Raw genomic sequence first — 144,179 nt, forward strand, 5'->3', positions numbered from 1 at the left:
AAAAACCAACGTGAATAAATAGTATTGTAAAGAAAGCATTAAATGACAAATAAAAAGCATTTAAATCACTAAAACAGGAGAGTAGCGAGGAAGCATTGAAAAACTATAAGGAAAAAATAGAATATATAAAAGACAAATAAAAGCAGCCAAACTAGAGACAGAAGTAGTATATAAAGACTCCTGTACTCCACTTGAGTTTCAATGCAAAGCTTTTATTTTAGTGCGGTTCCAGTCAAAACGTTTTCGGCTGAGAAGCCTTCTTCAGTGCAACTGGAGAGACATACAAAGTGTCATAGATAAATATATGGTAATCACAAAGGTATAGGATCAATTAGTGCATATAATATCGCAAATAGGTGCGTCACAGACAAATAACAGGTAGTATATCGAATATATTATACACAAAAAGGGGGACGTGTCGATATGGCACGTGAAGAGAGCGTTTGCTGTCATCTGGGGATCCAGCAGGATCATCATCGGAGTGGTCTGCGATCCAGCAGGATCATCATCGGAGTGGTCTGTGGTCAGTAGGTGGTTTGAGGTGGTGCGCTTTTTCCATGGTGAGACTGTGGTGCTTCACTGGTTACAGAGTTGGTCAATGGGTAGCAGTAGGTGGGGTTAAGGAACAAAAATTTGCGGAGCAGGACAGAGATTGTGCTAATGCCGTAATCTAAGGACTGCATTGTAGAAACCAAAATTGAACGTGGTGTACAAAAACAAGCTTACATATATTTGCTCTAGGTTAAAGAATGCTTCATCAAAAGTGGTTCGACAGTCTAATTACATGCAGAGTCTGCTGGGCAAGGATTTCACAACACATTGTTAAGTCAGACTGGGTATAGAATATACAACATATTAGGACAGGCTATTGTCTCGATAAGAATATCATATAGAAAAGTAGTTCAGTTACTGCTTTTTCATTGTCAGTATCTTACCCGGATTACTGCCGCATCGAATCCGAAAAAAAGCTTGGATGAGAATAATTTCCTCTGTGGTTGGCAGGGATGCTGCTTTTTGTGTGGGCTCTGTGTCCCTATCTGGCGTGCGGTCCGGGAGGCTGAGGCCTGTATTCCGGAATGCCATGCTGCCGCTTGTGTCTCCGTTCCCCTTATGTGGGATCCGGCTGCGCAGCGTGGTTAGAGGGGCGGGTCCTAGCTGACGCACTTCCGGGTAAAGTGAAGATGGCGTCCGGAGCTTCTCAAGTGTAGTTGCGCATGCGCGCGCTGCGTCCGTGCGGCCGCTGGGGTAATCAGCTGTTGTCTGTCACTATGTGCAGACGCGCATGTGCCGGGATGCGATCCTGCTAACAGCTAGCTATTAGGATAGTGGGGGAAGCTCTGGGACTGTGGTTTGGGAGGGTAAAGCTTGTGAATTGTCATAGTTACCTGTGGAGGTCCATTGGGGGAGTATCTATCATATTTACCTCTTAGTTGGTGAAACCATGGATTCGTTTGTCTATAGTTCTCATATTTACCTATGGATGTCCATCTGAGCAGTGTCTGTCATAATTACCTCTAGATGATGACCATTGTAGTAGGCTAAAAAGATATGATCTATTCAGTTCCCAATTAGGAATTATGATGAGGATCAATATCTGCTCTAGAATAGGAATAGAGGTATTGTTAGAGCTGTTTATTTTAGGAAAAATCAATGTCTGTAGCTTATATGTTATCTGTGGTTCATGGGGTAGTTCATGTGATGGATCTGCACCCAAAGAATAAGCTGTGTATATGCTGTGTATTATATAGATGGAGGTTCATTTATGATTGCGATATTATATGCACTAATTGATCCTATACCTTTGTGATTACCATATATTTATCTATGACACTTTGTATGTCTCTCCAGTTGCACTGAAGAAGGCTTCTCAGCCGAAAACGTTTTGACTGGAACCGCACTAAAATAAAAGCTTTGCATTGAAACTCAAGTGGAGTACAGGAGTCTTTATATACTACATTTATCCGGTTTGGGAACCATCTCCTAACACCCACGCTATCCAATTGGAGAACCATCCAACCTTTTATCAAACTAGAGACAGAGAGATTCATTGCCAAATAGAGTAAAAATAACCCTAAAATGTTCTTTAATTATATAAATGGTAAAAAGTATAAATCTGAAGGTCTTGGACCTTTACAGAGTGATGACAGGGGAGTTGCAAACAGCAATGAGGAGAAAGCAAAGCTATTTTTTTCTCCACTGTATTCACTGAGGAAAATAATGCCAGATCCGGCACAAAGAACCATATTAAGTCAATGGTGCTAAATCGTTTTTTTTTTGGCACCCATTGACTTACAATGGTTTTAGTGCCGGATTCGGCATGTTCATTTTTGACATAATACAATCAAATCTGTGCTGAACGGATGTGTTTTGCTGTGGCTTTGAGATCTTATATTTGACCTGTAAGGCTGCAGTTATTTGGTCAGGAATTTTCATCAGTTCTTGCGAACCAATTTCAGGAGCCAAGCCTATCATGAACAGACCTACACCTGTTCTGTGGGTTTGACCTGCACCTTCGTTTGGCTGACAATAAATGATGAAAATAACTGACCAAATAACTTAAGTGTGAACTAAGCCAAATAGTGACGCACATTCATTCTACAGCTAACAGAAGGTATTCAAAAGCATGTGTTTGCACTGCCACATCATGGATGAAAAGAACCTTTTTTATCTACAACTTTATTGGCACTGCCTTCCTTTTTTTGTTTATTTTTTTCCCACTTAAAGCGTCATTTAGGAAAAACTCCTGCAAGTGCGCTCGTTTTTTTTTGCTTTACTGAAAGCTGCTGTATGCTTTTCTTTTGGTTTAACAGAAGGGATTAGCTAGAAATGTTGGTGGCCTGCACAATATATGCAACCTGCCTGTCATTTGGACGCACAGTAACTGTTTCGCTACCAGAAAGGATTAGCTATGCATGTTGGTGCAATGCACACTGATGTAAACCGAGATACACTTTCCCTGCCGTTTAACTGGATAGATCTCATTTGACACGCTTCATGATTAATTAATTTGGAACTGAATTTCTTGGTGAAATTCGTTGAAGCATCTGAATTGAATTTTTGAAAACTTCGCTCATCTCTACTGACCGCGCTCTCTACTTTCTTTGCTGTTCCTGATTACAAAACACAGTGCCATTTATTGGTATTACAGCTCAGCCCCATTCACTTGACCGGTGAATGTGATTAGTGTTGAGCGAATCAACGTGTCCAAAGTGGACTTTGATCTGAATTTTTGGGAAAATTAATGCAGAATTTCCTCGTGCTTTGTGATAACAAAACGATTTTCCCTGAAATGGGGTAGAAAAAAAATCATACTCACCTCTTTCGTTGAGTGTGAAGAGTCGGCCGCTGCCATCTTGATTTAATATCCTGTGTAAAATCTTGTGTGCGGTGATGTATATGACCTCACCACGCCGGCCGATGTATGACTTCATCATGTGCCGCATGAGATTTTCCGCTGGATCTTCAATCAAGATGACGGCCTCTTTGCAATCAAATTGATGAGGCGAATATGTGAGTAGTTATTTTTTTAGTATAGACTTTAAAGGGTCCCACGAAAAATATTCTATAGTTTTCAAACCAGCACATGGATCTGAATAATTTTGTAATTTGCATGTAATTAAAAGATTTGCATAGCCATTGCGTTATTCAATAAAATGTATCTGTATAGCGCAACCTGCTGTTTTTTATTTTTTCACTTCTTTGTCCTGCCGCAGCAGAAAAGATACTCCCCTTGAGTTGCCAGCGTGATATAAATCTAGCAGAGCAATGAATGGGAAGATCTCTGGACCCATGTGAGGTACAGGGCTGGTTCTTGCTTTGTTAGAAAGAGATTGTCATGTCCTATATGATGTCTGATTTTCATTTTTTACATTAGTCATGGGATAATCCCTTTAAATTTAATGTCAGATGACGCAATCAGCGATGAATGCAGCATCTAAGGAGTACAATGACAGGGAGCAGCTCTATCTCCTTTCCCTGTCAATGAAACAACTACTTACAAAGAAATGCGCTTTGTGACGAAGTAATTCATCACAAAGCTAATTTTTTGCTAAAATTCAGCAAGCAGCTGAATCGAATTTTCAAGAACTTCGCTCAACACTAAACGTGATGTCACTAGCGTAAGAAGAGGCCTCTTCAAACAGCTGATTGAAGAGCAGGGGTCCCGGGAGTCAGAACCCACTGATCAGATATTGATGACCTGTCCTGAGAATAGGCCATCAATATGAAAATCCTGGACAACCATTTTAAATTTGAATAATCTTCTAAAATCTACAGATACACGTAGACACAAGTCTTTGATTTCAGACCACCGTTGAATAATAGCACTGTATACTGTATTTCACAAAGACCATTCAGGTCAATGATAGTTTTCTTAAAATGTTGTCAGATTTGCATGTTAGAAATCAGTGGGGATCTCAGATAACATGTGTTCATTTCACATGTATGCTCTTTTAAAAAATAAAAATAAATTGGAATCAAATGAAACTTTGTATGAATGTAATTGTAAATGTGATTATATATATAAGTGATTACAATATTAGAGTGAAAGGATATGTTTATTGGGGGAAGCTGTACAACTAAATGGAGGCTCTAATACGCTCTTGGGCTGCCTCTAGCCTAGATACAAGATGAGATTCGGCCAGGCATGGAGGCATACATGTTCTGTATGGTATCCTGCAGCAGATTTGTCCAACAGATGTTGTGTCTGTCCTATAAATGCTTAAATGGTGATAAATTTGGAGACCAGGCAGTGTAAGGAAGTTTTACAACCTGGTGGAGGCATTTCTGGGAAACACTTGCTGTATGTTGGCGAGTATTATCTTGAAAAATGGCAGTTCAAAGCTTTGCCATGAGAGGCAGCACATGTGGTTGAACATGTCATTCATATACAGTCAGATCCATAAATATTGGGACATCGACACAATTCTAACATTTTTGGCTCTATACACCACCACAATGGATTTGAAATGAAACGAACAAGATGTGCTTTAACTGCAGACTGTCAGCATTAATTTGAGGGTATTTATATCCAAATCAGGTGAACGGTGTAGGAATTACAACAGTTTGCATATGTGCCTCCCACTTGTTAAGGGACCAAAAGTAATGAGACAATTGGCTTCTCAGTTGTTCCATGGCCAGGTGTGTGTTATTCCCTCATTATCCCAATTACAATGAGCAGATAAATAATCCAGAGTTCATTTCAAGCGTGCTTGCATTTGGAATCTGTTGCTGTCAACTCTCAAGATGAGATCCAAAGAGCTGTCACTATCAGTGAAACAAGCCATCATTAGGCTGAAAAAACAAAACAAACTCATCAGAGAGATAGCAAAAACATTAGGCGTGGCCAAAGCAACTGTTTGGGTACATTTTTAAAAAGAAGGAACGCACTGGTGAGCTCAGCAACACCAAAAGACCCGGAAGACCATGGAAAACAACTGTGGTGGATGACCAAAGAATTCTTTCCCTGGTGAAGAAAATACCCTTCACAACAGTTGGCCAGATCAAGAACACTCTCCAGGAGGTAGGTATATGTGTGTAAAAGTCAACAATCAAGAGAATACTTCACCAGAGTGAATACAGAGGGTTCACCACAAGATGTAAACCATTGGTGAGACTCAAAAACAGGAAGGCCAGATTAGAGTTTGCCAAACTGCATCTAAAAAAGTCTTCACAGTTCTGGAACAACAGAAATGCCACAGGATTGATCACCGCAGAAATTTTATACGGACCAATAAATCTTGGACCCAGTTTCCAAGATGGCACTCTCAATTTGATATTTTTAGTGGACAACCACACCAGATCACCCACACACAGGTCTGGACCAGTCATACGTCTCTTGTCAGCCATTCGTTTATACCTCTCACCCATCCTCTCCAAATTCCCTTGAATCCTCCGCCAGATAGAGGATAAGGCAGAAGAGAATCTCTCCTCCTCTGGCATCCCAGAGGAACCAGACCCAGAGAAGGTACCAAACTGGGGATGGAAACCGTATGCGCCAAAAAATGGCGACTTACCCGTGGACTCCTGTCTATGGTTATTCAACGCAAACTCTGCTAAAGACAAGAATGAGGACCAGTCCTCCTGATTCTCGGCCACAAAGCACCTCAAGTAGGTCTCCAGGTTTTGATTAGTACGCTCCGTCTTACCATTCGACTGCAGATGAAAAGCCGAAGAGAATGAAAGTTGAATGCCAAGCCGAGAGCAGAACGCCCTCTAAAACCTGGAGACAAACTGCGTGCCCCTATCAGAGACACATCCGAAGAAATACCATGCAATTTCACAATATTATCCACAAAAATCTGCGCAAGAGTCTTAGCGTTAGGCAGACTAGTTAGTGGTATAAAATGAGACATCTTACTGAAACGGTCAACCACCACCAAAATCACTGTTCTCCCGGAGGAACTCGGCAGATCCGTAATAAAGTCCATAGACAAATGCGTCCAAGGACGAGATGGAAAAGACAATGGAAGAAGTGAACCAGGCGGTCGAGTATGAGCAACCTTTGACCGAGCGCAGGTTTCACAAGCTGTCACGTAATTCTCAATGCTCTTACGTAGCCCTGGCCACCAGAAGCTCCGGGATACTAGATCACAGGTGGACTTACCACCAGGATGTCCAGCGAGAACAGTATTGTGATGTTCCTTGAACACCTTGTATCGTAGGCCCTCAGGGACAAACAACCTCCCTGGGGGACAAGAACCAGGAGCCCCCTCCTGGGCTCCCAACACCTCCATCTCCAATTCAGGGTACAGAGCGGAGACCACCACCCCATCCGCCAAAATCGGCGCCGGATCTTCTGAATCACCTCCCCTAGGAAAGCTGCGAGACAAGGCAGCTGCCTTGACGTTCTTGACCCCTGGGCGAAAGGTAACCACGAAATTGAACCTGGTAAAAAACAGTGACCATCTGGTCTGCCTAGGGTTCAGACGCTTGGCAGATTGCAGGTAAGCCAAATTCTTATGGTCAGTATACACCGCAACGGTGTGAGACGCCCCCTCCAACCAGTGGCGCCATTCCTCAAAGGCCAACTTGATAGCCAACAACTCTCTATCTCCAACATCATAATTCCTCTCGGCGACCGAGAGCTTCTTGGAGAAGAAGGGACACGGGACCCACTTGCCAGGAGATGAACCCTGTGACAGCACCGCCCCAACCCCCACCTCTGATGCATCAACCTCCACTACGATTGGTTGAGACACATCTGACTGCACCAGAATGGGAGCGGACGCAAAACGCTCCTTAACAGCCGAAAAGGCCTGCAATGCCTCATCCGACCAGACAGAGACATCGGCGCCCTTCTTGGTCATATCAGTAAGAGGTTTTACTAGGGTAGAATAATTTGAAATAAATTTCCTATAATAATTCGTAAACCCCAAGAACCGCATCAAAGCTTTCCAATTCTCTGGTCGGTCCCACTCCAGAACCGCCCTGACCTTTTCGGGTCCATGCGAAAACCGGAATCAGAAAGCATGTATCCCAAGAACGGAAGCTCTTGCACCGCAAACAAACATTTCTCCAACTTGGCATATAACTTATTCTCCCGAAGGATCGTCAAAACCTGTCTCACATGATCCTGATGGGTCTTCAGATCAGGAGAATAAATTAAAATGTCATCCAGGTAAACTACTACGAACCTCCCCACCAAGTGATGAAAAATGTCATTGACGAATCGCTGAAATACTGCTGGCGCGTTCGTCAACCCAAAAGGCATCACCAGGTTCTCAAAATGACCCTCGTGCGTATTGAAGGCCGTTTTCCACTCATCCCCCTCCTTGATCCTGATCAGATTGTAGGCTCCTCTCAAATCCAACTTGGAGAACACCTTGGCTCCAACAATCTGATCAAAAAGATCAGAGATCAAGGGCAGGGGATATGGATCCCGGACTGTAATACAGTTCAATTCCCGGAAATCCAAACACGGTCTCAGTGATCCATCTTTTTTCTTCACAAAGAACAAACCTACTGCCAGGAGACTTAGATGGTCTAATATGACCCTTTGCCAAACTCTCGGCGACATACTTTCGCATGACCTCTCTTTCAGGTTGAGAGAGGTAGTAAAGCCGAGACTTTGGCAACTTAGCGCCAGGAATGAGATTAACTGGACAATCATAGTCTCGATGAGGGGGCAATTCCTGAGCCCCACCCTCCGAAAAGACATCCGCAAAATCCGAGAGATACTGAGGTAAAGCCGTAATGGACACACCAGAAATAGATGTGCCTAGACAATTATCCGAACAAAACTCGCTCCAACCAATGATTTGTTTGGCTTGCCAGTCTATAATTGGGTTATGTCTAGTCAACCATGGCAACCCCAAAACTATAGGAGCTGGCAAATCCTTCATGACAAAACAAGAAATAATTTCAGCATGTGAATCACCCACCCTTAAGTGAATACCATGAACAATGTGAGTAAGGCTTCTTTGAGAAAGAGGGGAAGAATCAATTGCAAAAACACAAATCTCGTTCTCTAACGTGCAAGTACTTAGTCCCAGGCCTTGAAGAAAAAGAAAGTCAATTAGGTTTACCCCAGCACCACAATCAAGGAATACATCAACAAACACATTTTTTGACTCTAGCGCCACCATAGCTGAAAGGAGAAAACGGGAACTGCAGGGAGCTTGCATACCTGTCTGCTCCACCACACCATTCATACAACCAAGTGTGAGGGAAGTTTTTTTTTTTTTTTTCTCTTCCACCTGTGATTTAACATGAGGACAAGAAAAAATAAAATGACCCCTCTTTCCACAAAAGTAACATAGATTGTGCACTTTTCTAAAGTCTCTACTATCAGAGTGGCAAGATATCTGACCTAACTGCATGGGTTCCTCCCCTACCCCAGAGTTATAAGTAATATCACCCTTGGTAGTAGGAGAAACAAAACCACACGCAGGAGGGATCCCCTGCACGGAGGGACCCTTACACCTCTCTCTGATACGTCTATCCAACCGTATAGCCAAAGACATTGCATTCTCTAAAGTATCCGGATACTCATGAAAAGCCAGGGCATCCTTCAACCTTTCAGATAACCCCTGACAAAACTGACTACATAACGCGGGGTCGTTCCACCCCGACTCAGTAGCCCACCTCCTAAACTCTGTGCAGTAACCCTCTGCAGTATGTTTACCCTGTAGTAAGTTACGCAATTTTGATTCTGCCATCGAGACCCGATCTGGGTCATCGTAAATCAATCCCAGGGCTTGGAAAAATTCCTCCACTGACCGGAGAACCAGAGAACCGGGCGGCAGAGAAAAAGCCCAGGATTGCGCGTCCCCTTTAAGCAGAAACATAATGATACCAACCCTCTGATCTTCATTACCTGACGAAAATGGACGCAGTCAAAAGTACAATTTGCATGACTCTTTAAAGTGGAAAAAATCATCCGTACCCCCTGTAAATCTCTCGGGAAGAGCGACTTTAGGCTCCCCACCAATTTGACCTGTACCTGATGCCAGAAACCTCTGACACTGTGTGACCGAACTACGCAGATCAGCAACCTCTAGGGATAAACCCTGCATGCGGTCACTCAGTGCATCAATTGACGCCATCACAAAAGCCCTGAGTAATGGCAGTCACAGTATGGCGGATTATAATGTCACGGCGGGCGTGCACTCAGTCTAACAGATAACGCACCAACCAGGCTCTGGGCGAGAGACAGGGGAAGGGTCACCTCCTAGCTAATCCCTGACCTCTTTCTCTGCACTGCTCAGCCCACCTACAAACTTTTAAGGTAGGTATGAGGTGTCCCCGTGCCTGGGCTGACAAAACCCTGAATTCCCTGAGATGGTGAAGTGGGAAATAGGAGCAGCCTGCTCGCACAGAACCTGGATGGGATAGATGACACAAAACAACCAACTAGAAACAACATTTATCTTCCTGAGCTGGAACAGACAGCCAACCTTCCTTCCTAGCTTCCTAGACCACAATGATGAGTAATATCCGCTCAGGGCACTGGGCTGAGGAGCTATTTAAACTAATGACTCCACCCAGTGCACCTGATGAGGGGCGGATCCAGCACGACTCCAAAACAAACACTAAACTCGTGCTGCAATCCTGGCCGACCTCCGCACATCGTCAGAGTGGGGCATGACAAAAACTATGGGAGCTGCTTGTGTTTGTTGGTGGATCAAACAATCCACTCTATTGGTGGTTTGTCGGGGCCTGTGCATCATTTGTACATGCCCTCATGTAACCACTGCTCCTATCACCTTCTAACAGCTAGGCCAGAATGGCCTAGATGGCGGGCAATTCATCAAAATGACCATCCTGTTTCTCTCAGTCCTATGAGATGACTCCCCCTCAAAGCCTGTCAACTGTGAAAAATATCATTGATGTGTATTGTAGAGGCATTCCTACTAGCAGTCAACAATCTCTCAACAAGAGTAACATTACCTAAAATTAATCTCTGAGAGCCTTCTTATAGGGCACTGGAGGAAGCATGTTTATGCCCTCTTGTGGCAAGGCCAGGTGCCCTCTTCTGGCAAGTCCATTACACCTGTAATCAAAACTGAATGCCAAGTTTTGCAGCAATCCGACATTGCTACATATCTGTGTGTGTTTTTTTCAATGGGGAAATATATCTTAGACCGACGCAAAACTGGAGTAAAAGAAGATACATTTGCTGGGCCAGCTGGTCCCACCACCTCCCTAACCTACTGTGGCCCCTTCTTGGGAAAGCAACGAGGGCAGTGTAGAAATGACACGTGCCTAGATTTAGGAACAATGGTGTTTATAAAGCTACAAACACAAGGGCGAAGATTTATCAAACTGGTGTAAAGTAGAACAGACTTAGCTGCCCATAGCAACCAATCAGATTCCACCTTTCATTTTCTAAAGGAGCTGTGAAAAACAAACACAAAATGAATCTGATTGGTTGCTATGGGCAACTAAGCCACTCCCACTTTACACCAATTTGATAAATGACCCCCAAGGTTTGCAATTTTTTTTATACCTGATAATTGATGTGGGGAAATGATAAATTCCCTCCAGTCAGTGTATTTATGACCCGGCCAAATATCATTGTACTTGGTCTTCCCCTTGGCACCTCTGTAAAGAAAAGTTGATTAACAGGAGCTTCAATATTGTGGAATACAAGAGGATAAATCTCTAAACATCAGGCAATTTAAGGACTGTTATGAAATAGAATTGACATAAAATTTCTGAGCCTCCTAATAATATTGACTATGTAACCTATGCTTTTAACAGTAAGTTCTGGATGTTCACAAACTGAGCTAACATTCATGTTTTTATCATTTTGTAATATATAGATTTCATTTGAAAGAAAATATATCCATAGGCTACCATGGAAATAACAAATACCACAATTTAAAGGCTTTACACGCTACAACATCAAGAAGACAGGTCAGGACAGTATCTCTTTTACTCCTACATGCTAGAATTTATTCCATATAATTATATTGGATGTATGTACTTTATTCTGTAAGATATGATGGCACACGCTCAAGATGCTAGCAAAGACATGCTAAGAGCATTGTTTCACATTGATTGCTTTATATGATGTAGAAGAGATTAGTTTCAGGAATTTTCTTCCTGAGGCCAATAAAATTAGACGGAGATGCTTATAAACTAGAATACTATAAACATTTTCCAAATCATTGCATTTACAATGTTAATACTCAATTACATTTTGTAGTATATGAGGCGATGAGGCGAAGGAAAAGTAGAGTAGTTGGCCAGAGCAACTAATCAGGTTACACCTCTCATTTTTCAGAAGTCCTTTAGGAAATGAAAGCATTGAACTGATTATTTGCTATAGGCTACTACTCCACTTTTCCTTTGCCCCAGTTTCGGTACATCCCCCCCATTGTCCGTTAAGTTCTGTGGAGTAGGGTGTATGATTGCTAATATTGTCATCTCTGATAAGAAAGATTTTGTTATGTAATATATGCTTAATACAATATCTAAAAGCACACCAAGGTAGATACAGAAATATACTTTGATTGGAGCCTGTAGAAATGGTCATATATTGTAAGGATACTTTCACACTAGCGTTGTTAGAATCCGGCAGGCAGTTCCGGCAACGGAACTGTCTGCCGGATCCGGCAAACAGTATACAAACGGATAGCTTTTTTTACGTATCTGTTAGACGGATCCGGTGCTAACGGATCCGGTGATATACCGGATCCATTTCATCCAGTATCATCCAGAATAATGGATCCGGTATTCAAAGATCAAAAGCGAAACTAGCGAAACCGGATCCGGCGATGCGTCAATTTCCAAAACACTTGGTACCGGATCCGGCATTAAAACATTTCTATGGAAATTAATGCCGGATCCGGCAAGTGCGGTATTGTTCCGGGATTTTGCGTTTTTTTTCCGTTATTGAGACCCTTTATCTGATTTCAATACCGGAAAAGAATAACGCTAGTGTGAAAGTACCCTAATGTGTTTTGCTCCCGAAATGTCTATTTTAGTAACTACTTGCATTTCTCATGTAATAACAATTGTAGAGCATGTATTCTTGTGTATCTATGTTGTGTCATTTCTTCATTATTCCTACTAGATGTTTATGAATAAATTGATAGCTGTTTGCAATAAAGGTCCAGATTGTTGTTACCAGTTGAGAGCGTGTCCCTGCATACTCTGTAAAGGTTGTTTGGACGGCACTCCTTAACAGTGATCCGGTGCTCAGCAGTAGCGACAATCAGTGTATAGAAATCTAAAACCGCGGCACTCGAGTTAGGTAATTAGTTATTTATTTATCCATCCAGAAAATAAGACTTAAGGCCAACGTTTCGGTCTCATCCCGAGACCTTGTTCATGGCCTGGAAGAAAGAAACGTCTGGTGTGGAGGATGGCTTGTAGCATACTCTGTGACTGGCAGTACTGAATAAATAATGTCAGACTGCAGGAACACACCCCCAGTTGGTAACACCCAACTGGACTTTTATTGTAAACTGCTAGTAATTCATTCCTAACTTGTAGAAGGAATAATAAAGGGATGGTACAACATAAAATCATAAGTATAAATGCTCAAGAATGGTTATTACACAGGTGATGTAAGTAGTTATTAAAACAGACGTGTCACGAGAGGTTACAGGTCCTCTTTCGGAAACCCTGTGGGGACTACTGTAATGGCTGTGTCAAAAGACACAGATTTAGATTATGGCATTTTATTTTTGTAGCCATTTGCATTTACCTACAGTACACCCACAGAGGGTCCAGGTGCTGAAGCGCTTACGCTAGCAAGCAGCTCACAGAGGCTTTGTGGGCCTACTGCAGAGGAATGCAAGTGGGTAGAATGACAAAAATTACGCATTCTGAATCTGTTTCTTTTAAGTTATCAGCCATTAGGGCTACTTGTTATGGTGACAGATTTAATTTAAAAAGGAAGTCTTCTAAACTTTGGAGTTTACTCAGTAGTGATAAATCAGTTTGGACATTTGCCTACCAACATGCACAATCGGCAGTAGATATGTTGAATATTAACACATGACTCCAACACTTCCATGTCTGGTACTGTTAGGTGGATCATTGCCACTTTTCTTCAGCATGCAGCTCTATGTATTGTATTGTTCTTAGAAATGTTTCTCCTTTCTTCACTAAATTAAATGCAAACAGGTATCTCCCAGAGAAAGCAAACCATCTTACTAGTGCCACCTATTGGAAGGGGTTTCCTATGAGTCAGTTTTAAACTTTTTAACAAGCAGGTGGATATATGGCTTGGCTATTTTACCTTGTCAAGTTCAAGGCTTAAAAGTTAAAAAGTTGAACATTGATTGATAGAGAGCCCCTTCCAATAGGTGGCACTAGCGAGACGGTTCTCTTACCACTTTGCATATTATTTTCCCATGGAGCATTGCCACTAGGTCTCCTTACACAGTTGGTCTCCATAAGCAGAGCAGTACATCCCCTAAGCTTTGACTAAAGGATGTTATACCTTAAGTAGATTCACATGGAAGTGGTTCTACAGGACTACAAAATTGTTACCATTAATTGCAAGCGTATAGTTTGCATTTCAGTCCCAGAGCTGAGATCTCTGGTGCTGCACTATATGTATCCTGTCTCAAATCAAATCAATGCTGTATTGGGGAATGTGGCACATACTACCCTGCAATTACATGTTGGCTATATCACTTATTAGTAATACAGTATTAGTACTGTACATGTGCCTTACTGCATACACAGACCTGAAAATAAACATACACATTCATACACTTCCCACTGAATGTTGGCTCAGGGACTGAATTGCGGTTATAGGTACGTTAGAAGGTTTGGCACATTGGATGCTCCAGTAGCTCTGGTGGACTGGATAACATCACTTTAATACCTTTACAAACTGGTTTACATGACTTTGTTCATGCTCCACATAGCACAACCCTGGGTTTTATTTCTACTCAATTGATTGATACTGACAGCAAAATGACTGTATACTTTATTCTGTCTACAAAGTTATTATGTGCCAAAGCAAACAACCTGCGACTAGGCAGAAACAAGTATCAGTATTTCTCAACAACTGTGTTCATTAAAAAGTATACATGATATGTAAACCGTTCATTTGACCTCCAGAATTATAATCCCAAGCTTAATGCTTATAAATGTTCATTTACGTGTGAAATATTAACACAGTTAGTTACTTTTGTAGGTACCATGGTTGCTGATAGGCCCGCACTAAGTGCTAGATACAAAGCGCACAGGATATAACATTAGGTATCCATCTTCCCAGGCGTATAATTGCTGATCTTTAGGGTTGTAGGATAGCATAGCAAGAATTGAGGTTGATGACCTAAGGTCAAAGCTAGCATCAACCTGTTTCTGCTTCAAGAGGTCAAATGCAAAGGTCACCCTCAAATCTTTGGTGTCTGTAACATAAAGGATTCCACACGCAATAAATGCATTGCCCGCTTTGGGCTTTGGATAAGTTGTGTTGATGTGCTGGGTGACAGAGAAGGTCTTATCGTCCAAGTGAGCAACCATGATAGTTTTATCCATGTCAGAGGAATAGATTATCCAGAGATCTTTCTCATCTGCTGCCAGTTTAAAGTAAGATTTGGAATTTGAGAAGAGGTAGTTGCGATTGTGATAAGCTGCGTTGTCAATGCTGAGGGTCTCATAGTTTTCATTATCAAGGTCGTATCTGAAAGATCAAAAACAGTCTATCATTATTTCTCAATCATTGCTCAGACTATGATTCTACCTATGTTTGTCTGAGTTTACTCCAACATTCCTCAAATATACCAATAGGTTTAAAGGGTTTTCCGGGATTCATATTTTGAGGACCTGTTCTCAGGATACGTAGGTCATCGATATCTGATCAGTGGGGGTCCAACGCCTGATAACCTCACCAATCAGCTGCTTGAAGGAGCCACAGTGCTCTGTTGAGCACTGCAGCTTCTTCCTAGGCCAATGACATCATGTTCATTGGTTAAATGTCCTATGTTCAAGTGAATGGCCTGAGCTGCAATACCAACCTACAAGGTATAGCCCTGTGCTTGGTTAGCTGTGAAGAAGCCAAAGCTTCTTCAAACAGCTGATTGCTGGGTGTGATAGGTGTTGGAACCCTACAGTCAGATATTGATAATCTATTATGAGGATAGGTTATCAATATAGGAGTCCTGGAAAACCCCTTTAATTGACTTTACAAAACTGTTCCTAGTGCAGGCTCGTAGCTGTGAGGTAGGTATGGAAGGTGCAATAACACCTGGAACCTGGTGTCTGAGGGACGAAAATTACCCCTCTACACCAAAGAATTCTACCAGTATTATCAAGAGCACGCGGCACTGTAAGTGTGGAGCCCTCCTGCAGAGTTTGCATTGGTGTCCAGGAGCTTCACATTATGTCTCTTTCCTGCATGTGGCTGAGATAGGGTTATTGGCTTGCAAGCCCCATTAGGTACAACAAGGAACTAATTTGAGTTATGATAATGTCTGTACAACATTTCAGAATATATTGCTGCTATATAAGCAACAGGAAACTTACCAGTAAATACCAAATTCATGTATAAATAGCTGGAGAGCTACAGGTTGGAGACCACTGGTCTGATGTATGCCATGTCTGCCCTTGTGTTAGCTGCCTGACAATACTTTAAAGTCATAGCATGTGTACATCACTATGACATTTCTGACCACAAACCAAATCTGTCATTCTTTACATTCCCTATGTTCTCCAAAATACCATCAGCTGCAAATGCCAATTTTCTGTCAGATGAATATTAATCTTGAATATTGTTACTTTTTGAAATGATTGAAAGAATGGAATGCCAAACATTACTGTAATTGAGAAGAATGAACCCTACCTTACAATATAATTTGATCCTCCCTTGTGATAATAGAGTGAATTGTCGTACACGAGATGCCCACATCCATGGTAGAACCACCGCAGTTTTGTGCTCTTGTAATTATCATTCAGCAAAGCCGTTGTATTTTCATATTCCTTTACTATTAATCCTACAGGAATAAGAGTAATATACAATAAGTTAACACACGTAGGACAAAATGCATCATCAACATTATTCTTCCCCTATTATCCCATACTGAACATGCATGCTTTTTGTTTTTTACATTGTTTGGTATTTCCTGACAACGGGAAGTCTGAGAAAGCTACAACACTGTTAGTCTCTGTCCACACTGTACTCGCTTACGATCAGAGTTATTGTACACTGTAGGTTGGGAATAATTTCATATACCTCCAATAGAAGGCTGTGGTTGTGTGCCACTGCTTTAAGGGGTTCTCAGGGAATGATTTAAAATGGCCACCGGCAACCTGTCCCAGAATGTGAGCGATACTGGTTGCCTCCACTTGCAGAGCTGCCTATGGGGATGGAGGGGCAAGGCGTCACTATGCACTACACTTTGGCACTTGCGTATACTTCAAATTGGTGAGCGTTCCTATCAAACCTCTGAGCCATGATGGCATATAATAGGCAGGATCATATAATTACCATCTATTCTAGAGCAAGAACATACTAAAATATTACTTTATTATAAATATATTCCCAAATACCTTTCATTAGTTATAATGGCTTGCTTTGTCTAGAGAGCGATTATTAGGAGAGAAAAAGATCCGCTGTGCTATTAGTACACACAAAACCTGTCCTAATCACAGAGCAGGACAAGTTACTTCACAACACTGAGCTAAAGAGCTGCTTCATCTTCCTCTCTGCTTGGCTTGTCAGGGATTATGATCATGAATACAGTTTAATAAGATAAGATCTTCAGCTGAATCTCTGTAGGAATGGAGTTCATGAGCAGACATGAAGTACAGAGAGGAGGTGGGGATGTGTCTGATGAGCAGCAACACTTGTATGCAGTCTCCATTACCACAGCCCCACATTACCACAGTCTGTCCTGCCTGTCCTCTATGTACTTCATGTCTCCTTATAATCCCTGACAAGTAGGAGAGGAGGATGAGGCAGCTCTTTAGCTCAGTGTTCTGAAGTAACTTGTCCTGCTGTGTGAATAGGACAGATTCTGTGTGTATTAATAGGATGGTGGCCATTTTATTTCTACTAATGATTGCTCTGTAGACAAAACTACCCATTATAACTAATGAAAGGTATTTGGGAATATATTTATAATAAAGTAATATTAAAGTATTTTCATTTTCTTAATTGCCAGAGAACCCCTTTAATGGGTTAAGCATACATTGCAAAAAATTTATTAAATTTTACCTTTTCTTCATGAAATAGTGTGGTACTAACCATATTCTATAGGGGAAAAGGTATGCCACCATATTTAGGCCTGTAGAATGCCAATAATATATGCATACTGGGTGAGTGGGTGGGGTTTTTTGGATTTATTCAGTTTATGCACCTTAAGCATTCCTGTGAGTGGTGAGCGTAGTTCACAAATGCTATGTGAACACAGCATTAAAGGGATTATCTGGCAGGATGTAATTTTACATAAGGGGCAGCACAGTGAAAAAAATATCAATCCACCACTGCCATTCTGATGCTTACCGGGTCCCTACTGTTCTCTCCTTCCTTGTCCTGGACTCCTGGTTCGACATACAGGAAATGGCAGGAGAAGCCCCCTCAGGCAATCACTGACTGAGGCGGGTCAAAACTGCGACCAGTTATTGGTGGATTTCCAGTGTGTTGAGTTGTTGAGTAACGATTCTGCCCCTCATTGAAAAATCCTACCAGATAACCCATTCATATATAATAGAGATATATAATTACATTGCTGAATATTACCTTGCAGTTTTCATTTCATGTCTCCCCCTACATCTGGTTTGACAAATACTAGCATGTTACTATTAACGAGTCAAACAATTAGCATGGATGGATTTAGTTTTTTGTACCTGAAAAATGTGACACAACCCAAATTCTTTTATCACTGGTTTGGTTTGAGAAATCCATCATCCAAGCTCCAAATGTCTCTTTTACTTTTGCAACATGAACTGGATTCTCAATGGCCTTTATTGTGCAGTCTGGTGAAGAAGCACATTGTTAGATATGAGCCATTAATGCCATTGAATAATGTAAGAAAATTATTTACCATCTTTCTTTGGAGGAATACCATTGGTCTTGTCACCAGATTTGCCAGCCATGGTGTCATCATTAGGGACGGCACAGGTCTCGCCTTGCAATTAAAACATGAAAGTAGGTTAGCACATATTACAAAGTGTATAGCCAGATGACTTAGTAGACAGTAGGATTATCTGAAAGTAGTAACTTTCTGGCTGATGTGCGACTCTGTGCAGCAGAGGATATTTTACTCTACACTGTTGTATAGTCTGATGCACAGAATAGGTTTTTCCAGCATGTGGATATCATTTTACATACAGTAGAAGGCAATTTCCTAACACAGGTATGATGTTACTATATGGATCTATTAATAACCAAGACAAGAGAAGCACATAAAAAGACACATGCACACCGCTAACCTATGAAAAACATGCCAAAAAATCTTTATTAAATAACAAAAAGAAAAACAGGGACAACACATAATAGGTTAAAAATGTTTAAAATATCCAATTTCATACCCAATTTTTTTTAGTAATTTTAGATCATTTCAATTTTCTATATAAAACAGGCAAAGGAAGATAAAAGAGGGGTAAGCAACTAAGTAAAAGTCTATAAAGATTTTTTTGCTAATTACTTAGTTTTTTTTTTTATCCATAGTTGATGACTGTCCTCAGTGATGGACTTTTGGTGGTTCCCGGAATGTGCTTTTAGGTGTCTGACTTGAAGAATAAAGACCTGTACTAGATTAAAGGAGGTCTTGCTCTGCCCAAAATTTGAGTGAAGCTTAACATGTTACTTGTATTTATGCTGACATCTACCTTCTTCCAGGTTCAAGAACTAGGGAGCTCTATATGTAACTGGGCATTGACAAGTGCAATATCTGGAACTGTAAGTACAGCATATGCTAAATGAAGGAAGTCCCGTTGTTTTCTGGGTTTCGAGTGGAGTGGTGATCACTTTTTGGGGAACTTCCCTTTTTGGAATTTTTGAATATGAACTTTATGATACTCTGTCATAGGGTATGTATTATATTTTGTAGCATAAAGTTACATTAGTATGTAATTTTCACATCATGCATACTGTTTGTCATATAGTCACTGTATGGGATTGTATTCTTGAGGGTATGAACTTGCAGATAGCTTTTGTCCCATTACTCAACTATTCTTACATTATCTATGAAGTCTCATGCTAAACAATATATTGTCTTGCATCTCTGTATAGCTTCATTGTTATTTATTTCCCTGCAACATTTTAGCCCAGCACAAAGGGGTTGACAAAGGCCCAATTATTTTAGAGTATCCCTTGGGTATGAAATTGGATATTTTTATATATTTTTTTTTACCTATAATGTCTTTTTTCTTGTTTAATAAAGATTTTGGTATATTTTTCATATATTAGTGGTGTGCAGTTGTCTTTTTATGTGCCTCTCTTTTCTTGTTGGTTGTTAGTAGTCTTTGTACAGAACGTAAAAACACCAAGTTGGAGCTCACCTCACCATACACCACGAGGAGCACGGACACAGAACCGGAACCAAGGCTGAGAAATAGCGAAAAAAGTAGATTGTCCAGCTTCACCTCGCAGTGCGTGTTTTATTAGGAAACGTGCTTAAAAACCAAACATCAGGCTCATTTCATCAACATGTTTCGGATCAACATATATTACAGATCCTTCCTCATGACACAGAGAATAAGACTGACAAATCTTATATACAGAGTAAAAGCAGTGATTCAGCTGTGGATTATTAATTGGCAATTAGACTGCTTTCACCCCACCCACAGCATATACCACTGAGACACAGGAACAGAACTGCATGAGAAGAAGAGAGGGAAAATATATATATATATTTTTTTTTTTCTTTTAATTTTCTCCCCTCTCTTCCTTCCACGCAAGAACCGCCCCTAAAGGACAAGAGAAGAAGATACATCTAAGGCTACTTTCACACTAGCGTCGGGGTTCCGCTTGTGAGCTCCGTTTGAAGGGTCTCACAAGCGGCCCCGAACGCATCCGTCCAGCTACCAATGCATTCTGAGTGGATGCGGATCCGCTCAGAATGCATCAGTCTGGCAGCGTTCAGCCTCCGCTCCGCTCAGCAGGCGGACACCTGAACGCAGCTTGCAGCGTTCGGGTGTCCGCCTGGCCGTGCGGAGGCAAACTGATCCGTCCAGACTTACAATGTAAGTCAATGGGGACGGATCCGTTTGAATTTGACACTATATGGCTCAATTTTCAAACGGATCCGTCCCCCATTGACTTTCAATGTAAAGTCTGGACGGATCCGTCTGAAGCTACTTTCACACTTAGAATTTTTTCTACAATATAATGCAGACGGATCCGTTCTGAACGGATCCCAAGTCTGCATTATATGAGCGGATCCGTCTGGGCAGACCCCAGACGGATCCGCTCTGAACGCAAGTGTGAAAGTAGCCTAATAATGCAATATTAAATCTTGTCTTTGATTAAGGCCCAAAGGCATACAGGACTGAAATCTAAAAATCCAATAAGCTTCTCTATTAAGAAGAGCTTTCCTATGGTCTCCGCCCCGTTTAGGAAAATTAACTCGTTCAATGCCCTGAACTTTCATGCCAGCAATATTGCCCTGATGGCAAGAGGCAAAATGCTGGCTGACTGCTGACACATTTTTTACAAAAGCATGAGATATATCTGAGATATGTCTGCATATCCGAACTTTGAGGGCATTGGACGTACATCCCACATATTGCAATTGACATATAGAACAAGACACACAATACACCACATGTGTGGTATTACAATTAATGTATTGTTGTATCTCAAATGACTGCTGGGCTGCAACAGAGGCCACATACCGTCCTATTTGTACGACACTGCAACACGTACAAATGCGGTGCCCGCATTTGAACATCCCTTTGGACCTAAGCCAACATTGTTGTGATACTGTACCATGTGAAAACCGACTCGGACTGAGTTTTTGAGAAACTGTTGGCGCCTTGCGGGCAACACATTTTATTCCCTTGTCCACAATCGGTTTCCAGGCGGCATCTGTGCGCAAAACTGTCAGATTCTTTCTGACAATCTTGCAGACATCCAGATACTCAAGACTATAGTTAGTTATAAAGAATGGCATTGCAGTCTGGCCTCCTTGTTTTAAACCTTTGTATTTTTTATATTTAGGAAAAACCAGGTCTCGCCTGGGTAATGCAAGAGCTGTTTTTTTTAGCTGTGACTATTAAAGACTGGCCGTAACCTCTGATCTGCAGCCGAGCAGTCAACTTTTCTGCCTCTCTGAGGAAGGTGGAATCATCTGAGCAGTTCCTCCTTAATCTGATAAATTCACCCCTAGGGATGTTTTTAACCACGTGTTTCGGATGACAGGACAGGGCTAATAAAATGGTATTGCCAGCTGTCTCTTTTTTATAAGTACAAGTGGTTATCTCAGATTTTTCCACATCACCATGGAGAGTAAGATCCAAAAATGAAATAGTGTGCACATGAAAATCAACCGTAAAGCTCAGATTCATTTGATTATCATTGAGATATCTCTCAAACAGTGGTATGGCCGTCACACCCGACGACCAGATGAACAACAGGTCATCTATGTAACGGCCATACCACTGCAGGGAGGAAGACCACGGGTTATCACAGGAAAACTGAAAACAAGACTCCCACCAAGACAAGTATATGTTCGCCAGTGAGGGCGAAAATTTTGCGCTCATCAAAGTACATTGTAAGTATAGCTTCTGGTCGAACAGAGCAAGAACTGAATCACATCACAAATATAAGCAATGAATTCCAGGCTATAATCTGAGTATACATTTAAAAACCATTTGGTTGCAGCAATAGCCTGATCATGCGGGATGACTGTATAAAGTGATGTGACATCGGCTGTTATCCAAACAAAATCCGGGTTCCATTTGAAGTCATAAAAGGATTGTAACACTGACCCAGTGTCCAGCAAGAAACCAGGCAAGGTTTGCACTAATGGTTGTAAAAGACTATGTACCCATTCTGAAATTTTTTCAGAGTATGAGCCTATGCCTGCAACAATTGGTCGCATCAAAGGAGGAAACACTGGCTTATGTATTTTCGGGAGTGAGTGAAATATCGGAGTGATAGGAAAAGGAACATAAATATAGTCTGCTTGTCTCTGTATAATGAACCCTCCACTCACTCCAACACTTAACAACTCCAGAAGTTCCTCCTGAAAGCGGGTGGTGGGCGGTCACTGGATAGCTCCGTGTATGTGTCCGGAACCCCCAGCATAAGGAGATTCTGGGACCTATACACGGAGCGATCCAAGACCACCACCTTTGTCTGCCTGTCTAATAGAAATATCCCCGGAAGAAGCCAGAACTACTGGCAAAACGGCGTTGGGTCAGGAGTTGGCCGAGAGATCTTTGCACCATTCAGGGTATGTTTAATTGTGTTCCTTTGTGTTCCTTCCATTTTAAACCTCAGTCTCCACAATCGCCTCTGTTGCATTGTGTTTGGGGAGTTGCTGCTATGAGACTCTGAGGTATGCTCTTTCAGCTAGTATTCTTTTTCCCTGTATTTTTTTGCACTGATCTCCCTGCCTCTCCTTGGGTCCTGCTCTTCATCTGTGTGTCCCGCCTTGTGCTGCCTGTTTTATAATACATGTATGTACTGTTTATATATATTTACAATAAAGCTTTTTGGATTTTCATACATACGAAAGTTAGTTTCATTTTTTTTTTGTTGGTGATTAATAGAAATATCTGGCATAGACTCCAATTTATATAGAGCTAGTCTTTCCTCAACAGTTAAATTATTTCTGTGCCTGCCTGTATTGTTGCTGACATTATCCTTTAACCGGAACAAATCGCGCTCCACCAACTCTTGGAAATTATCCAATGCAGGTGAGCGCGACTGAATCGGATAAAAGTCAGGATTATGTGTCAAAAAATCATCAGAACAATTAACAAGAGTATCAGTATCATTGCACCTTGAGCGACACTCTTGAAGTTGGGATGTGACACTGAGTTCCTGAAAACTGAACATGGTGTGGAGTAAACTATTGTTGCCCTGTGAGGGACCCTCGGGTAATAAACCCCCCCCTGGATGAGAGCTGATTATTCACAGTTACAGTGTCATCACATTCCAAATTCAAAAAATGTTTTTTGACTGTCAAATCTCTGGCAAATTTATTTACGTCAAGAATGGTTTTTTAAATGTCAAAATGAACTGTGGGAGAAAATGACAGACCCCTGGAAAGTAAGTCCAATTGCTGCTGAGACAAAAATTTTAGCAGAGATATTCACAACTTGCAAAGTTTCTACATCTTTTTGTGTCGCGACGGATACCGCATACTTTTTCGGGTGTTTGCGGCCAGCTCGCCGTTTATTGTAGGTCTTGCTGTCGATTCATTCTGGGTGATCGATGTGAACCGAGCTGTGGCTGAATTATCACTTGTGGCACCCTCAGGTGCGGAATCAGACGAGTCTGGTTCCTTTGAACTGAAGCCCACTTTCGGCGCTTTGAATTTTCTATTGCGCTGTGATTTCCTCATGATTGAACGCGGTGTGTTTGATTTATTTTCTGTTGTTTTATACACCACATTGATTTTATAATCCTGCAGGTCACGGTTGAACTTCTCCAGTTTTCATGCAGTTCTGTTCCTGTGTCTCAGTGGTATATGCTGTGGGTGGGGTGAAAGCAGTCTAATTGCCAATTAATAATCCACAGCTGAATCACTGCTTTTACTCTGTATATAAGATTTGTCAGTCTTATTCTCTGTGTCATGAGGAAGGATCTGTAATATATGTTGATCCGAAACATGTTGATGAAATGAGCCTGATGTTTGGTTTTTAAGCACGTTTCCTAATAAAACACGCACTGCGAAGTGAAGCTGGACAATCTACTTTTTTCGTTAGTAGTCTTTGTGGTACACCAATCTGCTGCTGCACCAATATTTGTAATTTTCTGTGCCCACCTTGTTTTCCATTTAACTATATGGATCTATAGTCAAATAAGAACACACCTGGAGTTAAGGAATAATTAATTTTTACAAGTGTTAATTCTAAATTACTCTCACTATGGATTTATATGACAAAAATAGATTTAGGGCAATAGTGGACAGTGACTCGTATTGCTTTAGCAGTGGACTGTAGTATTGATGATACACCACAACGTGACCCACCTGCAAGGTAAAGTAATACACGTGTTGGTTTGGATTGTCTTCCCTATTTCATTGCATTCAAGTTTTAGTTGCTGAGGAATCCTGGATTCTGTCCTCCTGCACAGCTTCCATTTTTCATCTCTAGGAAAGCTGATTCCTGCTGTTTTTCTCCACTGTGTATTTAATAGGGTACTCTGGGCCTTTGTCAATGACGTTCCAGCGACAGGTGGCAGGAGATTGGTGAGACTGGCAACACGTGGTTTGATCTGACAGGTTTTCCTTCTGGATCAATAGGCGTCTATGTTGTTTCTGGTAATGGCCACACCCCTTGCCTCCAGGTGTTGCAAATGTGGTCATTTAACCTTCCTTATTTATTGTTGCTTCTCCCACAATGCTGTGCAGTTTATAGCTTCAGTTTCAGTTGTGGATTGCTGGTGTGTGGATCTCGGCGGAGTTCCTGGTGACTCCATAGCCACTTTGAAGATAAGTCTTTCCTTTCCCTTTTTGTATTTTGTTTGGGTTCTGTGTGTTGCATTTCCCTATTGTTTTTATTAGGCCTAAAGGAGACTCCTGTTCATCCTTCCTTTTGGAGGAACAGGTAGTCTCGTCCCTGCCATTAGTACCAGGGTCCTATAGGGCTAGATAGAACTCTAGGTATTCCTGCATTTGAACACACCTACCTCTAGGGGCTGTTCATACTGGTAGTCAATCAAGATTTTGGTTAGGGTTTTACTAGGAGGTGTCCATCTTCCTTCCCTAGTTCTCAGGCCTGATTTCCTGTTCCTCCATTCCTCTTATGCTTGTTGTGGTGTTTCTCTCCCACACTGAAGCGTAACAGCCTTGTAATGCCTCTCTGTTTTACTGTATAATTATTCATTACTGGGTTATGCTAGGACTAATATGTGACTCCATACACCACTTTTCAATTATTTATTACTAGGTTATGTTGAGATTTGTAGTGCCTCAGGGTTCCACTGTATATTTATCCATTACTAGGTCAGGGGCATACACAGATCTCATAGGTCCCCATATCAAAACTTTGTATTGGCAGCCCTACCTAGTTTCCCAGTACACATGCATCTGACACTCCTAGGCAAACCAGAATGCAAAGCGTGAACCCCCTCCCAGATTTCTAACAAATTTAGAATTTCTTTTAAGCCAAATACATTTTTCAAAACAAAAAAGTCACCCTCCACCTCACTCAACAGGTGCTTTATAAATATGGAGCTCATTTTGCCATAAGTATATTGGTAAAGCTCCTGCTTCCCTTCATACAGTGTATTATAAAACTGTCTGCCTGCAGCCACCACTAGGGGGAGCTCAGTGCATGGGAATTTGTACAGTGACCATTATGAAAGTTGTAAATATCTCTATGCACTGAGCTTCCTTTAGTGGTGTCAAAAAGTCAGGAACAGAAGAAATAGTTCAACGTTGGGCCCTATAGAGATAGTTTGCTCTGCCTCAAAGGTAGGTACTCCACTGTACTAGGTTATGCTGCCACTATTAGTGCCTTAGCGCTTCACTCTATATGTATTCATTACTAGGTTATGCTGGGCCTTGCAATACCTCAGTGCTCTGCTGCATATTTATTTATTACTAGGTTAAGAATTAGTGTAGTGCTCCATTGCATAATTTATTTTTAGCTTCTGTTGGGACTTGTAGTGCTCATCTGTGTATTTATGCTGGAATGACATAGTATATTATTGCTGAATATCTCACTATTTATTCGTGACACCATATATTTAAAGTAATGGATGGTTATGCCAGATTATACATCATTCTGTATTTGTGTTCTGTTATGGCCTATTAATGGCAAAAAGGGGGCCTATTTGTGCATTTTAGAATTAGATTTATATTACAATAAATTTGCTCCTGGTGCTAGGCAAGGCAATATGTGTAATATACTGTATATTGTGGTGATGTGAACAGTGAAGGGTATGGTAAGAGGGGTATATCTCACCCAGATTCCTCAACTGGGTGAGGTAAGTAAGATCCAGAATGGCGTTGGCTTCAGCAAGCATAGTTGCTAGAGCTATTTTTCTTTATTTGTTGTATGGGCTGTATTTTATTTGGATTGGGAAGGTAGGTTTGGTAGTTGGACCTTTCTAATCCACCCAATTCTAGGGTAGATTTTCCCCTAGCATGAGGGATCCCCAGGTGTAATCCACCTGGGATCGTTAGTGGGAAGTAAAAGCCCATCCCAGACTGTCAGTGTGGGGAGAGAGTGATTTGGAACAGAGACCTGCAGAGAGTGGTCTCAGCCAGGAGCACTAAGGGGCCACAAGGCTATGTGAAGCCTGATCTCTTCCTGGTGTGGACTGTTGGTTGATGAGCGGACCGACTAAGGGCTTGGTGTCACGGTCACTCCCAGGCTAGGTGTTAGAAGGTCAGAGAGGCTGTCTGCACGTGATGTCATCTGACAGCCTCTTTTAATTTCACTTTGTTGTTGATGGTAATGACCACACATCTAGTCAGGTGCAGCATAGTGGTCATTACTATTTAAGTCTGGCTACTCCCTTCACTCCTTGTGGTGAATAGCTTTATTTGCAAGCGGAAGAGCTGGTGTGTGTTGTCTCCTCTGGTGTTCCTGCTCTTTCTTCTACTTCAGGACTTAAGTGTCTCATTCCTTTGTATTTGTTTTGTGTTGTTGAGTCAAGACCCCTGTTCCTTCTGCTTAAGGAACGGGTCATCTTTGGGCCCTATCACTACCTCAGGGCATTACAGGGTAAGTCAGGCTTTAGGTTCCAGTGAATAAACGGTCCTACCACTGAGGTCCCTTCATTCGGTTAGCAGTCAGGGCTAGGGTTAGGATTCATTAGGTGGTGACCTTTCCCTCTTCCCAGATACCCCCCCATCTTGTGTTTGGTGTGGTGTTCCCTCATATATTTGGATCCTGGGACCCTGACCTTAAACTGTGTTCTTTAGGTGAGTCAGGGATATGATGTTTGTATTAGCAAGTGCCTAGATAGGCAGGTGTTTATTTTGCTGTAATGTTTGTGCTGAAAATAAAATGAATATTTGGACTTTAAATCCGCCTACTGCAAAGAAGTCTGTTATTGCGACCCCCTGAGAAAGCGATCCCTTACAATTGGTGGAGGATGCAGGCAATGTCCATGCTAAAAGGACACAACGTTGTGGCTAGCCGCAACGAAAAGGCAAAGTGTTGCCATGGGCAACGACCTGACCGAAAGAGCCGATGCTGCTGAATGCTGCATGGCTACGGTGTGGGAGTTAAACGGCCGGAAGCCTGTTTCTCCAGTGAATCTGTTGTTGTTGCAGATCTGGAAAAAAAAAATCTGTGTTGCAAGGCAATCTTGCAGTGATTTAAAGTGATTATTATATTTTTTTTGGGGGGGGGTCACGAGTTGCTACAGGACTGTTTGTTACCATGGGTCTCATGGAGGAATATGTCAGGCGGTTGTGGCGGATAAAACAACAGGAAGAGATGGCCACGGTGCTTGGTTACACACAAAGTGAATTAATGCGGTTTGATGCAGAGCGGGAGGCTTTGGAGGCGCAACTGCAGTTGGCCCTGAAGAAGGGGTCTTCAACACTGAGGTGACACTTTGTGAAGGTCCAGGGTGTCGGTAATGTGGCTGTAGAATCCGAGGAACAGTTTTCAGAGTGTGTGACTTGCAGTCCGGAAAAAGACAGGATTCAAGGCCAAGGCGTTTCCTAAGGCAACCACTGCATAGAGGAGTCTGCAGGTGATCATGGCGCCAGGAACCAAAGGCCGGAGGTTTCTAAGATCCAGGAGAAGGAAGATGTTCCTGGAGCACCCTCATCTCCCGGGAGTGCTGAACCTGTGACATCAATGGGTAAGAGTGTTTTGGTTATTGCTTGTGTAGCAGACAAAGTAAGCAAAGCTCTAGAGGCTGGGCGTGGACTAAAGACTGAGTCCCACGGGCAGTTTGGTCCTGGCGAGGTCCTTCCACGAGGAGACCGGGGATACTCCAGTGCTGGAGGTACCGTGAGTTGGGACACATTGCTGCCCATTGCCCCTCAGAAGCCTTGAACTGTGGTGTGAGCCAGCAGCAGTTGCTATCTGCTGAGCTGGTAGGTGTTAAGACACCGGGACTAGGGACTGCTAAGGAAATGTGTGACATTGTACAATATACTGCTGGGGGGGGGGCAGAGCCTGCGCCTGAGCTGCATGTGCAACACGCCAGACCTGCAGGGTATAGCGATAGTGAGGTCACAGTTATGGGCAATCGAGGGTTACTCACTTGTTTGGAGGAGAACCCTGGGCAGGCATGCGGCAGTGAAAGAGAGGTAGACACAAGTTCCTCTGGGGCACACTCTGTATGGAGAGACCTGGCCTGATGTTGGGTGAGGTGCCCTGGATGTTGCAGGTGTTTTGAGTGCCTGAGGCAAGGTCCCTTTAAGGATCGTGACGCCAGTGCCTGTAACGGTGGCACACCGATTTATAGAAGTAGTAATAGAGGTACACAGCTGGTATGGTAAACCAAACGTTGCTTTACTTGGAAACAGTCCAACTTTGTACATACAGATGATAATGATGATGCAGTCCCTTGTAACAATACTCCACAAGCAGGTTTACTTCACAATATGGTAGGTATTAATCTTGCAAGATACTTGGAGGGTATAAAGTTAATGCTTAGCAGATCTATGCTGCACTATCCCCTTCAGCTATTCTAGCTGGCTGGATCCCAAGGCCCGGATGCCTAAATGGTGGCTTTAATCCTTGGTAATAAATCCTTCCTCCGGTATTGGCTCTTGCTTTATGTTAAAGTCCCTCTGCTCATCAAGTTACTTATCTGAACTTGTTGTATTGTCCTTACTGTGAGGGATGCTGCAGGTTGCTCCCAGGAGGCACATCTCTTCTACTGGGGTAATCTTCTGAGCTAACTGAGGCTCACTTTATCTACAGGCAGGCTAGAGTCCTTCACTAGCCCCCTGGTAGTAGCTAGCAGCCAGGACTATCAAGCTGCATGTCAGGAGGAGGCCCTCAGCATATCTCTGGCTGGTGCTTTCTCACTTCTGTCTCCACAGACTCCTGACTATGGCCTAACTCCTCCCTGTCTGGGCCTGAACGTTTATACTAGGGGCTCCCTATCTCCCTCTAGTGTCTAGGATGCCTAACTACACCCTAATAAGCCTGGTATGCATGACACAGGGGAAACATTGCATGTAAAAGCACATAGAAAATACATTAAAGTACATAGTTAAATATAATTTTACTGTCCCTTGTGAGCAGAAGTAACACGTGAACCAATTGACCCTTGTGTAGTGCCCACGCCTACCTAGTGGGACACTACACATGGACGTGCTTAGCTGAGCTTCGTTCTTAACTTGCTACCGGACCTGCAAATGCTAGCCTGGAGACTCCAAACATGGTGAAGATCGGAGGTCAAAGACCCACTGACCCTGCCACGATCCCCAAGGGTCACAATCCTGGAGCTAGAATGGCCAAATACCAAAAAACAAGCCGGGCTGTTTGCAGCCAAAGAATATAAGATGGCGCCAGCTGAAGAGCGCGCGCCTGGTGATACAGAGGAAGGTTTGTCCGAGGAAGGTTTATCCGAGGGAGATAGCGATGGGGGAGAATCTGTGAGCTCACGCTCATTACCTGTGTCCAGAAGATTTATTAAACAAGCATTAGCAGAAGCCTTTTCTCCTCTCAAGCAGGATTTATCTGTGCTGACACAAGAAATACAGAGTAGAATCTTTGGAGTCTACATAGACTGCCTCACTCGAGCATAGCATTGCAGTATCGCGCTCACTAGCCGCCTGGCAGCAGCACATTAACTTAGGATTTGAAGATCAGGAGAATCGGAACTGGAGGAATAACCTCAGCTTCAGGGGAATACCTTAATCCGTGACAAACGAGGATATCACTGCTGCCATCATGCAAATTGCCGAATCTCTCCTGAGGAGTACAGTTTCAGGTTCCATTATCATAGAGAGAGCCCCATAGAGCCCTCAGGCAGAAACCAAAATAATCTGAACCTCCCAGAGACATTATATGTAGATTTTTTAACTTTATAGATAAGGAGAAATTCCTCACTGAGAGTGGAGCTTCACAAACTATATTAATTGGGGACTCCTCTGTATCAATATACCAGGATTTATTCCCTATCACCCTACAGAAAAGAAGGGCCATTAAGCCGTTTACAGATCTGCTTCGTGACAAGCGTGTCCCCTATAGATTGACCTTCCCTTTTGGCCTAGCCTTCTGGTATTCTGGAAAGAACTACAGAATCTCCTCATACAAAGATCTACAGGATGCATTCTCCACATTGGATATTTCTCCACTGGACACTGCGAACTGGGATACAGTCTCTGACATCACTTCACTACCAGATCTTCCTAAACTGATGCCCTGGGAGAGACCATCCACACCGAAGCATCAACGTATGAGAAGACACAGTGGTATCCTGACGCCCAAGAAGATTACCTTAATCACCTTATGATTCACCACTGTTCTATTCTTTAAAACTGTATGACTATTTCCACAGTTTTTGTGCTTTCTACTATTTCTCTGCAGCTCTTTCTTACCTTTTCCACTTTCAGCCTCCCTTTTTTTTCCCTCCTCTCTCCTGAGTCTCTCTTAATTTTCTTGTTTTTGGTCCCGATAATATCAAAACATTCTGATATGGGTCAAACCCCACTTCCCCCCCAGGAAAAGACTTTAGGCTTCATACTGTTTTTACTGGGGTGTCTTACCCTAGAACTTAAACGTTTATGTGTTAGTTTTGGTTCTGTTCTCTTATTGTTCCCTTATAACTGTGTCGCATCCTACTAATCCAGATGTTGGCTACTGCTAAGAGACCTGCTCTCCTTGGGGCTGCCATAAGAACCCGTACCCCTCTACTGTAACTAGTCTTCTATATTTTTATTTTGAGTTCGCTAATACATACTCTCACAAATACCCATGACTAGTTTAAGATTGGCCTCCTATAATGTAAAGGGAGTTAGATCTCCATCCAAAAGAACTTATATTTTCTCTCGACTTTTGAAAGAAAATCCCAACATGGTTTAATTGTGGGGTAAATGTCGCAGCCTCTAGGAGAGTAAGTATTAGCTTTCACTAATTCCACTCATATTCAGGACCCAGATGGATGATATATTATCTTGAAAGGTTTCATTTGTCACAAGATATATACATTTGTTAACATTTATGCACCTAATTCTGACCAGATTCCATGGCTATTATCTGTCTTGAATCTGGTAGAATCCAATTATGAAGGTACTATAGTCTTGGCGGGAGATTTTAATGTGGCACTACAGCCCCTTTTTGATACCTCCTCGAAAAAATTTCCCTTCTCTGCGAGATTATTGAAAAAACGTAATACTAAGTTATATGAATTGGGCCTCATTGATATTTGGAGATGTCTGTACCCTTCTGTTAATGACTATTCTTTCTATTCTGCATCAGGGCACTCCTACTCTAGGATTGATTATATATTTCTGTCCAAGGAGCATTTACACCTTTGTGCTGACTCGAGGATCGAAAGTATTACTATATCGGATAATTCCCCTGTCTTTTGCTCAATAAAGCCACTTCCTGACCCAGGTAGGTCTTCCATCTGGAGGCTAAATTAGTCCATACTGGGTAACGTGGATCACAGGGAACACTTTACCTCCCTTTTGGAGGAATATTTCTCCACTAATAGTACCCCTGAAATAACTCCTCAAGTTCTATGGGATGCCCACAAAGTATTCATCCAAGGCCACTTTATAAGTAAGGGTGCCTTATTGAAGAAACAGGCCGATAAACTCCTCTCCTCCCTATTAGAACAAATACATGGTCTAGAGTCCCTTCATAAGGCTTCACTTGCTGCCCAATATTTATCTGACCTCACCTCCCTTAGATCCGAGCTTAAAAATCTTCTCAATAAGAAATCTGCCTAATTTTATTTGTCAGCTCATCACAATTTTTTTGCTCATGGCAATAAAACATCTAAATTCATGATTGGGGTTGAGCGAACCCGAAATGTAAAGTTCGGGTTCGTACCGAGCTTTAGGATTTTTGGACCCCGGACCCGAACCCGAACATTTCAGTAAAAGTTCGGGTTCGGTGTTTGGCGCTTTCTTGGCACTTTTTGAAAGGCTGCAGAGCAACCAATCAACAAGTGGTTAACTGTCTGACCTGAGAAGCCATCACAGCCATGCCTACTAATTGCATGGCTGTGATTGGCCAGTGTAGCATGTGACCCAGCCTCTATATAAGCTGGAGTCACGTAGCGCTGCACGTCACTCTACTGTGCTTAGTGTAGGGAGAGGATGCTGCTGGTGACTTCAGGGAGAGAATAGGACTGAATCTTTGCTCAAAATCTGAATCTAACTCAGCGATCTACATACATTGTGTTTTGTGGGTGCAGGGCACAACTTTTTTATCCTGCCCTGAGCCCAGTGACCGAAAAAAAATTACTTTAATAAGTCAGTTAGGTGGGCGGCGGTGGCGGCGGCCATTTTATGCAAGCTCAGTGCACTAGCACTGCATCTGAGCTTTTGGGACATTGAAAATCAAAAATTTTTGGGCAATTTACAACATCTGGTGCATTTGCAGGCTTAGTCAGTGTGCAATTTAAGCTAGAAATACAGCCATAATTTTCTGGGGTTTTAAAAACACACTTTTTGTGCCAAAAAACACTATTTTCTAGATTTGCAAGTGTTAAATTCAAGTTTAATATATACAGCTTTCATATTCTGTTACCAAAAAAACACTTTTTTGGCAATATACAACATCTGGATTAGTCAGTGTGCAATTTAAGCTAGAAATACAGCCATAATTTTCTGGGGTTTTAAAAACCACTATTTTCAGGCCTTGCAGCATCAGCACGTGTGAAATTACAGGGGTATATACTGCTGTCAAATTCAGTTATTAAACAAACACCCGTTTGGGCAAAAAAAAATTAGTTGGCAGCCTTTGCTGCAGATATCATTGTGAGATACCGCCTTTACATACTGTATTTCTATTCAGTTATTTGAAATAAAGCCATTTTGGGCACAATTCTTTTATGGCGTCCTAGTGTGGATCAGGGCGTGTGAGATACACCCTTTAAATACAGGGGTTCTATTCAGGTATTGGAAATACAGCCATTTTGGGCCAACAAATTTAATTGCGGCCTAGTGTGGATCAGGGCGTGTGAGATACACCCTGTATATACAGGGGTTATATTCAGATATTGGAAATACCGCCATTTGGTGCACAAATCTTTAATTGAGGCCTACTGTGGGTCAGGCCGTGTGAGATACACCCTTTATGTTCAGGGCTTATATTATTTCATTAATAAAACACCCTTTTTGGGGCAAAATACACAATATTTCAGGCCTTGCAGCATCTTGACATTTGAAATTCCAGGGTTATATACTGCTGCCATATTCAGTTATTAAACAAACACCAGTTTGGGCAAAAAAAAGTTTATTTGGCAGCCTTTGCTGCATATGTCATTGTGAGATACACCCTTTATAAATTTGGGTTATATTCAGATATTTAAAATACCGCCATTTCGTGCACAAATCTTTGATTGAGGCCTACTGTGGGTCAGGCCGTGTGAGATACACCCTTTAAATACAGGGGTTTGATTCAGGTATTTGAAATACAGCCATTTTGGGCAAAGAAATCTTTAATTGAGGCCTACTGTGGGTCAGGCCATGTGAGATACACCCTTTAAATACAGGGGTTTGATTCAGATATTTGAAATACAGCCATTTTGGGCAAAGAAATCTTTAATTGAGGCCTACTGTGGGTCAGACTGTGTGAGATACACCCTTTACATACTGTCGTTATATTCTACTATTAATTAAACACATTTATGGCAAGATCCTAAATTCCAGAAATATGAGGAGAGAGCGTCAAATAAGGGACGTGGCCCAGGTCGTGGTGCTGCTGGTGGAGCTCCTGTTGCAGGGAGAGGAAAGGGTCGATCTGTACCAGCTACACTCACAAGTGAAAACCCTTCCTCAGGTGCGAGTAGGCGACAGAACCTGCAGCGGTATTTGGTCAGGCCTAATGCGGCTCAACGAATGGTGAGGCTAGAACAGTACAGGCGATAGTAGATTGGGTTGCTGACAGTGGATCCAGTTCCTTCACATTGTCTCCCACCCAGTCTCCTGCTGAAAGACCACAGTTGGCACCTGCAGCCGATGTCCATCAGTCTTTCACCTCACCCCCTTGCAAATCAGCCAAGCAGTCTGAGCCCCAAGTCATGCAGCAGTCTCTTCTGCTTTTTGATGACTCTGTTAGCAGGGTTACCCAGGGCCATCCACCTAGCCCTGCCCCAGAAGTGTAAGAGATTGAGTGCACCGATGCCCAACCACTTATCTTTCAAGATGAGTACATGGGAGGACCATCGCAGCACGTCTCGGATGATGCCGAAACACAGGTGCCAACGGCTGTGGCTTTCGAAAGTGTGCAGACCGACAAGAAAGGCAGGGGTGAAGACTGGGTGGAAGATGATGTGGAGGACGATGAGGTCCTCGACCCCACATGGAATCAAGGTCATGCGAGTGACCTATGTAGTTTGGAGGAATAGGCGGTGGTCACCAGTACAGCAGAAGAGGGAGCAGGGTGCAAAAGCGGAGTGGCCGTCCTCTAGACAGTATGCCTGCTACTGCCCACCGCAGCAAGGGACCGAGCACACCAAAGCCAGCTCCAAGGAGTTCCCTGGCGTGGCAGGTCTTCAGACAATGTGCTGGCGACAAGACACGAGTGGTTTGCACGCTGTGCAATCACAGCCTGAAGCGAGGCATAAACGTTCTCAACCTGAGCGCAACCTGCATGACCAGGCATTTAAGTGCAAAGCACGAGGTGCAGTGCAGTACACACCTCAAAAACCAGCTCTGGCTCCTCCTGCTTCCTCTTGTGCTGCAGTCTCGGCCTCTTCATCCACCTCTGGAGTGACAGTGCCACCTGCCACCCCGCAAACAGAGGATCTGCCAGCAACACCAACACCTGGGTCACCAAGCATCCCCACAATGTCTCACGGAAGCGTTCAGCTGTCCATCTCCAAAACGCTGGAGAGGAAGAGGAAGTACCCCCCTACCCACCCGCGATCCCTAGCCCTGAATGCCAGCATTTCTAAATTACTGGCCTTTGAAATGCTGTCATTCCGTCTGGTGGAGACGGATAGTTTTAAAGGCCTTATGGCGGTGGCTGCCCCACAGTACGTCGTGCCCAGCCGCCACTACTTTTCCAGGAGAGCCATCCCTTCCCTGCAAAACCAAGTAGGGGACAAAATCAGGTGTTCACTGCGCAACGCCATCTGTGGCAAGGTGCACCTGACTACGGATACGTGGACCAGTAAGCACGGTCAGGGACGTTATATCTCCATAACAGCACACTGGGTAAATGCAGTGGCGGCTGGGCCTGAGGCGAATAGCAGTTTGGCGCATGTCCTTCTACCACCGAGGATTGCAGGGCGCTTTAGTTTGCCTCCTGTTGCTTCCCCCTCCTACTCTGCTTCCTCATCCTCTACCAGCTCCTCATCCGGTCAGTGTAACACCTTCACCACCAACTTCAGCACAGCCAGGGGTAAACGACAGCAGGCAGTTTTGAAACTTATCTGTTTGGGGGACAAACCCCACACCGCGCAGGAGCTTTGGACGGGCCTTGAACAACAGACCGATGAGTGGTTTGTGCCAGTGAGCCTCAAGCCCGGCCTGGTGGTGTGCGATAATGGGCGAAATCTCGTAGCAGCTCTGGGACTAGCCGGTTTGACGCACATCCCTTGCCTGGCGCATGTGCTGAATTTGGTGGTGCAGAGATTCCTTAAAAATTACCCCGATATGTCAGAGCTGCTGCATAAAGTGCGGACCGTCTGTTCGCACTTTTGGTGTTCTCACCCTGCTGCTGCTCGCCTGTCAGAGCTGCAGCGTAACTTCGGCCTTCCCGCTCACCACCTCATATGTGACATGTCCACAAGGTGGAACTCCATCTTGCACATGCTGGCCAGACTGTGCGAGCAGCAGCAGGTGATAGTGGAGTTTCAGCTGCAGCACGCACGGGTGAGTCGCTCGGCAGAACAGCACCACTTCACCACTAATGACTGGGCCTCCATGCGAGACCTGTGTTCCTTGTTGCGCTGTTTCGAGTACTCCACCAACATGGCCAGTGCCGATAACACCATTCTCAGCGTTACTATCCCACTTCTATGCCTCCTTGAAAAAACGCTCCTGGCGATGATGGAAGAGGATGTGGCACTGGAGGAGGAGGAGGAAGAGGGATCATTTCGTAGGGTTTCCGGCCAGTCATTCACAAGTGGCTCCGAGGGTGGGTTCCTGCACCCACAAACGCCAGGTACACAATTGTCCAGCCAGGGAACAGTTCTTGAGGATGATAGGTGGAGGAGGAGGAGATGGAGCAGGAGGAACCATGTTCACAGCAGGGTGGCACCCAAACCAGCTCATGCCCATCACTGGTGCGTGGCTGGGGGGATACAGAGGACACAGACGATACACCTCCCACAGAGGACAGCTTTTCGTTGCCTCTGGGCAGCCTGGCACACATGAGCGATTACATGCTGCAGTGTCTCCGCAACGACCACCGAGTTGCCCACATTCTAACTTGTGCTGATTACTGGGTGGCCACGGTACGTTACAAGGACAACGTACCATCCTTAATTCCCTCACTGGAGCTACTGGTGGCATTCCCATCTGACAGCGGGGGCACAGTGGAAGCGCAAGGAGAAGACAGAGGATGAGGAAGAGGTCGCCAACGCAGCTGAGGCCCCGCCAGCACCTCAGAAGGCAGGGTTAGCATGGCCGAAATGTGGAAAAGCTTTGGCAGCACGCCACAACAACCAGCACCACCAGCTGATATGGAACGTCTTAACAGGAGGCAGCATTTCACCAACATGGTGGAGCAGTATGCGTACACACGGCTACACGTACTGAATGACGGGTCTGCCCCTTTCAACTTCTGGGTCTCCAAATTGGACACATGGCCTGAGCTTGCCCTTTACGCCTTGGAGGTGCTGGCCTGCCCTGCAGCCAGTATATTATCTGAACGTGTGTTTAGCACGGCAGGGGGCATCATCACAGACAAGTGCAGCCGCCTGTCCACAGCCAATGTGGACAAGCTCACTTTCATTAAAATGAACCAGGCATGGATCCCACAGGACTTGTCCGTACCTTGTGCAGAATAGACATGTATACCGGCACTAACCAGCCATTGTTATACTGCAGCGCAATTGTTGATTCTTGTATTTTGGATATTTCACACTCTTTTAGAGTGTACCCTAATTTAAAAAAATGAAATTGAAACCAAAAACCTGTGTTGGCTACCTCGTCCTCCTCCACCGCCGCTTCCACCTACACCGCTACGTCCACCGCCTCCTCAAACTCCTACTCCATATGGAACTCCACCTCATAATTCAAATTTATTTTTTTTATTTGTACGTATTTTATTTTATATCATTTCACTACTTTGTCATTTACATTTTCGGGTGACATTCACCAATTTTTCTGTGTATAGTACCACTGCTATACCTAGTAGACCGTTAAAAAAAAAAAATTGTCAGTTACATTTTCGTTTGAAATTCACCAATTTTTCTGTGTATAGTACCACTGCTTTACCTAGTAGACCGTTAAAAAAAATAAAAAAAATTGTCAGTTACATTTTCTGGTGAAATTCACCAATTTTTGGATGTATAGTACCACTGCTATACCTAGTAGACCGTTAAAAAAAAATTGTCAGTTACATTTTCTGGTGAAATTCACCAATTTTTGGGTGTGATGAACCACTGCTATACCTAGTAGACAGGTAAAAAATATAATAATAATTGTCAGTTACATTTTCTGGTAAAATTCAAAAATTTTTGGGTGTGAAGTACCACTGCTATATCTAGTAGACCGGTAAAAAAATTTTTTTTTACATTTGTCAGTTACATTTTAGCTTGCAAATAGGATAATGTGTGTTAATTCAACAGAACACCCATAAAGTCTCACACATATATTATAACTCAATCTTTATTAGTTAAAAAGAGGATAATACATAATAGTACAAAAATGTGATTACATATAGTGGTAGTGATGCAGGAGGATAATGTGACAAATACAAGAAAGAGCCACCATCAATCCTCACAATGTGAGTACATATGGTAAAGTTAGGCTGAGTCACAAAGTTGCACCCTTGACTGATGCGATGTAATGATAACAATACATGTATATACCCACACAGGGGATAAGCAACTGTGTGTCAGACCACATGTCACAAATAGATCATATTCATTGCAATAATGTTGCAGGGAGGTCAGCACAAGGTGTGCAAGAGCACAAAATGTGTAACCGATTACTGACCCACATGCAACAAACAATTGAAAGAGACAGTGGAACAGCCCATACTAACCAGGAGAGGAAACGCAGGATGGTGGCTCCTAGCAGACGCGCGTTTCGCCGCGCTTCTTCAGGGGGCGTGTAATTGCTCCTCACCCATTAGTCAAATATAAATACCCCCCCTCCCTACCTACCTCCCTCCCCCCTATAGAACCAATAAGCAGCCCGGAATCTAGATGCCACACACCTGTGTGTCGGCACTCCAATCTGCTCCAAGCCCAGTGATCAGTGAACAAGTTCAGGTGTCCAAACCAATCATATCGTAGCAAGGAGGAGTGTCTACCCACAGGTCGCACTATCCCGCCCACAATCCCGCGAAAGTTCAACACAGTCGCGCGGCTGGAATCCACAGGCCGTTCCCGTAGCTATGGCGCATGCGCACACCACTCAGCGGCTCATCAGACGCCACTCAGACGGGAAGAGAAACACATGAAGGTTTGCTGTGTCTGTCAGCGTAGTGTCCAGAGCATGGAGGCGCTACCAGGAGACAGGCCAGTACATCAGGAGACGTGGAGGAGGCCGTAGGAGGGCAACAACCCAGCAGCAGGACCGCTACCTCCGCCTTTGTGCAAGGAGGAACAGGAGGAGCACTGCCAGAGCCCTGCAAAATGACCTCCAGCAGGCCACAAATGTGCATGTGTCTGCTCAAACAGTCAGAAACAGACTCCATGAGGGTGACATGAGGGCCCGACGTCCACAGGTGGGGGTTGTGCTTACAGCCCAACACCGTGCAGGACGTTTGGCATTTGCCAGAGAACACCAAGATTGGCAAATTCGCCATTGGCGCCCTGTGCTCTTCACAGATGAAAGCAGGTTCACACTGAGCACATGTGACAGACGTGACAGAGTCTTGAGACGCCGTGGAGAGCGTTCTGCTGCCTGCAACATCCTCCAGCATGACCGGTTTGGCATTGGGTCAGTAATGGTGTGGGGTGGCATTTCTTTGGAGGGCCGCACAGCCCTCCATGTGCTCGCCAGAGGTAGCCTGACTGCCATTAGGTACCGAGATGAGATCCTCAGACCCCTTGTGAGACCATATGCTGGTCCTGGGTTCCTCCTAATGCAAGACAATGCTAGACCTCATGTGGCTGGAGTGTGTCAGCAGTTCCTGCAAGACGAAGGCATTGATGCTATGGACTGGCCCGCCCGTTCCCCAGACCTGAATCCAATTGAGCACATCTGGGACATCATGTCTCGCTCTATCCACCAACGTCACGTTGCACCACAGACTATCCAGGAGTTGGCAGATGCTTTAGTCCAGGTCTGGGAGGAGATCCCTCAGGAGACCGTCCACCACCTCATCAGGAGCATGGACTGGCGTTGTAGGGAGGTCATACAGGCACGTGGAGGCCACACACACTACTGAGCCTCATTTTGACTTGTTTTAAGGACATTACATCAAAGTTGGATCAGCCTGTAGTGTGTTTTTCCACTTTAATTTTGAGTGTGACTCCAAATCCAGACCTCCATGGGTTGAAAAATTTGATTTCCATTTTTTTATTTTTGTGTGATTTTGTTGTCAGCACATTCAACTATGTAAAGAACAAAGTATTTCAGAAGAATATTTAATTAACTCAGATCTAGGATGTGTTATTTTTGTGTTCCCTTTATTTTTTTGAGCAGTGTACATTGTTTATAAAGCAACAGATATATAACCCTCTAATCCATCCATCAACAAATATGATATAGACATGAAGATACCAACATGATGTTAAAAACAATTCATAGGGGGTCCGTAAGGTAATAACCAACAACAAATAATCGTGAACACAACCAGAATATAGAGTGGGCACCGTTGACCCTACCTAGAGGGTCAAAGGTGCTCACGAGTTAGTGATGTAAGTTCAAGTGAACAATTGAACATGATAATTATATTTAAAAAGGACGAAAACCCATATAAGTGACGGCTTATTATAATTAACATAATAAAAACAAAAAATAATTGATCAGTGCATGATAATAGTGAAAAATAAAACCATAAAGTGACAGTGCAGATGAAGTGAGGGTGGTGCAGACCTGTGACATGCAGTGCATAAAATCATGAAAATATATGAGAGCCAAACCACGGCCAATACAGGCCCATGCATGGCCCATCTGAAACCATGATTATACATGTTGTATGGAAGCAGACCAAAGAAAATATGTATATGAACAAAAGTGTCCAAGACAACGAACTACTCGGGCTTGTCCACTCCCTTGTAGACTGGGGATCCTCATATAGGAAGAGGAGAAGGAATGATGGAGGGGGAAAGTGGGAGGGGGGGAGAGGGGGATCCAGCTCCCGTCACGGACAACGTATACAGATCCCAGAATACAAGACGTCCAATAGACATTAAGGAAAATCCAATGGTCCGGCAATTCATAACCACGTTGGTTTAGCACGACTGGAGGGTTATATTTCCCAATGTTTTGGGGTGTACCCTAATTTAAAAAAATATAAATACATTTTAAACCAAAAAGCAGTGTAGGCTACCTCCTCCCCCTCCACCTACACCACCACATCCACCGCCTCCTCAACCTCCTACTCCATATGGACCTCGTCCTCCAAGATCAAGATTATTATTTTTTATTTTTATGTATTTTATGTTATTTAAAGTCATTTCCCTATCCCCACTTGTTTGCAGAGCACTTGCCATGCTCTTAACCACATTTTCATGACATTTGCAGCCCTCTAGCCCTTTCCATGACATTTTTACAGCCATTTTAGTGCTCGAAAGTTCGGGTCCCCATTGACTTCAATGGGGTTCGGGTTCGGGGTCAAGTTCGGGTCAAGTTTGGGTCCCGAACTCGAACTTTTTTCTGAAGTTTGGCCGAACCCATCGAACCTGAACATCCAGGTGTCCGCTCAACTCAACGCATCAAGCGTAGGAAATTAACAAGATATGTGTCTTCCATCAAGTCCCCGCAAGGACATGATCTTTTTTGCTCTGATGCAATTGCCGAACAATTTAGGCTTTTCTATAAGTCCCTATATAATCTGCCACACCCTAGTGGAGAGATACATACTTCAACTTGTGATACCTCAGCTATTGACTTTCTGGACACTCTAGACCTCCCTACACTTTCTCCTGCTCAACGTGAAGCCTTAGAGAAACCATTTACACTAGCGGAGCTCACTCTAGCTCTTAAAACCTCCTCAAAGGGCAAGTGCCCTGGCCCAGGTGGCCTCCCGACTGCTTATTATTCCACTTTCCAAAACTCCCTCCTCCCCCACTTACTTTCCGTTTGTAATTTAGCCCTGCAAAATCACTCTTTATCATCTGATATGACTAATGCCCTGATCACCATTATCCCCAAGGAGGGCAAGGATCCCACTTTGTGCGCTAATTATCGCCCTATATCCTTGCTAAATATAGATTTAAAGCTCTTGGCAAAAATGATAGCCACCAGACTTCAGTCTTACCTTCCTGACCTGATTCACTCTGATCAGGTGGGGTTTGTAAAAGGCAGCGAGGGGAAAGATAATACCACCAAAGTCCTTGATGCCCTTTTCACTCCCTCACATAAAAGATTGCCCTTAGTACTCCTTGGTACTGATGCTGAAAAAGCATTCAACCGAATATCCTGGTCCTATATTAAACATACCTTATCTAAATTTAATTTCCCAACCCCATATATTAACGCTATCTTTGCTATGTATAAATATTCCTCTGCTTCAGTCCTGGTAAACAATCTCACCTCCGCCCGATTTTCTATTAAGAATGGGACACGCCAGGGATACCCCCTTTCTCCCCTTATCTTTGTCCTGGTGATGGAAACACTCATGCAGGCCTTGAGACAGGAGAAAGATATCTTGGGATTAAAAGTGGGATCTCAGGAATTTAAATTAGCGGCTTTTGCCGACGACCTCTTGATCCTCACCACGAATCCTATTAAATCCATGCCCTTTATTACATCCCTCCTACAGAAATTAGTCTCTCTCTCTAACTTTAAAGTTAAACCGCGTAAGTCCCAGATTCTACACATGGGCCTCTCCCATACTTTAATTTCAACCCTCCAATTAGATTCCCCATTTAATTGGTCCTCTCAACAGTTAACTTATTTTGGTATTAAAATATCCCCACCCTTGTCTGATCTTTTTCACGTTAATTACACCCCTCTCCTAAGATCTATTGTTGCCCAGCTGGACTCTTTGGATTTCCCATACCTATCATGGTTTGGTAGAAAAAATATAGTGATGTCATTAGTGATCCCAAAGCTCAATTACTTACTTAAGGTACTGCCGATTGCAATCCCTAAATCATACTTCCGATCCTTGAATCGCCATATCCGCCATTTCATTAGGCAAGGAAAGAAACCTAGAATTTCCTTCTCTACCTTGACTAAGCCCAAACAGTTTGGGGGAATAGGTCTTCCTGACCCTGAATTTTATTTGAAAGCTATTCACCTCTGTAGAGTGGTGGACTGGCTCTGATCCTACCCCAAATAAGCAATGGCCTCCCTTTGGAAAATATATACTTTCCTTCCTCCCTTAGGGCCCTGTTGTTAGCGGGCCGAATGCTTCCGGACCCTTTCTTAATCCCTAATCCTATTGTACGCACCACCATAAAGGTATGGGGGTGGTTCTCTGCCACTCATAAGCCCTTTGCTATACCGTCCCCTCTTCTCCAAATTATAGATGTGATTTCTCTCACCCCTAAAGCCCTCAGGGAATCTTGTCCTCTTGCGGCCAGATCTTCCCCTACTTTGATAATTGATCTGTTGGACGCAGAGTTGGTGCTGGGGGCGAAATTGGGCATCCCACCTTCACATAGTTTACTCCTCAACTCCCTTAGAAAGGAAGTCGCTCATTGGGCTAAATATTTTAATACCCAGTTTACCCTGAATTGGTTTGAAAGTCTATTGACTTATTTTAGATACCCCTCTAAACTAATCTCCACTCTGTATAAGAAACTGGTTCTCCCTTCCCTGGATGTCAAACCAGCTGTAAATAGCCAATAAGAAAAAGATCTAGAGAGGCAATTCTCACTATCTGAGATTAATAGACTCTTCAGAACCCCCCACAAACATTCGCAATCTGTCCGTGTGCAAGAAAATGGATACAAAGTCTTGTTCTGGTGGTACATCCCAGACCTATGCTGGAGATGCAGATCGGATAGAGGCATGTTTATTCATATATGGTGGAAGTGCCCTCTTATAGCTGCTTGGTGGAAAGAGATCTTTCATCTGAGTAACAAAATTAGCCTTTCAAATTTCCCTTGCTCTCCTGAAATAGCTCTCTTATCCTTTGGCATCCAGGGAGTTGACACTCATAAAGCATCCCTCTTCTCCATCTTAATCTCGGCCGTCCACCTATTAATACCTACATTCTGGCGCTCTTCTGATGTATCCAGCGTTGACCATTCGATCAACAAGGTAGACCAGTTTTACTGTTTGGAAGAGATCTCACATTGGGAATCCATTCTAGAAATGTTTTCCTCTCAATCTGGACTCTTTGGAAGTCTTATAGGCAGTTTACATAAAGTATTGTAGTTAACATTATGGTATGTACCCGTGCACCTCTCTTGACAAGCTTTTAAGATTGTTGTCTTGATATCTTCTTGGTATGACAACTATGTTTCCAGACAATTACTTGTTTCTTCTTTGTAATAGGATAATCATTTGATGTTACATTTTCCTTGATGTATTTCATTCCCTGATCTTTTGACATGTATGTCTTCTCAAAATTAATAAAAATAGTTACGGTAAATAAAAAAATAAAAAAAATAAAAGAAAATGTGTGACATTGTGGTGGATGGCAGTCCCGTCCAAGCGTTGTTGGACACACGGAGCCAGTTGAGCCTGGTACATGCCAGCTTGGTAGCTGTGCTGGACAAAATGTTAAGTGTGCTGGACATTTATGGGGATAGCAAGGACTATCCTGTGGCCCTCACTGAGTGTAAGACTGCAGTGGGAACTGGGACTTATGAACTTGGAGTTGCAAATACGCTCATGCATGGTGTAGTGTTGGGCCGTGATTTCTCCTTCTTCTGGGAGATGTGGGGATATGGAGACACTTCTGCAGCAAGTGACGAAACTTCTGCAGAACTAGGGCCTATCCCTTTAAATGAAGGTGTGAAGGAGATGACCATTGGAAACAATGGTGCAGATAAGTGCAAAATGAATTGTCAGTTAGAAGAGGTAACTTTGGAATTGCTAAACTCAGGGATCCTATGCTAACCCGTGTAAGAGGTAGCCGGATAGTGAAACCTGGGGTTGACAGAAGTGTTGTAAAATCTGAAGTACATGTGGTTACTGAGAAAAGGCCTAATAAAAATGTGAAGTTATGTGAAATATGTAATTGTGATGATGATGACGACACCCCTTTTCCTTTGCAGGCTGTGATCGGGGAAGAAGCTTCCCCTGCTGGTAAAAATGTATGTAATTTGACAATGCTGATTGATAATGTTGGTAGCACACCGCTGAGGAAACCCACTAATAAATGTGCAGGAAAGTGTGGCATGGTTAGAGGGGGTATGAAAGGGATTTTCATAATCTTACTTTTGATACATCACAGATTAGACATATATTATACAAGCCTCATCTCTTGTGGAAATGCAGTACCTCGAATTAGCACATATCACACCCTGCCAGTGCTGGACACAATAGCAGCATCCCTGAACAAAGGAGCTATTTAACATCTCACCTCACATACAATGACAATGAACTGAGATAACCTATTCAACTTATTAGCATGTAGAGGAAAACCTGTTCAATCTAAAATAGCTCTTTTGCAAGTATTGTATATAGCAGATACCAGCATTGTTTAACAAAGTTTCAACTGTATTTTGACAACACACGTTCCCAAGGCCTCTTAAGAAATACCAGGATTGTTCCAATTGGATCTTGAGAGACAATATGCGCCCACCCCCAAAAGGCCCTATAAGTATGTGCTGAAAAATAAAGATGTCAGATATTTAACAACCTATGTTGACGCACGGTTGAGATTTATCTCCTGATCAGAAGCAAACCGGATATTCATTGCACAGGGAAATATTCATGGGTTGGAGGTCTGATGCCTCATCATATACCAGCATAAACCTGCCTGAGAAAAACTGCTAACAGTTTGGTGTCAGAAGGTGGGATCCACCAAAATACAGTATCGGGTAAGTGATTCTATATTTAAGATATATATTATTACTGCCCTATACTGTAAGAGTGGATTATTTGAACCCGGTAAGCGCTTCTGATAAGCGTCATCCAGGAATCTGATATTCCTAAAGAAATAGAGGGATCTGAAGTCCCAGCGGAATCTGATATTCCTAAAGAAATAGAGGGATCTGAAGTCCCAGATGAATCTGATATTCCTGAAAAAATGGGGTCTGTAGTCCCCTAATCTGAAAAACAGTATTGTGTGCAATGAATATCCTTTGCTAAAACCTGTATATTGCTGTATAGTTGCTTAAGCATATTTAGTCATTATATATAGATAAGGTTGAATTTTACTGTATAGACTGTGTATAGATTATGTATAGATTGTATGTGAGTTCATGCTGATATTGAAGGTATAAAATTGGCCATCAATAGTTTAAAATCTGCCATAAATTCAGGAGTAGTATGAGCCTGAATTAGAAGTAATACCATCCAGAATAGTTTAAAATCTGCCATAAATTCAGGAGTAGTTATGAACCTGAATTAGAAGAAATAGGAAAAAAAAAACACATAAACTGATAAACATAAGGTTTATCAGTAAGTATTTTTGCACTGAACACAAACATCCTTTGATAAACCTCCAAATTCAGCTGATCTCACTGTATATTTTAGCTAAGTAAAAATGGGCAATTCTTATGGTAAGAAGGATCCCAAAAAGAAACTGAATTTTAAATTTAGAACTGAAAATCATGTTCCTAAGTCTGCTGCGAATCACTCTATGGTAAAACTGTCTCCTAAAAATGAATTGGGGGAAAGTCCAAAAATGTTTGTCCAGAGGTGTTTAGGTCCATTTTATACTGATCCTTGGGTTGATAATATGTGTAAATGGACAGAAGTAATGAAATGTACTGACCCGTTCCCAAAAGAAGGGTCTTTTTCAGACTTTCATATGGCCATGATCAAGGGCCTATGTCTGAATGACATAGACACTTTTCCATGGTACAAAGGAGACCCTCACTGGAATAAAATGTATATGAAAACTTGCGGCCAAGCATGGCTATCTGTGCAAAAGTTTTGGACTGACTTGTGCAGTTCAAACACAAGACAACAAAGTAAAACCCCCATTGTGACTCCAACTCCTGTCCCACCCCCATATCTGCCATTGTACCCTGTAGAAACAAAATTAACAACAGAATCAGATGATGAGATGTGCGCACACTTGACTCTACCACAGGTTCCTGGCTTTACAGAACCTGAGGAACAAGTTTTGTCTGAGCATACTAATCAGCCTATTGTACAGTCTGCACAGCCCAGTAGAACAATATATGCAAGGGCATTAAAGATTCAAGGGCTGACCAAAGACTCTTAACGGTCTATGGTCAAAGGGATGAGTAGTAAATTGGATGGGAAGACCCTTCCCAACCCCATGGACAATGAGTCCATTAATTCTGATGCCTAGAGACTTGCAGCAGATACAAGAGGAATATGTGGCAAAACTGATTAAGAAATTAAACATTGACTATGATGATATTTCGCTCTTGTTTCCCTCGCCAACAGGTGCACCAACCCAACCCTCGTCTTACAGGAAAAGATGGCACTGGATTATCTTTTAGCTTCTTAGGGGGGTTTCTGTGAGTTTATAGAAGAGGACTGCAGATACCAGGGATAAAGTCCAGGCCCATATGGATAAGGTCACTGTAATTCAGGACAGAGATAGGGCTATTACTGAGGGATAGAATCCTTTCGCAGCTTTGGGTGGTTTTGGAGATTTTCTGTTTTCCATAGGTAACTGGTTGAAGGAAATAGGAGTATATATATCCTCATGTTGTTGTTTTTCTCTTTATCATATATATCCTGGTGAGATGCTCCTGCTGTTTGATCGATCGGATCGCCCAGTCACGTGCAGATAATCACATCCTAATCGCAGCTCCCAGATACACCATGGATCAACCTATGTCTTTGATGGAAAGGATGTCCAACTAAACGTTCATTGCCACGCCACGCCACACCTTACCACATCAGGACCTCGCTCAGAGTCAACTCCCCGAAGAATCTAACCGAAGGATGGAGCATCATCATGGAGGCAATGACACCCAAGGAGTATCACAATCGACGAGGGCAAGCTGAGGAAACCGAAAATTCAGCAAGAGACTCAAAGAACACAGGGGACATATTACAGAGAGGAGGGAACTGTCGTGGAAAGTTTTATTAAGCATAGGATGACTATAGTAGACTTTCTTTTTGGCTTAGGAATGGTATGTAGGTTTATTTTCTATATGCCTCCCCGTGTAAGGTCTGACCTGATTACGGTTATGAGAGCGTGATCGGGTCAGGTCGTTGCAAGGGAAATTCTATAAATCAGCACTCTGGTCCCTACTTCCCATGTGAAAGCCACCACCGTTGGTTTGAGAGGGATCCAATGACTGCTGGCTCTGAGAGCAATGTTCTTAGTGAAAGCTACCAGCGGGTCCTCATCAGCAACGGTGCGGTATGGCACACTGATGCCGGTCTCACTGAACCATGGGCGCCCCAACATAGAACATTGGTTGGTGGGACTGGTGTCCATGTGAATGCTATATCACCTTTATTGGTCGACCCTGTTTTAAAAGACCTTCCTCAGGGACTGATCCCCCCTTTCGGAACCATGTCTAACAGAGATTCACTGTGGGTCAGTAGCATATTTGTACCAGATTAAATAGATGTTGTCCGATTAGGGCCACATTTGTTTAAAAGAAGGCTGATTCATTTGGGAGCATTTGCGCATGTTCTGGGTATGGTAGTGGATGGTGAGTGTTTGAGCGCCACCCACCGCCACTCTCGGGAAATGTGCAAATGTGTACCTTCCAGGTCTAAAAAGTATTTCTATTGGTCAAGGCATGAGGTGGAATGTACCTGTATATCTGTAACATTACTGGGCAGCCATGTGCCATGGAGGGCGGGGTTAGCCAAGTAATAGGTCTAACCCGAATATCCTATCTATGTGTAGAGCTTGCATGCCTTATCTTCTTTCTTACTTTTCTTTCTTCTCTCTCTTTACTATGCAGGAGATTTTTTCCTCCTGTGCGCCAAATTACACAGAAGGTTTTTTTTTATCTCCTTCATAGTCTTTAGTGTCTTCATGTGTCTCACACACACACACACACACACACACATGTTATATATATACATATATATATATATATATATATATATATATACATACACACACACACACACACGGCCTTAGATGGAGGAAAACGTACAGTGATCCAGTTTTTATATATATATATATATATATAAAGTTGGGATCAATGGTTGGATTGAAAGGGATTTTCATAATCTTACTTTTGAAACCTGTTCAATGTAAAATAGCTCTTTTGCAAGTATTGTATATAGCAGATACCAGCATTGTTTAACAAAGTTTTAACTGTATTTTGACAACACACGTTCCCAAGGCCTCTTAAAGGGCTTCTGTCACCCCACTAAAGTGATTTTTTTTTTTGGGCTAGTTAAATTAGTTATATTGCGATATATGAAAATATAATTGTGTTACTTACTTTGATCCAGCAGTTTCTGCAAAAAACGAAGTTTTATAATATGTAAATTCGGTCTCTACCAGCAAGTAGGGCGGCTACTTGCTGGTAGCTGCTGCAGAAATCCGCCCCCTCGTCGTGTTGATTGACAGGGCCAGCCGGGATCTCCTCCTCCGGCCAGCCCTGTCGGCATTTCAAAAATCGCGCGCCTGTGTTCATTCGGCGCAGGCGCTCTGAGATGAGGAGGCTCGTCTCCTCAGCACTCCCTCAGTGCGCCTGCGCCGATGACGTCTTCTATTTCGGTTATGTCATCGGCGCAGGCGCACTGAGGGAGTTCTGAGGAGACGAGCCTCCTCATCTCAGAGTGCCTGCGCCGAATCAACACAGGCGCGCGATTTTTAAAATGCCGACAGGGCTGGCCGGAGGAGGAGATCCCGGCTGGCCCTGTCAATCAACACGACGAGGGGGCGGATTTCTGCAGCAGCTACCAGCAAGTAGCCGCCCTACTTGCTGGTAGAGACCGAATTTACATACTATAAAACTTCGTTTTTTGCAGAAACTGCTGGATCAAAGTAAGCAACACAATTATATTTTCATATATCGCAATATAACTAATTTAACTAGCCCAAAAAAAAAAAATCACTTTAGTGGGGTGACAGAAGCCCTTTAAGAAATACCAGGATTGTTCCAATTGGATCTTGAGAGAGAATATGCGCCCACCCCCAAAAGGCCCTATAAGTATGTGCTGAAAAATAAAGATGTCAGATATTTAACAACCTATGTTGACGCACGGTTGAGATTTATCTCCTGATCAGAAGCAAACCGGATATTCATTGCACAGGGAAATATTCATGGGTTGGAGGTCTGATGCCTCATCATATACCAGGATAAACCTGCCTGAGAAAAAGCGCTAACAGGGTACCACACATACCAGGTGCGGATAAGCAGTCTCTACAGTATTCTATGGGTAGTGAGATCATGTGTAGTGTTGATAAAGATGCTGTAACGTACAACGCAAACCAGGCAAATGAAAGAGAGCCTGAGCGGGTTCAGGACATGAACCTGAGTAAGTGGGGAGAAGTCAGTATATAGGCAGTGGAAGACTTCCTGGCCGGTCTGACCATCCCGAAGGAGCAAGCAGAAGAACGTGACCATGCTGAAGCAGAGGCTCGTGAAAGAGAGGTCAAAGCGCTCTCCTTGGCACGCTCTCTGGAAGAGGCCCTTAAAATGAAGACTGAGTTAGAAAGGCTTAACATGCAGCTGCGCACTGAAATGGAAGCAGAGCTTGAAGATGAAAGAAAGCAACGTTCGTTGGCTGTAGCAACTAGAGAAGACGCCATTAAACAAGCGCAATTGAAGGATTACCAGAGAGAGTTGGAAGATACTAGAGCATCCAGGGATGATATTTTAAATCAGTCTAAAGAAAATAAAAAGAAACTTAAAATTCTGGAGGCGGAGATGATCCATATGCAGGAGGAGCTTGCTACAGCAGAGCGGGCCAAAAGGGAAGCCCAACAGGGTTATACTGAATTGGCCAACGACAGAGAAAGGCTACCCTCCAGATTGACCAGATGAATGTTGATCTGAATGCCGAACATAATAATGCTCAGAAGAATGGGAATGCCCGTCAGTAATTGGAGCGATAAAACAAGGAGTTAAAAACAAAATTGCAAGAATTGGAAGACTCTATTGAAACCAAATTCAAAGCATCAGTCACGGCCTTGGAAGCAAAGATCGCACAACTGGAGAAACAGCTTGATACTGAGACAAAAGAAAGAGAGGCTGCAAGTAAACAAGTCTGTCGCTCAGAGAAAAGTAAGCTGCATATGAAACTGTTTAAGCGCCAGGTAGAAGAGGCCAAGAAATCCAAGTCAGCACCTGTTGAGAATGGGTCTGAAGATGGTGGCACTGCGGTGCCGACAGAGGCAGAGAAGATGTAAGAAGTTTAGGCTGAAAGCGCTGATAGGGATGAAGAAGCCAAGAGAATCATGAGAGTGAGTAGCCAGGACCTGGTCATGAAAGACATCCGCTCCGTCGCCAACGCATTCCAGGAGGTCCATAGCCTTCTGGGGATGAAATACAGTGAGATGGACGACCAATATCCAGATGCTGTCTACTTCTCCAAGATAGCTCTCCTGGAGATTGCACAAATAGAGAACAATGTCCTTGGTGACCCTCTGGAGGGAATGCCAAAAGAGGAAGATGAAGAGTCTGATAAGGACCCCAATATTCCCCGTATGTCGAACCTCGATGAGAAAGAAAAGGAGGAATAAATGGTGGAGGTATATGATGCCATGTCCAAGAAGAATTAGAAGGCTATTAAAGAAGCTGTAGAGCCCAAAGAAGAGGCTGAAGGAGAGTCAGCCGAAGTGGAAAAAGCCACTGAAGAGGCAGAGGACTATGAAACTGCCACCAAATCTGAGAAAACCTCTGCTGAAAAGAGGAAAAAAGTGAACCGGATGGGTTTAAAAAGAGCGAGCAGTGACAAGCATGCTCTGCTGAAGGAGCTCTCTAAAGCAAAGGAGAAAGTGTCTGGACACGACCATGACTGGGAAGAACTTGACTTGACTTAGTCAAGAGCTGCAGCAGTCAAAGAAAGGGCATGAGCATGTGCGAGAGCCAGAGAATCCAAAGGGAGAGCCTGTCAATCGTATAAAAACATACTCTGAAAAGAGTACCAGAAGCCAAGATCGAAACTTTAAGAGTAAATAAAAAAGAGAGATGCTATCTATTGATAAAATAAAGAAACAAAGGGAGCATGAACGCCAGAGTCAGAGTGCGAGACTATATCATCATCGTTCGTAAAAGAGTAGAACAAGAGTTCTATCTGCTAGATAGAAAGTCAGTATTGGTGACAAACCAAGCTCTGCTGGCCTGGATGTGGCAGAATAAGGGGAAAAAGGTGACACTAGCCACTAGAGTTGAGCGGACACCTGGATATTCGGGTTCGGCAGGTTTGGCCGAACTTGAAAAAAAAGTTCGGGTTCGGGACCCGAACTTGACCCCGAACCCCATTGAAGTCAATGGGGACCCGAACTTTTGGGCACTAAAATGGCTCTAAAATAGTCCTGGAAAGGGCTAGAGAGCTGCAAAAGACATCAAAATGTGCTTAACCACTTCCCATCTGGGCCCTTTGCCCCCTTCCTGACCAGGCCAAATTTTGCAAAACGGACATATCTCACTTTATGTGGTAATAACTTTGGAACGCCTTTATTTATCCAAGTCATTCAGAGATTGTTTTCTCGTGACACATTGTACTTCATGATAGTCATAAATTTGAGTCAAAATATTTCACCTTTATTTATGAAAAAATCCCAAATTTACCCAAAAATTTAAAAAAAATCGCAATTTTCTAAATTTCAATTTCTCTGCTTTTAAAACAGAAAGTGATACCTCATAAAATATTTATTATTTAACATTCCCCATATGTCTACTTTATGTTGGCATCATTTTGGAAATGTCATTTTATTTTTTTAGGACGTTAGAAGGCTTAGAAGTTTAGAAGCAATTCTTCAAATTTTTAAGAAAATTGCCAAAACCCACTTTATAAGGACCAGTTCAGGTCTGAAGTCACTTTGTGGGGCCTACATAGTGGATACCCCCATAAATGACCCCATTGTAGAAACTACACCCCTCAAGGTATTCAAAACCGATTTTACAAACTTTGTTAACCCTTTAGGCGTTCCACAAGAATTAAAGGAAAATGGAGATCAAATTTTTAAATTTCACTTTTTTGGCAGATTTTCCATTTTAATCAATTTTTTTCTCTAACACATCGATGGTTAACAGCCAAACAAAACTCAATATTTATTACCCAGATTCTGCGGTTTACAGAAACACCCCACATGTGGTCGTAAACTGCTGTATGGGCACACGGCAGGGCGCAGAAGGAAAGGAACTCCACATGGTTTTTAGATGCCATGTCCCATTTGAAGCCCCCTGATGCACCCTTACAGTAGAAACTCCCAAGAAGTGACCCCATTTTGGAAACTAGGGGATAAGGTGCCAGTTTTATTAGTACTATTTTTGGGTACATATGATTTTTTGATCATTCAATATAACACTTTATGGGGCAAGGTGACCAAAAAATTGGTTGTTTTAGCACAGTTTCTATTTATTTATTTTTACAGCGTTCACCTTAGGGGTTCAGTCAAGGGACATTTTTATAGAGCAGATTGTTACGGACGTGGCGATACCTAATATGTATACTTTTTCTCATTTATTAAAGTTTTACACAATAATAGCAAAAGGGGGTTCTTGTCACCCAGCAATAGAACAGAGGATTTTGAGAAATTTAGGCCCCTGTCACCCAGGCACAGCAGGGGTTTGTATACGCCAAAAATGGTAAAATGTCACCCGACAATTGAAGATAAGAATTTTTTCAATTTAGGGCACTAAAATTGGCACTTTTTTGCATTAAAATGGCTCTAAAATAGTCCTTGAAAAGGCTAGAGGGATGTAAAAGGCAGTAAAATGTGCTTAAGAGCATGGTAACTGCTCTGCAAACAAATGTGGATAGGCAAATAACTTAAAATGAAATAAAATAACAAAAAATTACAAATTATTAACCTGCAACTCCGAGAAGGAGGTGGTGAATGTGGTGTTGTAGGTGGAGGCAGCAATGGAGGAGGTAGCCAACAATGTTTTTTTATATTTTTTATTGGGGTAGGTAGCCCCCAAAATATTGGGACAAATAAAAAAAATGAAAACAAAGAATCATTGCACTTGACTTGAGTACAAGAATGTATGTTTGATGGTGGTATAAATGTCTATTCTGCACATATGTCGGCCATGCTAACCCTGCCTTCTGAGGTGCTGGCGCTCACACAGCTGCGTTGGCGACCTCTTCCTCCTCCCCTGCCTTCTCCTTGTGCTTCCACTTGTCCCCCGGCGTCAGTCGGGAATGCTCTCAGGAGAGCGTCTACCAGCGTGCGCCTGTAGTCGCGTATCTTCTGATCACGCTCCAGTGAGGGAATTAAGGACGGCACATTGTCTTTGTAACAGGGATCCAGCAGGGTGGCCACCCAGTAGTCAGCACAAAATGTGGGCAACTCTGCAGTCGTTGCGCAGGCACTGCAGCATGTACAGTAGGTGTTTGTGATATTGTGCTTTTAGCACGACAGCGTCGCGCTGATACTCGGCGACATGGTGCCGAGATCTCGCACTCACTGGAATAGTGACAGCACATCCCAGCAAGCGCGTCATAGAAGCGACGGGAGATCCGACTTGGATTCCCGCCAATTCTACACGTGTGCGGCGTTTGTTATGAATCCTGAGGGGGAAGTCCCCGCCGGATTTTAAATAAAAATCCGGCATGGGTCCCCCCCTCAGGAGCATACCGGGCCCTTAGGTCTGTTATGGGTTGTAAGGAGAGCCCCCCCTACGCCGAAAAAAAGGCGTAGGGGGTCCCCCTACAATCCATACCAGACCCGTATCCAAAGCACGCTACCCGGCCAGCCAGGAAGGGAGTGGGGACGAGCGAGCCCCCCCCCCCCCCTCCTGAGCCGTACCAGGCTGCATGCCCTCAACATGGGGGGGTTGGGTGCTCTGGGGCAGGGGGCGCACTGCGGCCCCCCCACCTCAGAGCACCCTGTCCCCATGTTGATGAGGACAGGGCCCCTTCCCGACAACCCTGGCCGTTGGTTGTCGGGGTATGCGGGCGGGAGGCTTATCGGAATCTGGGAGCCCCCTTTAATAAGGGGGCCCCCAGATACCGGCCCCCCACCCTAAGTGAATGAGTATGGGGTACATCGTACCCCTACCCATTCACCTGCAAGAAAAGTGGTAAAAACACAAATAAACCACACAGTGTATTAAAATATTTTATTTTTCTGCTCCGGAGGCCGCCCCCTGTCTTCTTTATTAGCTCTTTTACCAGGGGGGGCTCTTCTTCTTCCGCTATCCTGACGGGTCTTCTCCGCTATCCGGGGGGTCTTCTCAACTCTCCGGGGTTCTCCTTCTGTCTTCTCCGCTCTCCGTTGTTGACTCGGCGCACCCCGGTTCTTCGTCTCGCGAGATCTCGGATTTTAAATAAAAATTTAGCGAGACGAAGAACCGGGGTGCGCCGAGTCAACAACGGAGAGCGGCGAAGACAGAAGGAGAACCCCGGAGAGTTGAGAAGACCCCCCGGATAGCGGAGAAGACCCGTCGGGATAGCGGAAGAAGAAGAGCCCCCCCTGGTAAAAGAGCTAATAAAGAAGACAGGGGGCGGCCTCCGGAGCAGAAAAATAAAATATTTTAATACACTGTGTGGTTTATTTGTGTTTTTACCACTTTTCTTGCAGGTGAATGGGTAGGGGTACGATGTACCCCATACTCATTCACTTAGGGTGGGGGGCCGGTATCTGGGGGCCCCCTTATTAAAGGGGGCTCCCAGATTCCGATAAGCCTCCCGCCCGCATACCCCGACAACCAACGGCCAGGGTTGTCGGGAAGGGGCCCTGTCCTCATCAACATGGGGACAGGGTGCTCTGAGGTGGGGGGGCCGCAGTGCGCCCCCTGCCCCAGAGCACCCAACCCCCCCATGTTGAGGGCATGCAGCCTGGTACGGCTCAGGAGGGGGGGGGGGCGCTCGCTCGTCCCCACTCCTTTCCTGGCTGGCCGGGTAGCGTGCTTTGGATACGGGTCTGGTATGGATTGTAGGGGGACCCCCTACGCCGTTTTTTTCGGCGTAGGGGGGGCTCTCCTTACAACCCATAACAGACCTAAGGGCCCGGTATGCTCCTGAGGGGGGGACCCATGCCGGATTTTTATTTAAAATCCGGCGGGGACTTCCCCCTCAGGATTCATAACAAACGCCGCACACGTGTAGAATTGGCGGGAATCCAAGTCGGATCTCCCGTCGCTTCTATGACGGCTCTGTCTCCATCGCGGCAAGCCAGCTCGGCGCTGGCTCCCGCGATGGGGCTCGTAGGTGCTCAATCTCGCCGAGAAAGAGAGCGAGATTGACACAAAATCGGGTTCACCTACTGTAGTCGCTCATGTGTGCCAGGTTGCCCAGAGGTAAGGACAAGCTGTCCTCTGTGGGAAGCGTATCGTCTGCGTCCTCCGTATCCCCCCAGCCACGCACCCGTGATGGGCCCGAGCTGCGTTGGATGCCAACCCGCTGTAAACATGCTTCATCCCCATCCTCATCCTCCTACTCCTCGTCCTCCAGTAGTGGGCCCTGGCTGGCCAAATTTGTACCTGGCCTCTGCTGTTGCAAAAATCCTCTTTCTGAGCCACTTTTAAAAGACTGGCCTGAAAGTGTTAGAGATGACCCCTTTTCCTCCTCCTCCTCGTCCTGGGCCACATCCTCTTCCATCATCGCCCTAAGTGTTTTCTCAAGGAGACATAGAAGTGGTATTGTAACACTGATAACGGTGTCATCGCCACTGGCCATGTTGGTGGAGTACTCAAAACAGCGCAATAGGGCACACAGGTCTCGCATGGAGGCCCAGTCATTGGTGGTGAAGTGGTGCTGTTCCGCAGTGCGACTCACCCGTGCGTGCTGCAGCTGAAACTCCACTATGGCCTGCTGCTACTCGCACAGTATCTCCAGCATGTGCAAGGTGGAGTTCCACCTGGTGGGCACGTCGCATATGAGGCGTTGAGCGGGAAGGCCGAAGTTACGCTGTAGAGCAGACAGCCGAGCGGCGGCAGGATGGGAACGCCAGAAGCGCGCACAGACAGCCCTCACTTTATGCAGCAGCTCTGACATGTCGGGGTAGTTGTGAATGAATTTCTGCACCACCAAATTCAGCACATGCGCCAGGCAAGAGATGTGCGTCAAACCGGCTAGTCCCACAGCTGCAACGAGATTTCGCCCATTATCGCACACCACCAGGCCGGGCTTGAGGCCCACTGGCAGCAACCACTCGTCGGTCTGTTGTTCTATACCCCGCCACAACTCCTGCGCGGTGTGGGGCCTGTCCCCCAAACACATCAGTTTCAGAACGGCCTGCTGACGTTTACCCCTGGCTGTGCTGAAGTTGGCGGTGAAGGTCTGTCGCTGACTGGATGAGGAGGTGGTAGAAGAGGAGGAGGAAGCCGAGTAGGAAGAGGAGGTAACAGGAGGCAAAGAATGATGCCCTGCGATCCTTGGTGGCGGAAGGACGTGCGCCAAACAGCTCTCCGCCTGGGGCCCAGCCGCCACTACATTTACCCAGTGTGCAGTTAGGGAGATATGAGATATGGCGTCCCTGGCCGTGCTTACTGGTCCACGTATCTGTGGTTAGGTGGACCTTGCCACAGATTGCGTTGCGAAGTGCACACTTGATTTTATCCGATACTTTGTTGTGCAGGGAGGGCACGGCTCCCCTGGAGAAGTAGTGGCGGCTGGGAACGACGTACTGTGGGACAGCAAGCGACATGAGCTGTTTGAAGCTGTTCGTTTCCACCAGCCTGAATGAGAGCATTTCAAAGGCCAGCAGTTTAAAAATGCTGGCATTCAGAGCCAGGGATCGAGGGTGGCTAGGTGGGAATTTACGCTTTCTCTCAAAGTTTTGTGAGATGGAGAGCTGAACGCTTCCGTGTGACATGGTGTTGTGCATTTTCATAAGTGTACAATGTATCTGATGATACTATATTCAATATGGATGATCATTGCCTTTAACAACATGTGATCAGCATGAACCTGGAAAAAACCAAGATGGGTTCATGGCAAGTTCAATGTGTTAAAAGTGAATATATAGAGAAGACTATACTTATATTATTGTTTAGAGACATGGATTTATCTACACAGGTTTCTATAAACTTGTCTGTCTGAGGAACAATGGGTGTTTCATGGCTAAACCATGATCTGATAAGAGACGTCCATAAAACACATCTGGTGTGGAACAGATATCTATTCATATATTCACATATAGATATATATATATTCCTGTGCATTTATTTAGCGTTTGAACTTGTTAATGATTCATATATATTATGCAATATTGATATATTATAACCAAATATTATTAATGTATCTTTATATGTCTGTATCTCACTGAGAGGATATATTCTAGTGGATATAGAGAATGTTAAGTTGAATTTTCTTAAATAGGATTTATTTTAGAGGAGCTGATGTTATTTCAAACATCATTACTCAATAGCTGAAGACAGTTAAGATACACAAACCAGAAGAACCCTTATCTACCCCCTAAATTCAGGGATTAGGAAAACTTCTGATACCGCCAGTCAGTCTGAGCAAAGTGTCAGAAAGAGTCCCTCCTAATTGATTTAAGTTGGGAAAGATCAGAGTTTAAGTAGTAATAAAACAATCTATATATGTGTTAATTCTTAAAATATTCAAAATTGTTATATGATACAACAGTGCCATCAAGTGGTAGATGGGCAGAAGTTTCTAAAGAATGTCAATTAGATGACATCATCCCCATGTTTAACATACGTCACACCCACCTTATCTAATTGGTAATCCCTAATCCAAGAGGGGATGGGAATAGATAAGGATTGGGATATCTGATCCAGTTTTGGGAGATCAGGACACTTCACAAACCTCACAAAAAGAAAAACTTCACAAGGACTTCACAAAGAAACACTTTACAAAGATTCATTCATCAGCATCACTTCACACGTCAGGAACGTACCATAGGACGGGACATTTCTAAATCTTGGAAAGCTGGGTCCATTCTAAAAGCTCTTTATCCCAAAGCCAGGGGTAATGTATAATCTATTTTCATTTGCAGTAATTATAAATCGCTCCAATTGGCATATAGTTGAGACCTCATTATTAGTGGGTCAATAGTGTTAAAACAATTATTTTATGGGAAATTTTAATGAACGTGCACATCATTAGAATTCCTGTAATATTGCTATCAGAGTGGAATCTCTGATTGGATTTTATTATCCGTAGTTAGGCCAACGGGCGTATTTATAAGGTGTCTCTTACTGCCATATTCTTTGATTGAGCATAAGGGATTTTCCACAGATTCATTTCTATTGTTTTTGTTGTTGTTACATTATAATATTTTGATAATCAGTATACTAATTGGTAATAATTTGATAATAATTTGAATAACATTATATTGTACTTGGTGTACTAAATTAAGTGAGCCCGGCGTAAACGGCGGAGCATCATCTTGTGGTCAATTTTGATATTATCCTTGTATTCATTTGTATGCCATTTTTACTGCATGTATTTATTTGTAATAAATTATATTTTATATAATTAATTGCACCCTGTTTCATTATCTGCACAAATTAACTTTAGATCTCATCAATAAAAGAACTGGCGTTTATATGTCCGCCAATTAAATTTTTTATTTTTAATTTTTCATATTTCATAAAAATATGAAATCATGATTTTTATGATTTCATATCTTATATGAAATAAGTACCCGACAATGGAGATGCTTGGTGACGGAAGTGGTGTTGTTGGTGGCACATCCTCTGTTTGCTGGGCGGCAGGTGCCAACGTTCCTCCAGAGGCGGAGGAAGAGGCCGAGGCAGCAGCAGAAGAGGGAGCAGGAGGAGCCTGAGCTCTTTCTTGGTTTTGAAGGTGCTTACTCCACTGCAGCCCGTGTCTCGCATGTAGATGCCTGGTCATGCAGGTTGTGCTAAGGTTCAGAACATTAAGGCCTCGCTTCAGGCTCTGATGGCACAGCGTGCAAACCACTCGTGTCTTGTCGTCAGCACATTGTGTGTAGAAGTGCCATGCCAGGGAACTCCTTGAAGCTGCCTTTGGTGTGCTCGGTCCCTGGTGACAATGGCCAGTAGCAGGCGAACTGTTTTGGCAACGGCTGCTCTGCTTTTGCACCCTGCTCCCGCTTTTGCTACGCTGTTGGCTCGGTCTCACCACAGCTTCTTCCTCCGAACTCTGAAAGTCAGTGGCACGACCTTCATTCCATGTGGGGTCTAGGACCTCATCGTCCCCTGCATCGTCTTCCACCCAGTCTTCCTCCCTGACCTCCTTTTCGGTCTGCACACTGCAGAAAGACGCAGCAGTTGGCACCTGTGTTTCATCATCATCAGAGAGGTGCTGAGGTGGTATTCCCATGTCCTCATCAGGAAACATAAGTGGTTGTGCGTCAGTGCATTCTATGTCTTCCACCCCTGGGGAAGGGCTAGGTGGATGCCCTTGGGAAACCCTGCCAGCAGAGTCTTCAAACAGCATAAGAGACTGCTGCATGACTTGAGGCTCAGACAGGTTCCCCGATATGCACGGGGGTGATGTGACAGACTGATGGGCATGGGTTTCAGGCGCCACCTGTGCGCTTTCTGCAGAAGACTGGGTGGGAGATAATGTGAACGTGCTGGATCCACTGTCGGCCACCCAATTGACTAGCGCCTGTACTTGCTCAGGCCTTACCATCCTTAGAACGGCATTAGGCCCGACCAAATATCGCTGTAGATTTTGGCAGCTACTGGGACCTGAGGTAGTAGGTTCAGTAGGACGTGTAGCTGTGGCAGAACGGCCACGTCCTCTCCCTGCACCAGAGGCTCCACCACCACGACCATGACCTTATTAGATGTTTGCCGCATAGTTAGCGTTTACAAAGCAAAGTAAAAAGTGGTTAAGTCTGTTAAAAATAATTAACCGCCAATAAAAACCCTGATGTAGGGTATTGCACTCAAATATTTTTTCACCCCAGTAACCAAAAAGCCGTATTTCTGGCCTAAATGTGAAAGTCACTTATGCATGTGTAATCCTAGATGTGCAGTATATCAGAGGCTTTTTTCACCCCAGTAACCAAAAAAACGTATTTCTGGCCTAAATGTGACAGTCACTTATGCTTGTCTAATCCCAGATGTGCAGTATATTAAAGGGGTTTTTTCACCCCAGTAACCAAAAATCCGTATTTCTGGCCTAAATGTGACAGTCACTGTAACGGATCTCCTAGCACCCCGACCGGGTACCTCCGTTGATAAATTGGGAATTGGGACTGGGCTCCCAATTCCCAATAAATCACACGGCTGCTGGGGAATGGAGACTGGGCTCCCAATTCCCTGTAAATCACCCAGCCGCTGGGGAATGGAGACTGGGCTCCCAATTCCCTGCAATTCACACTGCCAATAGGGAGAGGGGGTAACAAGCTTCTCTCCCATACATACTTCCAGCCTCTGGGGAGGGAGACCGACTGTTTCCGCTCCCAATACAGTGTCCTGTTGCTGGGGAAAGGAGACTGGGCTCTCTGTTCCCTGTAGGACACTCTGCCGCTGGGGGACAGGACTGACTGTCTCTGCCCCCTGTAACTCTGCCTGCCGCTGGGGAATGGAGACTGGACTCCCAATTCCCAATAAATCACACGGCCGCTGGGGAATGGAGACTGGGCTCCCAATTCCCTGCAGGAGCAGTGGAGAGACCTCGGTCCCATCTCCACCGGCCACCTGGGGTTCTTCCCAGTAAACATACACAATATCCTCCCAGCTGAAGGGCTCTGGACCTGGGTCTGACACTCTGCTCTCCTGCTGAGCCTTCTCACTGGAGTGGAACAGCTGCTGGTAGCCCTGTTCCAGCTCCATCTCCCGGGTCACCAGGTGGACCATGTCCTGCTCAATCTCATGAGTGTCGTCCAAGTCATACCTGCTCTCCCGCCACTCAAAGAGGTCCCTGAACCGGGCTTGTGTAGGGCTCCCAAACTCCAGCTCTGAAAAAGTCTCCCATAACAAGCCAGGACCATCAAACTCCTCTGCCTCCGGCTTGTCATCCTCAGCTGTCCTGGGTAGGTACTGTGCCCCATACCACCAGAACGCCTGGTAAGCATCTTCCAGCCACAGCTCCTGCCAAGCTAGGAGTTCCAATTCCTTTACCCATTCCTCCCGGGGCTGCTCTCCCAGGAAGGGCATCCGCAGGGCTACTCGCTTCTGCAACCGCTGGTCTTCCGTGGGGAGTCTCTCATCCCTCATATACTCCACAATACCCAGTACCTGGTACCAGATGCCTTTGCAGACTGCATCTCGGTCATCCATGACACCCTCATCGTACTCCACTGCTGTTTCCATTCTGGTGCTGTCAGGGTCGCTGTACTAGGACATGCGTTGCCCTCAAATTGTAAAATCCATGGAATGGTGTCTCCTGTAGCTGTCCTTCTGGCTGTGGGAACGATCCCGCCGCTTGCCACCAATGTAACGGATCTCCTAGCACCCGACCGGGTACCTCCGTTGATAAATGCTCCCAGTGCCTCCCGAGGACTCCAAGCACTCTGCTCGACACCGATACCACCACAGGAACCAGGAAAAGGAACAGCTCTTACAAGAGCTAGGAGTAATAGCCAGGGGAGTATACACGTATAGCAATCCCCACACACATGAGACGAGGCTCTATGTTGAGTGTAAAACATGAACTCTTTATTGAGGGCTACCCGCCCGTATTTATGCAGGTCCCCATCTGGTGGACACACCCCTAGGGGACCAGATGGAAGACTGTGACACAGGACAGATATGCAGCAATTCAGGATACACAGACACAAGACATCCCCACAATGCATCATGGTTTCCTCCTCTCTGCCCTGGAGACACCCGAGGAGTAGTTCAATTATCTCTCAGGACAAAGGGAAATCGCCAATACACATGTGGGGACAACAGGACAGAAATCACCATTTAAACATACAATGTCACAACCCATACAGTAAACACAGACATTTAACATATCCCCAGATAGCTCAAGACTGAGTGCATATTATTAGGTGAATGGCACTCAGACAACATGAATACAATAAAATTAGCTATCTGGGTACCCTCACATAACATACAATACAATTCCACAGACAGATGGTTCTGTCACAAACCTCAAAACCCCACATATCCCCATATGGCTTGGATCTGAGCGCTCAGATGCCACAAACACAGTCAAATCGCCATGGGGTTAAAGTTTTGCATGGGCTGATGAGAGGGCCCATAATCCTGGGGCAAGAGGCTGGCAACCAGGCCCCTCCAAAACCCAGTGGTGAGGTTATTTTCGCCACAGTCACTTATGCACGTGTAATCCCAGATGTGCAGTATATCAGAGGCTTTTTTCACCCCAGTATGCCAAAGCTGTATTTATGGCCTAAATGTGACAGTCACTTATGCACGTGTAATCCCAGATGTGCAATATATTAGAGGCTTTTTTCACCCCAGTAACCAAAAAGCTGTATTTCTGGCCTAAATGTGACAGTCACTTATGCTTGTCTAATCCCAGATGTGCAGTATATTAGAGGCTTTTTTCACCCCAGTAACCAAAAAGCCGTATTTCTGGCCCAAATGTGACAGTCACTTATGCTTGTCCAATCCCATATGTGCAGTATATTAGAGGGTTTTTTCACCCCAGTAACCAAAAAGCTGTATTTCTGTCCTAAATGTGACAATCACTTATGCACGTGTAATCCCAGATGTGCACTATATTTAACAGATGTATTTTTTTAACCCCGGTAAGCAAAAAACTGTATTTCTGGACTTGCAGACATGCAGGTAGCTTGTGCTGGTGCACTATCGTTGCATAAAATGGCTGCCGATTATGTATTGATATTGACTAACTGAAGAAAAAAAAGTTTGTTTTCAGCAGTACTTGGCTCAGGACAGGCTTAAAAAAATTGTGCACTGCACCCACAAAACACATTTGCTGTAGATCGCTGAGTACAAAAACAGTTCTTGATAAGATTTCTCCCTGATCTCTCCCTCACAGCAGCTGCAGCCTCTCCCTACACTAATCCGAGCAGAGTGACGGGCGGTGCTACGTGACTCCAGCTTAAATAGAGGCTGGGTCACATGCTGCAGTTGGCCAATCACAGCCATGCCAATAGTAGGCATGGCTGTGATGGCCTTTTAGGGCAAGTAGTATGACGCTTGTTGATTGGCTGCTATGCAGCCTTTCAAAAACCGCCAAGAAAGCACCGAACCTGAACTTTCTCGTAAATGTTCGGGTTCGGGCCCAGGTGCCGAAAAACCCAAAGTTCGGTACAAACCCGAACTTTACAGTTCGGGTTCGCTCAACTCTACTAGCCACATATTCCAGAAGGCATGATATGATGTTGTTTGAAAATGCCCAGATCTCTGGTTTGGAGAGGAGGGGGGAATATGTGGTGATGTGAACAGTGAAGGGTATGGTAAAGTCCCGGAAGAGGGGTATATCTCACCCAGATTCCTCAACTTGGTGAGGTAAGTAAGATCCAGAATGGCGCTGGCTTCAGCAAACATTGTTGCTAGAGCTATTTTTCTTTATTTGTTATATGGGCTGGATTTTATTTGGATTGGGAAGGTAGGTTTGGTAGTGTGACCTTTCCAATCCACCCTATTCCAGGGTAAATTTTCCCTTAGCATGAGCGATCCCCAGGTGTGATCCACCTGGGATCGTTAGTGGGAAGTAAAAGCCCATCACAGACTGTCAGTGTGGGGAGAAAGTGATTTGGAACAGAGACCAGCAGAGGCTCTGAGTCATCTCAGCCTCGTGGCCCCTCAGCCCTCCTGGCTATGTGAAGCCTGATCTCTTCCCGGTGTGGACTGTTGATTGATGAGCGGACCGACTAAGGGCTTGGAGCCTGAGACACTGACCCTAAGCTGTGTTCTTTAGGTGAGTCAGGGATATGATGTTTGTATTAGCAAGTGCCTAGACAGGCAGGTGTTCATTTTGCTGTTATGTTTGTGCTGAAATGCCAAAATAAATGATTATTTGGACTTTAAATCCGCTGACTGCAAAGAAGTCTGTGATTGCGACCCCCTGAGAGAGCGCGATCGCTTACAAAATCTATATTTAGAAAAGCATGTGTATATGGGCAGCACAGTGCTTCACTGTGTGTAATGGAGACCATGGAGACTTACAAATATAGCCCTGCCTTCTGTCAAGAGCTATTCAAATTTTTGTTGAAAGCATTTTATATTCCACATGGCGTCCCTCCAGACTCTGCGGTGAATGCAGTATACATTTGTATTCAGTAAATGTGACTTACCTCCTGATCACCTATAACCCACAAGTGCACAAACCTATGCCGCATTCACCACACAACATGTGAGTGCTGTCAAATGCCAGGGCTGAACAGTAGTCTCAGTCCGGCCCTGACTAACGTACACATTAACATTTGAAATAATCAAAAATCTCTCTCTCAAGATGTTATCTGTCCCAGCGAAAGAGTCAAGGACGATGACAGTAGCACATCTAAAGTCGTCAGTACATATTTGGGTTTTGGTGACGAAATCACAAGTTTTCAAGATATAAAAGTACTTGTAGTTACAGTATGTTAACTCTATGTGTCTGCTGCTACACAGTGGTGAATTCTGTGTACTGTATGTGACATGCAGCTTAATAAATAAGACTGGCTTCAATTATCTCAGTGTATGTTTATGAGAAAAACCACATCGAGTTTAAGGGGTTCTATGGGAATAACAAAGTAGAAATGAACACAGAAAGATATGGCATTAATATAGCTACAGTAGTTCTACAAGCACTCCTGTGTGCATCTCCAAGGCTATACATACAGTACATGTTGTGGACCTGCTGTGTGACAAAAAATAAATGCTTAGAGCCATGGTTCCAGAGATACACTCTTTCCTAAGTCCTATAAACATTTATAGTTTTTGTAAAAAATGTATTTTCTCAACGGCCGGTCACATAACCCTTGCTGAAATGAGCACCCTTTCTGAGCATCTGCCAGAAAGAGGTATTTTTTAAACTAACTATTCATAGTACACATTTTTAAAGACTTTTTGTTTTTTGTTTTCATTTTGGCAGTACTATACCATTGAAAAAGAAATACAAAAAATGGGTCTATAGCAGTCAGCACAATATAGATTACAGATTATAGAGCAGTTTACTGCGGCTGTGAGGGGAAGATGGTATCTGCCAATATAATAGTAGGTGTAGAATTCAGGTTCAGACAGGCTCACCAGAGAACAAGAGGTTCATAGTAGGTCCAAGAGGTCTAGGAGAAAAGTCAGCCTCTGTAACTAATCACTTGCCACTAGGCTCTATTTCTTTGATTCAAAATACTTGATTCTACTTAATTTCATTGATGATATTTAGGTTGGGCCTCATGAATAATTTCCTCTGTTGGGCCCCAGGAACCCCAGTCCAACACTGGTAAAATTGGTATGACAATATGACAGCTCAGTTTTTACTGCTCACAGAAAAGCATTGCATTGATTAGTGTAAAGTGCGATGCTCTAATTTACCACTATAGGGTAGCTTATCTGGTCACATTAATGGTCTTACTTAGAAAGTCAAGCAAGGCTATTTGCTAAAAGTCCAAACAAAGGAGGCAGGACAGGAAGTAGAATACATAGAGTGACTTCAAAAAATTATATCCAGAAAATCATCCACCTGATATTTGTAAAAAAAAATATTACATGGTAATGGATGGCACTGTATGGCCTCTGTCTGAGGACCTGTGAACAGCCCCTGAGGCATCCGTTAGCGTATATATTTTTTTGTATATTTTAAACGTATAACAAAAACATGTGAACCCAGCCAAAGTCTGATCTTCAAAAAACATGTTTGTGGAAGTGTATCATGGCATGAAAAAAGGAAATTTGTGAGGACCTCAGAAGAAGAGTTGTTGATGCTCATCAGGGTAGAAATGGTTAAAAAAAAACATCTCTAAAGAGTTTGGACTCCACAAATTCACAGTCAGACTGTCACAGTGTAGTTCACTGTGACACGGATTGCCGTGTTGCTGGCTTTATTAGCTCTCTGGCATGCTGGCTGTGGTGGATTCCGTGTAGCCCGGTTGCTATGACCTAGTGTATGCTTGCTCCCCTCCCTGTTGTCTTGGTTCTGGTAAGTGTCACAGTGTGGTCACTGTGACACGGGTTGTTTGTGCTCTGGCGTACTGGCTGCGTGTATGCTGGTTTGCAGGGGCAACGTTCAGTACATCAGTCTGTGCTTTCACTTCTGTGTTTATGCAGGCTCCCCTCCCTGTTTGGTTCTGATGGGATTAATGGCCTTTTTCTGGGTGTGGTCACTAGGTGCTCTTTATATACCTGTGTTCCTGGGTTCAGAGGGGGTCTGTCTCCAATGTTGCTGGATGCAGGAGCTATGCACTTGACCTGGGTGATTTCATCTGCCCTGTTTGTGTGGCCACCTACTATGTCATAGAGGTCACCTGGTCTTCCTGCCTTGCCTGGTTGGTTATCTGTGTCTTTTCTATATCTGTGTGCTAGGTCTCCTTGCCATTTGTATGGCTTGTTAGTTTTGTTCTGTTTCTAGACTGCGACTGCCATGTGTCCTCTTACATGGAGTCCAGACATTGCTTCTGTTCCTGTCTGGTTTGTCCGTGAATTGTGTGCAGCTCTGTCTGTTCGCTCATAGACTAACTTCACATGGGGAACAGGCATCTGCTTGTCCTGTCTTTTATGTCCGTGTTTTGTGCGCAGCTCTGTCTGTTCACCCATGGACTAACTATGCATGGGGAACGGGCATTTGCTAGTCCTGTCTAGTATGTCCGTGCCTTGTTCGCAGCTCTGTCTGTTCACCCATGGACTAACTACGCATGGGGCACAGGCATCTGCTAGTCCTGTATAGTATGTCCATGCCTTGTTCGCAGCTCTGTCTGCCCGCCAATGAACTAACCATGCATGGGGAACAGGCATCTGCTAGTCCTGTCTATTATGTCTGTGCCTTGTTCGCAGCTCTGTCTGTTCGCCCATGGACTAACTACGCATGGGGAACAGGCATCTGCTTGTCCTGTCTATGCCTTCATGAGAGGGCTCCTGGGTTCTCTGGAGGGAGTCTATGTTCAGCTCTCCCTGTGACCACCATGTGTGATTCTACTGGGGATCCAGGCAGCTGCTTGTGTACTGGTTCCTGTTAGTCCTGTCTTATTGGTCCTGTGCGGTTGTTTAGGTTTCAGGAGCTTGCTTGGGTTCCAGTCTTCGTTTGTGTGGACTGCTGGTGCTTCTCCAGCAGTCTCTGCAGGTAAGTGGCCAAGTGCAGCGGGACCATCCTGGAAGTGCAACCAGTGAGCCTCAGCTAAGTTCATCCCCACCATCTGGGGCTCTGTGAAGAACGGGGCTCACTGTGTCTCTGCCCTCTGGGTTTGTTCCCAAGTAAAACCAGTGCACTTGGTCCAGTGGTATTTCCTGCCACTGATTCCTTACCTGCTGATCCAGTTCCCTGTTCACTGTTATGTCTTGTCTCTGTTTGCCCTGTGTGTTTGCTTACATACTTTCTAGCAGTGGTTGTTCCTCATTAGAGCATGACACAGACAGATTGTGTAGAAATTGAGGAAATTCAAGACCATTATCCTCTCAGGGAGTGGTCGACCAACAAAGATCACACCATCAGCAAGGAGTGTAATAGTCCACAAGGTCAAAAAGGAACCCAAGGTAACCTTGAAGCAACTAAAAGCCATTCTCACACAGTCAGTTTTAGACAAAATGTGGCCATGGGCAAAATCAAAAGTGGGGCCCCAAATCTTGTAATAATGTACTAACAACACAGTTACATTCTGTCAATTCTGGCCCTCCCTCACAGATTTACCCTCATCCCAAAAAAAAAACTGAATAAAAAGTGATCAAGTCATACACACCCCAAAATGGTATTGTCAAAACGACAGAACATCCCGCAAAAAATGACATAGACATAACTATAAAAAAGTTATGAGGGTCAGAATATTGCGATGAAAAGAAAAAAATATTTTTTGCTGCAGTGAGCGGGCCTATACTGGTTACACAAGTTAAAAAGGTTGGTGTGGGTTAATACGAGTGTTATGTGATCATATTTTACATTTTGCTCTATTTTTTTCTCAATAAAATCAAAATTCTCACTGTTGGGGACACCCTGTGTATTTAAGTTTTATTTAGCCTGTATTTTTATAATGTGTCTGTGGGGATTCGAATTCGCAACCTTCTACATTAAAGGCAAGAACCTTAACCACTGAGCTATAGAGCTCAGGTTTTACAGCAATGACTTAGCATTGAGCTCTATAACCCAGTGGTTAAGGTTCTTGACTTTAATGTAGATGGTTGGGAGTTCAAATCCCCACAGAAACATTTCAAAAATAGAGTCTAATCTAGATTTATATTCACAGGGTGTCCCAAAGCAGAATGGCCATGCTTGGGAATACCCCTTTAATGTTCATAACACTGACTCCATATATGGACACATCTGTATATGGAGTCAGAGCAGGGACTCCTAAGCCAGAAAATTACCCACTCTGAGTCCACCATCAGGAGGACACTGAACAACATTGATGTGCATGGCATGATTGCAAGTAGAAAGTCACTGCTCTCCAAAAAAACCATTGCTGCCTGTCTACAGTTTCCTAAAGATCACCTGGACAATGCGTTGTGGACGGATGAGAGCAAAATATAACTTTTTGGTTTAAATGAGAAGCTTAATGTTTGGAGAAAACAAAACACATTCCAGCATAAAAACTTCATCCTATCTGTGAAACATTATGGTTGTATCATAGTTTTGCTGCATCTGGGCCAGCACGCCTTGCCATCATTGATGAAACAATGAATTCTGAATTTTACCTGCAAATTCTAAAGCAAAATGTCAGGAGATCTGTCCATGAGCTGAATCTCACGAATCTCATGCAGCAAGATAATGACCCTAAGCATATAAGTAGGGATGAGCGAATCGACTTTGGATGAAACATCCAAAGTCGATTCGCATAAAATGCTCCATACAGTATTAGAATGTATTGGCTCCTATGAGCTGAAGTTATTATAAGCATAATAACTTCAAAAATTGATTTCTACTGTAAAAAAATATTTCCCGAACTCGGGTTTGGTTCCAAGGTACCACTTGGATCCAAACCCGAGTTCGGGAAATGGTTTTTTACATACAAGTCATTCTACCAAAGAATGGTTAAAGAAGAACAAACTTAAAGTATTGAAATGACTAAGTCAAAGTCCTGACCTTACTCATATACTGTAGAAATGTTGTGGAAGGACCTGAAGGAAGCAGATCATGGGAGGAAACCCCACCCCCAGGACTAATCAACAATTACTGGAAACGTTTAGTTGCAGTTATTTCTGCACAAGGGGGTCACCCCAGATACTGAAAGCAAAAGTTCACATACTTTTTTCACTCATAGACATGTGATATTGGATCATTTTCTTCAATAAATAAATGATCAAATCTAATATTTTGATTTGGTTATTTATAGGTCAAATTTATGCAGAAATAGAGAAAATTCTGAAGGGATAGCAAACTTTCAAGCACTACTGTATAAAGGGAAACTTTCTGGTGAAAATGCATTTATCACAGTTAAACCCCATACGAGAACTATAACAATAAGCATTCTTAATTATGAGGTAGATATACCTACACTGCATGATTAATGCGTTCAAGCAGGAAATAGACAAAAAGGTGCTGAAAAGAACTGCATAATACGGCATACATATTAGGACATCCTGAGACATCATCCACAACTCCCTCCTCTGTCAGCCCAAACTCCATCAGTCCTCCTCCCTCAGACCAAACTCCCTCCTCCGTCAGACTAAACTCCCTCCTCTGTCAGCCCAAACTCCATCAGTCCTCCTCCCTCAGACCAAACTCCATCCTCCGTCAGACTAAACTCCCTCCTTCGTCAGCCAAAACTCCCTCATCCAAAACTCCCTCCTCCCTCAGACGTCAGCCAAAACTCCCTCCTCCGTCAGGCAAAACTCCATCAGTCCTCCTCCCTCAGACCAAACTCCCTCCTCCGTCAGACTAAACTCCCTCCTCTGTCAGCCCAAACTCCATCAGTCCTCTTCCCTCAGACCAAACTCCCTCCTCCATCAGACGTCAGCTAAAAATCCCTCTCCCCTAACTCAAAACTCCCTCGTCCCTCAGACGTCAGTCAAAAAATACCTCCTCCATCAACCCAAACTCCATCAGCCGTCAAGGGTCAGACATCAGGTGTCAGCCCTCAGCCTAAACTCCATCAGGCGTAGTAATAGAATGTAAAATATGTTTACAACAAGCACTGGCACCACAGACTATTGTCTTCACACATTATATATATATTATGGACACTAATACCAGGCACCAGTACTGGATACAAGTTTCCTTGAATCCTTGGTGTATAATGGAGGCACGCCGTGTTCAGCCGCTGACATACACGGGCTTCTCTCCAGCACACGTTACATCAGCAGCCGCTAGAGACTGGTTTTCCTACAAGTGAATGAGATTCCTTTCCTATCAGCAGATGGCTCCATAGTTCAGGTGTTAGAGTGCTGGTTTTGTAAACCAGGGGTTGCGAGTTCAAATCTTGCTGGTACCTTCACATGTTTTTTTTTTGTCTGTTAATATTCTTGAAATATTCTTTCCGTTATCATATAAATATGACAGGTCTGCTTACACATAATTCAGGATAGATAGAGAGATGAATGATAAATGAGAGGATGGGGGTAGATTTATGATGGGTGAATGATGGCATATATATCATGATTTGTTTTTTTTTACTGCTCTGGGGGCACAAATCAATGCAACTGGGGTTTGACGTACAAGCAAGCAATAGTACAAATAATAACAGACAAATTTTTTTTTAAAGGTGCCAACAAGATTTGAACTTGCGACCCCTGGTTTACAAGGCCAGCATTCTAACCCCTGAACTATGAAACCATCTTCTGTTAGGAAAGGAATCTCGTTCACTTGTAGGCGAACCAGTCTCTAGTGGCTGCTGATGTAAAGTGTGCTGGAGAGAAGCCCGTGTATGTCAGCGGCTGAACACAGCGTGCCTCCATTATACACCAAGGAAACTTGTAGCCAGTACTGGTGCCTGGTATTAGTGTCCATAATATATATATAATGTGTGAAAACAATGGTCTGTGGTGCCAGCGCTTGCTGTAAACATAGTTTACATTCTATTACTACGGCTGATGGAGTTTAGGCTGAGGGCTTACACCTGATGTCTGACCCCTGACGGCTGATGGAGTTTAGGCTGAGGGCTGACACCTGATGTCTGACCCCTGATGGCTGATGGAGTTTAGGCTGAGGGATGACACCTGATGTCTGACCCCTGACGGCTGATGGAGTTTAGGCTGAGGGCTGACACCTGAAGTCTGACCCCTGACGGCTGATGGAGTTTAGGCTGAGGGCTGACACATAGAAACATAGAATGTGTCGGCAGATAAGAACCATTTGGCCCATCTAGTCTGCCCAATATACTGAATACTATGGATAGCCCCCGGCCCTTATCTTATATGAAGGATGGCCTTATGCCTATCCCATGCATGCTTAAACCCCTTCACTGTATTTGCAGCTACCACTTCTGCAGGAAGGCTATTCCATGCATCCACTACTCTCTCAGTAAAGTAATACTTCCTTATATTACTTTTAAACCTTTGCCACTCTAATTTAAAACTGTGTCCTCTTGTGGTAGTTTTTCTTCTTTTAAATATGCTCTCCTCCTTTACCGAGTTGATTCCCTTTATGTATTTAAAAGTTTCTATCATATCCCCTCTGTCTCTTCTTTCTTCCAAGCTATACATATTAAGGTCCTTTAACCTTTCCTGGTAAGTTTTATCCTGCAATCCATGTACTAGTTTAGTAGCTCTTCTCTGAACTCTCTCTAGAGTATCTATATCTGTATCTATATCCTTCTGATGTCTGACCCCTGACGGCTTATGGAGTTTAGGCTGAGGGATGACAACTGATGTCTGACCCCTGACGGCTGAGAGCTGACACCTGAAGGCTGATGGAGTTTGGGCTGAGGGCTGATGGAGGAGGTATTTTTTGACTGACGTCTGAGGGATGATGGAGCTTTGGATGAGGGAGGAGGGAGTTTGGGCTGACGGAGGAGGGAGTTTAGGCTGGCAGAGGAGGGAGTTTGGTCTGAGGGAGGAGGACTGATGGAGTTTTTCCTGACGGAGGAGGGAGTTTTGGATGAGGGAGGAGGGAGTTTTGGCTGATGTCTGAGGTAGGAGGGAGTTTGTGCTGACGGAGGATGGAGTTTTGCCTGACAGAGGAGGGAGTTGTGGATGATGTCTGAAGATGTCCTAATAAGTATGCTGTAACATAAGGACAGTTTGCTTTATGCTTGATGACAATTTTAAGAGAGCCTGCCACATGGAAAATACTGTGCGGTATTTTAATAGCATTTTACAGTGGAGGAGGCACTAAGATGATTGACATATAATTTTATGAAAACATTCTGTATAACTTTTCATTTTTTTATCTAATGCTCTCCCTATTTTGAGCTCAGGAGTAGGAGTCCAGTGGGCGGTCCTACTCAGTGATTGACCACTGTCTCTGTATGTCCACTCATATAGGGAACACTGTAATCACTGAGTAGACCACCTACATAGAACATGGATATAATTGAATAAAATAAAAATTACACTTGACATTTTCCCACAAAACTATATGTCAATTTGCTCAGCTCCTTCTGATCTATAACATGCTGCCTATAGATTGAACTGTAGTTTCGATGTGACAGGTTAAATAGGACCTGTTGCCATTCCTGACCTGTGTGGTCTAGTAACAATTTGAATTACCCATGAAATAACAATTCTGAAGCATCTTTTCCTATAACTGTATGTTGTGTTGTTCTACTGTTCTTCCTATTAAAATATTATGGATTAAATTGCTTACTGGGAGTTACCATTCCCCTTGTCAAAGGAGTGTATCGCTGCACAGTCTGCCATTGCCAGCTCTGATTAGTCAATGTCAGACTGTGCAGGGACAAGTGGTAACACCCAGTTGGAAATTTAGTAATAAACACTGTTTGTAGATATGATAGAGCAGTGGTGCCCAACCATTTTTCGTCTGAGGGCTGCACTAGACATGGTATAAATTTTGCGGGCCAGAACCAGGTAGCTTTGCCAGAAAGAAATGCAATGACTGTGATGGGGCACGTGTGAGCATTACTACTGTGAAGGGGCAAATATCTGGGCATTTGTTTCTATGAAGGGGCACATATGGGCATTTTTACTGTAAAGGGGGCGCATCTGGGCATTTTTACTGTGAAGGGGGCACATGTGAGCATTACTACTGTGCAGGGGGCACATCTGGGCATTACCCCTGTGCAGGGGGCACATCTGGGCATTAACCCTGTGCAATGGGCACATCTGGGCATTAACCCTGTGCAATGGGCACATCGGAGCATTACCCCTGTGCAGGGGGCACATCTGGGCATTACTACTGTGAAGGTGACACATCTCTGGACATAGCAAGACTAAGGAGTGAAATGCAGGAAACTCTCTAAAAATGCCTTGTGGTGCAATATTATCCTTTTTCACTCATTAATATTGCTAAGCGCGTTCTGAGGAGCAACCCAGGTGGCCCACATGGGCACCAGACATGGTGATGAAATATTAAGAAACAGGCTCAGGTCCAATCACTTCCACCACTACCACACCTCGCCAGTCTTCATAGATCTCCTGCTCCCATCTGACTCGTCCTCACCTTCTCCTTCGACATGCTCTGATGCCTGGCTGAGAGTCCAGAGGGGGTCTGTATGGGTGGGTGGGTTAATTTTTTGCCCCCTCTGTATATATATCCATTTTGCCCCTCTGTATATATATCCATTTTGCCCCCTCAGTATATATATTTAATTTGTCCGCTATGTATATATAAAATTTTTTGCCCCCTCTGTATACATTTCATTTTTTGCGTTTTGCCCCTATATATTTCATGATTTTACCCCAGGGGCCGGGCTGCCAGTGCCATGCCGGCGTGCCACTGTGCCGTACTGCCAGGTGCCCCCCTGTGAGTATAAAGCCGGCGGTGTGTGCACATTTACACATACAAAAAAAATAATACTTACCTACTCTGCTCCGCTCCCGCTGTCTCGTTCTAGCACAATCTCATCATCCAGTATGTGCCGCGGGCCCATGTCATCCCGTCAACCCGTGTGATTCCATGAGACCCGGCGCTGAGGTCACGGGTCTGGATCATCACAGCAAGAATAGCGCAATGCCGGATGGGTGGGGGTGGGGCCAGGGGTGGTGGTTAGGTTATGTAACTAACTGGGCAGTGCTTCGCCACCGGCCAGACACAGAGGTTGGGCCCGACCCGACTGCCCATTAAACCATTAAAAGCACTTTTGCTGCTAAACTAATAATAGTACTGCGACTGTGCGCAAGCACCGGCCTCATGACACAGCTTTGCGGGCCGGATGTGGCCCGCGGGCCGTAGATTGGGCATCACTGTGATAGAGGAATAGAACAACACGCAGTTAGAAAAGATTCTCCAGAAATGCCATTTCATTTGGAATACAATTAGTTACCAAAACAGATATGTCAGGAATGGTGATAGGTCCTCTTTAAAGGGGTTGTGAACCTTTGGTGTGTTTGTAGGGGGGGCTTTAGGCAGCCCCCCTCCTGGTCAGACCTGCAAAGGGAAGCATACTTACCTAAAGTACTTCCAAGCTCCTTTACTCCATGGCTTCGGCTCCTCCTCTGGGCTCCCTGGATGTAAACTTCTTATTTGAAGCTGCAACAGCCAATCACTGCATCGATTGGCTTCGGTGGCGTCAAACAGGAAGTTTACATATAAGGAGCCAAGAGTAGTAGCTGAGGCCATGGAGTGAAGGAACTGGGAGCCAGCATTGGGAAATAGGTAAGTACGCTTTCCTTTGCAGGTCTGCTCAGAAGTGAAGGCTGCCTAATGACCCTGCCCCCCCACCAAAAAAAAAAAAAAAAGGTCCACGCCCCTTTAATGGATTATTTTGCCCTACATAGAGTAATTTGTGGCAAACATTTTGAGCATATCTGAAATTACAGAAAGCAGCAATATCTGTAATATAACAAGTATTATCTTACCTGTGCATTTAGTGCGGAACTCTTGTATGGCTTGCTGAGCTTTTACTTTCTTCCTGCCTGGAGGACCCATGGGTCCAGGAGGACCAGGTGGCCCTGGTGGGCCTGGAGGTCCCATTTCTCCTTTCATACCTGCAGTATTGTTCACATGTGATCAGAATAAAGAAAAATATGAACTGGCTCCCTTTAGAAAAAATGTATGGGATGCAAAATATTCAGCAGACAGCACTCTTCGGGAACCACTAATATTAATAAAGCAACAGAGGTTGATATCTACCTTCATTGAGGACGTCATTAGATGTGTCACCGTTGTCCCCCTTATCCCCCTTTTCACCCCTTTTTCCTGGCATGCCTTCCTTTCCTGGGGAACCAATTTCACCAGGATCTCCTTTCTCTCCTTTTTCGCCCTGTTCACCTTTGATTCCTGGTTCACCTAAATAATAAAGAAAAACAAATACGCCATGTAATGTCACATTATTACCGTATATGTCACCTCTTATAGTCTCTGATCTGCAGAAATTCTCAAAGTAGTTTGCTGATTCCATAGTAATTATCCACTTAAGTTGGTCAATTACTCCTCTTCCTGATAAGTCACGGTTTCCGTTTTCATAATACATGCGTCATGAAAGCCATAATTTTTTTTCTGTTTGGTTATTATTTTTGTGCCTATTTGGACATACATGGGCCTTTATTTTTATGTCACTCTTATTTTAGTATTTTGTTGTTTTTGGGGTTTTTTATAGCCAGGAAAATGTTAAAAAAAAATTTAAACAGGACAATGTGCAACATTATTTTTTTTTATTATGTCCCTATTCCATAATGGTCACTTTGATATATGGGATGTGAATATTATGGTTGCTGGGAGTGGGGCTAGAAGCTGCTGTGTGGCATATGGTGACTTATTTTTTTTACGCTTTTATTTATTTTTACCACTTTGTGCCCTTCCATACAAGACATTTGGGGGACATTTAATATTACTTTTTTTATTATTGCTTATTTCTCCTGTAACTGGGGCTTACATAGTAGCCTCAGTTACAGGGGGAATACAGCCCCCAGAGAGGTTGTGCATTGGTGTACAAACTCTGTGCAGAGATGATCTGGGTCTGCTAAGAACCAGCAGCTCACACAGACTCATGGCCCCTGGTGATCACATAACTACTGGGACTGAAACTGGAAGCCAGATCTGCATACACATCACTCATTGAGAGCTGTTTATGCAGCGATGGAGAAGGCAGAGAAACCATCCCTGCTTTCTCTATGGGGAAAACTGCTGTCACTGAAAGTGGGATCCTCGCTCCTGCAGCAGAACAATTAGCATGCAGTTGCAGTCTCTGCACAGAAGTTTTAAAACATCTGTGCACGAATGCCTGCCGACTGGCGTCGCAATATATATTCTATGGGCAGGCAGCATGTGGTTAAATCATGCAATGTCCTTGGCACCATTTTCTACTTCAGTGTACAACATATTGAATGTGTCTGTAGCTTAAAAACAAATTATGTTTTATGCGTCAGTCAATGAACTGTGTGAAGTAGAAAAACCTTGTTATGAACAGGAGCTTCCACAGATACAGAGACGTAGTAAAATTGATTGACCTCAACCTTGAAAAGAGTACATGACTGCCAGGGACAAAGTAAGGTCTTCCTGTCAATGGTACCAGAGTAAAATCACAGAAAATAATGCACTAACACAACAGATACAAACATTATATATGGACTAAGCCCTCATTCTGATATGATAAAATATGAGACTCTCAGCCAATATATTTTGATCAAAACACATCTGTGCCCGCCTACCAGCGCCAAGGTTGTCTAAGGCTACTTTCACACTAGCGTTCGGGGGCTCCGCTTGTGAGCTCCGTTTGAAGGGGCTCACAAGCGGCCCCGAACGCATCCGTACTGCCCCATCGCATTCTGAGTGGATGCGGATCCGCTCAGAATGTATCAGTCTGGCAGCGGATCCGCATCCACTGTAAGTCAATGGGGACGGATCCGTTTGAAGTTGACACAATATGGCTCAATTTTCAAACGGATCCGTCCCCCATTGACTTTCAATGTAAAGTCTGGACGGATCCGTCTGAACTACTTTCACACTTAGAATTTTTTTTAAACTATAATGCAGACGTCTGCATTATAGGAGCGGATCCGTCTGTGTAGACACCAGACGGACCCGCTCTGAACGCAAGTGTGAAAGTAGCCTAAGTCAGGCAGGTCCTACTCTAAACCTACCTATGCCGTTGGGCATCTAGATTCAGGAGAACAGACCCTGCACATATAATGTGCTGCTTCTAGTCACCTCTATGTGCACCAAGCAACCAATGAGAGGAGGAGCACATACAGATACATGTACCACCTTATCAAGGTCGCCTGTGGGATAGGCGGGGCAAAAGTGCACTAAAATGCTACTCCCAAGATAAAATAGACATTCACACATGAAGTTGCCACTCCTTCAAGTGTATACTCCAGACTAAACAAAAATCACAGAAAAAGATACAAAACATCCTGCACGATATGAAAACCGAATATGCGACTGTACATGGCAACATCTATAAAAGAAAAATCAAGATCATATTTCTCTTTTATAAATGAAGCCATGCACATCTGCAACCTGTGGCACGTGTGCGGTTCTGAATTTTATTATTGTGGGGGTGACCAGTATATGGAGCACAAATGTATGTTGGACAGTGGTGGTGGAGGGCAGCCCTCAGTCACTTAAAATGAGTGAGGGCTGCTCTAACCCACTGTCAGTAAGTTTATGGTTGGTGAGGGGGACCCCCATATACTAGTCCCTCATATATTGGTCCCTTAGGAGGAGTTCAAGGAGCAATGAAAATCTTTACTATCCATATATTTGCTGGAAGGCAATCTTTCAGAAAAGTTGTAAGCCGTGCAGGTCAGGCAGTGCTGTTGAGAATTATGGTACGTAGCTAGTAAATACCTGGTTTATGTCACATGTATAGAATAACACAGCATAGTTTTTACATACTGGTCTTATAGTTATATTGGGAATTATGCGAAACCACTGCTCCATTTACTCCTATGGGACTGAAAGATTCTATGGGACTGATGGAGATAGCCCGAGATAGAGCCGAGCACTATGTCATTTTATGCATAAGGTACATTTTTACATGTGTCATTGGTTTCGTTAAAGGGAATGTATCATCAGAAACTTAGCTATTTTATCATATTTATGTTAAACATATTTCCATGTCATTATCTATTATCTAATATCAATATTGAAGTGACACTACTTTTTACAGATAACTTCTCAGCAGTTATCTCATTACTTCACAAGCAGGATCACAATGAAAGATAACACAGCTATTGTAAAGCTGGAAACAGAGGGCAAATAGTTCACCACTGACAATCAGTGGTGGTGACAGATCACCAGCTACACAGGTCACAGAGCATTATTCCCTAGAAGTCAGTCAGTCATCTCCAGACTACAGTTTCCTAGATCCATGTGTCTGCAAGTACCGTATATACACCCTGTACAGAATTATTAGGCAAATGAGTATTTTGACCACATCATCCTCTTTATGCATGTTGTCTTACTCCAAGCTGTATAGGCTCGAAAGCCTACTACCAATTAAGCATATTAGGTGATGTGCATCTCTGTAATGAGAAGGGGTGTGGTCTAATGACATCAACACCCTATATCAGGTGTGCATAATTATTAGGCAACTTCCTTTCCTTTGGCAAAATGGGTCAAAAGAAGGACTTGACAGGCTCAGAAAAGTCAAAAATAGTGAGATATCTTGCAGAGGGATGCAGCACTCTTAAAATTGCAAAGCTTCTGAAGCGTGATCATCGAACAATCAAGCGTGGAAAAACCAAGGCGCAAAATAACTGCCCATGAACTGAGAAAAGTCAAGCGTGCAGCTGCCAAGATGCCACTTGCCACCAGTTTGGCCATATTTCAGAGCTGCAACATCACTGGAGTGCCCAAAAGCACAAGGTGTGCAATACTCAGAGACATGGCCAAGGTAAGAAAGGCTGAAAGACGACCACCACTGAACAAGACACACAAGCTGAAACGTCAAGACTGGGCCAAGAAATATCTCAAGACTGATTTTTCGAAGGTTTTATGGACTGATGAAATGAGAGTGAGTCTTGATGGGCCAGATGGATGGGCCCGTGGCTGGATTGGTAAAGGGCAGAGAGCTCCAGTCCGACTCAGACGCCAGCAAGGTGGAGGTGGAGTACTGGTTTGGGCTGGTATCATCAAAGTTGAGCTTGTGGGGCCTTTTCAGGTTGAGGATGGAGTCAAGCTCAACTCCCAGTCCTACTGCCAGTTTCTGGAAGACACCTTCTTCAAGCAGTGGTACAGGAAGAAGTCTGCATCCTTCAAGAAAAACATGATTTTCATGCAGGACAATGCTCCATCACACGCGTCCAAGTACTCCACAGCGTGGCTGGCAAGAAAGGGTATAAAAGAAGAAAATCTAATGACATGGCCTCCTTGTTCACCTGATCTGAACCCCATTGAGAACCTGTGGTCCATCATCAAATGTGAGATTTACAAGGAGGGAAAACAGTACACCTCTCTGAACAGTGTCTGGGAGGCTGTGGTTGGTGTTGCACGCAATGTTGATGGTGAACAGATCAAAACACTGACAGAATCCATGGATGGCAGGCTTTTGAGTGTCCTTGCAAAGAAAGGTGGCTATATTGGTCACTGATTTGTTTTTGTTTTGTTTTTGAATGTCAGAAATGTATATTTGTGAATGTTGAGATGTTATATTGGTTTCACTGGTAAAAATAAATAATTGAAATGGGTATATATTTGTTTTTTGTTAAGTTGCCTAATAATTATGCACAGTAATAGTCACTTGCACACACAGATATCCCCCTAAAATAGCTAAAACTAAAAACAAACTAAAAACTACTTCCAAAAATATTCAGCTTTGATATTAATGAGTTTTTTGGGTTCATTGAGAACATGGTTGTTGTTCAATAATAAAATTAATCCTCAAAAATACAACTTGCCTAATAATTCTGCACTCCCTGTATATCATATACAGAAAAAATCAGCGATCAAAAAATAAAAACAGATTAGAAGAAAAAGAATATTGGAGTCATTTATCAAACTAGTGTGAAGTAGAACTGGACTAGTTGCCCATAGCAACCAATCAGATTTCATTTTCATTTTCCAAAGGAGCTGTCAAAAATGAAAGGTGGAATTTGAATGGTTGCTATGTACTTTACACCAGTTTGATAAATGATCCCATATGTTTCCTATATATCAGGTTAAAATTAATTAAAGAAATCTAGATTATGCACACCTTTTAAATATTGCATCAAGTAGTTACTTGAAAAACACACACTGATACAAGTTAACAGTTTACCAATTTTCCCTCTTTTTCCTGGAGCACCTGGTTCCCCCTTTTGACCTGGTAGACCAGGAACCCCATCTGAACCATTAAATCCTGGCATCCCATCCATTCCATCAAGTCCAGGGAGTCCTTTAATAGACATGTAAAATTGGTTATAAAACAATTTGTCACATAATACATTATAATATCATATCACGTGTCTCTCTGTGGTACTCTTGAAGGGGTTTTCCAGTTAAACAAAAAAAAAATAACACCATAATTCAACCTTACTGCATTCTATAAGTCAGATGATGAAGAGCTCAGTTTATTTTGATTCATCCATCATAATTGCTATCTGTGACTTGCATCCTGTGTTTACTTCCTAGCGGAAGACTCATGGGGAGTGTCTGTAGCATCAAGTCTCTGCCTCTCCTTACCCTCCCAGCTCAAAAGTCACAGATCCAAGCCTGCATGAAACCCTGCTGGAAAAACCCCATTCTAAGGCCGAATGCACACGGCCGTGTTCCGCGGCCGAGAGCGGTCCGTGGTAACACGGCCTGGATTCCTGTTGAGAGCAGGAGCGCACGGCGTCATTGGTTGCTATGACGCCGTGCGCTTCATGCCGCCGCTGCACTACAGTAATACACTATACGAGTGTATTACTGTAGTGCTGCGGCGGTATGAAGCACACGGCGTCATAGCAACCAACGACGCCGTGCGCTCCTGCTCTCAACAGGAATCCAGGCCGTGTTACCACGGACTGCTCTCGGCCGCTGAACACGGCCGTGTGCATTCGGCCTAAGACACAGCATCATTGCTGCCATCACGTCTACATGGCGGGGTCCAGGAGAATAAGTAGAAAACCGCCCTGAGAGACAAGGTTGTCGATTATGTTGTGTCAAAAGGGTAGAGCAGAGCCTTCAAGCTTGCCACACCTCAGATGTTGACGTGATGTCATTCACATAGGGAACTAACACAGCAGAAAATATCAAGTGACCATGATGCAGTGCAGGAAAACGGGGCATCACAGATAAACAATCACTATTAGGAAGTGATAACTTGTTGTTTCCCGTCAATTGTTGGTGAAAATTGCAAAACCAGAATACCCCTTTAAGGCCCATCTGCTTTTTCTTGCTATACTCAAATGGCCAATAATCGCTTGTACTGCTTCTATCAAGCTAACATTACAAAATTATTTTCAGTGCAAATCCAAAAAGAACAAAGTCTCAGGCAAACAGCATAATTATTCAAAGTGTGCAATAACAGATTAGCTACATACGTGCCAGCATCCAGATAGGATTGCCAGAGTTTTATTTTCTGTGATTCATGAAGTGATGGTGTATAATCATTAAAAAATAAGAATAATTAAGAAAGTGGAATATTACATACCCGGAGGACCAGGTGGACCTGCAAATAAAATAATTACGGTTATTAAAATTGTGAGTTTTATATAATTTTATATGGTATTGTTAAAATATGCTCTACAGCTAGATTTATAACACACAAACATCAGATGATTTGTTCATTAGTATAATGTATTTTCTTAATAAACACGTAAAATAATAAGAAAAGGCAAATAGCCAAAAACTCCTTGTAGGATCTACATACATTCTATAAATTTAATATTCCTTTGTAACTGTATTATGGTGCACCTTTCAATGCAGAAATTTCACTGTATATGCAGTACAGTATTTGTATAATAATCAAGATATTTGGGCAGGCACAAGATGAGATGTGAATACAATAAGGCTTCTACCAAGTCAATACTGTACAATTTAAAAACCCTTCTTTATCAGACTTGATGCTTGATACATGGGCTCTAGAAGTGGCCTATCACAAGAAAGGTAATGTCTCTTAGTGTTGAGAGCGAATATTCGAATCGCGGATTTTAATCGCGAATATCGCCACTTCGAGAACATTTAGAATATAGTGCTATTTATTCGCATTCGCGAATAGTGTTGGATATTCTAATCGCAAATTTATCGCAAATGTTTAGTGAATTTATCGTGTATATATTACATGGCCGCTTATCGCAATCAAGTAAACAATGACTGGAGATCACGAATTCTCGAATTTGCTAATTTATGTCGAATATTCGGCCAAAAATTTGCTAGATATCACAATTGGAATATTGCTTATGCCGCTCATCACTAATGTCTCTCCTTGGGGAGAGAGCGCCTTAACCGGCGTGAGGAGACTTATAGGCCATACATGCTCCTCTGAAACTCTGGGAAGAAAGGGACGCAAATGAGGTCTTAACAAGCTCTGCTTCTAATCCTACCAGATGTAAGGCAGCTATCCTATATGTCAATGTTTGACCCTTTAAGAAAGGGTATTAAATGAGCTAGTACCTCATCTACAGACAGCTGTTTTGGGATGATTGCCCCCTCATCAGTGCAGAGCAGAGAATACTGGCTTAAGTGGGTAAGAGGCCTAAGTCAGGATTTGGGGGGTACTATCTCTTCTTGGAAAGAGAGCACCTTAACCGGTGTGAGGAGACTTATAGGCCATACATGCTCTCTGGAAATCTCGGGAAGAAAGGGATGTAAATGAGGTCTTAACAAGCTCTGCCTCTAATTAGTGATGGACGAACATCGGCCGGGACGATTCGCGAACGCTCGTTTGCGATCAAATGTTCGCGAACCGCGCGTTCGCGGTGGGCCCCATTCACTTTAATGGCAGGCGAACCTGAAAAACCTCCAGGTCATATTTGCAGCCAGCAAACACTTACTAGAAGTACACAAATAGTCCCACAACATGGACAGTGATATACCAGAGGGGGATCATTGGCAAAAATACCCACAAAAAATATGTATTTTAATCAGGGGCCATTTTTATGCGTCTTAGGGTATTTTCACACTTGCGGCAGGACGGATCCGACAGGCTGTTCACCATGTCGGATCCGTCCTGCGGCTGTTTCGCCGTGCCCCCGGGCCGCCGCTCCGTCCCCATTGACTATAATGGGGATGGGGGCGGAGCTCCGGCGCAGCACGGCGGTGCACGGCTTAAGGCCGCCGGACTAAAATTACTGCATGTCAGGTTTTTTAGTCCGGCGGCTTTCTCCGTGCACCGCCGTGCTGCGCCGGAGCTCCGCCCCCATCCCCATTATAGTCAATGGGGACGGAGCGGGGGCACGGCGAACAGCCACAGGACGGATCCGACATGCTAAACAGCATGTCGGATCCGTCCTGCCGCAAGTGTGAAACTAGCCTTAAAAGGAAACTCTCAAAAATGTGCCCTGCTGGAGCCTAGAAATTTTTTATTTCCTATCGGTTTGATGTATACAAATGTGCAGTACTCCATGTTTTTGTAGAGTCCATAAAAAAATGCATACGTTAATGTTAAAATGTTTTCTACTATGGAACTGTATGGTGAACGGACGGCATCAGTCTGAGACATCTGTTAACGCATACATTTTTGGTATGCATCAAATGGATGGCAAAAAAAAGATGTGAACTCAGCCCTAGTGTCAGAATAAGTACCAGTACACAGCGGAGCAGCGTGGCAGAGAGGGGAGGACGCCATGTACTGACAGAGCGCTACCTGGTCCTGGTGGCCAGGGATGAGGACTGTGTTTCCCAAGAATCATTTTCTACTGGGAAATACAGGGCATAGTATAATACACTAGAATCTATATAATAAAGATATTAGCCCTGCCCCCGTATAATAATACAATTAGGTAGTCATTTATTATATAGAAATACGTCTATGTTAGGCGTATTTCTGACACAGATTGTGGTGCAAAGGTCCTTAGCACCACAATCTGCATATTTTTCCCGCTCATGCAAGGTCTAAAAAAGGATGGCGTAGGCAGGGAAATGGATACAGTTATGGCCATCCAGTTATTGGATACCACTGCCATACATTCACCAGATAACACCTCTGTACAGTGATCGGATAACAATGCCATACCGTGACCGAATAAAAGGGTATAAGAGGGCACAGTACAGGGAATGACCAGGGGCACTGCACAGGGTGTGGTAAGAGGGCACAATGCAGAGTATAAGGGGGCACAGTATGGGGTGAGGGGCACAGTACGGCGTGAGGGGCACAGTCACATGACGTGACGTCCATTGATATGTTATCATCGTCACCTTCACCACCACTGACATTAGAGATCTCGCAGTAGGCAGCAACATCGAGGAACACCCTCCTTGGGCTGATCTGGGTAATGTCGTTAGACCACTGGGTGAGGTCATTGCTACCTCCTCTTCCTCATTCGATGCCAAGAATGGCTGCGCATCGGTAAGGTCTGGGAATGGATGGGAAAATAATTCCTCTGACTCAAGTGGAGGGCTATGATGGTGGTGGTGGTGTCTAGTGTGTCCTTTGACATAATCGCACGCACCTTCTCCAACTTCCCACTTAGGCTCTGGCCTGGTGCACCTGCCCGACCCCTACCACCCCTGCGGAATGGCCTGTCTTTTCCTCTGCCTGTCATTTTCAAAATGACCCTGTGCCAAAGTCCCTAGAGAAGAGCAGTATTTGTGGAAGCTGATATATGGCAGTCCTCAATCAGTTGTTAGTTGAAGCTGGTATATCACCCTCAAGCAGTAATTTTGTGGACACAGGTATATGTAAAACCTCTATCACTATTTTGTGGAAGCTGATGTATGGCAGGCCTCAATAAGTCGTTAGTTGAAGCTGGTATATCACCCTCAAGCAGTAATTTTGTGGATACAGGTACGGTATATGCAAACCTCTATCACTATTTTGTGGAAGCTGATATATGGCAGGCCTCAATCAGTTGTTAGTTGAAGCTGGTATATGACCCTCAAGCAGTAATTTTGTGTATGCAGGTATATGGAGAACCTCCATCACAAAACACATAATGTAAAATGGCTGCCAGATCGGGTTCTGTTATAGGGTTGGGGGTGTGTCCATGTGCTGAAACGTCTCTTTTGGCTGTCCTGTCCCACCTGATGAATGTGTCATGGGTCAAAGTTCTGCGCAATGCAAAAGAATATGGTGTGCACGGATATCGCCATATGTTTGCATGTTCGGCGGATTGTGAACGGGCAAAGTTCGCCGCAAACTGACCGCCGGGCAAACCGCAAGGCCATCACTACCTCTAATGCCACCAGATGTACAGCAGTTATACTTTAAATAGGCCTTGAGACATGACTCAGATATTAAAAAAGCAAGTACCTCATCTGCAGACAGCTGTTTCAGGGTGATTGCCCCTCATCGCTGCAAAGCAGATAGTACTGGCTTAACTGCATGAGAGTCCTTAGTCAGGATTTGGGGGGTACTATCTCTCCTTGGGGAAAGAGTGCCTTAACCGACGTGAGGAGACTTATAGGCCATACATGCTCCTCTGGAATTCTGGGAAGAAACATATGCAAAAGAACTCTTAACAAGCTCTGCCTCTAATGCCACCAGATGTAAGGCAGCTATCCTATAAGTCAATGTTCGACCCTTTAAAAAGACCTTGAGACATAATTCGGATTTTAAGTAAGCTGGTACCTCATCTGCAGAGAGCTGTTTCAGGGTGATTGCCCCTCATCAGTGCAGAGCAGAGAGTACTAGCTTAACTGGGCGAGAGGCCAGGATTTGGGGGGTACTATTTCTCCTTGGGAGTACCTCCCAAATCCTGAACAGGACTACATTGAACATCAAAATGGTGCTGCTCCAGCATCTCTACATAACACACTTAGTTTAAATGGCCCTGCACACAAAAGAGGACTACTGTATGTCCTCCTTCAAAGGCAAATCCTCCAGTGGACCTTGATAATTGTTTAGTTTCCCTGCCTGACTGTTATGAACCCATGATGGCTAATATGATGATATATATGTTACTCTTTGTAACAGTGTGGGTTTGGACCCACAGTGCCTACTGAACAGATATGGCTTGGGGCTACTCTTGAGGGCATGATCAAGGTGCTCCTCTGGTTTTCAACCTTCCAACCCCCTTATGCAGGGATCTGGACTTTGCTGCAGTGTCTCCATTGAGAGGCTGCTGACCCAGGCGGGTGAAGAGACACAGTGTGTGGCACCAACGGGACTGTGAAGAGAGTGGTCAGTTTGTCAGGTATAGTAGTTACGCATAGGTCAGAACAGACAGCACAGGGTCAATTTAGCAAACAGGCAAAGGTCTGGCATGGGAGCTCAAAAGAATACAATAGTGCATATTTGCTGGAGTAGACAAGCTAGGATCCTACAGCTTGGGCACCATCCAACAGGGGAAGGTCTCCTATATACCCCAGGGTATGCTGCCCTTGGCTGGGGACAGATTAGCCTGTGCATGATCTTTCCTTTTAAGAGCTAAGAAGAGCATATGTGCCCTAAGGAAGCGAGCACAAGGATGCAAGCATAGAAGGCTGTGAGCAGCCTCCAGCAGGGAAAGTAAGTAATCCTCTGGAGAGGGAGGACATGCTGGTGGGCATTGCTGAAGATGCCTTGTGAGCTACACTTCCCATATAGAAAAAAAATGGGTGAATTCTACAAAGCGCACTATGACCTGGTGGCCACTCGCGCACTTGAGGAAGAATAAAACAGCTTCCTGACAAAGCAGCAGACTAGTAAGACCACTCACAGTGTAATAATATTAAATTGCAGGGCATGGCGAAGAAAGCACCCCCTCAAGATCTCCATAAATATGTATTACAACTTTTTAAGGTGTTACAACTCAACCATTCAGACCTGCACATCATACAATTGTCTATGCAGATATAACGCTGATAACCCAATAACTGTTTCTTCTCCAATGGCAAGAGTCTTGATCACATAATCCCTATATGATATGTCTTCTGTACGTCAATTTTGTATGTAAACCTGAAGAAGGAGAATTATATATCCGAAACACGCTGTTTTTCACAATAAAAAGAATCCATTAATCGAATGACAGTTGATGTGGTCCTTTTGCACCTGGCAGTTCACCATTCTCAAATCTACTTATCTCCTTGGAAGACTGGGCACCTGTCCTTGAAGTTCGTGTGACTGCATCCCATACAACTTTTGCGATCCTGATACGCATACATTAGAGTTGTGCCTTACTGAGCAGAAACTAAGCAGGTGAGCCTCCAATTTACGGGGTTCTGACGATTCATGGTCTTGATGTACTCACCCTATGGTGCGCTGCCTATTTCAGTTCTGACCCTAATACGTCCTGCCTTCAATTTGGGATCTATGTACCTAGATGTCTTATTTGTCACACTGCAGATGAAACAGCAATTTCCTTGACTCACCAAGGCCCTCACAAACGACAATATCAAATACAAATGGGAAGTCCGTTGCAAAGTGATCATTCTCTGCAGTGGTACCAACTATACAATCTGTGATCTTGAAGACATCAGTGAATAAAGATGAAGTTCCTACAATGCCTTTTATATTCACATTGTTATTATTATTACACATTATTACACTCCCACTTTCATAATTTTTATCAAAGCTTCAACGAATTCTGAATTCATCTGCAAAAAATATTCAAGAGTAAAATTTTCCACTATGACCAAATCATAGCCCTGGGGGAATGAGTGCTCCTGAAGTGAAAGCATACCACTAAGCCACTACTATAGACCAACAAGCGTTTTGGCGTAAAGTGGGAGAAAATAAGAAAGGGTTTCTCTAGAGAAATTCATTGATGGTCAACCATTAATCTCTTTATTAAGAGTTCATGGCAGCAATAGTCCTCCTCAAATTGCCTCAGACAATGACAGTATAAAAGCAGCAATAAAAGCATAGTAGATCACTTTTAATTCAAAATTGCCATCCATGTGTGCTCTATTCTCTTCCTTCTCCTTCTCATAAAAAGAAAAAATATTAAGGACAGATACATCTCTTTTTTAAATTCACTCCTTGTTTTGGCTTTCAAAACTGCATGCAGAAACCTGACCGTGTGACTGTACCCTTATGCATGAACTCCCCTCAGTTCCCCAACCAGCATTTTCATTCTAGTCATCATCTACAACAAGCATCCTTACTTGAATTGTAAATCTTCTCACACGTTGTTATGGAAGATAGATCTTAATTTTCTTTTCTTACATGAAAATAACAAAAAGGTACAAAATACAATATAGCTTTCCTAGCTATCAAGATGAAGGACTACTGCTTAAAGGTCCCTTTAGAAGGGCCACTTATCAGGGACAATAATTGTCTTGTATAAAAGTGCCACTAATCACGTAGTAAATAAGCAAACTTACTCTCTACGGGGAAGAGCAAACATAGTGGTGATTGCTTGTCCCTTTACACAGGCCATGAATCCTAAAAATAATTGCTAACGAGCATTCATAGGAACAATTATCTGGCTGTGTAAATGTACTGCTGATAACCAGATGCCCCGTCTGTGAGCACGCAAAAACGTTGTTTTCCGGCAGCAGATCATGATGTGTAAACAGCACTCTGCTGCCTGCAAACAATCAGTATGGAGAAGAGTGATGGCATTAGTGATGTATCATTTTGTGTAAGATGTTCTTGTGGTGCATGCGGTCCGCCCCGGCATCCTCCATTGTACGCATTTGTTGCTGGGGATTGCCGTCTGCGGACCGCATGCGGAGGAATTGCTCCGCCGGTTATAGACGCGCTACAGTGTCTGGGTTTGGAGAATTTTCACCCGTGTAGGCCACTTTTTCCAGTGAGTTTTTGTCCTTATGTGTATGGAATGTGCCACTTTATTTTGTTGGTAACTTTCTTTTGCACCTGGTAGCTTCTGTGTCACATGGTCTGTTGTGGGTGTGGCTTCTGTGTCACATGGTCTGTTGTGTGTGTGGCTTCTGTGTCACATGGTCTGTTGTGGGTGTGGCTTCTGTGTCACATGGTCTGTTGTGGGTGCGACTTCTGTGTCACATGGTCTTTTGTGGGTGTGGCTTCTGTGTCACATGGTCTGTTGTGGGTGCGGCTTCTGTGTCACATGGTCTGTTGTGGGTGCGGCTTCTGTGTCACATGGTCTGTTGTGGGTGCGGCTCACAGCTTTATCCTACCTCACAGTGCATTGGTGATACCACTATGGAGGCATGTGAGAGTCTGGCTGTAAGTTGGCTTCTAGCACTGTTCAGACCCTGTTCACACACCACGGGTAGTTGAGTGGTAGGACCCCATGCTTGCTGAGACACCGTGACGTGGTGCATGAGGGGCTCCGATATGTTCCTGACTGGAAAATATTGGCAAAGTTCTCAGCTTTTTATATCGGCTTAAAGGAATTAGCTAGTATTGTCAGTTGCGCATCATTTTGGTGCATTTTTTGCAGTGATTTTTTTTTCCATTAGTGATTGTTCCTCCCCATACTGTGGAGGAGATTGTGGCATGTAAATGCACCGGTCTCCTCCACCAGCGACCAGCAGATTGTCAGGAACAAAGCGCTCCATCCGCACAATCTGCTTCAAAACAACACATATGTCCATTTTAATACTCATAAGTTCTACAGGCAAGTGTCCCCTGTTCTTCAGCAGGCTGGGGCCCCTGTCTCAGTAAATCACAATTCTAATGAGACTTACTTAGCAATCCAAACCCTGTCGTAAAAGATGGAGTGAAACCTTATATACTGAAGTCTGCTTTCTGGTGGCAGGAACAATGTAACACATCACCTCTACTATGTGTTATAAATTCAAGTTCATAAAGTAAAAGAAGACTGTAAAATCATAATGGAGAGAGAAAATGTACAATGTGCATGAACTGAGAAACATCTGCATTTATGGCCTAACTACCTATCATATACTTTAAAAGGAAATATAGACATACCTGTTAGACAGATTCCTTTTGTGCTGTTGCATAAACCAAGCATGACACGAACCTATATAACAAGGAAAGTGGACATCAATACCAGCTATACAGAGTCCTGACAGTGGAGTTGTAGTCACAGAGAAGCAAACTCCCTATGAATACATTATGCACAGAATATTTGATGGCAGAACTAAGACTACTTTCACACTAGCGTTTTTGCTAGATCTGTAAGGGTTCAGCAAAAACGCTTCCGTTACTGATAATACAACCATCTGCATCCGTTATGAACAGATCCGGTTGTATTATCTTTAACATAGCAAGGACAGATCCGTCATGAACTCCGCTGAAAGTCAATGAAGCACAGATCCGTTTTCTATTGTGTCAGATTGTGTCAGAGAAAACTAATCCGTCTCCATTGACTTGCATTGTGGGTCATGACAGATCCGTCTTGCTACGCATCCCTGCGGTTTGCTCTCCGGTATGGGAACGCAACCAAACGGAACGGAATGCATTTTGGAGCATTCCATTCTGTTCAGTTACGTTTTGTCCCCATTGACAATGAATGGGGACAAAACTGAAGATTTTTTTTCCGATATTGAGACCCTATGATGGATCTCAATACCAGAAAATAGAAACGCTAGTGTGAAAGAAGCCTAAGGCCTCATGCACACAACTGTTTTTTTTTCCCGTTTATAGCACATTTCAATTGGTCCGCCAAAAAAAAGGGAATGTACTCCATATGCATTCTGTTTCCGTATTTCCGTTCAAAGATAGAACATGTGCTATTATTGCCCACAAATCACGTTCCGTGGCTCCATTCAAGTCAATGGGTCCGCAAAAAAAGTAACACATATGGAAATGCATCCATATGTCTTCCGTATCCGTTCTGTTTTTGCGGAACCATCTATTGAAAATTTTATGCCCAGCCCAATTTTTTCTGTGTAACTACTGTATACTGTATATGCCATACGGAAAAACAGAACGGAAAAACGGAACAGAAATGGAAACAAAAAACAGAACAACGGATCCGTGAAAAACGGACCGCAAAACACTGAAAAAGCCATGCGGTCATGTGCAATAGGCCTAATAGAGAGCCCATTACAATATTTACTCTGTGCTCCCATGGGAGGTGTAACTAAAGGTCATAGGGTCCCTATGCACACTGTCAGTGTTACAGTTCTCACAGTGGACAGTAAATTTTGAATGATTATAGGGTAGTAAAGTGTTGAAAGTAAAAATGAGAAAATCAGAGGAACAACTTCCCTTGTACAATAAAAAAAGAAAGTAGATTTAAACAATTTAATATCAACTTTATTCCTGAATTTTAATATGGTTTTGTTATTACTGAAGCTTTGAAATATGAAGAACTGAGACCAGGTTCACACTGTGCAGAATATTAAATGTTTTTTCAGCCAAAACCACGATTGGAGAGACTAGAGAATAATAATTTCTTCCTTTTTGATCCTCTGACTTTGGCTTAAAAAAACTCAATACGTCAAAAACTCAATACGTCAAAAACTTCACCAAACTACTTTGCAGTTGCAAGGAATAAAATGAAACCAATTAAATTCTTGTCACTATGAAACTTAAAGTATTAGGCCCCTTTCACACGGGCGAGTATTCCGCGCGGATGCGATGCGTGAGTTGAACGCATTGCACCCGCACTGAATACCGACCCATTCATTTCTATGGGGCTGTTCACATGAGCAGTGATTTTCACGCATCACTTGTGCGTTGCGTGAAAATCGCAGCATGCTCTATATTCTGCGTTTTTCACGCAACGCAGGCCCTATAGAAGTGAATGGGGTTGCGTGAAAATCGCAAGCATACGCAAGCAAGTGCGGATGCGGTGCGATTTTCACGCACGGTTGCTAGGAGACGATCGGGATGGAGACTCGATCATTATTATTTTCCCTTATAACATGGTTATAAGGGAAAATAATAGCATTCTGAATACAGAATGCATAGTTAAATAGCGCTGGAGGGGTTAAAAAAAAAATATAATAATTTAACTCACCTTAATCCACTTGATTGCGCAGCCCGGCATCTCCTTCTGTCTACTTTGCTGAACAGGACCTGTGGTGAGCATTCATTCCAGGACCTGTGGTGACGTCACTCCGGTCATCACATGATCCATCACATGATCTTTTACCATGGTCATGTGATGGATCATGTGATGACCGGAGTGACGTCACCACAGGTCCTGTTCAGCAAAGGAGACAGAAGGAGATGCCGGGCTCCGCGATCAAGTGGACTAAGGTGAGTTAAATTTTATTTATTTTTTTTAACCCCTCCAGCCCTATTTAACTTGGCATTCTGTATTCAGAATGCTATTATTTTCCCTTATAACCATGTTATAAGGGAAAATAATACAATCTACAGAACACCGATCACAAGCCTGAACTTCTGTGAAGAAGTTCGGGTTTGGGTAGCAAACATGCGTGATTTTTCTCACGCGAGTGCAAAACGCATTACAATGTTTTGCACTCGCGCAGAAAAATCGCGGGTGTTCCCGTAACGCACCCGCACATTTTCCCGCAACGCCCGTCTGAAAGAGGCCTTACTGTTGTTTCTGATAAAACATGAGAAATGCCACTATATCTGACCATTATATGACTTAAATTCTACATTTATCGATTAAGGCCTCATACACACGATCGTGCCTTTTTGCGATCCACAAACCGCAAATCTGCAAAAAACGGAAGCCGCCCGTGTGCCTTCCGCAATTTGCGGAACGGGCGGCCCATTGTAGACATGCCTATTCTTGTCCGCAAAATGGACAAGAATAGGACATACTATATTTTTTTTGCGGGGCCTCGGAACGGAGTAACGGATGCGGACAGCGGCCCCATTGAAGTGAATGGGTCCGCATCCGAGCCGCAAAAACTGCGGCTCGGATGTGGACCATATATACGGCCGTGTGCATAAGGTCTTATTATGAAAATATTGTATATGGTCTTTTCCTAATAAAATCTTATTTCCGTTAATGTAATAAATATCCTACATTGTCTCTCCATCAGTAATAGAAAATATTGGCAGTCATGTATAACAAAAACATTGCAGTCACAATAAATGCCATTACAGGAACAGAAAAATGAAAAAATGGTGTCCATTATATGACAGACACAAACAGAGCCCAATGGACCCTATTGACTATAATATGGTCTGCAGGTTTCCATCAGTTTACAGCATGCTGTGCTATTTTTTCCAGCTTTTTTTTTCTTTACGGAATCTGTATTAGGGGATGTTCACAAGGGTGAGTTGTCTGGATGCAATGTGTATAGTGAACGCTTAGTATCCGGACTAAATCCTGACCCATTCCTTTCAAGGGGTCTGTGCACATGAGTATACTGTAGTTTTTCATGCATCATCTCTGCGTTCAGGAAAAATCTCAGCATGTTCTATATTGTGCGTTTTTCATGCAGCCCTGGCCGCATAGAAGTGATTGGAGCTTTTGTAAAAAATGGAAGGCATCTGGATACAATACGTTTTTCACTGATGGTTGTTAGGAGATGTAGATTGCTATTCTTCATTTCATTCACGTGAGGGAAAAACGCATGCAATCCAGATACAATCCGGCCAGAAAAAACGCGCACACTGAACACAATCTCAGACAAAACTGATTGAACTTATGTGCAAAACCATCAGTTTTTCCCTGAACAGATCCTGACACAATTCATTCAGCTCATGAGTAATAGTTTTAAGACGCTGAGGGACACCATGGCAGAAACTCAATGAACCCCATTATAATCAATGGGGTCTGTTCAGTGCCATTGTTGTCCATCACACAACAAATGTGATGTGAAACTAGCCTTATCAAAACCTATCCAGGAATGGATCCTATTCCTATCTATAGGACTCAAATTTGTGCCAAAGTGCATCAGTTCAGTCATAATGAGTTTTATTTTTTTAATATTGAGATTGATAAGTGATTGAGTAAGAAATGATGAAAACTGGTGTAAACTGATAACAATGTGTCCTTAACTGTATATTGTTTATAATCTGTTCACACCAAGTTTTAGTGCATGCCCATAGTATATGCAGAACATATCGGTAGATATCTATGAACAGATAGTATGGAAAATGAGTAGGTGGGTGGGAGATGTCAGCATATTTATTTCATATGTACAGCTCCATGGAATGAATGGCGCCTTAATAATAAATAATAATAGAAACATAGAATGTGTCGGCAGATAAGAACCATTTGGCCCATCTAGTCTGCCCAATATACTGAATAATATGGATATCCCCTGGCCCTATCTTATATTAAGGATGGCCTTATGCCTATCCCATGCATGCTTAAACTCCTTCACTGTATTTGCAGCTACCACTTCTGCAGGAAGGCTATTCCATGCATCCACTACTCTCTCAGTAAAGTAATACTTCCTGATATTACTTTTAAACCTTTGCCCCTCTAATTTAAAACGATGTCCTCTTGTAGCAGTTTTTCTTCTTTTAAATATTCTCTCCTCTTTTACCTTGTTGATTCCCTTTATGACAAAACAATAACAAGGACAGGTGCACTCTGCCGTCTCACTAGACCCTCAAACTGATTTTAAAATTGAGAGATTAGTCAACATGTCCTACGGTGTAGAACATGTCTAAGCCCGGACACCACGCCAAGGTTTCTCAAGTAGCCCGGGACCTAACACTCTCCTACCTGAGCTGTATGGGCGATACCAGGAGCCAGTGGGCAAATTACAGGAGCATAAGGCCGACTCACTCACTCCCGGGCTACTTGAGAAACCTTGGCGTGGTGTCCAGGCTTAGACATGTTCTACACCGTAGGACATGTTGACTAATCTCTCAATTTTAAAATCAGTTTGAGGGTCTAGTGAGACTGCAGAGTGCACCTGTCCTTGTTATTGTTTTGTTATATTGTTATATTAATTATGACATCCACACTTGTTATCTTGTGTAGGATGTCTATTGTGGTACTTGTGGTTCGCCGCGGGCATCCTCCATTGTATGCATTTTGCTGGGGATTGCCATTAGCAACGGGCCACAAGTGCAGGATTTGCTCCCCTATATATATGCACAACTGCATGTGGGTTTGAGCACCTCCTGCTAATGCCAACCTGTCTTCTTAGTTTGTATATATAGATTTCTGGAGGTGTAGAAACTCCAATTTAAATGTGCCTGTTTTCCATCTACAGGCCACATTTAGGTGCACCTGTGAGGCCTGGGACATATCAGCCAGTCTTGAGTGGGACTCGGAGACTCCTCCCTCCTCCCATTGGAAGCATGGCTACATGCTGGAGGTAACTGGTGAGCTGTTTGTGAGTCGGCCTTATGCTCCTGTAATTTGCCCACTGGCTCCTGGTATCGCCCATACGGCTCAGGTAGGAGAGTGTTAGGTCCCGGGCTACTTGAGAAACCTTGGCGTGGTGTCCGGGCTTAGACATGTTCTACACCGTAGGACATGTTGACTAATCTCTCAATTTTAAAATCAGTTTGAGGGTCTAGTGAGACTGCAGAGTGCACCTGTCCTTGTTATTGTTTTGTTATATTGTTATATTATTTATGACATCCACACTTGTTATCTTGTGTAGGATGTCTATTGTGGTACTTGTGGTTCACCGCGGGCATCCTCTATTGTATGCATTTTGCTGGGGATTGCCATTAGCAATGGGCCACAAGTGCAGGATTTGCTCCCCTATATACTGTATATGCACAACTGCATGTGGGTTTGAGCACCTCCTGCTAATGCCAACCTGTCTTCTTAGTTTGTATATATTGATTCCCTTTATGTATTTAAAAGTTTCTATCATATCCCCTCTGTCTCGTCTTTCTTCCAAGCTATACATGTTAAGGTCCTTTAATCTTTCCTGGTAAGTTTTATCCTGCAATCCATGTACCAGTTTAGTAGCTCTTCTCCGAATTCTCTCCAAAGTATCAATATCCTTCTGGAGATATGGTCTCCAGTACTGAGCACAATACTCCAAATGAGGTCTCACTAGTGCTCTGTAGAGCGGCATGAGCACCTCCCTCTTTCTACTGGTAATGCCTCTCCCTATACACCCAAGCATTCTGCTAGCATTTCCTGCTGCTCTATGACATTGTCTGTCTACCTTTTAGTCTTCTGAAATAATGAACCCTAAATACCTTTCCTCAGATACTAAGGTTAGGACTGTATCACTGATTTTATATTCTGCTCTTGGGTTTTTACGCCCCAGGTGCATTATATTGCACTTATCAACATTAAATTTTAGTTGCCAGATTTTTGACCATTCCTCTAGTTTTCCTAAATCCTTTTCCATTTGGTGTATCCCTCCAGGAACATCAACCCTGTTACAAATCTTTGTGTCATCAGCAAAAAGACACACCTTACCATCGAGGCCTTCTGCAATTTCGCTGATAAAGATATTAAACAATATGGGTCCCAGAACAGATCCCTGAGGTACCCCACCGGTAACAAGACCATGGTCTGAATATACTCCATTGACTACAACCCTCTGTTGTCTGTCCCTCAACCACTGCCTAATCCATTCAACAATATGGGAGTCCAAGCCCAATGACTGCAATTTATTGATAAGCCTTCTATGTGAGACAGTATCAAAAGCCTTACTAAAGTCTAGATAAGTGATGTCTACTGCACCTCCGCCATCTATTATTTTAGTCACCCAATCAAAAAAATCAATAAGATTAGTTTGACATGATCTCCCTGAAGTAAACCCATGCTGTTTTTCATCTTTCAATCCATGGGATTTTAGATGTTCCACAATCCTCTTCTTAAGTATGGTTTCCATTAATTTCCCCACTATTGATGTCAGGCTTACTGGCCTATAGTTGCCCGATTCCTCCCTACTACCTTTCTTGTGAATGGGCACAACATTTGCTAATTTCCAATCCTCTGAGACGACTCCTGTTGCCAGTGATTGGTTAAATAAATCTGTTAATGGTTTTGCTAGTTCACCGCTGAGCTCTTTTAATAGCTTTGGGTGTATCCTATCAGGCCCCTGTGACTTATTTGTATTCATTTTAGACAGCTGACTTAGAACCTCTTCCTCTGTAAAGACACATGCATAAAAAGATTCATTAGTCTTCTTTCCTAACTGAGGTCCTTTTCCTTCATTTTCCTTTGTAAAAACTGAACAGAAGTATTCATTGAGGCAGTCAGCTAGTTCTTTATCTTCTTCCATATACCATCCTACTTTTGTTTTTAATGTTGTAAGAATAATAATAATAATAATAATAATGACTGTATGCTGAAAGCATAGTCAACAACACTTTTCAATACAAAAGGATCATGCAAAAAGTAAATACTATATAGTCCTTTTTTTTATAATGGAAGATGTAGTAAAACTATATGGGCGTATAACTGCATACGTTCTTACCATATGTTTAACATAAAATTCCTTATCGAGCAGGAAAAAGAAAAAACATACTTCATAAATATACAAGTGTGAACCTATCCATAAGCTGAAGCAGATTTTACATGCAGTGAAAGTCACCAAGACATAATAATAGGCTGAAATGGGAAAGTGTCAAAACCCTTGATCTCCGGCATGTAAGCGTGCTCCTAATTCTATTAATGAAGAAGGAACACTATGTGTCACTGTGAATTACAATCCTTTTTCTGACTGCTTTAGTATCTTATACTATATAGGTCAGTATATGCAATGAATCTGTGTGATAAGATACAATTTTGATGAAAAATCAGTAATTGGATTATAGGGTATTTTCAGCTAAATGCACAGCTTTGAAAATTTGTTAAATTTAAGAAGACGTTAAATATTCCACATTTAGGCTGAAAAAAATGATTAATCTAAATCTAAACATCAGAACATAGTCAATTTTCACCAATAATAGATAAACCTAATTATGTGGTGGTATATGTATAGATAATTGATTTCAGATTACCGGGACCATAGAATATGTCATCATCATGAGCATGTCTTCATTCTCAGCTCGGATATAGGATTCTTGTTGCCTGTGACGATGGCTCCTCTTGTTTCTGGAGACCTGCATCCTTGTTTCCTCCAAATCTTTCTCTTTTATCTCTGATACTAGCTGGTTCAGGTGAGAGGTCAATAAGTCCTCTTGGGATGGTCTTTGATAAGATTCCAGTTCCTTGACTCTAGAAGCAAGGTCTTTCCATTGCATCAGGATGAATAAGGTTCCACCTACATTGAGCACTGTGATAATAGCCAGCAAAGCTATCACACCTCTGAGGACTACACTACTTTGTCCTCTTTCAGAACAAGCCACAAGGCTAACAACCCTTTCTGTCCCCATTCCAGTGACTGTGGCTAAGCAAGCACACTCTACTCAGTCTTTTTCCTTAAGAGTCTCCACAAGAAGAATAGTATTTTCTTCTGGATAACAAAGCACGTTTTATGGAGTGGAGTCTGTTTAAATGCCTTGACTTGCCGTGGGCTGTTTAACAAAGATTATACTTTCAGATCCAAATTAATGATGTGGAAGTAATGGCAGAGGCGTGTGTCTGGGAGAGTCAAGGAGGGGCCCTATAAGAGGATGGAGGGTGTCTTGGAAACAGAAGTCAAAGTCTTAGCTTTTGTCATAGAAATACGCAGTCAATTATCAGAAAATGACAGAAACTTTGACACAAATATCATCCCTGAGGTAAAGATCAATTCTTTGAAAAAGGCATGCAATTAGAAAAGCTAATCTTAAGAACAGCTCGTCATTGCAGTCAAATAATATTACATTTGTCATGGATCAGTACACACAAACACACACTAAACATGCTAAACACATACAATAAACATGCTTTTTAGCCTGGCTAATGGTATAAATTAGATGTTCAAATGCCATTTAAAATGAATAGCCTACTAAGGATGTAAGACTTCTAGTAATAAACACTTAAAGGGCTTGGTCCATCAGGAACATTGATGGCATATAGTTATGGGACTGCTGGAAATAGGTGTGCCACCTCTCTATTTTTGGAACTCCCATAGCAGTGAACAGAGGGTGGCCACACATGAGTGGGTGCTCTCTGTTCACTCTGGGGTTAACATTCTGGAGATAAGAGTGGGTCTCAGACAATCTGACATTGATGGCTTGCACTAGCAATATATCATTCATGTCCCTGAAGAGAATATCCCTTTAAATATTTGCCCTTTGATGAACCAATTTTCTTTCCAGTGGCTCTCTGGTTAATAGAATGTGCCATAAGTAGTAGAAACGTATACTGTATGATGTTAATTTGCCCTAGGGCAAATGGAAGTGGTTGGGCTGATGGGACAATCCCTTAAAATTGAATTATTAACAATGCCTTTATATACAGTATTTCTATTACCAGAATTTTTCTCATTGCAATTAGAAATAATTTAAGCAAGGGGGTAAGTAACGTACAGTCAGTGCACCTGGCTCCTACGGTGACCTTGGAGACATGGGACAATGCAACTCCTCTGGAGGGAAGTCCTAGATAATTTCTCACCATCTGGTTGGTCCTACCTAGAGTTGAGCGAACACCTGGATGTTCGGGTTCGACGAGTTCGGCCGAACTTTCGAAAAATGTTCGGGTTCGGGATCCGAACTCGACCCGAACTTCATCCCGAACCCGAACCCCATAGAAGTCAATGGGGACCCGAACTTTTGGGCACTAAAAAGGCTGTAAAACACACCCGGAAAGGGCTAGAGGGCTGCAAAAGGCAGCAAAATGTAGTTAAATCCCCTGCAAACAAATGTAGATAGGGAAATGATGAGTTAACATAAAATAAATAAAAATTAAACAATATTAATTGGAGTGAGGTCCCATAGCACAGCATCAGGCTTCAAGTCACCCACCAATGGAGAAGGTCACTTACTATTATTTTGACCACAGCACCCAGACAAAGGAGAGAGGTCCCACAGCAGAGAACCAGGCATCATATCACCCACCACAGGAGTAGGCCACCATTTAGTTACTTTGACCCCTACACCCAGACGGAGGAGAGAGGTTACACAGCAGAGAATCAGGCATTTAGATCACCCACCACAGGAGTAGGCCACCATTGAATCAGACCCCGGCAACCATGTCAGATGGCACAAGCATAAGCTTTATATCAATCAGCACAGGAGAAGGCGACTTTGACAGACTTTGACCCCTACACCCGGACGGAGGAGAGAGGTTTCAAAGCAGAGAATCAGGCATTTAGATCACCCACCACAGGAGTAGGCCCCAATTTAATGGGACCCCGGCAACCATGTCAGATGGCACAACCATCAGCTTCATATCAATCAGCACAGGAGAAGGCGACTTTGAAAGACTTTGACCCCTACACCCAGACGGAGGAGAGAGGTTTCACAGCAGAGAATCAGGCATTTAGATCACCCACCACAGGAGTAGGCCCCCATTGAATCAGACCCTGGCTACCATGTCAGATGGCACAACCATCAGCTTTATATCAATCAGCACAGGAGAAGGCGACTTTGAAAGACTTTGACCCCTACACCCAGATGGAGGAGAGAGGTTTCACAGCAGAGAATCAGGCATCATATCAACCACCACAGGAGAAGCCACCATTTAGTTACTTTGACCCCTGCACCCAGGAAGAGGAGAGAGGCACCACAGCACATATTCTGGCATCATATCAGCCACCACAGGAGAAGCCACCATTGAGTTACTTTGACCCCCGCACCCAGGAAGAGGAGAGAGGCACCACAGCACATATTCTGGCATCATATCAGCCACCACAGGAGAAGCCACCATTGAGTTACTTTGACCCCCGCACCCAGGAAGAGGAGAGAGGCACCACAGCACATATTCTGGCATCATATCAGCCACCACAGGAGAAGCCACCATTTAGTTACTTTGACCCCTTCACCCAAACAGAGGAGAGAGGTTCCACATCAGAGAATCAGGCATCATATCAACCACCACAGGAGTAGGCCACAATTTAGTTTATTTGACCCCTGCACCCAGGAAGAGGAGAGAGGCCCCACAGCACATATTCTGGCATCATATCACACACCACAGGAGAAGGCCTCTTTCAGTGATTTAGGCCTTTGGACCCAGACATAGGAGAGAGGTCAGAGATTAGCTTCATATCCCCCAGCACAGCAGAAGACCGCTTTATTTGACTTAGGCCTCAGCACCCAGACAGAAGACAGAGGTAGCATGGCAGAGGTTATGGCTTCATGTCACCCGTTAGTTTAACCGGCCACTTTCATCTGGTTAGGCCCCGGCGCCCAGACAGAGAAGAGTTTCATTCAACTGTGGGTTTCATAAAATTTGTATCAAATAAAGAAGTGGCCCGTAGCACAACAAGACATGTTTTAGGCAGTTAATAAGGACTACTCTGCACAAGGGAGGGACAGGTCCTGTGGGATCCATGCCTGGTTCATCTTTATGAAGGTCAGCTTGTCCACGTTGGCTGTGGACAGGCGGCTGCGCTTGTCAGTAATGACGCCCCCTGCCGTGCTGAATACGCGTTCAGATAAAACGCTGGCCGCCGGGTAGGAAAGCACCTCCAAGGCATAACATGCTAACTCTGGCCACGTGGACAATTTCGAAACCCAGTAGTTGAATGGGGCCGAACCATCCGTCAGGATGTGGAGGGGTGTGCAGACATACTGTTCAACCATGTTAGTGAAATGCTGCCTCCTGCTAACACGTTCCGTATCAGGTGTCGGTGCAGATAGCTGTGGCGTGGAGACAAAACTTTTCCAAATTTCTGCCATGCTAACCCTGCCCTCAGATGAGCTGGCCGTGACACAGCTGCGTTGGCGACCTCTTGCCACTCCTCTGCCTTCACCTTCCACCTGTTCCCCTGTGACATGTGGGAATGCTCTCAAGAGCGCCTCTATCAGCGTGCGCTTGTACTCGCGCATCTTACGGTCGCGCTCCAGTTCAGGAATTAAAGTGGGCACATTGTCTTTATACCGGGGATCCAGCAGGGTGGCCACCCAGTAGTCTGCACACGTTAAAACGTGGGCAACTCTGCTGTCGTTGCGCAGGCATTGGAGCATATATTCGCTCATGTGGGCCAGGCTACCCATGGGTAAGGACAAGCTGTCCTCTGTGGGAGGCGTATCGTCATCGTCCACCGTATCCCCCCAGCCACGCACCAGTGATGGGCCTGGGCTGCCACCCCGCTGTGAACTTGCGTCATCCTCGTCCCCCTCCACCTCCTCCTCCTCCTCGTCCTCCAGTACAGTGCCTTGGCTGGCGACTTGTGAACCTGTCCTCTGCTGCTTAAACAAACCTCCCTCTGAGCCACTTCGAACAGACTGGCCTGAAAGTGTTAGAAACGAGCCCTCATCCTCCTCCTCCTCCTCCACCTGGGCCACCTCCTCTAACATCATTGCCCTAAGTGTTTTCTCAAGGAGACATAGAAGTGGTATTGTAACGCTGATAACAGTGTCATCGCCACTGGCCATGTTGGTGGAGTACTCGAAACAGCGCAGCAGGGCACACAGGTCTCGCATGGAGGCCCAATCATTGGTGGTGAAGTGGTGCTGTTCGGCAGTATGACTGACGCGAGCGTGCTGCAGCTGAAACTCCACTATGGCCTGCTGCTGCTCGCACAGTCTCTCCAGCATGTGCAAGGTGGAGTTCCACCGGGTGGGCACGTCGCATATGAGGCGGTGAGCGGGAAGGCCGAAGTTCCGCTGTAGCGCAGACAGGCGAGCAGCGGCAGGATGTGAACGGCGGAAGCGCGCACAGACGGCCCGCACTTTATGCAGCAGCTCTGACATGTTGGGGTAGTGGTGAATGAACCTCTGCACCACCAAGTTCAGCACATGCGCCAGGCAAGGGATGTGCGTCAAACCGGCTAGTCCCAGAGCTGCCACGAGATTTCGCCCATTATCGCATACCACCAGGCCTGGCTTGAGGCCCACCGGCAGAAACCACTCGTCGGTCTGTTGTTCAATACCCCGCCACAACTCCTGTGCGGTGTGGGGCCTGTCCCCCAAACATATGAGTTTCAGAATGGCCTGCTGACGTTTACCCCGGGCTGTGCTGAAGTTGGTGGTGAAGGTGTGTGGCTGACCGGATGAGCTGGTGGAAGAAGTGGAGGAGGAAGCCGAGTAGGAGGAGGAGGCTACAGGAGGCAGAGAATGATGCCCTGCGATCCTAGGGGGCGGAAGGACGTGCGCCAAGGAACTGTCCGCCGGGGGCCCAGCCGCCACTACATTCATCCAGTGTGCAGTTAGTGAGATATAGCGTCCCTGGCCGTGCTTACTGGTCCACGTATCTGTGGTTAGGTGGACCTTGCCACAAATGGCGTTGCGCAGTGCACACTTGATTTTATCGGACACTTGCATGTGCAGGGAAGGCACGGCTGTCTTGGAGAAGTAGTGGCGGCTGGGAACCACATACTGCGGGACAGCCATGGCCATCAGCTGTTTGAAGCTGTCTGTGTCCACCAGCCGGAATGACAGCATTTCAAAGGCCAGCAGTTTAGAAATGCTGGCGTTCAGGCCAAGGGCTCGAGGGTGACTCGGGGGGAATTTGCGCTTCCTCTCTAAGGTTTGAGATATTGAGAGCTGAACGCTGCTGTGTGATATAGTGGAGACGCTAGTTGACGGTGGCGGTGGTGGTGGTGTCGGTGGCACATCCTCTGTTTGCTGCTCGGCAGGTGGCAACATTCCTCTCGAGGCGGAAGCCGAGGCAGCAGCGGTAGAGGGAGCAGGGGGAGCCTCAGCGAGTGCCTGGTTTTTAAGGTGTGTACCCCACTGCAGTTCATGCTTTGCATGTAGATGCCTGGTCATGCAGGTTGTGCTGAGGTTCAGAACGTTAATGCCTCGCCTCAGGCTCTGATGGCAGAGCGTGCAAGTCACTCGGGTCTTGTCGGTAGGACATTGTTTAAAGAAGTGCCATGCCAGGGAACTCTTTGAAGCTGCCTTTGTGGGGCTGGGTCCCTGTTGGCGATGTCCAGTAGCAGGCGAACTCTGGGGGCGGCGGCTCGTCTGCTTTGGCCCGCTGCTCCCTCTTTGGCTTCGCTGTTGTCTCGGTCTCACCACTACCTCTTCCTCTGAACTGTGAAAGTCATCGCCACGACCTTCAGTCCATGTGGGGTCTAAGACCTCATCGTCCTCTGCATCGTCTTCCACCCAGTCTCCCTCCCTGACCTCCTCCTGTTCAGTCTGCACACTGCAAAAAGACGCGGCAGTGGGCACCTGTGTTTCGTCATCATCAGAGAGTCGGTGACTCTGCTGTGGTGGTATTCCCATGTCCTCTTCATCTGGAGACATAAGTGGTTGTGCGTCAGTGCATGGTATGTCTTCCTCCACTGGGGAAGGGCTAGGTGGACGCCCCTGGGAAACCCTGGAAGCAGAGTCTTCAAACAGAAGAAGAGACTGCTGCATAACTTGTGGCTCAGACCGTTTCCCTGATATGCTTGGGGGTGATGTGACAGACTGATGGGCTTGGTTTTCAGGTGCCACCTGTGCGCTTTCCGCAGAAGACTGGGTGGAAGACCATGTGGTGAACGTGCTGGAAGCACTGTCGGCCACCCAATCGATTAATGCCTGTACCTGCTCAGGCCTTACCATCCTAAGAGCGTCATTGGGCCCCACGAGATATTGCGGTACATTCTGCCGGCTAGTTGAGGGAGTTCGTTCCCTACTGTGTGCGCCTGGGGCCGAACGGCCACGTCCTCTACCAGCAACAGAGGCTCCACGGACACCACCACGACCGCGTCCTCGTCCCTTAATAGTATTTTTCTTCATTGTTGCGATTCAACTCGCACCACAATGAAATATATTATTTTTTATAAGCAAAATCCCCTCACTGGAATACTTTCAGTCTTTTGACTGTATGGATTACAGATGGAATGACTGTTATATGTGAGTACCGCTTTCTTTGACAGATTCTAGTATGGGTACATATATGTTTTCCCAACCCCAGCACATTAGTTTGCTAATTCCAGATGTATGAAACGCAGGCCTAACTGTATCTAGTATATTGAACGCCAGATAAACTAACTTGGCCTTTTTTAAATAAAAAAAATTCCCTCACTGGAATACTTTCAGTCTTTTGACTGTATGGATTACAGATGGAATGACTGTTATATGTGAGTACCGCTTTCTTTGACAGATTCTAGTATGGGTACATATATGTTTTCCCAACCCCAGCACATTAGTTTGCTAATTCCAGATGTATGAAACGCAGGCCTAACTGTATCTAGTATATTGAACGCCAGATAAACTAACTTGGCCTTTTTTAAATAAAAAAAATTCCCTCACTGGAATACTTTCAGTCTTTTGACTGTATGGATTACAGATGGAATGACTGTTATATGTGAGTACCGCTTTCTTTGACAGATTCTAGTATGGGTACATATATGTTTTCCCAACCCCAGCACATTAGTTTGCTAATTCCAGATGTATGAAACGCAGGCCTAACTGTATCTAGTATATTGAACGCCAGATAAACTAACTTGGCCTTTTTTAAATAAAAAAAATTCCCTCACTGGAATACTTTCAGTCTTTTGACTGTATGGATTACAGATGGAATGACTGTTATATGTGAGTACCGCTTTCTTTGACAGATTCTAGTATGGGTACATATATGTTTTCCCAACCCCAGCACATTAGTTTGCTAATTCCAGATGTATGAAACGCAGGCCTAACTGTATCTAGTATATTGAACGCCAGATAAACTAACTTGGCCTTTTTTAAATAAAAAAAATTCCCTCACTGGAATACTTTCAGTCTTTTGACTGTATGGATTACAGATGGAATGACTGTTATATGTGAGTACCGCTTTCTTTGACAGATTCTAGTATGGGTACATATATGTTTTCCCAACCCCAGCACATTAGTTTGCTAATTCCAGATGTATGAAACGCAGGCCTAACTGTATCTAGTATATTGAACGCCAGATAAACTAACTTGGCCTTTTTTAAATAAAAAAAATTCCCTCACTGGAATACTTTCAGTCTTTTGACTGTATGGATTACAGATGGAATGACTGTTATATGTGAGTACCGCTTTCTTTGACAGATTCTAGTATGGGTACATATATGTTTTCCCAACCCCAGCACATTAGTTTGCTAATTCCAGATGTATGAAACGCAGGCCTAACTGTATCTAGTATATTGAACGCCAGATAAACTAACTTGGCCTTTTTTAAATAAAAAAAATTCCCTCACTGGAATACTTTCAGTCTTTTGACTGTATGGATTACAGATGGAATGACTGTTATATGTGAGTACCGCTTTCTTTGACAGATTCTAGTATGGGTACATATATGTTTTCCCAACCCCAGCACATTAGTTTGCTAATTCCAGATGTATGAAACGCAGGCCTAACTGTATCTAGTATATTGAACGCCAGATAAACTAACTTGGCCTTTTTTAAATAAAAAAAATTCCCTCACTGGAATACTTTCAGTCTTTTGACTGTATGGATTACAGATGGAATGACTGTTATATGTGAGTACCGCTTTCTTTGACAGATTCTAGTATGGGTACATATATGTTTTCCCAACCCCAGCACATTAGTTTGCTAATTCCAGATGTATGAAACGCAGGCCTAACTGTATCTAGTATATTGAACGCCAGATAAACTAACTTGGCCTTTTTTAAATAAAAAAAATTCCCTCACTGGAATACTTTCAGTCTTTTGACTGTATGGATTACAGATGGAATGACTGTTATATGTGAGTACCGCTTTCTTTGACAGATTCTAGTATGGGTACATATATGTTTTCCCAACCCCAGCACATTAGTTTGCTAATTCCAGATGTATGAAACGCAGGCCTAACTGTATCTAGTATATTGAACGCCAGATAAACTAACTTGGCCTTTTTTAAATAAAAAAAATTCCCTCACTGGAATACTTTCAGTCTTTTGACTGTATGGATTACAGATGGAATGACTGTTATATGTGAGTACCGCTTTCTTTGACAGATTCTAGTATGGGTACATATATGTTTTCCCAACCCCAGCACATTAGTTTGCTAATTCCAGATGTATGAAACGCAGGCCTAACTGTATCTAGTATATTGAACGCCAGATAAACTAACTTGGCCTTTTTTAAATAAAAAAAATTCCCTCACTGGAATACTTTCAGTCTTTTGACTGTATGGATTACAGATGGAATGACTGTTATATGTGAGTACCGCTTTCTTTGACAGATTCTAGTATGGGTACATATATGTTTTCCCAACCCCAGCACATTAGTTTGCTAATTCCAGATGTATGAAACGCAGGCCTAACTGTATCTAGTATATTGAACGCCAGATAAACTAACTTGGCCTTTTTTAAATAAAAAAAATTCCCTCACTGGAATACTTTCAGTCTTTTGACTGTATGGATTACAGATGGAATGACTGTTATATGTGAGTACCGCTTTCTTTGACAGATTCTAGTATGGGTACATATATGTTTTCCCAACCCCAGCACATTAGTTTACTAATTCCAGATGTATGAAACGCAGGCCTAACTGTATCTAGTATATTGAACGCCAGATAAACTAACTTGGCCTTTTTTAAATAAAAAAAATTCCCTCACTGGAATACTTTCAGTCTTTTGACTGTATGGATTACAGATGGAATGACTGTTATATGTGAGTACCGCTTTCTTTGACAGATTCTAGTATGGGTACATATATGTTTTCCCAACCCCAGCACATTAGTTTGCTAATTCCAGATGTATGAAACGCAGGCCTAACTGTATCTAGTATATTGAACGCCAGATAAACTAACTTGGCCTTTTTTAACTAAAAAAAATTCCCTCACTGGAATACTTTCAGTCTTTTGACTGTATGGATTACAGATGGAATGACTGTTATATGTGAGTACCGCTTTCTTTGACAGATTCTAGTATGGGTACATATATGTTTTCCCAACCCCAGCACATTAGTTTGCTAATTCCAGATGTATGAAACGCAGGCCTAACTGTATCTAGTATATTGAACGCCAGATAAACTAACTTGGCCTTTTTTAAATAAAAAAAAAATTCCCTCACTGGAATACTTTATGGCTTTTCACTGTATGGATTACAGGTGGACTGGTATTAGTAGGGGTGACACAAGCACACCCAAGTCCCTGATGTAGGATTTCTATGGCACAGACCACTATTACAAGTGATTAATGGACGTTGGGAGAGATTGTGCTGCAGCACTAGTCCCAAGATGGCCGCCGCCTATCAGCCCAGTAACATGTGCCACAAAATGGTCTGCACAACCTTTAAAAAAAATAGCCTTGGACTGTGCTGCTAAATCGCTATTGGTCTGAATCCCAGGTGTAGATGTCTGACTTGTTTGGAGCTTTGGAATGCACACTGTGGCAGCTTCTGCTGCAGCACTACAAGTCGCAAAATGGCGGCCGGCGGTCAGCCCAGGTACATGTGGATGGAAAAATCACTCTGGCCACTCTAAAAATAGCCAATCCCTATCAAAAAAGCAGCTCAGCTGCAGTTGTTCAGATGAATCACAGGTGGAGGAGAGAAATTTGCTTCCAGTTATTCAATTATCCCTGCCTATTCTCGCCCTAGCATCAGCTGCGTCTATCCCTGTTCTATTCACATCGGGAGTGAGCACGTCCCGACGTGCGCACAAGCTTATAAAGAGGCTGAGTCACATGCTGCACTTGGCCAATCACAGCCTTGCCAATAGTAGGCATGGCTGCGATGGCATCTTAGGGCAAGTAGTATGATGCATGTTGATTGGCTGCTTTGCAGCCTTTCAAAATGCGCCAAAATACATGCCGAACGACGAACCCGAACCCGAACTTTTACGAAAAAGTTCGGGTTCGGGTCCGTGTCACGAACACCCCAAAATTCGGTACGGACCCGAACTATGCTCGAACTGTTCGCTCAACACTAGTCCTACCCCATTTGCTATTAGGTTATGAGAACCTATGTAGAACTCCCCTGCAGAGAAGTTGCATTGTTAACACACCTGGTGCTGAAGAAATGGCTCAGGGGTCATGAAATAGGGTAGAAAGGATACACAAACACTCTGCCCTCTTTTGTTGGGTGGTAAAACCTGGCACCACAATAAAGGGTCTAGTTTGATCTTTGCTATACAGCCTTCTCTTTGTGTACAAAACTTGATTGAATACAGAAGAATGGCCATGGGCACAAAATCAGCATGTGTAGACCGCATCCCATCCCATCGCTGCCAGCCTCATGGAGGTAAATATATGTGTTTATATATTTTTTTTTATATAGCTCACAATGCAGGAAAGGAGCGCTATGGGGGCATCTGGGGCACTTTTTATTGGCACATCATAAGGGGCACTATGGGGGCATCCACTGATAGCAGAAAGAAGGGGTATTTTATATGGGGAATGGGGAGAGGAGCACTAAGAGGATATTTTATACTGGCACATTATGTGGGCACTATGGGGAAGGGGGAGAGGAGCACTTCGTGGGCACTAATAGGGTATTTAATACTGGCACATTATGGGGGGCACTATGAGGGCATCTACTGGTGGCTCTGTATAGGGGAATTTTATACTTAGTCACATAATGGGGACACTATCGGGAAGGGGGGAGAGAGGCACTATGGGGGCACTAATAAGGAGTATTTTATACTGGCAAATTATGGGGGACACTGAGGCAATCTACTTGGGCACTATATAGGGGCATTTTATACTGGAACATTATGGGAGGGACTATGAGGGATGGGGGAGAGGAGCACTATGGGGGAATATGGCGATATTAGCTGAACTGGGGGCACACAGAACAGGGACATTTTTGTACTTTTGCACATTATTAAGGGGGCATTTTTTACTAGGGAACATGATTACTAGTATGGGCACTATGGGAGCATTATTACTTCTGGGGCCCAGTGGGGAAATGTTGTGGCACTGTAGGAGCACTATTACTACCAAGTACGCTCTGGCAGAGAATTATTAGTTGGGACTTTGGGAGCACTATTACTGTGGGGGCACCCTGGCACAGTATCAGCTTAAGGCTACATGCACACGACCGTATGTGTTTTGCGGTCCGCAAATTGCGGATCCGCAAAAAAAAAAACGAATGACGTTCCGTATGGCATCCGTTTTTTTTTGCAGATCCGTTTTTCTGGCGGATCCATTGTAATAAACCCTATCCTTGTCCGCAAACTAGAAAAAAATAGGACATGCACTATTTTTTTTGCGGAGCAACGGAACGGACCTATTGAAATGAATGGGTCCGCATCCTTTCCGCAATAAAAACGGATCGGACACGGAAACAAAATACGGTCGTGTGCATGAGGCCTAACACAGTTATTTTTGGTGGACATTATGTTTACACTTTTGGTGTCAGGGTGCTATTCCACTAATTAGGGCAAATAAGTAGAAGGTCACAGAAGTAAATTACCCTTAAAATATAACTTTTATTAAATACGATAATAAAATAGATATTCCCTCAAAACAAATAGTGCATATATGTGTGCAGATATAAAGAAAAATCCACCTAGATAGGCGTGATTTAGTAATCAATTCAAAGGTATCTCTAACAATGATAGCTAGATACATAGAGACAAATCTGAATGGATAGGGGGGGACAGGCACCAGTAACAAAACAACCAGATACCTGATGTTAGGAATTGATAACCTATAGTAACAGACGGCTAAACATACTTAACAGAATAGATATAACTGTTTGGTAGCCATGTGCTAGTTTACTCACGGTACCCAGGTATGGATTAGTGGTGATCACGGGTGGAAAGATGTCAATAGTCCATGATCAGAAATTCCTTTTCACCTGGATGCCGGTAACAACTAAAAAGATGCGGAGGTGGTATAGTTGAAGCCAGCTGAGTGAAGGTCTGGTAAGGTATATCCCTCAGTATCCCTAGGGGTCTCCCTACCTAGGTGTGGAGCACTCGCCCCGAAAGGGGTGACCCCACTCAATCGACGGCTCACCCTAATGTGCCCTTTATGTCCCTAAAAAAAGATCACATAGATATTAAATAATTTCCTGACGCATTTCCCCAACAGGTAGCGAAGGTTCCTCAGGGGACAAGTAATAAACTGGTAGTGATGTCCCAGATACTGACCGCCTAGATGATAACAGGTGCAAGGAATATCCAAACTGACCATACCTTTATGCAAACGCGACTTTCCAGGTGCCGCCACTCAAAAATCAAAAACCGGAAGTGACGATACATCACTTCCGGTATTTGGAATGCAAAATGCGTTCCACCACTAATGTACTTCCGGTATGTGGAACGCAAATAGCGTTCCACAGGCACTGCACATCGGCAAGAGGAATTACTACTCAAATTAAAGGCGCAACATTGCACAAAGTATATACCATGACCTGAGGGGCTGAGAGGCATGTAGTATGGAGTCAATATCATTATTAGTTAGATTATTATGATGCAATTGGACAACCTATAATAGGGGCCAGAGGGACAATTAAAACAGAGGGTATGCATGTATAGAAAGAGGATAATATAAACGGGGACCAAGGATGTAATAACCAATAACCCATGAATCCCCATAGATGACAATAAAACGCACTAGACCTATTTTGGTCTAATGAAAAAGGCAGATAAATATGCGTAGATAAATATACAAAAGAGGCAAGATAAATTAAACACCTAAGTAGTTACGCAGAGGTGTGTTCTCAGAGAAAGCAGGCAAAAGAAATTAGATCATTTAGACCAGAGGGAGACACCTTTTTGAGACGGTGGATCCATTGAGCCTCTTTACGTAGAATTTGTTTGTCCCAGTCACCGCCACGAGCAGATTTACGTACAACCTCAATGACTTGAAAAACAATAGCACTGGGGTCTCCCTGATGGAATTTAGTAACATGTCGAGCAATAGGTTTATCCCGTTTATGATTGATGTCGCTCAAATGGTCGCCCACCCTCCGTCGAAGTTCCCTTTTAGTCTTCCCAACATAGTTGAGCGGACAGGTACATGTACAGAGATGGACTACACCCTGTGTCTTACAGTTTGCAAAGTCCCTAATTTGATAAATTTTATTAGTAGAGACACTGCAAAAAGTAGATGATTTACGAATAAAAGGACAGCAAATACACCCATTGCCACATTTGAAGGTCCCAAGGGGTTTTTGCGGTCCAGCCAGGTACCACTTAGGCGTGGTCTCACATAGTGGCTATGCATAAGCCGGTCACCAATCGATCTCCCTCTCCTGTATGTAATCAGTGGTCGTGGAGGGATGAGATCTCCGATATCAGGGTCCGATCGCAGAATCCCCCAGTATCGTTTCAAAATGCCCTGCACCCGACGGTTTTAATCATCAAATGTACCAATGATACGCAAGTCGTCATCCTCACGTTTTACACTTGGGATGTTATGCAACAGGGTGTGTCCATCTCTGTCCAGGGAATGGTGAAAGGCGTCCCTGAGGGTTTCTGATGGATAACCACGTTGGGAGAAACGAGTCCGAAGGTCCCCTGCTTGTGTCTTAAAAGTTTGCAGTGAAGCACAATTCCTTCGTATACGAAGGTATTGACCCTTCGGTATGCCTTTTTTCAAACTTGGGGGGTGATAACTATCCCACCTTAGGAGGCTGTTGGTGGATGTCGGTTTGCGGTAAGTCTCAGTACATAATTCTCCATTTTTCTTGGTAATGAGGATATCAAGGAAGGCGATACATCGACTATTGATCTCGTGGGTGAACCTAAGGCCTATGTCGTTAATATTAAGTTGCTGAATAAATGCCTTAAATAATTCGACAGACCCATCCCACAAGATCAGGATATCATCGATGTATCGCCCCCAAAATAGGATATGGGGAGTCCATCGTTCACACGGTTCATTGAAGACGGTAGTGTCTTCCCACCAGCCCAGGAGGGACACTATTTGCCGAGTGCAGTTATTCTAGGACAATGTACACTCGTGAATTTGAATTTTTCTCCAGTTTGCAAGTACCTAATCACTGTGAGCACATTCATTCTTTTAGGGAGTATTCATACATAGGTTTGTAGTGAAGTTTTTCAGTACTTTTCCATTTTTGTGGTATTTATAGCACATGCAGTCTTTACAGAAAAAAAAAGGCAGCTCCAAAAGTTAGCTTAAAACCTATGGGAAATATGAAATGCTACTGCCATTTTTTCAATTTGGTGGTGCTTTTTGTGTCTCCGTCTTTTTGAAAATGCAACATGTTGAAAGAATGGCCATTATTTCATCCCCTTCTCTATAGTCAAAAAGGCCTAAAAAAAACTATCCAAATATTTGTTTTGGAGGGAAAAAACCACAAAAAGACTCCATGAAAACAGATGTGGTAAGTAAAAAAAAATTGAAAGCAGTTTCTATGGTGTTTATTTAGTTGTGAACAAAACAGTAGCACAAGTTTGGGTGTGAATGAAGCCCTAAAGTCTGCTATAATTGCTACTTTTGTAACTTGAGGAACAATGCAAGAGTTTAATTGGCATTTCTACACTGCGTGCAGAATTATTAGGAAAATGAGTATTTTGACCACATCATCCTCTTTATGCATGTTGCCTTACTCCAAGCTGTATAGGCTTGAAAGCCTACTACCAATTAAGCATATTAGGTGATGTGCATCTCTGTAATGAGAAGGGGTGTGGTCTAATGACATCAACACCCTATATTAGGTGTGCATAATTATTAGGCAACTTCCTTTCCTTTGGCAAAATGGGTCAAAAGAAGGACTTGACAGGCTCAGAAAAGTCAAAAATAGTGAGATATCTTGCAGAGGGATGCAGCACTCTTAAAATTGCAAAGCTTCTGAAGCGTGATCATCGAACAATCAAGCGTTTCATTCAAAATAGTCAACAGGGTCGCAAGAAGCGTGTGGAAAAACCAAGGCGCAAAATAACTGCCCATGAACTGAGAAAAGTCAAGCGTGCAGCTGCCAAGATGCCACTTGCCACCAGTTTGGCCATATTTCAGAGCTGCAACATCACTGGAGTGCCCAAAAGCACAAGGTGTGAAATACTCAGAGACATGGCCAAGGTAAGAAAGGCTGAAAGACGACCACCACTGAACAAGACACACAAGCTGAAACGTCAAGACTGGGCCAAGAAATATCTCAAGACTGATTTTTCTAAGGTTTTATGGATTGATGAAATGAGAGTGAGTCTTGATGGGCCAGATGGATGGGCCCGTGGCTGGATTGGTAAAGGGCAGAGAGCTCCAGTCCGACTCAGACGCCAGCAAGGTGGAGGTGAAGTACTGGTTTGGGCTGGTATCATCAAAGATGAGCTTGTGGGGCCTTTTCGGGTTGAGGATGGAGTCAAGCTCAACTCCCAGTCCTACTGCCAGTTTCTGGAAGACACCTTCTTCAAGCAGTGGTACAGGAAGAAGTCTGCATCCTTCAAGAAAAACATGATTTTCATGCAGGACAATGCTCCATCACACGCGTCCAAGTACTCCACAGCGTGGCTGGCAAGAAAGGATATAAAAGAAGAAAATCTAATGACATGGCCTCCTTGTTCACCTGATCTGAACCCCATTGAGAACCTGTGGTCCATCATCAAATGTGAGATTTACAAGGAGGGAAAACAGTACACCTCTCTGAACAGTGTCTGGGAGGCTGTGGTTGGTGCTGCACGCAATGTTGATGGTGAACAGATCAAAACACTGACAGAATCCATGGATGGCAGGCTTTTGAGTGTCCTTGCAAAGAAAGGTGGCTATATTGGTCACTGATTTGTTTTTGTTTTGTTTTTGAATGTCAGAAATATATATTTGTGAATGTTGAGATGTTATATTGGTTTCACTGGTAAAAATAAATAATTGAAATGGGTACATATTTGTTTTTTGTTAAGTTGCCTAATAATTATGCACAGTAATAGTCACCTGCACACACAGATATCCCCCTAAAATAGCTAAAACTAAAAACAAACTAAAAACTACTTCCAAAAATATTCAGCTTTGATATTAATGAGTTTTTGGGGTTCATTGAGAACATGGTTGTTGTTCAATAATAAAATTAATCCTCAAAAATACAACTTGCCTAATAATTCTGCACTCCCTGTAGATTCAAACCTCATTAACAAGTCAGTGATTTCTCCTGTGATTTTGTCCTGTGATCAGTGATTTTGAGCCAAAGCCAGGATTGGAGCCTCCACAGACATAAGGTATAAGGCCTCTTGCCTTATGATCATATGAGTGCGGGACAATAGTCCCGCGGGCGGCCCGACGTGCATAGCATCATTGTAATCTATGATGCTGTGTGCAACCGTGCGCACGATCAATGCCGCTCCGGGACATATGGCCCGCTCACGGACTGTATATCTCGGAGGGCATACGGTCATGTGCAAGAGGCCTAAGGGAGAGATCTGCACTTGTTCTGTATCGTTCGGTGCTGCACCTGTTTTAAGCGGCTCCTGGTTTTGGCTCACAATCACTAATGGAAATCACTGACCAAAACACTGACGTGTGAATGAGGCACATTAGGTAGTCAGAGCACACAGTCTTGTCTTGACATTAAAGCCAAGATTGGTGTTACCAGGGTCATAACTAGGGATGAGCGAATCGACTTTATTACGGTATGTGAAGTCTCCCGAGACTTCGCGAAGTAATAACTTCGGCTCATTGGCGAAAATACATTCTAATACTGTACGCAGCGCTCTCTCCGTACATTATTGAAACAAAGTTTTATGCAAATTGACTTCGGATGTTTCATCTGAAGTCGAGGGGTACTATCTCTCCTTAGGGAGAGAGTGCCTTAATCAGCGTGAGGAGACTTAGGCTGGGTTCACACGAGCGGATGCCGTGCGTGACATCCGCTCCGTGAATGACAGCCAAGACGCGATGCAGACTGCAGAGGCACGGAGCATTAACATGACTGATAATGCTCCGTGCCTCTCTGTGACCTCTTTACTACGAAATCACAGTGACAACTTTATCTCATAGTGATTTCGTAGTAAAGAGATCACACAGAGGCACGGAGCATTATCAGTCATGTTACTGCTCCGTGTTTCTGCAGTCTGCATCGGGTCTTGGCACTCTTTCACGGAGCGGATGCCACGCACGGCATCCGCTCGTGTGAACCCAGCCTTATAGGCCATACATGCTCCTCTGGAATTCTGGCAGGAAAGGGATGCAAATAAGCTCTTAACAAGCTCTGCCTCTAATGCCACCAGATGTAAGGCAGCTATCCTATAATTCAATGTTCAGCTCTATAACTAAGCCTTGAGACATGACTTGGATATTAAATAAGCCAGCACCTCATCTGCAGACAGCTGTTTCGGGGTGTTGGTCCTTCATCAGTCCATCTGAAGTCAATTCGCTCATCCCTAGTCATAACATGTGGGACTTAGAATTGGAAAATTTACTACAGAGTGTTTCCTTTTTTAATTGAGGCTCCAAGATGACTTCTAGTCATTTTTGTTGCTTTTGAAGGCCAGTCAACACCAAACATTACAGCAGTGTATTACAAACCATAACCTTATTTGCCTCCAAAGCCCTAATTTTAAATTGGCTTCAAAACATATGAAAAAACCTCTCCTCCCACGTATATTTTTAGAAATTCTCATTAATTCCATAGCATTAAACACACAAGGATATTACTTCATTGCCAAGCTGTGTTTATCTTTTTCTTTTTTGTACTGCACCTTGCCAATCCAGCTTTGACCTGACCAGTGCAAACATGTCTAACAGTGTATTTGCTAGGGATACATTGTGTGAAAGGAACCTGTCACACTAAACATTGTTTCTGAACTACAGACAGCATTATAGAGAGCATGAGGAGCTGAGCAGATTAATGTACATTATTGTATTGTGTTAGGGCTCCGCTGCGTGAAAGACAGCCAAGCCCCGCTCCGGACAGCAGAGATATGAAGCATTAACATGATTGATAATGCTCCGTGCCTCTATGTGACCTTTTTGCTACAAAATCACAGTGACAACTTTATCTCACTGTGATTTTGTAGTAAAAAGATCAGAGAGAGGCACGGAGCATTGTCAATCAGGTTAATGCTTCGTGTCTCTGCCGTTCAGAGCGGGGCTTCGCTGTCTTTCACACAGCGGATTCCACGCACAGCATCGCTCGTGTGAAAGAGCCCTTACAGTTATTTACAGTGGAAAAAGATTCAGTATAACTTGTATTTCATTCATTTATATCCTTTTTTATTCTGTGCTTGGAGTCACGATGGTGGTCCTAACAGTGATTGACAGCCTTACCTGTTTTTTGTGCTGCCAATCACTAGTGGGACCAAGGCCCAGACTGAGCAGGAATATAAATGGATGAAATATAAGTTTTACTGATTCTTTTCCTACCAAACTAGATATCAATTTGCTCAGCTCCTCCTGCTCTATAACGTGCAGCTGAAATCATATCTGTAGCACATTAATAAAACAAAAGATTGTACACTTTGTTGGATAAGAAGTAGAAAGATTAAGGGTATGTTAAATCCAGAAAGGGAAATAAGAATCGAAATTAACACACTTGTCCGTCAGTAGAAATATACCCGTGGTAGCTGGGGTCAAACCTTTCTGCTCCCATTTTGACTTGTCACAGGAACTATACTGAATAGGTAGGTCTTTACACAAACATATTGCTCTCATGCACTAAACCTGGAGGGATGAGTAGGAGATTGGGACAAAATGATACCTCCTAGGACACTTAGAACTGTATTTATGTTTTTTACTCTTTTCAACTAGGATATTGGGAGCTTCATGCTACCTAATGTGTGGATGCAGGTTACTCACTTCCTCATCCAAATATGACTTAAGAAAGGTCCTGTTGGCCAGAAACATTGTTCATCAATTATAATTCTGGATGTTGCAGCTCTTCAAATATGGCCATTAGATGAAGTACATACTGTAAGTGGTCAGCTACACACAATTAAAAACCTGTGATTGCTTGCATCTTGAAGGGTGTGCCGTGGCTTTCCGTGTATTCTACTGTGCAATGGAGAATTCCTCCACAGGAGCACCCTAACTCTATATTTGGGAGTTTGGTTACATTATATTACTTACAGAACAATATTGAGACAGTGGAGGATCTCACACTTTCTATAAATCAAGTGAAATTAGATTAGTTAATATACATGGAATTAACAAAATAATGAACTATACAAAATATATATTGTTAGAGTAAAGTTGACCATAGGTGCAGACAATTTATACAATATTTCCATAAAGAGTGTGTGTCCAACAGCTATGTGTCTATGGTAGCTATCCTAAATACATTCTGTTTAATTGTCCTAGCCTGGTTGTCCTTCTGTAGGAGATGATACACTTGAAGTAATAAAGGTAATGATCACAATATATTTTAGCACAACTTTAATTTGTTATTATGTATCCATATGTGGATCTTATCTTTATATGACACTGCCAATAAATGCTTGCAAATAGGCACCTTAAAAGATTGCACTTGACAGATGTCTAAGGGGAGTGAGCAATTATTGGATTACTACTAAAGCCCACAGTGCCTTAGGGATCTCACTATCCATACAACTGACCCAGTTTTCATGATGTATATTAATAATAATAGGCAACAAGTTTTATTAACCTTTAAATGAAATTGAAAGCTGTCCTACATTATGTGAACACTCCTACATTTACTAATGTAATACTGATATCTCATACACAAAGCAGAAACACAAGACTTTGGGACAGCTATGGAGATACTTAATATTTAGATTTTTATGCAACCTTTTGTGAAATATAGTATAATATTTCATAGTCATAAAGACTAAGTTAATGAAAATGAGATAAAATGTAATCTTTAACTTGTTTCCTAAAATATTTATTGTGATTTATGGTAATTATTAATATTCCTTTTAAATGGGCTGGTTACATTTAAAATTTGACTTAGAAACAAAGAATATTGTTAATTGCTAGCCTCTCCATTATATACAGTATATAATGTCATTTGTAGTGTTGATCGAGCACCATAGTGCTGGGTGCTCAGGCCGAATACCTCGGGATGCTCAGGTGCTCTATAGAGATGTCGCGAACATAAAATTTTCTGTTCGCGACCGGCGAACGCGAACTTCTGCGAATGTTCGCGAACGGGGCGAACCGCCATAGACTTCAATAGACAGGTGAATTTTAAAACCCACAGGGACTCTTTCTGGCCACAATAGTGATGGAAAAGTTGTTTCAAGGGGACTAACACCTGGACTGTGGCATGCCGGAGGGGGATCCATGGCAAAACTCCCATGGAAAATTACGTAGTTGACGCAGAGTGTGGTAAGTTGAATTCGCAATGCGATTAATATAACCTGCATTAATCGCATTGCGAAATCAACTTAGAGCTAAGTTCCTAATGGTTGTATTGCTAGAATTGACGAATATAACGAATATAGCACTATATTCTCAATCTTCGTTATATTCTAGCAATACAACCATTAGGAACCCAGCTCTAAGTTGAATTCGCAATGCGATTAATATAACCTGTATTAATCGCATTGCGATTACAACTTAGATCTGAGTTCCTAATGGTTGTATTGCTAGAATTGACGAATATAACGAATATAGCACTATATTCTCAATATTTGTTATATTCTAGCAATACAACCATTAGGAACCCAGCTCTAAGTTGAATTTGCAATGCGATTAATATAACCTGTATTAATCGCATTGCGATTACAACTTAGTCAAATTTGTGACACTGCAGCTTCAGAATGAATCTAAGATGGATGCTGTCCTTGCTTATTGATAGGAGGTGGGAGGGTCTGGGAGGGAGGGTATGCCGATTGGCTGGAATGTGTCTGCTGACTGTGAGGTACAGGGTCAAAGTTTGCTCAATGATGATGTATAGGGGGCGGACCGAACATCGCATATGTTCGCCCGCCGCGGCGAACGCGAACAAGCTATGTTCACCGGCGAATAGTTCGGGACATCACTAGTGCTCTACCGAGCACCCGAGCACAATGGAAGTCAATGGGAGAACCAGAGCATTAAACCAGGTACCCCCTGCTCTGAAGAGGGAAGGGTGTCTGGTTCATACGAAAAGTTCCTAAATTGATAGAAACACCACTGAAATGGTTTGGTAACAGCATGGGGTGGATGTCTGGATGCATCTTGGACTCCCAGGTAGCTGCTGGGAACGATGTTGTCCGAGTAGTACACCACTTTTACAGACTGATAATAATACGCACCAAACAGAATATAAAATCGATTTTAGACGGAGGAAAAATTGTTAGGAAACATTCTTTCCTGTATATTTACTTGTATATAAAGTGCAAGTGCAGCCAAAAATTACAAGGAAGAGGCACTCCGATACAACCTGTATATCACATAAAAGAGGGCCTCATTCACATTGTGGTACAATTGTTCAGGTAGTCGGACTCCTACACTCATAAAGCCTATGCACTAAGTGAAAGGGCTGCCAAAAATTACAAGGAACCGGCGCTCCAATACACCCTTTATTACACATAAAGAAGGGCATCATACACCCTTGAAAAATTATGATTGATGGCCTGCTGGTGTGCTGACCCTCTAAAAAATTATATGTGAGGGCCTGCAGTGTAGCTGACCCTGTAAAAGATTTTAGTTGCGGGCCTGCTGGTGAGCTGACCCTGTAAAACATCATATGCGAGGGCTTGCAGGTGAGCTGACCCTGTAAAAGATTTTAGGTGAAGGCCTGCTGGTGAGCTGACCCTCAAAAAAATTATATGCAAGGGCCTGCGGTGTAGCTGACCCTGTAAAAGATTTTAGTTGCGGGCCTGCTGGTGAGCTGACCCTGTAAAACATCATATGCGAGGGCTTGCAGGTGAGCTGACCCTGTAAAAGATTTTAGGTGAAGGCCTGCTGGTGAGCTGACCCTCTAAAAAATTATATGCGAGGGCCTGCAGGTGAGCTGACCCTGTAAAAGATTTTAGGTGCGGGCCTGCTGGTGAGCTGACCCTGTAAAACATTATATGCGTGGGCCTGCAGGTGAGCTGACCCTGTAAAAGATTGTAGGTGAGGGCCTGCTGGTGAGCTGACCCTCTAAAAAATTATGTGCGAGGGCCTGCAGGTGAGCTGACCCTGTAAAAGATTATAGGTGAGGGCCTGCAGGTGAGCTCACCCTCTAAAAAATTATATGCAAGGGCCTACAGGTGAGCTAACCCTGTAAAACATTATATGCGACGAATAGGCTTGTTGATATGATGGAGGAGAAGGAGGATGAGAAAAGGAAGATTCAACCATATACCCTTGTTTGTGGTGGAAGGAGTGCATGGGAATACAGTGTATTCAGTACATTATAAACAACACATTTAAAGTGCCTTTATGTTTAGCCGCTTTCCTCTGGTGGAGTCGAGAAGTCATGGTCAATCCAGGCCTTGTTCATTTTTAGAAGATTCAATCTGTCAGCATTTTCAGTTGACAGGCGGATACGCTTATCTGTTATAATGCCACCAGCAGCACTAAATACCCGCTCAGACAAAATGCTGGCGGAAGGGCAGGCCAGCACCTCCAAGGCGTAGAGCGCCAGTTCATGCCACGTGTCCAGGTTGGACACCCAGTAGTTGTAAGGCACTGAGGGATCATTGAGGACGCTGACACGGTCTGCTATGTACTCCTTCACCATCTTTCAAAATGTTTCCCTCCTTGTCACAGTAGGCCGCGCATCAGGGTGAGGGTGCTGGCGGGATGTCATAAAACTGCCCCAGGCTTTGAAGAGTGTTGCCCTGCCTCTGTTGGAACTGCCAAGGAACTACGGACTCTGCCGCCAGCGTTGTCAGATGGAAATTTTTGGAGCAATTTTTCAACAAGGACCTTCTGGTATTGCACCGTTTTGCTCGTCCTCTCCACCGGAGGAATGAGAGATGAGAAGTTCTCTTTGTAGCGGGGGTCGCGAAGGTGAACAACCAGGAATCCATGTTATCTAAAATGCGTATAACGCGCGGGTCGCTGGAAAGGAAGCCTAACATGAAGTCAGCCATGTGTGCCATAGTACCAACAGGCAACACTTCACTGTCGTCATCAGGAGGATAAGTCTCAATCTCCTCATCCTCTTTCTCCTCTTCCGCCCACCCACAACAGATGGAATTATACCTCCATGGGTACTACCCTCTGTAGCGGAGGCAACCGTCTCCTGCTCCTCCTCCTCTTCATCGTCCAATTTGCGCTGAGAAGACGAACTGAGGGTGGTCTGGCTATCACCCTGTGTAATGTCTTCCCCCATTTCCACCTCTTCCACATGCAGCGTCGTCCTTAATTGTGAGCAGCGAGCGTTTGAGTAGACACAGAAGTGGGATGGTTACGCTGATAATAGCGTTATCGCTGCTCACCATCTGTGTTGATTCCTCAAAGTTTCTTGAAACCTCACAGAGGTCAGACATGCATGCCTACTTCTCGCTTGTGAATAGCGGAAGCTGACTGGAAAGGCGACGACCATGTTGCAGCTGGTATTCCACTACGCCCTCTGCTGCTCACAAAGCCTGGCTAACATGTGAAACGTGGGAGTTCCAGGGCGTGCTCACGTCGCACAACAGCCGGTAAGCTGGCAACTTCAAGTGCTGCTGCAGCATTGACAGACCGGCTGAAGCTGTCAATGACTTGCGGAGATGTGCACACATGCGGCACACCTTCACCAGTAGCTCAGGCAAATTGGGGTAGGTTTTGAGAAACCGCTGAACCACTAAGTTTAAGACGTGGGCTAGGCATGGGATGTGTGTGAGCTTGCCGATCTCCAAAGCCGCCACCAAGTTATGGCCATTATCAGACACAACCATGCCTGGTTCTAGGTTGAGTGGCAAGAGCCACAGCTCAGTATGGTCTCTTATCCCCTGCCACTGTTCTGCGGCGGTGTGCTGTTTGTCACCTAAGCAGATCAGCTTTAGCACGGCCTGTTGACGCTTCCCCACTGCATTGCTACAATGCTTCCAGCTATCGACTGATGGCTGACTGGTGCTGCAAGAGTATAATTCTGAGGTGGAACTGGAAGAGGAGGAGGAGAAGTGGGGGTTGGAGCCACTAATGTAGGTGGTGACAGAAACCCTGATGGAATTAGGGCCCGCAATCCTTGGCGTGTGCCATCCCGGTAGCACCTGTATGACTCGCTCCCGGCCCCCACAATGTTCACCCAGTGTGCGGTCAGGGAAATGTAGTGTCCCTGGCCGAATGCACTTGTCCATGGTTAAGTGGACCTTCCCAGTAACTGCGTTGGTCAAGGCACGTGTGATGTTACAGGACACATGTTGGTGTAAGGCAGGCACAGCACATCTTGAAAAATAGTGGCAGCTGGGGACTGCATAACGCAGGCCGGCCGCCGCCATCAGGCTGCGGAAGGCCTCAGTATCCACAAGCCTAAATGGCAACATTTCCAGGGCCAGTAATTTGGAAAGTTGCACATTTAGTGCTATGGCCTGTGGGTGGGTGGCTGGGTATTTGCGCTTGCGTTCAAATGCCTGGGATAAGGACTAGGGATGAGCGAACCCGAACTGTATAGTTCGGGTTCGTACCGAATTTTGGGGTGTCCGTGACACGGACCCGAACCCGAACATTTTCGTAAAAGTCCGGGTTCGGGTTCGGTGTTCGGCGCTTTCTTGACGCTTTTTGAAAGGCTGCAAAGCAGCCAATCAACAAGCGTCATACTACTTGCCCCAAGAGGCCATCACAGCCTTGCCTACTATTGGCATGGCTGTGATTGGCCAGTGCAGCATGTGACCCAGCCTCTATATAAGCTTGGGTCACGTTGCGCTGCACGTCACTCTGCTGATTCAAGCATAGGGAGAGGTTGCAGCTGCGACGTTAGGGCGAGATTAGGCAGATTAACTCCTCCAAAAGACTTCATTCTGTGATCGATCTGCAGCTGTGGATCATTGAAGTGCTAATATTGACTTGCTCACTTTTAGGAGGCTGCCCAGAGCGTTTTTAGATCACTTTTTTTCTGGGGTGATCGGCGGCCATTTTGTGACTTGTGGTGCGCCAGCACAAGCTATCACCAAGTGTATTTAACCATCAATAGTGTGGTTATTTTGTGCTATATCCTACATCAGCTGCAGGCTGAGCCTGTGTCACCGAAGTGCATTTAACCATCAACAGTCTGGTTATTTTTTGGCCATATACTACATCAGCTGCAGGCTGAGCCTGTGTCACCGAAGTGCATTTAACCATCAACAGTCTGGTTATTTTTTGGCCATATACTACATCAGGGGCAAGTTGAGCCTGTCACCCAGCGCCTAAAAAATAGACCTGACATTTCTATTCAACCAAATCTGTACTGTTTTAGCTGGTCAAGTTATTTGTAGTGACCGTAAAAGCACATTTTTTGTTCTGGGTTGAAAAACTATTCCCAAATTTGCCATTCTCAAAATAACTAGTTTCTGCTATATGAGGCCAACTTGAAATCTATCCCAAAAAGGATATCTGACATTGAAGGTGCTGATAGTGTCATTCAGAAAAACCTAAGACACACGCTACCGTGCAGATAGAAGTCTGATTCTGTGATTAAACCTATACCTGTCACACAGCGCAAAAAAAAACAGGCCTCACATTTCTATTCAACCAAATCTGTACTGTTTTAGCTGGTCAAGTTATTTGTAGTGACCGTAAAAGCACACTTTTTGTTCTGGGTTGAAAAACTATTCCCAAATTTGCCATTCTCAAAATAACTAGTTTCTGCTATATGAGGCCTACTTGAAATCTATCCCAAAAAGGATATCTGACATTGAAGGTGCTGATAGTGTCATTCAGAAAAACCTAAGACACACGCTACCGTGCAGATAGAAGTCTGATTCTGTGATTAAACCTATACCTGTCACACAGCGCAAAAAAAAACAGGCCTCACATTTCTATTCAACCAAATCTGTACTGTTTTAGCTGGTCAAGTTATTTGTAGTGACCGTAAAAGCACACTTTTTGTTCTGGGTTGAAAAACTATTCCCAAATTTGCCATTCTCAAAATAACTAGTTTCTGCTATATGAGGCCTACTTGAAATCTATCCCAAAAAGGATATCTTACATTAAATGTGCTGATAGTGTCATTCAGAAAAACCTAAGACACACACTACCGTGCAGATAGAAGTCTGATTCTGTGATTAAACCTATACCTGTCACACAGCGCAAAAAAAAACAGGCCTCACATTTCTATTCAACCAAATCTGTACTGTTTTAGCTGATCAAGTTATTTGTAGTGACCGTAAAAGCACAGTTTTTGTTCTGGGTTGAAAAACTATTCCCAAATTTGCCATTCTCAAAATTGTGGTGAACGGGAACAATGAGGAAAACATCTAATAAGGGACGCGGACGTGGACATGGTCGTGGTGGTGTTAGTGGACCCTCTGGTGCTGGGAGAGGACGTGGCCGTTCTGCCACAGCCACACGTCCTAGTGAACCAACTACCTCAGGTCCCAGTAGCCAGCAGAATTTGCAGCGATATTTTGTGGGGCCCAATGCCGTTCTAAGGATGGTAAGGCCTGAGCAGGTACAGGCATTAGTCAATTGGGTGGCCGACAGTGGATCCAGCACGTTCACATTATCTCCCACCCAGTCTTCTGCAGAAAGCGCACAGATGGCGCATGAAAACCAAGCCCATCAGTCTGTCACATCACCCCCATGCATATCAGGGAAACTGTCTGAGCCTCAAGTTATGCAGCAGTCTCTTATGCTGTTTGAAGACTCTGCTGCCAGGGTTTCCCAAGGGCATCCACCTAGCCCTTCCCCAGGGGTGGAAGAGATAGAATGCACTAACGCACAACCACTTATGTTTCCTGATGATGAGGACATGGGAATACCACCTCAGCACGTCTCTGATGATGACGAAACACAGGTGCCAACTGCTGCGTCTTTCTGCAGTGTGCAGACTGAACAGGAGGTCAGGGATCAAGACTGGGTGGAAGACGATGCAGGGGACGATAAGGTCCTAGACCCCACATGGAATGAAGGTCGTGCCACTGACTTTCAGAGTTCGGAGGAAGAGGCAGTGGTGAAACCGAGCCAACAGCGTAGCAAAAGAGGGAGCAGTGGGCAAAATCAGAACACCCGCCGCCAAGAGACTCCGCCTGCTACTGACCGCCGCCATCTGGGACCGAGCACCCCAAAGGCAGCTTCAAGGAGTTCCCTGGCATGGCACTTCTTCAAACAATGTGCTGACGACAAGACCCGAGTGGTTTGCACGCTGTGCCATCAGAGCCTGAAGCGAGGCATTAACGTTCTGAACCTTAGCACAACCTGCATGACCAGGCACCTGCATGCAAAGCATGAACTGCAGTGGAGTAAACACCTTAAAAACAAGGAAGTCACTCAGGCTCCCCCTGCCACCTCTTCTGCTGCTGCCGCCTTGGCCTCTTCTGCTGCTGCCGCCGCCTCGGCCTCTTCTGCTGCTGCTGCCGCCGCCTCGGCCTCTTCCTCTGGAGGAACGTTGGCACCTGCCGCCCAGCAAACATGGGATGTACCACCAACACCACCACCTGCGTCACCAAGCATCTCAACCATGTCACACGGCAGCGTTCAGCTCTCCATCTCACAAACATTTGAGAGAAAGCGTAAATTCCCACCTAGCCACCCTCGATCCCTGGCCCTGAATGCCAGCATTTCTAAACTACTGGCCTATGAAATGCTGTCATTTAGGCTGGTGGACACACACAGCTTCAAACAGCTCATGTCACTTGCTGTCCCACAGTATGTTGTTCCCAGCCGCCACTACTTCTCCAAGAGAGCCGTGCCTTCCCTGCACAAACAAGTGTCCGATAAAATCAAGTGTGCACTGCGCAACGCCATCTGTGGCAAGGTCCACCTAACCACAGATACGTGGACCAGTAAGCACGGCCAGGGACGCTATATCTCCCTAACTGCACACTGGGTAAATGTAGTGGCGGCTGGACCCCAGGCGGAGAGCTGTTTGGCGCACGTCCTTCCGCCGCCAATGATCGCAGGGCAACATTCTTTGCCTCCTGTCTCCTCCTCCTCCTACTCAGCTTCCTCCTCCTCTTCTTCCACCTGCTCATCCAGTCAGCCACACACCTTCACCACCAACTTCAGCACAGCCCGGGGTAAACGTCAGCAGGCCATTCTGAAACTCATATGTTTGGGGGACAGGCCCCACACCGCACAGGAGTTGTGGCGGGGTATAGAACAACAGACCGACGAGTGGTTGCTGCCGGTGAGCCTCAAGCCCGGCCTGGTGGTGTGCGATAATGGGCGAAATCTCGTTGCAGCTCTGGGACTAGCCGGTTTGACGCACATCCCTTGCCTGGCGCATGTGCTGAATTTGGTGGTGTAGAAGTTCATTCGCAACTACCCCGACATGTCAGAGCTGCTGCATAAAGTGCGGGCCGTCTGTTCGCGCTTCCGGCGTTCACACCCTGCCGTTGCTCGCCTGTCTGCGCTACAGCGTAACTTCGGCCTTCCCGCTCACCGCCTCATATGCGACATACCCACCAGGTGGAACTCCACCTTGCATATGCTGGACAGACTGTGCGAGCAGCAGCAGGCCATAGTGGAGTTTCAGCTGCAGCACGCACGGGTCAGTCGCACTGCGGATCAGACACACTTCACCACCAATGACTGGGCCTCCATGCGAGACCTGTGTGCCCTGTTGCGTTGTTTCGAGTACTCCACCAACATGGCCAGTGGCGATGACGCCGTTATCAGCGTTACAATACCACTTCTATGTCTCCTTGAGAAAACACTTAGGGCGATGATGGAAGAGGAGGTGGCCCAGGAGGAAGAGGAGGAAGAGGGGTCATTTTTAGCACTTTCAGGCCAGTCTCTTCGAAGTGACTCAGAGGGAGATTTTTTGCAACACCAGAGGCCAGGTACAAATGTGGCCAGACAGGGCCCACTACTGGAGGACGAGGATGAGGTGGAGGAGGATGAAGCATGTTCACAGCGGAGTGGCACCCAAAGCAGCTCGGGCCCATCACTGGTGCGTGGCTGGGGGGAAACACAGGACGATGACGATACGCCTCCCACAGAGGACAGCTTGTCCTTACCTCTGGGCAGCCTGGCACACATGAGCGACTACATGCTGCAGTGCCTGCGCAACGACAGCAGAGTTGCCCACATTTTAACGTGTGCAGACTACTGGGATGCCACCCTGCTGGATCCCCGGTACAAAGACAATGTGCCCACCTTACTTCCTACACTGGAGCGTGATAGAAAGATGCGCGAGTACAAGCGCACGTTGGTAGACGCGCTACTGAGAGCATTCCCAAATGTCACAGGGGAACCAGTGGAAGCCCAAGGCGAAGGCAGAGGAGGAGCAAGAGGTCGCCAACGCAGCTGTGTCACGGCCAGCTCCTCTGAGGGCAGGGTTAGCATGGCAGAGATGTGGAAAAGTTTTGTCACCACGCCACAGCTAACTGCACCACCACCTGATACGGAACGTGTTAGCAGGAGGCAACATTTCACTAACATGGTGGAACAGTACCTGTGCACACCCCTCCACGTACTGACTGATGGTTCGGCCACATTCAACTTCTGGGTCTCCAAATTGTCCACGTGGCCAGAGCTAGCCTTTTATGCCTTGGAGGTGCTGGCCTGCCCGGCGGCCAGCGTTTTGTCTGAACGTGAATTCAGCACGGCAGGGGGCGTCATTACAGACAAACGCAGCCGCCTGTCTACAGCCAATGTGGACAAGCTGACGTTCATAAAAATGAACCAGGCATGGATCCCACAGGACCTGTCCCTCCCTTGTGCAGATTAGATATTAACTACCTCCCCTTAACAATATATTATTCTACTCCAGGGCACTTCCTCATTCAATACTATTTTTAATTTCATTTTACCATTATATTGCGGGGCAACCCAAAGTTGAATAAACCTCTCCTCTGTCTGGGTGCCGGGGCCTAAATGTGTGACATTGGCCTGTTCCGATGGTGGGTGACATGAAGCCTGATTCTCTGCTACGACATGAAGACAGATTCTGCGCTGACATAAGGCCAGATTCTCTGTTACGGGACCTCTCTCCTCTGCCTGGGTGCCTGGGCCTAAATGTGTGACAGTGGCCTGTTCCAGTGGTGGGTGACGTGAAGCCTGATTCTCTGCTATGACATGAAGACAGATTCTGTGCTGACATAAGGCCAGATTCTCTGTTACGGGACCTCTCTCCTCTGCCTGGGTGCCTGGGCCTAAATGTGTGACAGTGGCCTGTTCCAGTGGTGGGTGACGTGAAGCCTGATTCTCTGCTATGACATGAAGACAGATTCTGCGCTGACATAAGGCCAGATTTTCTGTTACGGGACCTCTCTCCTCTGCCTGGGTGCCTGGGCCTAAATGTGTGACAGTGGCCTGTTCCAATGGTGGGTGACGTGAAGCCTGATTCTCTGCTATGACATGAAGACAGATTCTGCGCTGACATAAGGCCAGATTCTCTGTTACGGGACCTCTCTCCTCTGCCTGGGTGCCTGGGCCTAAATGTGTGACAGTGGCCTGTTCTAGTGGTGGGTGACGTGAAGCCTGATTCTCTGCTATGACATGAAGACAGATTCTGTGCTGACATAAGGCCAGATTCTCTGTTACGGGACCTCTCTCCTCTGCCTGCGTGCCTGGGCCTAAATGTGTGACAGTGGCCTGTTCCAGTGGTGGGTGACGTGAAGCCTGATTCTCTGCTATGACATGAAGACAGATTCTGCGCTGACATAAGGCCAGATTCTCTGTTACGGGACCTCTCTCCTCTGCCTGGGTGCCTGGGCCTAAATGTGTGACAGTGGCCTGTTCTAGTGGTGGGTGACGTGAAGCCTGATTCTCTGCTATGACATGAAGACAGATTCTGTGCTGACATAAGGCCAGATTCTCTGTTACGGGACCTCTCTCCTCTGCCTGGGTGCCTGAGCCTAAATGTGTGACAGTGGCCTGTTCCAGTGGTGGGTGACGTGAAGCCTGATTCTCTGCTATGACATGAAGACAGATTCTGCGCTGACATAAGGCCAGATTCTCTGTTACGGGACCTCTCTCCTCTGCCTGGGTGCCTGGGCCTAAATGTGTGACAGTGGCCTGTTCCAGTGGTGGGTGACGTGAAGCCTGATTCTCTGCTATGACATGAAGACAGATTCTGCGCTGACATTAGGCCAGATTCTCTGTTACGGGACCTCTCTCCTCTGCCTGGGTGCCTGGGCCTAAATGTGTGACAGTGGCCTGTTCCAGTGGTGGGTGACGTGAAGCCTGATTCTCTGCTATGACATGAAGACAGATTCTGTGCTGACATAAGACCAGATTCTCTGTTACGGGACCTCTCTCCTCTGCCTGGGTGCCTGGGCCTAAATGTGTGACAGTGGCCTGTTCCAGTGGTGGGTGACGTGAAGCCTGATTCTCTGCTATGACATGAAGACAGATTCTGCGCTGACATAAGGCCAGATTCTCTGTTACGGGACCTCTCTCCTCTGCCTGGGTGCCTGGGCCTAAATGTGTGACAGTGGCCTGTTCCAGTGGTGGGTGACGTGAAGCCTGATTCTCTGCTATGACATGAAGACAGATCCTGTGCTGAGATAAGGCAAGATTCTCTGTTACGGGACCTCTCTCCTCTGCCTGGGTGCCTGGGCCTAAATGTGTGACAGTGGCCTGTTCCAGTGGTGGGTGACGTGAAGCCTGATTCTCTGCTATGACATGAAGACAGATTCTGTGCTGACATAAGGCCAGATTCTCTGTTACGGGACCTCTCTCCTCTGCCTGGGTCTAAATGTGTGACAGTGGCCTGTTCCAGTGGTGGGTGACGTGAAGCCTGATTCTCTGCTATGACATGAAGACAGATTCTGTGCTGACATAAGGCCAGATTCTCTGTTACGGGACCTCTCTCCTCTGCCTAGGTGCCTGGGCCTAAATGTGTGACAGTGGCCTGTTCCAGTGGTGGGTGACGTGAAGCCTGATTCTCTGCTATGACATGAAGACAGATTCTGCGCTGACATAAGGCCAGATTCTCTGTTACGGGACCTCTCTCCTCTGCCTGGGTGCCTGGGCCTAAATGTGTGACAGTGGCCTGTTCCAGTGGTGGGTGACGTGAAGCCTGATTCTCTGCTATGACATGAAGACAGATTCTGCGCTGACATAAGGCCAGATTCTCTGTTACGGGACCTCTCTCCTCTGCCTGGGTGCCTGGGCCTAAATGTGTGACAGTGGCCTGTTCCAGTGGTGGGTGACGTGAAGCCTGATTCTCTGCTATGACATGAAGACAGATTCTGTGCTGACATAAGGCCAGATTCTCTGTTACGGGACCTCTCTCCTCTGCCTGGGTGCCTGGGCCTAAATGTGTGACAGTGGCCTGTTCCAGTGGTGGGTGACGTGACGCCTGATTCTCTGCTATGACATGAAGACAGATTCTGCGCTGACATAAGGCCAGATTCTCTGTTACGGGACCTCTCTCCTCTGCCTGGGTGCCTGAGCCTAAATGTGTGACAGTGGCCTGTTCCAGTGGTGGGTGACGTGAAGCCTGATTCTCTGCTATGACATGAAGACAGATTCTGCGCTGACATAAGGCCAGATTCTCTGTTACGGGACCTCTCTCCTCTGCCTGGGTGCCTGGGCCTAAATGTGTGACAGTGGCCTGTTCCAGTGGTGGGTGACGTGAAGCCTGATTCTCTGCTATGACATGAAGACAGATTCTGCGCTGACATAAGGCCAGATTCTCTGTTACGGGACCTCTCTCCTCTGCCTGGGTGCCTGGGCCTAAATGTGTGACAGTGGCCTGTTCCAGTGGTGGGTGACGTGACGCCTGATTCTCTGCTATGACATGAAGACAGATTCTGCGCTGACATAAGGCCAGATTCTCTGTTACGGGACCTCTCTCCTCTGCCTGGGTGCCTGGGCCTAAATGTGTGACAGTGGCCTGTTCCAGTGGTGGGTGACGTGAAGCCTGATTCTCTGCTATGACATGAAGACAGATTCTGTGCTGACATAAGGCCAGATTCTCTGTTACGGGACCTCTCTCCTCTGCCTGGGTGCCTGGGCCTAAATGTGTGACAGTGGCCTGTTCCAGTGGTGGGTGACGTGAAGCCTGATTCTCTGCTATGACATGAAGACAGATTCTGTGCTGACATAAGGCCAGATTCTCTGTTACGGGACCTCTCTCCTCTGCCTGGGTGCCTGGGCCTAAATGTGTGACAGTGGCCTGTTCCAGTGGTGGGTGACGTGAAGCCTGATTCTCTGCTATGACATGAAGACAGATTCTGCGCTGACATAAGGCCAGATTCTCTGTTACGGGACCTCTCTCCTCTGCCTGGGTGCCTGGGCCTAAATGTGTGACAGTGGCCTGTTCCAGTGGTGGGTGACGTGAAGCCTGATTCTCTGCTATGACATGAAGACAGATTCTGTGCTGACATAAGGCCAGATTCTCTGTTACGGGACCTCTCTCCTCTGCCTGGGTGCCTGGGCCTAAATGTGTGACAGTGGCCTGTTCCAGTGGTGGGTGACGTGAAGCCTGATTCTCTGCTATGACATGAAGACAGATTCTGCGCTGACATAAGGCCAGATTCTCTGTTACGGGACCTCTCACCTCTGCCTGGGTGCCTGGGCCTAAATGTGTGACAGTGGCCTGTTCCAGTGGTGGGTGACGTGAAGCCTGATTCTCTGCTATGACATGAAGACAGATTCTGTGCTGACATAAGGCCAGATTCTCTGTTACGGGACCTCTCTCCTCTGCCTGGGTGCCTGGGCCTAAATGTGTGACAGTGGCCTGTTCCAGTGGTGGGTGACGTGAAGCCTGATTCTCTGCTATGACATGAAGACAGATTCTGTGCTGACATAAGGCCAGATTCTCTGTTACGGGACCTCTCTCCTCTGCCTGGGTGCCTGGGCCTAAATGTGTGACAGTGGCCTGTTCCAGTGGTGGGTGACGTGAAGCCTGATTCTCTGCTATGACATGAAGACAGATTCTGTGCTGACATAAGGCCAGATTCTCTGTTACGGGACCTCTCTCCTCTGCCTGGGTGCCTGGGCCTAAATATGTGACAGTGGCCTGTTCCAGTGGTGGGTGACGTGAAGCCTAATTCTCTGCTATGACATGAAGACAGATTCTGCGCTGACATAAGGCCAGATTCTCTGTTACGGGACCACTCTCCTCTGCCTGGGTGCCTGGGCCTAAATGTGTGACAGTGGCCTGTTCCAGTGGTGGGTGACGTGAAGCCTGATTCTCTGCTATGACATGAAGACAGATTCTGTGCTGACATAAGGCCAGATTCTCTGTTACGGGACCTCTCTCCTCTGCCTGGGTGCCTGGGCCTAAATGTGGGACAGTGGCCTGTTCCAGTGTTGGGTGACGTGAAGCCTGATTCTCTGCTATGACATGAAGACAGATTCTGTGCTGACATAAGGCCAGATTCTCTGTTATGGGACCTCTCTCCTCTGCCTGGGTGCCTGGGCCTAAATGTGTGACAGTGGCCTGTTCCAGTGGTGGGTGACATGAAGCCTGATTCTCTGCTATGACATGAAGACAGATTCTGCGCTGACATAAGGCCAGATTCTCTGTTACGGGACCTCTCTCCTCTGCCTGGGTGCCTGGGCCTAAATGTGTGACAGTGGCCTGTTCCAGTGGTGGGTGACGTGAAGCCTGATTATTTGCTATGACATGAAGACAGATTCTGCGCTGACATAAGGCCAGATTCTCTGTTACGGGACCTCTCTCCTCTGCCTGGGTGCCTGGGCCTAAATGTGTGACAGTGGCCTGTTCCAGTGGTGGGTGACGTGAAGCCTGATTCTCTGCTATGACATGAAGACAGATTCTGTGCTGACATAAGGCCAGATTCTCTGTTACGGGACCTCTCTCCTCTGCCTGGGTGCCTGGGCCTAAATGTGTGACAGTGGCCTGTTCCAGTGGTGGGTGACGTGAAGCCTGATTCTCTGCTATGACATGAAGACAGATTCTGCGCTGACATAAGGCCAGATTCTCTGTTACGGGACCTCTCTCCTCTGCCTGGGTGCCTGGGCCTAAATGTGTGACAGTGGCCTGTTCCAGTGGTGGGTGACGTGAAGCCTGATTCTCTGCTATGACATGAAGACAGATTCTGCGCTGACATAAGGCCAGATTCTCTGTTACGGGACCTCTCTCCTCTGCCTGGGTGCCTGGGCCTAAATGTGTGACAGTGGCCTGTTCCAGTGGTGGGTGACGTGAAGCCTGATTCTCTGCTATGACATGAAGACAGATTCTGTGCTGACATAAGGCCAGATTCTCTGTTACGGGACCTCTCTCCTCTGCCTGGGTGCCTGGGCCTAAATGTGTGACAGTGGCCTGTTCCAGTGGTGGGTGACGTGAAGCCTGATTCTCTGCTATGACATGAAGACAGATTCTGCGCTGACATAAGGCCAGATTCTCTGTTACGGGACCTCTCTCCTCTGCCTGGGTGCCTGAGCCTAAATGTGTGACAGTGGCCTGTTCCAGTGGTGGGTGACGTGAAGCCTGATTCTCTGCTATGACATGAAGACAGATTCTGCGCTGACATAAGGCCAGATTCTCTGTTACGGGACCTCTCTCCTCTGCCTGGGTGCCTGGGCCTAAATGTGTGACAGTGGCCTGTTCCAGTGGTGGGTGACGTGAAGCCTGATTCTCTGCTATGACATGAAGACAGATTCTGCGCTGACATTAGGCCAGATTCTCTGTTACGGGACCTCTCTCCTCTGCCTGGGTCTAAATGTGTGACAATGGCCTGTTCCAGTGGTGGGTGACGTGAAGCCTGATTCTCTGCTATGACATGAAGACAGATTCTGCGCTGACATAAGGCCAGATTCTCTGTTACGGGACCTCTCTCCTCTGCCTGGGTGCCTGGGCCTAAATGTGTGACAGTGGCCTGTTCCAGTGGTGGGTGACGTGAAGCCTGATTCTCTGCTATGACATGAAGACAGATTCTGTGCTGACATAAGGCCAGATTCTCTGTTACGGGACCTCTCTCCTCTGCCTGGGTGCCTGGGCCTAAATGTGTGACAGTGGCCTGTTCCAGTGGTGGGTGACGTGAAGCCTGATTCTCTGCTATGACATGAAGACAGAATCTGCGCTGACATAAGGCCAGATTCTCTGTTACGGGACCTCTCACCTCTGCCTGGGTGCCTGGGCCTAAATGTGTGACAGTGGCCTGTTCCAGTGGTGGGTGACGTGAAGCCTGATTCTCTGCTATGACATGAAGACAGATTCTGTGCTGACATAAGGCCAGATTCTCTGTTACGGGACCTCTCTCCTCTGCCTGGGTGCCTGGGCCTAAATGTGTGACAGTGGCCTGTTCCAGTGGTGGGTGACGTGAAGCCTGATTCTCTGCTATGACATGAAGACAGATTCTGTGCTGACATAAGGCCAGATTCTCTGTTACGGGACCTCTCTCCTCTGCCTGGGTGCCTGGGCCTAAATGTGTGACAGTGGCCTGTTCCAGTGGTGGGTGACGTGAAGCCTGATTCTCTGCTATGACATGAAGACAGATTCTGTGCTGACATAAGGCCAGATTCTCTGTTACGGGACCTCTCTCCTCTGCCTGGGTGCCTGGGCCTAAATATGTGACAGTGGCCTGTTCCAGTGGTGGGTGACGTGAAGCCTAATTCTCTGCTATGACATGAAGACAGATTCTGCGCTGACATAAGGCCAGATTCTCTGTTACGGGACCACTCTCCTCTGCCTGGGTGCCTGGGCCTAAATGTGTGACAGTGGCCTGTTCCAGTGGTGGGTGACGTGAAGCCTGATTCTCTGCTATGACATGAAGACAGATTCTGCGCTGACATAAGGCCAGATTCTCTGTTACGGGACCTCTCTCCTCTGCCTGGGTGCCTGAGCCTAAATGTGTGACAGTGGCCTGTTCCAGTGGTGGGTGACGTGAAGCCTGATTCTCTGCTATGACATGAAGACAGATTCTGCGCTGACATAAGGCCAGATTCTCTGTTACGGGACCTCTCTCCTCTGCCTGGGTGCCTGGGCCTAAATGTGTGACAGTGGCCTGTTCCAGTGGTGGGTGACGTGAAGCCTGATTCTCTGCTATGACATGAAGACAGATTCTGCGCTGACATAAGGCCAGATTCTCTGTTACGGGACCTCTCTCCTCTGCCTGGGTGCCTGGGCCTAAATGTGTGACAGTGGCCTGTTCCAGTGGTGGGTGACGTGAAGCCTGATTCTCTGCTATGACATGAAGACAGATTCTGCGCTGACATAAGGCCAGATTCTCTGTTACGGGACCTCTCTCCTCTGCCTGGGTGCCTGGGCCTAAATTTGTGACAGTGGCCTGTTCCAGTGGTGGGTGACGTGAAGCCTGATTCTCTGCTATGACATGAAGACAGATTCTGTGCTGACATAAGGCCAGATTCTCTGTTACGGGACCTCTCTCCTCTGCCTGGGTGCCTGGGCCTAAATGTGTGACAGTGGCCTGTTCCAGTGGTGGGTGACGTGAAGCCTGATTCTCTGCTATGACATGAAGACAGATTCTGTGCTGACATAAGGCCAGATTCTCTGTTACGGGACCTCTCTCCTCTGCCTGGGTGCCTGGGCCTAAATATGTGACAGTGGCCTGTTCCAGTGGTGGGTGACGTGAAGCCTGATTCTCTGCTATGACATGAAGACAGATTCTGCGCTGACATAAGGCCAGATTCTCTGTTACGGGACCTCTCTCCTCTGCCTGGGTGCCTGGGCCTAAATGTGTGACAGTGGCCTGTTCCAGTGGTGGGTGACGTGAAGCCTGATTCTCTGCTATGACATGAAGACAGATTCTGTGCTGACATAAGGCCAGATTCTCTGTTACGGGACCTCTCTCCTCTGCCTGGGTGCCTGGGCCTAAATGTGTGACAGTGGCCTGTTCCAGTGGTGGGTGACGTGAAGCCTTATTCTCTGCTATGACATGAAGACACATTCTGCGCTGACATAAGGCCAGATTCTCTGTTACGGGACCTCTCTCCTCTGCCTGGGTGCCTGGGCCTAAATGTGTGACAGTGGCCTGTTCCAGTGGTGGGTGACGTGAAGCCTGATTCTCTGCTATGACATAAAGACAGATTCTGTGCTGACATAAGGCCAGATTCTCTGTTACGGGACCTCTCTCCTCTGCCAGGGTGCCTGGGCCTAAATGTGTGACAGTGGCCTGTTCCAGTGGTGGGTGACGTGAAGCCTGATTCTCTGCTATGACATGAAGACAGATTCTGTGCTGACATAAGGCCAGATTCTCTGATACGGGACCTCTCTCCTCTGCCTGGGTGCCTGGGCCTAAATATGTGACAGTGGCCTGTTCCAGTGGTGGGTGACGTGAAGCCTAATTCTCTGCTATGACATGAAGACAGATTCTGCGCTGACATAAGGCCAGATTCTCTGTTACGGGACCACTCTCCTCTGCCTGGGTGCCTGGGCCTAAATGTGTGACAGTGGCCTGTTCCAGTGGTGGGTGACGTGAAGCCTGATTCTCTGCTATGACATGAAGACAGATTCTGTGCTGACATAAGGCCAGATTCTCTGTTACGGGACCTCTCTCCTCTGCCTGGGTGCCTGGGCCTAAATGTGGGACAGTGGCCTGTTCCAGTGTTGGGTGACGTGAAGCCTGATTCTCTGCTATGACATAAAGACAGATTCTGTGCTGACATAAGGCCAGATTCTCTGTTATGGGACCTCTCTCCTCTGCCTGGGTGCCTGGGCCTAAATGTGTGACAGTGGCCTGTTCCAGTGGTGGGTGACGTGAAGCCTGATTCTCTGCTATGACATGAAGACAGATTCTGCGCTGACATAAGGCCAGATTCTCTGTTACGGGACCTCTCTCCTCTGCCTGGGTGCCTGGGCCTAAATGTGTGACAGTGGCCTGTTCCAGTGGTGGGTGACGTGAAGCCTGATTATTTGCTATGACATGAAGACAGATTCTGCGCTGACATAAGGCCAGATTCTCTGTTACGGGACCTCTCACCTCTGCCTTGGTGCCTGGGCCTAAATGTGTGACAGTGGCCTGTTCCAGTGGTGGGTGACGTGAAGCCTGATTCTCTGCTATGACATGAAGACAGATTCTGCGCTGACATAAGGCCAGATTCTCTGTTACGGGACCTCTTTCCTCTGCCTGGGTGCCTGGGCCTAATTGTGTGACAGTGGCCTGTTCCAGTGGTGGGTGACGTGAAGCCTGATTCTCTGCTATGACATGAAGACAGATTCTGGGCTGACATAAGGCCAGATTCTCTGTTACGGGACCTCTCTCCTCTGCCTGGGTGCCTGGGCCTAAATGTGTGACAGTGGCCTGTTCCAGTGGTGGGTGACATGAAGCCTGATTCTCTGCTATGACATGAAGACAGATTCTGTGCTGACATAAGGCCAGATTCTCTGTTACGGGACCTCTCTCCTCTGCCTAGGTGCCTGGGCCTAAATGTGTGACAGTGGCCTGTTCCAGTGGTGGGTGACGTGAAGCCTGATTCTCTGCTATGACATGAAGACAGATTCTGCGCTGACATAAGGCCAGATTCTCTGTTACGGGACCGCTCTCCTCTGTCTGGGTGCCGGGGCCTAAATATGTGACCGTGGCCTCTTCCAGTGGTGGGTGACATGAAGCCAGATTCTCTGCTATGGCATGAAGAGACTGATTCTCTGCTGACATGAAGCCAGATTCTTTGCTATGGCATGAAGAGACTGATTCTCTGCTGACGTGAAGCCAGATTCTCTGCTATGGGACCTCTGTCCATTTGATATTGTGTCATTTTTATTTTTTTAATTTTTATTTTAATTCATTTTCCTATCCACATTTGTTTGCAGGGGATTTACCTACATGTTGCTGCCTTTTGCAGCCCTCTAGCTCTTTCCTGGGCTGTTTTACAGCCTTTTTAGTGCCCAAAAGTTCGGGTCCCCATTGACTTTAATGGGGTTCGGGTTCGGGACGAAGTTCGGTTCGGGTTCGGATCCCAAACCCGAAGATTTCCGGGAAGTTCGGCCGAACTTCTCGAACCCGAACATCCAGGTGTTCGCTCAACTCTAATAAGGACATTTGTAGGCTGCGCTGGGACATGGAAGTGGATGTGGTCGCTGATAGTGCTTGCGAAGGTCCATGTGCAGGGCGGGAGGCATCCGGCCCTGCGCCTTCAACAGGGGATTGGCCAGCATGTAACACAGGGTAAGAGGAGGCAGTGGTGTGACCCGCAGACCCAGGTGTTTGGCCCACTTATTACGGTGCTTGGATGCCATTTGGCGGATCATGCTGGTGAGATTGCTTGTATCCACGCCCCGGCTCACTACTATTCTTTAAAAAAAAAGCGCCATACTGCGGAACACCTACCCCTTGGCAAGGGAGATTTCCGCAAGGGGGTGCTCCGTGGAACAGTTGCAGGCCTGTTTGGTGTGGCCCTCCTTCTCCATTTTGCCATCCCACTGCCTCTTCCAGCCTGTTGCCGTGCAGCAGATCCCTCCCCCTCTGTACTGCTGTCCTCGCTCGGCTTTCCACCTTCCCAGGTTCGGTCAGTGACTTAATCGTCCACACCTCCTCTTCCTCACTCTGCTCATCCTCCTGACTTGTTGACCTAACCACAACCTCAGTGATTGACAATTGTGTTGCATCCTCTTCATCAACCTCTTTAGACAGTAATTGCCGTTGACTTATTGGCAACTGTGTCTCATCATCATCCACCTCATTAAACAGTAATTGCTGTTCCGCACAGTCATGTTCTTGTGACTGTGGATGCTCAAGAGTTTGGGAATCAGGGCACAAGATCTGTCCCTCTTCAAGCGTGCTAGGCAAGAGGGCCAAATCAAGGAAAATAGCTCTTCAGAATATCCAAGTGTAGGATCACTTGTTTACCCAGACTCTCCATGGTGGGAGGATCAGGGTGAGGATTGTGTTGAGCAGACTCTTGGCTACCGAGACTGGACTTGTTGGAAGACAGGGTGGTGCTTAACCCCTTAAGGACTCAGCCCTATTTCACCTTAAGGACTTGGCAATTTTTTGCAAATCTGATAAGTGCTGATAACTTAAAAATGCTTTGCCTTATCCAGGCCATTCTGAGATTGTTTTTTTCGTCACATATTGTACTTCATGACACTGGTAAAATGAAGTAAAAAAAAATATATTTTTATTTATAAAACAAAATACCAAATTTACCATTTTTTTTAAAAAAAGTTGCAAATTTCCAAGTTTCAATTTCTCTACTTCTATAATACATAGTTATACCTCCAAAAATAGTTATTACTTTACATTCCCCATATGTCTACTTCATGTTTGGATCATTTTGGGAATGATATTTTATTTTTTGGGGATGTTACAAGGCTTAGAAGTTTAGAAGCAAATCTTGAAATTTTTCAGAAATTTTCAAAAACCCAATTTTTAGGGACCAGTTCAGGTCTGAAGTCACTTTGCGAGGCTTACATAATAGAAACCACCCAAAAATGACCCCATTCTAGAAACTACACCCCTCAAGGTATTCAAAACTGATTTTACAAACTTTGTTAACCATTTAGGTGTTCCACAAGAATTAATGGAAAATTGAGATACAATTTCAAAATTTCACTTTTTTGGCAGATTTTCCATTTTAATAATTTTTTTCCAGTTACAAAGCAAGGGTTAACAGCCAAACCAAACTCAATATTTATGGCCCTGATTCTGTAGTTTACAGAAACACCCCATATGTGGTCATAAACCGCTGTACGGGCACACGGCAGGGCGCAGAAGGAAAGGAATGCCATACGGTTTTTGGAAGGCAGATTTTGCTGGACAGTTTTTTTTTGACACCATGTCCCATTTGAAGCCCCCCTGATGCACCCCTAGAGTAGAAACTCCATAAAAGTGACCCCATCTAAGAAACTACACCCCTAAAGGTATTAAAAACAGATTTTACAAACATCGTTAACCCTTTAGGTGTTCCGAAAGAGTTATTGGCAAATGGAGATGAAATTTCAGAATTTAAATTTTTGGGCAAATTTGCCATTTTAATCCATTTTCCCCAGTAACAAAGCAAGGGTTAACAGCCAAACAATACTCATTATTTATGGCCCTGATTCTGTAGTTTACAGAAACACCCCATATGTGGTCGTAAACTGCTGTACGGGCACACGGCAGGGCGCAGAAGGAAAGGAATGCCATACGGTTTTTGGAAGGCAGATTTTGCTGGACTGTTTTTGAAGCCCCCCTGATGCACCCCTAGAGTAGAAACTCCAAAAAACTGACCCCATTTTTAGAAACTACGGGATAGGGTGGCAGTATTGTTGGTACTAGTTTAGGGTACATGTGATTTTTGGTTGCTCTATATTACACTTTTTGTGAGGCAAGGTAACAAGAAATAGCTGTTTTGGCACTGTTTTTATTTTTTATTTACAACATTCATCTGACAGGTTAGAACATGTGATATTTTTATAGACCAGGTTGTCACGGATGCGGCGATACCTAATATGTATACTTTTTATTTATTTATGTAAGTTTTACACAATGATTTCTTTTGTGAAACAAAAAAAAATCATGTTTTAGTGTTTCCATAGTCTGAGAGCCATAATTTTTTCAGTTTTTGGGCGATTACCTTGGGTAGGGTATGATTTTTTGCGGGATGAGATGACGGTTTTATTTGCACTATTTTGGGGTGCGTGTGACTTTTTGATCGCTTGCTATTACACTTTTTCTGATGTAAGGTGACAAAAATTGCTTTTTTTACACCGTTTTTATTTTTATTTTTTTACGGTATTCACCTGAGGGGTTAGGTCATGTGATATTTTTATAGAGCAAGTTATTACGGACGCTGATATACCTAATATGTATACTTTTATTTATTTATGTAAGTTCTACACAATAATATAATTTTTGAAACAAAAAAAAAACATGTTTTATTGTCTCCATATTCTGAGAGCCATAGTTTTTTCAGTTTTTGGGCGATTATCTTAGGTAGGGTCTCATTTTTTGAGGGATGAGATGACGGTTTGATTGGCACTATTTTGGGGTGCATATGACTTTTTGATCGCTTGCTATTACACTTTTTGTGATGTAAGGTGACAAAAAATGGTTTATTTAGCACAGTTTTTATTTTTTTACGGTGTTTATCTGAGTGGTTAAGTCATGTGATATTTTTATAGAGACGGTCAATACAGATGCGGCGATACCTAATATGTATACTTTTTTTATTTATGTAAGTTTTACACAATAATATCATTTTTGAAACAAAAAATATGTTTTAGTGTCTCCATATTCTGAGCCATAGTTTTTTTATTTTTTGGGCAATTGTCTCAGGTAGAGGCTCATTTTTGCGGGATGAGGTGACGGTTAGATTGGTACTATTTTGGTGCGCAAACGCCTTTTTGATCGCTTGCTGTTGTACTTTTTGTGATGTAAGGTGACAAAAAAATACACTGCTCAAAAAAATAAAGGGAACACTTAAACAACACAATGTAACTCCAAGTCAATCACACTTCTGTGAAATCAAACTGTCCACTTAGGAAGCAACACTGAGTGACAATCAATTTCACATGCTGTTGTGCAAATGGGATAGACAACAGGTGGAAATTATAGGCAATTAGCAAGACACCCCCAATAAAGGAGTGGTTCTGCAGGTGGTGAGCACAGACCACTTCTCAGTTCCTATGCTTCCTGGCTGATGTTTTGGTCACTTTTGAATGCTGGCGGTGCTTTCACTCTAGTGGTAGCATGAGACGGAGTCTACAACCCACACAAGTGGCTCAGGTAGTGCAGTTTATCCAGGATGGCACATCAATGCGAGCTGTGGCAAGAAGGTTTGCTGTGTCTGTCAGCGTAGTGTCCAGAGCATGGAGGCGCTACCAGGAGACAGGCCAGTACATCAGGAGACGTGGAGGAGGCCGTAGGAGGGCAACAACCCAGTAGCAGGACCTCTACCTCCGCCTTTGTGCAAGGAGGAACAGGAGGAGCACTGCCAGAGCCCTGCAAAATGACCTCCAGCAGGCCACAAATGTGCATGTGTCTGCTCAAACGGTCAGAAACAGACTCCATGAGGGTGATATGAGGGCCCGACGTCCACAGGTGGGGGTTGTGCTTACAGCCCAACACCGTGCAGGACGTTTGGCATTTGCCAGAGAACACCAAGATTGGCAAATTCGCCACTGCCGCCCTGTGCTCTTCACAGATGAAAGCAGGTTCACACTGAGCACATGTGACAGACGTGACAGAGTCTGGAGACGCCGTGGAGAACGTTCTGCTGCCTGCAACATCCTCCAGCATGACCGGTTTGGCATTGGGTCAGTAATGGTGTGGGGTGGCATTTCTTTGGAAGGCCGCACAGTCCTCCATGTGCTCGCCAGAGGTAGCCTGACTGCCATTAGGTACCGAGATGAGATCCTCAGACCCCTTGTGAGACCATATGCTGGTGTGGTTGGCCCTGGGTTCCTCCTAATGCAAGACAATGCTAGACCTCATGTGGCTGGAGTGTGTCAGCAGTTCCTGCAAGACGAAGGCATTGATGCTATGGACTGGCCCGCCCGTTCCCCAGACCTGAATCCAATTGAGCACATCTGGGACATCATGTCTCACTCTATCTACCAACGTCACGTTGCACCACAGACTGTCCAGGAGTTGGCAGATGCTTTAGTCCAGGTCTGGGAGGAGATCCCTCAGGAGACCGTCCTCCACCTCATCAGGAGCATGCACAGGCGTTGTAGGGAGGTCATACAGGCACGTGGAGGCCACACACACTACTG

General features: G+C 44.6%; 1 protein-coding gene across 2 annotated transcripts; it reads right to left on the reverse strand.

The window, feature by feature from the left end:
• Nucleotides 1–13,935: 13,935 nt before the first annotated feature.
• Nucleotides 13,936–99,288, reverse strand: GLDN (gliomedin). Of its 2 annotated transcripts, XM_040413984.1 has the most exons (10): nt 98,836–99,288; nt 90,991–91,042; nt 82,705–82,722; nt 81,349–81,465; nt 76,281–76,436; nt 76,007–76,135; nt 18,456–18,539; nt 18,259–18,387; nt 16,253–16,403; nt 13,936–15,094 (listed from the first exon to the last, which is right to left on the reverse strand). In XM_040413984.1, the coding sequence occupies exons 1-10, from the start codon at nt 99,208–99,210 to the stop codon at nt 14,629–14,631; spliced, it is 1,677 nt and encodes a 558-aa protein (XP_040269918.1). In that variant the 5' UTR covers nt 99,211–99,288; the 3' UTR covers nt 13,936–14,628. The 2 variants fall into 2 exon arrangements, with proteins under 2 accessions (XP_040269918.1, XP_040269919.1); XM_040413985.1 differs by lacking the exon at nt 76,007–76,135.
• Between the last annotated feature and the right edge of the window lie 44,891 nt (nt 99,289–144,179).

This window comes from Bufo bufo, chromosome 1 (genome assembly GCF_905171765.1).
Source record: "Bufo bufo chromosome 1, aBufBuf1.1, whole genome shotgun sequence".
NCBI lineage: Eukaryota > Metazoa > Chordata > Amphibia > Anura > Bufonidae > Bufo > Bufo bufo.

Bases quoted from the DNA above. Each gene is read 5' to 3' on its own strand.
- GLDN (XM_040413984.1), bottom strand. From the start codon at position 99,210: ATGGGGACAGAAAGGGTTGTTAGCCTTGTGGCTTGTTCTGAAAGAGGA. The intron at 91,043-98,835 runs GTAATCTGAAAT...CTTGTTATATAG, and splicing joins TGACATATTCTATGGTCCCG to GTTCGTGTCATGCTTGGTTT. The intron at 15,095-16,252 runs GTAGGGTTCATT...TTGATCTTTCAG, and splicing joins GGATCAAATTATATTGTAAG to ATACGACCTTGATAATGAAA.